At 41.0% G+C, this 123367-nt stretch overlaps 3 protein-coding genes across 9 annotated transcripts; all 3 read left to right on the plus strand.

Moving 5' to 3' along the window:
• The first annotated feature begins 12992 nt into the window (after positions 1-12992).
• si:dkey-35i13.1 (uncharacterized protein C11orf87 homolog) lies at positions 12993-13466 on the plus strand. The gene has a single exon (XM_060898115.1). It carries the CDS (start codon positions 12993-12995, stop codon positions 13464-13466), a length of 474 nt encoding a protein of 157 aa, XP_060754098.1.
• A 38238-nt stretch (positions 13467-51704) lies between these two features.
• On the plus strand, positions 51705-77831 carry eif4h (eukaryotic translation initiation factor 4h). Of its 3 annotated transcripts, XM_060944107.1 has the most exons (8): positions 51707-51850; positions 71369-71556; positions 71648-71712; positions 71794-71884; positions 73913-73984; positions 74380-74517; positions 75531-75646; positions 76852-77831. In XM_060944107.1, the coding sequence occupies exons 1-8, from the start codon at positions 51792-51794 to the stop codon at positions 76855-76857; spliced, it is 735 nt and encodes a 244-aa protein (XP_060800090.1). In that variant the 5' UTR covers positions 51707-51791; the 3' UTR covers positions 76858-77831. The 3 variants fall into 3 exon arrangements, with proteins under 3 accessions (XP_060800091.1, XP_060800089.1, XP_060800090.1); XM_060944108.1 differs by lacking the exon at positions 73913-73984 and having other exon boundaries at positions 51705-51850; XM_060944106.1 differs by lacking the exon at positions 76852-77831 and having other exon boundaries at positions 51705-51850; positions 75531-75670.
• A 5928-nt stretch (positions 77832-83759) lies between these two features.
• Positions 83760-121658, plus strand: rffl (ring finger and FYVE-like domain containing E3 ubiquitin protein ligase). 5 transcript variants are annotated; one of them, XM_060944104.1, is made up of 7 exons: positions 83760-83849; positions 84487-84561; positions 100094-100293; positions 104424-104819; positions 111406-111474; positions 117022-117232; positions 119314-121658. In XM_060944104.1, the coding sequence occupies exons 3-7, from the start codon at positions 100108-100110 to the stop codon at positions 119499-119501; spliced, it is 1050 nt and encodes a 349-aa protein (XP_060800087.1). In that variant the 5' UTR covers positions 83760-83849; positions 84487-84561; positions 100094-100107; the 3' UTR covers positions 119502-121658. The 5 variants fall into 5 exon arrangements, with proteins under 5 accessions (XP_060800087.1, XP_060800084.1, XP_060800085.1 ...); XM_060944101.1 differs by having other exon boundaries at positions 83799-83984; XM_060944102.1 differs by having other exon boundaries at positions 83799-83984; positions 100098-100293.
• The last annotated feature ends 1709 nt before the right edge of the window (positions 121659-123367 follow it).

Below are 123367 nucleotides of genomic sequence, written 5' to 3' on the forward strand. Positions count from 1 at the left end.
TGCTAACCACTACACCACCGTGCCACAGTGTAGTGGCATGTTATTATTATTATTATTATTATTATTATTATTATTATTATTATTTACAGTGTATATAGTACTGTATTGTGAACACAATATTAAGAATTCCATCATTAGTGGATCAGCACACTTAATTTCCCTGCAGTGTTTATCAGTCGAAGGGATTGACCACACTTTAATGAGCTGAACCTGACTGATTCAGCTTATTGGCAGGGTACACAAACACACACACACACACACACATGCACACACATGCAAAGACACTCATATACACACAGGATTTCAGTCTCCTCTTAAACTGCCACCATCATCTTTTGTTCTTCCACTGTTTTGTTCTGTTTTTATTAATCTAGAAACCTATAATAACTTTATGCACTGCAGATATTTTATGCAATGATTAATATTTCACTCAATGACAAATGGTTGAGAGATTGAATGCAAATTGATGCTTACATCTACTTTGCCCTCAGATCAGCCAGGGAATGAAAGCAGAAAGCATTTATGACAAGAGTGCTATATAAAAAGACAAATTAGAGCTAAATGTTGGCAATTAGTTGCTGCAAGCATTAATATTTAAAAGCTATTTCAGGTTCTCAGCCTGTAGTCTATATTTGCCTTATATCTAGGTGATGATAAAAAAAAAAAGGTTTTCACAATGGGAGAAAAACAGAGAGCTCATTTGGTCTGTTTCTATGGAAATACAAAGATCTGATTTTCAAGGCAGTGCTTGTGGTGAGCCACAGGCCAGGGTTTTTTTGTTTGTTTGGTTGGTTTTTTCGTTTTTTTTCCTGCAGATCCACCACACTGGACTGTGAAGACAAGGGTTTTGAATAAACTGAAATATGTAATAAGCTTGTTTTGTGAATTGACTATTGCAGCTGGTCCGAAGGCAATGAAGACAATTGCAAAGAGACCTGATGTGAAATGTGCCAAAATTAAGAATCTTGTAAATGAAGTAAATGCACAATATGGGGAGACCCAAGCATTAATACAAAATTAAAAATAAAAAATAAAAACTATGTGGATTCAAGCAGAAGACCCTGAAATATGCAACATGGATGGCATCATGGAGAAGCTTTTGGCTTTGCAAAGGAAATGGATTAATTCGGAGACCAGAATGGACAGAATGGACAGACAGAGTGGTCGTGTAAAAGAATGCATCTGCTTGCCAGACCAAACAATCCCAATCTTATCTGCTTTCGGCTCCCTTAGACAGCACTGGCCTCGGCCAAGGCCATTGCTGGGACAACATCTCCCCCTGAAGGTCACTGCTGTGAGACGCTCTCGTATTCCTTCCCCCACTTCCCGCGGTCGCCGCTTTTACCCTCAGTGTGACAAGCGGGTGCGTGACCAGCGCCATCATGGCTGCAGGAGTGGATGGCTGCTTGCTTGCGCTGGGTTACCTCTACCTCCTCCCCTCACCCCCTCACCCCTTACCCCCACCCCTGATTGCCCCCCTCCCCCCCTCAAGTCCCGAGTTTTCATGTTATAAAGTGTACTTGTGTTATTTTGTGCTTATGTGCTGAGGTGTTTTTTTAATGTTCCCACACTGTACTCTTCAGAGGAGCATAGTGTGGGGGTTGCTTTTTTTCTCCTCCCCTCTCCTCATGTTACTCTGTATTTTTTCTTTGCATCCCTATCTTCCTGTCCTGTCTACTCCCCCTCTGTCAATTGTGTGTCAATTGTGTGTATGCATGTTCTCCCCATGTCTGCGTGGGTTTCCTCTGGGTGCTCTGGTTTTCCCCACAGTCCAAAGACATGCAGTTAGGTTAAATATCACTTCGGCCTTGGGCTGAAGTGCCCTTGAGCAAGGTACCTAATCCCTAACTGCTCCCCGGGCACTGTAGTATGGGTGCCCACTGCTCTGGGTATGTGCGTGTGTTCACTGCTTCAGATGGGTTAAATGCAGAGGATGAATTTCACTGTGCTTGAGTGTGCATGTGACAAGGACAGGTTGATGTGTGCATGTGTAAAGACAGGTTGATGGTCAAGTTTTCTGGTACTTGTGGCTAGTGATAATAAACGGTTCATTCAAATAGGTCAAAGGCAATCACTTGTGTAACAAAATGTAGAAAAAACAAATAAACTCCATGGCAGCATGGTGGTGTGGTGGTTAGCACTGTTGCCTCACAGCAAGAAGGTTCTGGGTTCGAGCCCAGCAGCTGGCAGGGAACTTTCTCTGTGGAGTTTGCATGTTCTCCCCGTGTCTGCGTGGGTTTCCTCTGGGTGCTCTGGTTTCCCCCACAGTCCAAAGACATGCAGTTAGGTTAAATATCACTTCGGCCTTGGGCTGAAGTGCCCTTGAGCAAGGTACCTAATCCCTAACTGCTCCCCGGGCACTGTAGTATGGGTGCCCACTGCTCTGGGTATGTGCGTGTGTTCACTGCTTCAGATGGGTTAAATGCAGAGGATGAATTTCACTGTGCTTGAGTGTGCATGTGACAAATAAAGTCTTCTTCTTCTTCAAAACTGAGCCACCAGCAAGCAGATGCAAAGACCGTGAGTACAGTTAATGGGTTTCTTTCACAGGGTTGCTGCTGGAATTCAATCTCATACTGGAAGTTTTGCTGCAGTTCCATGCCCTGACACATCCTGGGGGGAGTGTACAGCCTGACAGATTATTTTGATGTGCACTGTCATAAAAATGTTCTTCAAGAGTTCTTTGGATAGCTTAGAAACAAAAGTTTCTGTGTTTCCTAAAGGCGTTCTACTTGGAATTTTCTGTGACTGAGAAACTTTCAATATATATTTAACCCATTCTCTCATACACTGAATCATCAATTCATCCAGAAGGATAAGCTGGAGAATATTTTAGTGTAGGGAAATTGTAAAGAATACTTTATAGTGTGATTAAAATTGGGTACTTCATTCATCAGGACATTAAAATATTGTATACAGTTAACATTCATAATAATCTTGTGTAATTGTGTCCGTTTATCTGGCCAATGGTGTGGTCCGTTTTGAAATATTTTAAATGTGAAGATCCATAACATAGGTTTCATAACATTCAACTGAATATCTGACTTACTGCTCTAACATTTGTTTTTGTTGGAATAGCTGCCTCAAGAAAAGTCTTTTATTAAAGAGTTCTGTGGGCAGCTGGTTTCAATCATATTGCATCTCTGGTCTAATTAAATAGCTTACCTTCCTTTTTAGTGTGTCAACCTGTTGGCAGTCTCTTTTTAATTACCTGTGAAGCTGAATTGCTGCTAAGAGACACGCAGACAGACAGCTGCAGTCTGAGTTTTGTCTCATGTCTGAACACAATCTTAATGAAGATTAGTACTTCTATTATCATGGCAGCACTATCCTTATACACCACATGCCTTACAATTCTTCATTGTTTAATTAATGCCAATGACATTTTAGCGAGGGGGAAAAACTGTATTAATTCATTATTCACAGAATGCCAAAACAGTCATGAACAGTAATGTTATTCCAGAATTTAATCATGAAGGTCTGTACAGAAGATTGCATACTGAAGGATGTCAGATGCAAACTAAATATGGATAATTTACAGACCTTTTGAGTGGAACATTCTACACAGTCTCAGATATGAATTTTGCCAGTTAAACTGTAATCTTGTTCATAAGTTGTTGGACTATATATATATATATATATATATATATATATATATATATATATATATATATATATATATATTATTGTGTGCTTAATTTTACTCATTGTTAGTATCATGGTATCAGTGAATAATATGGCATATTTGATTTATTATTTATGTTACACTGGGTGGCACAGTGGTGTAGTGGTTAGCACTGTCGCCTCACAGCAAGAAGGTCCTGGGTTCGAGCCCCGTGGCCGGCGAGGGCCTTTCTGTGTGGAGTTTGCATGTTCTCCCCATGTCCGCGTGGGTTTCCTCCGGGTGCTCTGGTTTCCCCCACACTCCAAAGACATGCGGGTTAGGTTAATTGGTGGCTCTAAATTGACCGTAGGTGTGAATGTGAGTGTGAATGGTTGTTTGTCTCTGTGTGTCAGCCCTGCAATGACCTGGTGACTTGTCCAGGGTGTACCCCGCCTTTCGCCCATAGTTAGCTGGGATAGGCTCCAGCTTGCCTGCGACCCTGCACAGGATAAGCGGCTACAGATCGTGGATGGATGGATATATGTTACACATTAGTTTTTAAATTTAGGTTAAAACTGTACTGCATTTCAGATTTTTCAAGTGTAGGTCATAAAAAGAATTTTCCCTGACACCCAATTATTTTTGTTTAGTGGACCGAAAGCTACTGAATTCAAATCACAGACATCCAATTTTATTAGTTCATTTTTAATAGAACAATCACGCAAAGTGAGCAATTTCATGCACATTATTTGCTTGGGAATCCCATCAAATTAAATAACTTCCCAGCCACAGAATGGGATTTTTTTTGGTTGGTTGGTTGGTTGGTTGGTTGGTTTTTGGAGATATTACAGAAATAAACATATATCACAATGACCAAATTTCAGAGGGAACTAAATTTCACCGTTTTTATGAAATCTACTTTTAATCTTTCACATTGCTGGTTGACATTTATAATTCATACTCGTCTCATTGTGTCACATGAGGAAACCAGGTAGTATAGATGTGGGTATAGACACAAAATGGAAAAAAAAACAGAATAACAGCAGGAAAATCCATGGCTGAAGTGCCCTTGAGCAAGGCACCTAACATCCAACTGCTCCCCAGACACTGGGTATGTGTGTGTGTGTGTGCTTGTTGTAAATTGCTCTGGATAAGAGCATCTGCTAAATGCTTGTAATGTAATGTAATCAGTCTCTGGCACTATGTTGGTCCACCAATAGTAATAAAAATCTTCACAGGTGTGTGTGTGTGTGTATATATATATATATATATATATATATATATATATATATATATATATATATATATATATATATATATATATATATATGGTTCAAATTTTGAAAATTTGTATGTCATGTAAATGAATTTCTCAGTAAAAACTGATCACAAAAACACAAAAAATGCTACATAAAATCAATAATCAGTCAAAGACTAGACTTAGTCTGTATATAGTGGACTAGGAAATGGTCCCATATACTGCAGTTGCGTTAAACCTTTTGTTTTCCATAAATCTAAGCATTACACATGAAACCTTCAAATGCTCCTTTAAACTGAGGTGCACATCACTAAATAAGCCATCATGTAATGTACACATTTTATTTTATCTATTCCAACAAGAGTTTTATTTTCAAACCAATTTTACTATTTTACTGTTTGGCTGTTTTAGGAGTTAATGTTAGATAACTCGGGACAACCGGGCTGCGTCTTTGGCTATGGAATGAATTACGCTACATGTTGTACAATTGTTCTGCTTTATAAAACAACACAATTAATTTACTGACCTTCCATTTAGATAAAGTGTTAGACTACCTCACTGTGAGTTGGCCTAGTGGTTAGTGTGTCCGCCTCTTGACTGGGAAATCATGAGTTCTACTTGCAGCCAGGTCATGCCAAAGACCATCATAAAAATGATACTGCCATGTGGCGAAGCACACTGCAATACAGATATGAGTAGGGATTCAAACTCTCGCAGTTACCAGAGGAATGGCCCCCCCACTGTAACACTAGCTATGCAATAGGTGAGAGGTTGAGGGCTACTGAAACAAAGATCAGCGCCGCCTGATGTGCCTTATGGCATGGGAAGGACTTTGACTTTGTAATAACTCACAAATGGATCGTAACCAGCAGCACATTGAAATGGCCCTATTTTGACATTAAATATGCATCAACTGTTTGCCACAGGATGCATGAAGAAATCTGCACAAACTGTGACAGTCTCTGTCAGTTTGTCTTGAGTCTTTGTCTACTAGAATATTGGATGTTTTATAATGCTGGAAATTGTCCCAAGCTAAAGCATATAATGCATGACTCAGTGTTTTAATTATATGTGTTCAAATAAGACTTACCACCTCATCACCCACATACATACACAGATAGTGGTCTGTCGTGGGAGTGAGTTTGCACACAATGATACAGTCTATGCATAAACTTCTATTTGTAGAAAGCAAAGAAACCCAACCACATCATTTCCACAGACCAGGCTGTCTCTTTTATGCAAGGCATTATTGTACCTAATAAAGAGGCAAGTATTCAAACATATAAATGTAATAAATTAACACAACCATTAAAGGTAAACTGCCTTTCAGATTTTTCAAGTGTAGGTCATAAAAAGAATTTTCCCCGACACCCAATTATTTTTCTTTTGTGGACCGAAAGCTACTGAATTCAAATCATAGACTTCCAATTTTATTAGTTTTTTAATAGAACAATTAATGAATTTAGAGCGACATGGCCCTAAGTTCTGCACTATTTTTTCCTGCTTCACCATGACCGAATTCAAGACACTACATCATGCAACACGTGGTAGGCTTTCCCCGTTCACACAAGGCATTGTGGGATACAAATTTGAAACAGGAGAGAAAAATGGAGGACATGAGTGTGCGAATGAAACATGAAAGACCGATTACAGTAACAGAAATCAAGAAGAAAAGATGTTATGTTGCAAAGGAAAGGAAACGCAGGACCAAACTAATGAATATCAGTGGTCAGCGAGCACCTCGGTGTGATCAGCTGTTCATTTCAGGACAGAATGATGTAACTGTCTTTGCATGGTCTAGGTAAAGCTGTAGATGGCAGTAATGCAACACTGTGGATGTCAGCTGCCGTAAAACCCAAAAGAAGAAGAAGGTAAACCTGTGCATGCGCACATGGATTTCCTCTGTCTGCTTGACTGCATGAAGCGAGTGATTTCATGCACATTATTTGCTCAGGAATCCCCTCAAATTAAATAACTTCCTAACCACAGAATGGCCTGGTTTTTTTTTTAATCATTACAGAAATAAACATATATCACAATGACCACATTTCAGAGGGAACAAAATTTCACCGATTTTATGAAATTCAAAGGCAGTCTAGCTTTAAATTTCGTGATTTCTTTCCATTTCTCTGGCCTAGTCTTTACTGTGAATTGGAAAACTGAGCCAGAAGTGAATGCTGAGTCCATGCAGATCAAGCTCAAATTACTGAACTTCATGTTCCAGCTGTGTTTTTTATATTTAATATTTGGACAAAACTCATTGCTGGTGTTAACTGTATCTTCGTGGAGGTTTTTTGTCCTTTGGATGCTAACTAACGTGTGTTCATTTTTGTTACCAACTTTCTCCTTCTGATTTTTCATCTCATCTCATCTCATTATCTCTAGCTGCTTTATCCTGTTCTACAGGGTCGCAGGCAAGCTGGAGCCTATCCCAGCTGACTACGGGTGAAAGGCGGGGTACACCCTGGACAAGTCGCCAGGTCATCACAGGGCTGACACATAGACACAGGCAACCATTCACACTCACATTCACACCTACGGTCAATTTAGAGTCACCAATTAGCCTAACCTGCATGTCTTTGGACTATGGGGGAAACTGGAGCACCCGGAGGAAACCCACGCAGACACGGGGAGAACATGCAAACTCCGCACAGAAAGGCCCTCACCGGCCACAGGGCTCGAACCCGGACCTTCTTGCTGTGAGGCGACAGCGCTAACCACTACACCACCGTGCCGCCCATTTTAGATCATTTTTTTGTAATTTTATAAAGAACAAAATAAATCATAGTGCTAATTCCCAGCGTTTCCCTGCTTCATACATGAATCTTAATGTTACATTTTTGTTACCTTCGTGATTTATTCAATCATTCTGCTGAAAGACTACAAATGATTTCCTCATCATGTCTTAGCTGTCATTTGCCTGTTTAGGGTTTTAAGTATTTCTACTTAAACACGTTGTGTCCTTCTCTTTTCCCTTGTCCAAGGGCTAATGTTTCTGGGTCTGTTGCAGTCATCAAACTGAACACATTTTCAGATTTCTGTCATGGCCTCTTCTCTTCCCTGTATATTGTGCCCTCATTAAATTCAGCTCACTTCTTTCAACCCTACTTGTCAGCCCACTCTTCACCACACTGACTCGACTACATCTTGGATCTTTGGATGGTTTCTCTCTCTTTCCTCTTTCCATTACATTCTATCTTCTTTGCCCAGAAACTGTCTCCACTGGTCACTTTCCTTTCAATGTGAATCTGTTTTATCTGCTCTGTTCTCCTCGTTCTGCTCCCCTGTTACCCAGTCACCCACTATTCTGTTTCTTTCTTTTGCTTTATTTTGCTACCCTACATCACCCCCATTGCCTGTTCTTATCTGCTTTCTCCCTGATTTTCCTTGACTGTCTGTTTCCAATCTTCTATCTGAGTTCTTTATAAGATCTCTAAGCTCTCAAAGCTTAATTTAATCTCCAGCAGACACAACTGGGGTCTAATGAACTACAAGGGCAATGTTGAGAACAGAACTGTTCTACCAGGAGCATTTACAAAGCTTTTCAGTAACATTTGAAGCAGCAGCTGTAGTGTAGACCAGACTTGCAAGGGGTTGTAAAAAGAAATTATGACACGTACAGTATACGTTAATTACTGAAAGGAATAATAAAATGCGGGTTGGAGAATCTTCTGATTGCCCATGTGGTCTGATATGTACAATCCAAATGCATGAACCTGTAAAATTTAAGAAAGATACTGTGTGTACATGTGAAATTTCATATACACTGATTTATGTTGGATTTTATAAAACAACCATAACCATTCTAAATTTTAATACAAGTTGGATAATGTGGCTTCATAACAACTGTACCTACATTATGACATCTGTGATGTGTTGCCAGTGGAGACATTTCTTTATTTGGTTCCCACCCATCACCCACCCATCAGCATATTCAGTTCAGAAATTGATGAGGGCATTTCCACACATACACCATATGTCATATGGCCAGAGGTTTGTGGGCACCTGACAATCACACCCATATGGCTCTTCCTTGCCACAAAGGTAAAACAATTGTGTAAGATGTTTTTGTATGCTGCAGCATTACAAGTTAAGGAGCCCAAACATGTTCCAGCATGCTAATGCCCCTGTGCACAAAATGCAGTCCATTAATATACATTTAAATATTTACAAACATATATTTTCACTGTCCATCACTGTATATACTGTAACATATAGCATCACTATGCTGCAGTGCTCACTTCTGGCACTTCTCTATAAATAATACTGTATTTTGCACTTCTGGTTAGATGCTAACTGCATTTCATTGGCTTCATACCTATACTCTGCACAATGACAAAGTTGAATCTAATCTGATCTAATCGAATGAGCACATGGTTTACTAAGGTTGGAGTGGAAAAACTCAAATAGTCTGCACAGAGCACCTGAGCACTGAACACCTTGATGAACAGGAACACTGACTGCATCCCAGACCTCCTTGCCTGGCCTCAGTGCCTGACCTCACTAATGCTCTTATGGATGAATGAGCACAAATCCCCACAGCCACACTCGTGAATCTTGTGGAAAGCCTTCCCAGGAGAGTGGAGGTTATTATAATAAAAGGTCATTATAAATCAAAATCTGGAATGGGCTGTTCAACAAGCACAAATGGGTGTGATGGCCAGGTGTCCACAAAATTTTGACCATATAGTGTCTGTAGAATGCTAGCAGTTCCAGCTGCATAGAATTTTTCATTTCAGCAGGTCATTGCCAGAAGGATTCATTACAGTTACTCGGCTTGTGTGTGGGCTACCCTGCATTTTACTGTGGCAGGGGAAAGAAGGGCATTATTCACAACACTAGTCTATTAATAATGTATAAGCAATATCTCTTGAGCTTTAGAAATGACTTATTTCTCTTAAACACAGTGGAATTAATATAAGAACAACCTTAATAATGTATCTCACCATTTCCCTTTAAATATGGATTACAAAGTACAAGATGCATATTTTGTTTGCCCTCAAATTCATTTAATAACAAAGATGTTGACATGGAGTATATATCAGTATATTTACACATCTCACTGAGAAACATTAACAGGATAACATTATACAAGTCAGTAAACATCCCTAAGAAATGTTCTGTTCTTTCCTATTTGAAAGTCATATAACAAACTGATAAATGCATACTGCATTACATTATTCATGTTTCATATTGCCACAAACCATAGTTTCATCACTAGCAAAAACAATATGTATTAAAATTCAGTGTAGATGTATTTGTGAAATGAATATAAATTAAATTCAACCACTGTAAAAACCTGTTACATGCAACACTCTAGCAGATAGCAGTCTAAATTTAGCCATGATGAGATCAGTGCAAACTGAGGTGCAAACTGAGGAGCTCATCTCCACCAGTGGACAGTCAGCACTTTTCTATTGGCCTCCAGACCCTGGAGTCATCATTACCTGACTGCTTTTGTCAGGTCAGAGTTTAGGAGCACAGGGTTGTAAATAGTGTGGATATGTGAGAGCTTTTTAATGCATATAAATTTGCTCTTGCTGAGGTGAGTCTCAAGTGTTGTGTAAAGCAAAGTTCAACTATTTTTTTTAAGAGAAAGGGCTGTCAAATTATTCATTTAGTTATTGGTTTAAGGTCATGAGGTGAGGGAAGCAAGTACCCAAGCAAAATCTTGAATTTTCTTTTTATCACTCAATGCTCTTGTTTTTTTATTTGTAAGATTGTTGTTTTTGTCATTAACAGCCTGATCCCAATTAAAATCTATAATTGGTATTTGGTATGTGGCTATGCCTTAGCTTATTGTAGCAAAGGATTTTACATGTCTTGTATCTTATTTAGTTTTCTCCATACATGACCAAGTTGAGGGTGGCATTGTGGTGCAGTCGGTACTGCTACCACCTCACAACTCCAGAATCCCTGGCTTCATACGGTCTGTGCAGTGTTTTGTAAGTTCTACCCATTTTCTCAAAGGTGTGTATGTGTGTGTGTGTGTGTGTGTGTGTGTGTGTGTGTGTGTGTGTGTGTGTGTGTGTTGCCCTGCCATAGACTGATGTCCCATCCAGTGTGTATTCCCACCTCACGCCCAGTGTTCCAAGGATAGACTCCAGATCCACTATGACCCTGACCAGGATATAAGATGAATGACCAAATATTGTTCAGGTAGATAGTTGCATTATCTTTTGGCAAAACATTGTATTATTATTATCCAGCCATCCATTATCTCTAGCCGCTTTATCCTGTTCTACAGGGTCGCAGGCAAGCTGGATCCTATCCCAGCTGACTACGGGTGAGAGGCGCGGTACAGCCTGGACAAGTCACCAGGTTATCGCAGGGCTGACACATAGACACAAACAACCATTCACACTCACATTCACACCTACGGTCAATTTAGATCCACCAGTTAACCTAACCTGCATGTCGTTGGACTGTGGGGGAAACCGGGGCACCCGGAGGAAACCCACGCGGACACGGGGAGAACATGCAAACTCCACACAGAAAGGCCCTCGCCGGCTACTGGGCTCGAACCCAGAACCTTCTTGCAGTGAGGTGACAGTGCTAACCACTACACCGCCGTGCCATTATTATTATTATTATTATTATTATTATTACAACACCAGCTTTTATTTTACCCCTGGACATTCCCACGCTAATGTCCTTTAATGCAGACTGGCTTTAATTCAGCACGCATGCATTTGCCACTTTCAGCCATTTTGACAAAACAGCTGTGAGCTCGAAACGCCCTTTCCTGAAGTCTAAACTCAATCAAATCCTGTGTCAGTGTCGCGTTAAACAGCAGCACGCGCGCCCCAATTTCCCCGTTTTCGAGCGATTTGGCTGGTTTCCCTCAATTCAGCACTGAACAGCTCCTCTTGCGCATCACGCAGTGCCGTACGAAGGACTCGAACAAGCTCGCGCGAATCCAACACACCCGAACGCACTGAGATCTCGAAATGCGTCTATTGTTCTCGTGCAAGTGCTGAGTTCTCGCCGACTCAGCGGACGGGACGGAACGGAACGGAACGGGCGCAGCTTTCCGTGACACGAGTGGCAACAAAAGCGCGTCGTGTCTCCTTCTTCTTCTTCCCTCTAAAGCGCGCGCGTTACAAGCTTTACTCTGTACATCTGAGTGAAAGACGTGTAGAAATATGCATGAATGAGCTTGCTGGTGTTACTGTGCCCTTTGGGTTATCGATACGTCATCGCGATCTGTGAGGGATTGGCTGCTTTTCCGCTTCCTTTTTATTTCTTTCTCACAATTTGCAAAACGCGGCCACAGTCTTCGCCTCCGGAGCGGCAGGATTCCCACTGTTGGGGAAGGTAAACTGCATTTTTTTTTTTTTTTTTTTTGCTATTACGTGATATATGTGTGATTAAAAAAAAAAAAAGAAGAAGAACCTCGGTAGCCGTTGCACAGAAGGAAATCCTTGTCAGATGTACTACTTATACAATTTGTTTTTTGTAGCTCATCCAGCGTTCACTTTGGTCTTTTGGAGGAATGCCGCAGTTTAAAATTAAACCACGAGTCTTCCAAATCATGTGTTTTTACACTGCAGATTAGATTAGATTAGATTAGATTAGATTAGATTAGATTAGATTAGATTAGATTAGATTAGATTAGATTCTTATTCTCAGAATTTACAGCAGACTATCCATTAAGCTGCAGGCCTACCAAGGATCCTGATTTATTTATTATTCATTATAAAGTTCATGCTGAGGTTTATTAGTCCCACTACTCCTGATCGGACAAAAATTTAAATATACAAGCAATGGTCATGCCATACGGTGGTGGGGAACTGTTTTGTTTGTTTGTTTGTTTGTTTGTTTGTTTTCCCATGTTTAGTCAGTCATTTTGGAGTTTAGATTATACCAGTTTAGGATAAAGTGATTATGAGATTTGATTTGTTTGTTTTTTTCTCCTAACAGCATTAGCACTTTTCTTAATTCTATCCTGGCTCTATTTTAGGGTGCCTCCTAAGGGAATCTTGAAATCCTTCCATGCAAGAGGAATGAGCGCAATAATATAGAAGCAACGGTGACACACAAGGGGTGGAAATCCGCCGTCAGCCCGTCGTCACCTCGACCGATTTTTTTTTTTCTTTTGTAGAGGAATACCCTTCTTTAAAGGACTAAATGAGCGCCGGGTCTTCCGAAAGCCTGGCGCTTTCCATCCCACCGTGCACCTTGAATGGCACGGTGCGCACCAATAATGGCACGTGCGCCGACCCCACCGATCCGCTCTTCCGGTCGTTTTCGTCCACAATGGTGCTCTTGGTGCTTGTGACGATGATCGCTGGCACTGTCCTGGTCTCCCTTGTCACCTTCCACCTGCACAAGAGCAAGATGAGGAAGCGCAAAATGCAGAGAGCGCAGGAGGAGTACGAACGCGACAGCGGCCGCCCCAAAGCCGCGGCGAGAGGGAAGCCGGCGGTCAGGCCCTGCGTGATGGAGAGACCTACAGCGGTGCAGAAAAGCGACCCGAAAGCGAACAAAGAAGCCACTGACAGTGCAGGCATCCCGGAGAAAGAGTGCACGGATGATAATACAAGACATACTCGGAGCCAGACGCGCAGGGATCACCTGTTGGAATCCGTCGCGGTGTCTTGATTAACGCGGTGCATCCCAATGATCTGACACTGTAAATACATCCCGTGTTTTCGTATAATTATATTACACGGGTGGGGGGGATACAGAATCGCCTCTATACGCATGAACAGTGCTAAGTCTTCTTCAGCTACCGGAAGGAGGAGCCCGCAGGAAACAAAGGACGCGTGCTTCAAGGCCAGTAGATTTATAAAGTGTCGCTGTATGAGAGGATTGTATACATCTCCTTCTTTCATCCATGAGAATAAATAGCTCTCACTTGATAAAAAAAAAAAGAAAGAACAAGGAGTTCCTGCTTTTAAGAGCCTAAAATTGTCATCTGGACTGCCAGCGTTGATGGATGATGTGGACAAAACTGTAATATAGCTCTACGATTAGGAGTAGGAGACACCCTGGATGATATATTTGTTGCCAAAGGTTAGGTATGACTCTATGATTGAACTGAGGATAGAAATATTGGGAATTCCTGTTCGAGCTGAAATAAGGATTAACTCAAATAACTGGGCTTGTAGACTTCAATGTAGACTTCTTCCTCGTACATATTTTAGAGTATTTCCAAGTAGCCTGCACAACAAGGCCCTCAGTGTTGAGTTAACACCCACAGTGTAGGAATTTGGATGAACATTTGATTTATGAATGAACGATTAAGTTACATTTGCACTGATATAGAATAACCCAATAAGAAGGAAGATGGTATAATACAACACTGTGGATTTTGTTGTGCACCTTTACTTATAGCTGTGTATTTTAAGAAAAAATATCATGTGTATCAATGTTAGGCTCAATTGTGATCTAAGTTTATGTCAGGTAGGCCTAAGGTCAGGTGAGAGCTGGGAATTTTCTCTGAGAGCTTGGCATGAAGATGTGTGTTAGTTTAGCCCCCTTTTCCCTGAGACTGTTAGCGCACTATTGCAGCTCCTAGTGGTAGTAGAAAAAGCATCTTCATGTTTTGGTCACAGTGCCGTAATTCCCATAGCGATATAGAATATATATCCAGAAGTATTTTAGTTATGTATTACGCTACAGCTTTGGATCATTGCTTACTTCCTTGCATTTCTGCTCAAGATTAATCAACTAACAATTAACTAGTTTATCATACTATGATTATATCTAAGGAATGTCATTTAAAATCTGCAGTGAATAAGACATTTTCAAAAGTTATTTTCTGTATTTCTTTGACGTTGTGTTTATAAGGAGACCTTCAAGATAGCATTGTAATGAACGCAGGTATTATTTCATTTTATTTTTCAGTGCCTACTACTTTGAAATACCAATAAAGAATTGTGAAAATGTGTGTGTGTGTGTGTGTGTTCTTTTTGCAGTTCTAAATGGAGCGTCATTAAGGTAATAGGCTCATTAGTATAATGTGCTAATCGTGACAGGGAATAGAAAAGCACATTATAAGGGAGTTGGCATGCTGCTGGAGAATAATGTAGTCATCCTGTGTTATACAGTGTCTGTCCAATATGAACAAAGATTTTGGCATTTCGCTGTAAATTAAGGCTGTTTGAAATAATGGAAGCGGTTTGGGCACTGTGTATTCACAGAACACATTTCATAAAGCAACCCAGATGTTTTGACAAATTCTGTTGTACCCTTTCGGTAGAGGTCCTAGGTCATTACAGTCCTTATATCCACATGTTCCTTGTGCACTTTATGTGACTGCGTGAGAATTGACCACCTTATTAGCAGATTTGTGAAACCATTACATTACATTACATTACAGGCATTTAGCAAACACTCTTATCAACAAGACCCTGACAGACCTACAGCACTGGGCAGCCCAGGGAGCAGTTGGGAGTTAGGTGCCTTGCTCAAAGGCACTTCAGCCATTCCAGGGAATCGAACCAGTGACTTTTTAAGTCCCAAAGCTGCTTCTCTAACCTTTAGGCCATGGCATCCCCTAGGACCATTCTATTATCTAGATATCTACTTGGCATATAACTACAGCATATCACTGATGGCGCCAGCCATCAAAGTCCCAGGGAAGAATTACAGTTTGCCTTCTATTGGATTATTATAGAGGTTTTCTCCTCTCAACCATTCACACCTATGGGCAATTTAGAGTAGTCAGTTAACCTAACTGCATGTCTTTGGATGGTAAGAGAAACCAGAGTATCCTGAGGAAACTCAGGCAGACAAGGGAGAACATGTAAACTCCACACAGAAAGGCCCCTGTTGGACATGAGGTTCGAACCCAGAACTTTCTTGCTGTGAGGCGACAGAGCTAACCACTGCACTGCACTAGGACCATTAGGTGCAGATAATCAGGCAAGAGAAACATGCACTTATTTGATATCATAAGAAGCTACTCACCAAGCTATAGACCCTACATAATGCATTTCAGCTATATTTATCCAGGGATGTTGTACAGAATGTTTGGGCCCTGTGTTTCCTGTCTCTTGAAAATGGAAAGTTTCATCCAGGCCCCTTGAGGATCCCCTTCCACAAATGTCTCAGGTTGGTAATTTATTATACCCTCACAGTGACACCACTGCACAGAACTATTAAGATATCAAAACAAATGTGTAAGACCTTTCTGTGTTTCTTCACATTACATGCATCAAAAAACAAAGAAATCATATCTGTAGCCTGAGGCCAAGAGAGCAAAACTGGTCCTGCTGTCTGGATAGAAGAGATGGAATTTCTCTCTCTCTCTCTCTCTCTCTCTCTCATCAATCAGAGCAACACTATCTAATCTTGGGCATCTGAACTTGTATGTGAAAAACAGATGTTAGAATTTTCCTCCAAGTGTGTTCAGCTGCTCTGAGCAGCATGAGCAGCAGTTTGGCTATGCAGTGGTCGGCATCACATGTCTCAGAGACAAGACATGATATACACATTTATATGTGCTAATTTGATGATTTTAACCAAGTTACTTACAGTTGAGGGCGGCATGGTGGTGCAGTGGTTAACACTGTCACCTCACAGCAAGGTTCCGGGTTTGAAACTCACGGCCGAAGGCAGCCTTTCTGTGTGGAGTTTGCATGTTCTCCCTGTGTCCATGTGAGTTTCCTACAGGTGCTCTGGTTTACCCCACAGTCCAAAGATATGCAGTTATGTTAGCTGGCTACTCTAAATTGCCCATGTGTATGAATGGTTGTTTATCTGAGGGAGCTGCAACAGGCCTAGTAAGCTGGCAGTAGATGAATTGTGTTTGCGATAAGATGCAGACAGCCTCATAAGAGGTTGGCAACTAGCAGGCCAATTGGCCTACAGGGCGTCAGGATAAAATAAAATAAAAAAAACAACAACTTACAATCGAGGTAGAATATTAATGAGAATGAATGCCTCATAGATATATCCTTTCATCCATGCTTGTATTGCTGGCAGACTTAATGTTTTCATTTCATCCAGCTATTGCTAATTTGAATGAGACACCTGACCTTGCCAAAATACTGGAGAACTTACTGTTTTTTCTTTCCTTTCTCCTTCTGTTTCCTCATTGTGTGTGATCTGGCATAGTCATGAGCAACACATTCCACATTAACAGCTTTTTCACTGGGAAGATGTGAACTGTGGAGGATGATCCACTTAGAAAAAAAGCTTTGCATTATAAAGCCATGCATTATAGGTGTGGGAGTGAAAGTGCTTTCCCCTTAAATCCTGCTTACTGAATAACCTACTATTTTAATGGATTCAGTAATCACAGGGGCCAGTAAAATCATCTAACACACTTGAGTTAGGTATATTCTATGCATAGAGGTAGTTTATAAATGTAGCCTATGTACTGTTTTGTTAAAGTTTTCAAAAAGTTGATATTATACTGATTTAATACACTGAGCAGGATTTTTGAAGCTTGATTTTATGAAAACGTGTACATGCCATGTACTGTATATGTTAAAACAGCAGAAATGTCTTTATAAAATGCTATCAGTAGGCATACTAATTCCAGGGTAATACAGTTAGGATCAAATGCCAGGATTGCCTATTTTAGTCTGTTACATACAACCCCGATTCCAAAAAAGTTGGGACAAAGTACAAATTGTAAATAAAAACGGAATGCAATAATTTACAAATCTAAAAAACTGATATTGTATTCACAATAGAACACAGACAACATATCAAATGTCGAAAGTGAGACATTTTGAAATTTCATGCCAAATATTGGCTCATTTGAAATTTCATGACAGCAACACATCTCAAAAAAGTTGGGACAGGGGCAATAAGAGGCTGGAAAAGTTAAAGGTACAAAAAAGGAACAGCTGGAGGACCAAATTGCAACTCATTAGGTCAATTGGCAATAGGTCATTAACATGACTGGGTATAAAAAGAGCATCTTGGAGTGGTAGTGGCTCTCAGAAGTAAAGATGGGAAGAGGATCGCCAATCCCCCTAATTCTGCGCCAACAAATAGTGGAGCGATATCAGAAAGGAGTTCGACAGTGTAAAATTGCAAAGAGTTTGAACATATCATCATCTACAGTGCATATCATCATCAAAAGATTCAGAGAATCTGGAAGAATCTCTGTGCGTAAGGGTCAAGGCCGGAAAACCATACTGGTTGCCCGTGATCTTCGGGCCCTTAGACGGCACTGCATCACATACAGGCATGTTTCTGTATTGGAAATCACAAAATGGGCTCAGGAATATTTCCAGAGAACATTATCTGTGAACACAATTCACCGTGCCATCCGCTGTTGCCAGCTAAAACTCTATAGTTCAAAGAAGAAGCCGTATCTAAACATGATCCAGAAGCGCAGACGTCTTCTCTGGGCCAAGGCTCATTTAAAATGGACTGTGGCAAAGTGGAAAACTGTTCTGTGGTCAGATGAATCAAAATTTGAAGTTCTTTATGGAAATCAGGGACGCCGTGTGATTCGGACTAAAGAGGAGAAGGACGACCCAAGTTGTTATCAGCACTCAGTTCAGAAGCCTGCCTCTCTGATGGTATGGGGTTGCATTAGTGAGTGTGGCATGGGCAGCTTACACATCTGGAAAGACACCATCAATGCTGAAAGGTATATCCAGGTTCTACAGCAACATTTGCTCCCATCCAGACGACGTCTCTTTCAGGGAAGACCTTGCATTTTCCAACATGACAATGCCAAACCACATACTGCATCAATTACAGCATCATGGCTGCATAGAAGAAGGGTCCGGGTACTGAACTGGCCAGCCTGCAGTCCAGATCTTTCACCCATAGAAAACATTTGGCGCATCATAAAACGGAAGATACGACAAAAAAGACCTAAGACAGTTGAGCAACTAGAATCCTACATTAGACAAGAATGGGTTAACATTCCTATCCCTAAACTTGAGCAACTTGTGTCCTCAGTCCCCAGACATTTACAGACTGTTGTAAAGAGAAAAGGGGATGTCTCACAGTGGTAAACATGGTCTTGTCCCAACTTTTTTGAGATGTGTTGTTGTCATTAAATTTAAAATCACCTAATTTTTCTCTTTAAATGATACATTTTCTCAGTTTAAACATTTGATATGTCATCTATGTTCTATTCTGAATAAAATATGGAATTTTGAAACTTCCACATTGTTGCATTCCGTTTTTATTTACAATTTGTACTTTGTCCCAACTTTTTTGGAATCGGGGTTGTATTACGTTTGGGAAAATGAAAAAAAAAATTGCAGAACAAATTGATGACAAACATGATTTTATTCATTAGTGTTGCATCATTTAGTCATACAATAAGCAAGGTAATACAAATTGTAATGGTCTACATAGGCATATTGTAGCTCAGAACTAAAATGTTATTCAATCTCGTAGAATTTGAATATCAGTATTTTTGTAAGTGATGCAATGTAGTCCATGAGCAATGTGACAGTAACACAAATCTTCCTGCTTTGGTTCTGCCCTCAAAATAGTATCTTTTAAAAAGTGTTTTCTTATCCTACAATTGCATAGTGTGATGTGTCAGTTCCTTATGTTACTATCCAACAAATTATTGAGGAAATCATTTGTTCAATAGTAATGTAAAGAATAACACATGACACATCACACTACCGGGGTGGCACAGTGGTTAGCATGTCACCTCACAGCAAGAAGGTTCTGGGTTTGAGCCCAGTGGCTGATGGGGGCCTTTCTGTATGGAGCTTGCATGTTCTCCCCGTGTCTGTGTGGGTTTCTTGCGGGTGCTCCAGTTTCCCCCACAGTCCAAAGACATGCAGGTTCGGCTAATTGGTGGCTCTAAATTGACTAAGTGTGAATGGTTGTTTGTCTCTGTGTGTCAGCCCTGCAATGATCTGGCAACTTGTCCAGGGTGTACCCTGCCTTTTGCCCATAGTCAGCTGGGATAGGCGCCAGTTTGCCTGTGACCCTGCAGAAGATAAGCAGTTATGGATGACATCACACTACCCTTTTGTAGGTTTCTAAATAGAACCATTAAGGTTTAACCAGATAGACAAACTTGAACATATTAGGGTTTTAGATTTAGGATTGCACACCAGTAAGTGAGCAAATATACACCGAGACAAAACATTTTCTGAAGGATTCCTTGGATTATTAATGGTTTTTAGCTTCTTGAATGGGTTCTATTCCCTCAAAAAATGGAATTGTCTGGTTGTAGGATTCTACAATTAGGTTTCTTTATCTATTGGGTGGCACATGGTGCAGTGGTTAGTTAGTACTTACTAGCTCAGCCTCAGCTGGACCCAATGTCATGATCCAGATTTGGGCTTTACTTTGGGCCACCTGAGCATAGAGGTCACAACTCTTCCAATGCTGTTGGATAGCCAGTGGGCAAATCAGAGCAAACTCACAGAAAGGCTCCCATCAGTCACAACGCTCAAACCCAGGACCTTCTTGCTGTGAGGCAACAGTACTAATCACTGCACCACTGTGCCGCCATTGTCACCTCACAACAAGAAGGTTCTGGGTTTGATCCTTGTGGCCAATGAGGGCTTTTCTGTGTGGAGTTTGCATGTTCTCCCCGTGCCTGTGTGGGTTTCCTCCATGTGCCCTGATTTCCTCCCACAGTCCAAACATGCAGATTAGGTCAACTTGCTACTGTAAATTGCCTATAGGTGTGAATGGTGTCTATGTTAGCCCTGCAATAGACTGGTGACCTGCCCAGGTTTGGTGGATGTATTTTATGGTTGTTTTTGTTTTGTTTTTTTGCCTAAGAGTGTTCCCAGTACTTATGTATGTAGTGGTGCCTATAACAGGGATTTGTATCCAGAGACTAAAGTCAAAGTATTTTTTTAAATATTACATAATTTTGTCCAGTCACCAATGGTCTCAAATGGGAGATGATGTATAGTAAAGGCATGTGATTTCTATATTATTTACACAATGTAGACCTTTAATATAGTTGATTTAAAACTAATCCAAATCCAATCTTGAGTACAAAGTCAAAATGCATTTCTATTATGCTATCTGATTACTTAGATATTGTGCTGCACCTAGATAAAAATAGAAGATAAAAATTCTGGCACTGACCGAAACTAAAATTAAGGGAAAAGAAAGATTTCATTATGACAAGTATAGCTATTTTTAGAAGCAAAAAATGCTTATGGTTACAGCATAAAAGCCCTGCAGCCACAGTCACTGCCTGCTTTGACCTCCTCCTGAACAACTTTGGCCAGTTGGTTTTATTAATTCTTTTAACAGAAAAACAAATCTACCCTAGTGATTTTAATCGAGATACTTAGATGAATCATTTCCATTGGGACACTATGGCAACTTGAATGATATTGCACAAGACAGTGCCATTTTATATAAAAACTACTGCAAACAATCCTCAAAAGATTGTGCTGCTCTAAAATACTGTGAGATATTCTTGCATTATTAAATAATTACATGTTCTTGTGCGGGCGGCATGGTGGTGGAGTGGTTAGCGCTGTCGCCTCACAGCAAGAAGGTCCGGGTTCGAGCCCCGTGGCTGGCGAGGGCCTTTCTGTGCGGAGTTTGCATGTTCTCCCCGTGTCCGCGTGGGTTTCCTCCGGGTGCTCCGGTTTCCCCCACAGTCCAAAGACATGCAGGTTAGGTTAACTGGTGGCTCTAAATTGACTGTAGGTGTGAATGTGAGTGTGAATGGTTGTCTGTGTCTATGTGTCAGCCCTGTGATGACCTGGCAACTTGTCCAGGGTGTACCCCGCCTTTCGCCCGTAGTCAGCTGGGTTAGGCTTGCCTGTGACCCTGTAGAAGGATAAAGTGGCTAGAGATAATGAGCTGAGATGAGATGAGATGTTCTTGTGCCTGCCTGAGATAGCTTTGCAGTTCAAAATGTGAGTTCTCTCAAGATAGAAAATGTCTGTTCACTTCAGAAAAAGGATAGATCCTCTCACTTACAGATGTCCATGTTGAGCATTTACAAAAATGGCAGTTAGGCTGATGGTTTAAGAAACAGTAGCCATGAGCTCTCATACAAACAACACTTGTGATTTCATTGCATGATGCTTTAGTGTGCTGGAGTATCGGCAGTATGCAATGTGCACATGAAAGATATCTAACAGTAGTAGAAAAAATGGGCCAGGGAATAAAGTGAAAAAGAATGCTGAATGAATGGCCCTCAAGACGAGTGATTAAAAACAACTAGATGAGGACTACCACCCCAAATCAGAAAAAGTTGGGATGGTATGCAAAATCTCATCCCATCTCATTATCTCTAGCCGCTTTATCCTGTTCTACAGGGTCACAGGCAAGCTGGAGCCTATCCCAGCTGACTACAGGCGAAAGGCGGGGTACACCCTGGACAAGTCGCCAGGTCATCGCAGGGCTGACACATAGACACAGACAACCATTCACACTCACATTCACACCTACGGTCAATTTAGAGTCACCAGTTAACCTAACCTGCATGTCTTTGGACTGTGGGGGAAACCGGAGCACCCGGAGGAAACCCACGCGGACACGGGGAGAACATGCAAACTCCTCACAGAAAGGCCCTCGTCGACCATGGGGCTCGAACCCGGACCTTCTTGCTGTGAGGCGACAGCGCTAACCACTACACCACCGTGCCGCCGGTATGCAAAATGTAAATCTAAAAAAAAAAAATGCAGTGATTTCTAAATTTACTTTGACTTGTATTTAATTGCAGACAGTACTAACCCAAGATAGCTCATGTTTTGTCTGGCCAACTTCCATCCATATACAACCATTCCTGTGTTTCAGGCCTGCAGCACATTCCAAACAAAATTGGGACGGAGCAATTTAGGGCTTGTCATGAGGTAAAACAATTAAATACTTATGTGATATGAAACAGGTGATTGTAATCATGATTTAGTACAAAAGCCAAAATAGGTACAAAATACCTCATGACTTTCATTCAGGGAAGGCTGAGTCTTTGAGGAGCAAAAATGGGCGACAGATCTCCAGTTTGTCAACAAATGCATGAGAAAATTATTGAAATCTTTAAAAACAATGTTCCTCAGAGAAAGATGGGAAAGGATTTAAATATTTCACCTTCTGCGGTGCATAATATCATTAAATGATTCAAGGAATCTGGAGGAATTTTCATGTGTAAAGGGCAAGGGCTCAAGCCTAAGCTGAACACCCGTGATTTCTGATCCCTCATACTGCACTGTATCAAGAGCTGTCATTCATCTATAGCTGATATAACCACATGGACTCGGGATTACTTTGGCAAACCTTTGTCAAGCACTACAAAACAGAGTTACATCAATAAATGCCAGTTAAAACTTGACTGTGCAAAAAGGAAGTCTTATATTAACTGTGTCCAGAAGCACTGTTGACTCCTCTGAACTCGGAAGCATCTGGGATGGACCATCACACAGTGGAAACATATGTTGGTCAGACAAATCAGTATTCCAGATCTTTTTTTGGAAGAAATGGATGCAGTGTGCTCTGGATGAAAGATGAAAAGGGTCATCCAGACTGTTACCAGCAACAAGTCCAAAAGCCAGGGTCTGTCATGGTATGGGGTTGTGTCAGTGTCCTTGGCAAAGGTAACTTACACTTCTGTGATGGCAGCATTAATGCAGAAAATTACACTGAGATTTTAATGCAACATATTCTGCCTTCAAGACAATATCTTTTCCAGGGATATTTTAGCAAAATAATACAAAGCCACATTCTGCACACATTACAAAGGCATTAGCTGTGGAAGAAGAGGGTGCCTGTCTCCTCTGTCCTTAATAAAAAAAAAATGTGTGGCGAAGTTTGAAACAAAAAATATGACAATGACGACCTCATACAGTTGTTCACCTTAAGACCTGTTTGCAGGAAGAATTGGACAAAATAACACCTGAAACGCTTGGTGTCTTCAATCTCTAAACATCTTTCAAATGTTGTGAGAAGGAATGGCAACATTACAAAGGGGTAAATACTTTACCGTCCCAACTTTTTTCTGATTTGGGGGTATTTAACCTTTGTATTTAGTTCAGCCACCTTTAGTTCAGTACATACAAACTCACTTATTTGGTGTATCTTTAAATTTGGGATTTTGAGTTACACACTAGTTGCATAATATTTGCTGTGCTTCAGACATACAGTACATTGCCTTACATAATATTTAACCCCCTTAATCTTTTGAAAATTTCATAGCGTTACACCCTGGAACTGAAACAGACTTTGGAATTATATGATTTGATTATACTGGAATAGAATTGGGATTATACACTACCGTTCAAAAGTTTGGGGTCACCCAGACAATTTTGTGTTTTCCATGAAAAGTCACACTTTTATTTACCACCATAAGTTGTAAAATGAATAGAAAATATAGTCAAGACATTTTTCTGGCCATTTTGAGCATTTAATCGACCCCATAAATGTGATGCTCCAGAAACTCAATCTGCTCAAAGGAAGGTCCGTTTTATAGCTTCTCTAAAGAGCTCAACTGTTTTCAGCTGTGCTAACATGATTGTACAAGGGGTTTCTAATCATCCATTAGCCTTCTGAGGCAATGAGCAAACACATTGTACCATTAGAACACTGGAGTGAGAGTTGCTGGAAATGGGCCTCTATACACCTATGTAGATATTGCACCAAAAACCAGACATTTGCAGCTAGAATAGTCATTTACCACATTAGCAATGTATAGAGTGTATTTCTGATTAGTTTAAAGTGATCTTCATTGAAAAGAACAGTGCTTTTCTTTCAAAAATAAGGACATTTCAAAGTGACCCCAAACTTTTGAACGGTAGTGTATGTCATGAATCTAAACAAAATAGCCACACTATTGAAATGGAGGGGAATGTCAAAGTTCTTTACAAGTAACACTGTCAAAATGTACAAGTTTTTCTTTATCCAGTATCATAGTTTGCTGATCATAGTTTGTATTTGTGTATGTCTTATTTCTCTGTGTATACCATATGTTACCTTCTTTGGTAGTTTGTTTCCTGTTGAAGTCTAACTGGTTGTTCTTTAACAGACTCAAAACTTAAATGGGCGCAATGTCAGGTAATCTGCAAACAGACTTCACAAGACTGAACCAGAATGATCTGTAGTTTGCTGTACATGTTTGAAGCTTGCCAGGAATATTTTTGGTCTGCCTCAGTCAACTTGAGGTAGTAGACATGAGTGTTGGCGGATACTAAAACAAGAAAATTGTTTCAGCAAATTTAAAAACACCAAAAAAAAATCTATCAAAATCTTGCTTTATCTCTCTCTCTCCAAACATTTCATTTATAAATATGTCAGGAAGAATAGAGCAACAAATATTGCAAATGAGAGGACACAAAAGCTGTTCAGGGGGTTCTGCAAAGAGGTTATAAAGTTACAAAGGCAGAGGGTGGGTGTTAAAAAAAAAGTTATTCAAAAATATTTATATCACACTGAAACTTTTGCATGCAACTGTATGTCTGACTCTGGCTTACTGACTTACATAAGCCGTGATCTGAGAAGGAGGCTATTCTTATATGCACCATGGGTGAAATATCCAAATAATTTCCTATCTTTCCTTGAGGAAGAATGTTTTTTAAAGATTTCGATAATTTTCTCATGTATTTGTTGACAAACTGGAGATCCTCTGCCCATATTTCCTCCTCAAAGACGAGGCCTTTTCCTGGATCCTGCTTTTGTACCAAATCATGATTACAATCACCGGTTGACATCACCTGTTTCAAAGCACATCATTATTTAATTGTTTTACCTCATTACAAGCTCTAAATTGTCCTCATCCCACTTTTTTTTTTGGAATGTGTTGCAGGCCTGAAATGCAGGAATGGATGCACAGTACTGTGCAAAACTCTTAGGCACATGTAAAGAAATGCTGTAGACCAAAAATGGCTTAAAAATAATGAAATTAAATCTCATCTCATCTCATTATATCTAGCCGCTTTATCCTGTTCTATAGGGTCGCAGGCAAGCTGGAGCCTATCCCAGCTGACTACGGGCGAAAGGTGGGGTACACCCTGGACAAGTCGCCAGGTCATCACAGGGCTGACACATAGACACAGACAACCATTCACACTCACATTCACACGTACGGTCAATTTAGAGTCACCAGTTAACCTAACCTGCATGTCTTTGGACTGTGGGGGAAACCGGAGCACCCGGAGGAAACCCACGCGGACACGGGGAGAACATGCAAACTCCGCACAGAAAGGCCCTCGCCGGCCACGGGGCTCGAACCCGGACTTTCTTGCTGTGAGGTGACAGTGCTAACCACTACACCACCGTGCCACCCATGAAATGAAATGTTTCAACATTTTTAAAAAACACTATAAACAGCAGTAAGCCATAATAAATGAAACAAAGTCAATAGTTGGTGTGAGACGACCCTTTGCTTTAAAAAAAAAAAAAAGTAGTCTCAGGTACAGTGAGTGCAGTTTTATAAGGAAATGAGCTGTAGGTTTTACTGAGCATCTTCCAGAACCAGCCACAGTTCTTCTGGACACTTTGACTGTCACACTTGCTTCTTCATTTTGCACCAAAACCCAGTAGCCTTCATTATTTTTTCTTTTTTAATCTATAAAGTGGTCTCTTCTGTCACATGCTGCTCAGATACAAACTTTTTTTTTCTGTAACATTTAATTTTGTGCTGGAAAATGAACGTATGGAACTCTAAAATGTTTTTGTACTGACTCGATAATGTAGAAGTCATAAAATAGAAATCTATAGCAAAGTTTGTATGAAAAAAATACAGCGCCTAAGACTTTTGCACAGTACTGTATATTAACAAATGAAATAAAGTTGACCAGACAAAACATGCAATATATTTGGTTCATACAGTCTGCTATGAAATACAAGTCAAAGTAAGTATAGAAATCGCTGCTTTCTTTTTCATTCGCATTTTCCATACCATCCAAACTTTTTCTAATTTGGGGTTTTAATACTGTGCATCAATGAGAATGGGGATGAGAGTGTAGTGAAGATGCAAGGAGTAGACGTGAAGAAAGTTGGTGAATTCAAGTACCTGGGGTCAACTGTGCAGGAAAATGGGGGCTGCGATAGTGAGGTGAGAAAGAGAGTGCAGGCAGGGTGGAGCAGTTGGAGAAGGGTTTCGGGAGCCATTTGTGTTAGGAAAGTCCCAGCAAAAGTGAAGGGTAAGATGTATAAGACAGTCGTGAGACCAGTTGTGATGTATGGATTGGAGACCGTACCCTTAACGAAGAGACAGGAGGCAAAGTTGGAGGTGGTGGAGTTGAGGATGTTAAGGTTTGCGATGGGAGTGACGAGGTTGGACAGGATAAGGAACGAGCACATCAGAGGGACAGCGTGTGTGGAGAGCTTGGGAATTAAGCTAAGAGAGATGAGACTGAGATGGTATGGGCACATCCTGAGAAGAGATGCAGAGCATGTTGGAAGGAGAATGTTGAGGATGGAGCTGCCAGGCACAAGAAAACGAGGAAGGCCAAAGAGGAGATGCATGGATGTGGTGAGAGAGGACATGAAAGTGGCAGGTGTGGTAGAGAAGGATGCGGAAGACAGGGAGCAATGGAGACGAAAGATCTGCTGTGGCGACTCCTAATCGGGAGCGGCCGAAAGAAGAAGAAGAAAAATACTGCATATCTAAATGTCTTCATCATCTAAAAGTGAATGTAAATGTTCTATTCTTTAATTTCTGTATTAATCATCATTAATGTATGATTAGAAATGAGCTCTGGGAATTTAAAGAAGTTTCTAGGTTTCAAAGTTATAATTTCTGCATCCTTCTACTGAAGATGGAGCATCTAATACTTTAAACATAAAGCAACAGCAGGAGCGGGATGGTGATCTTGAAAGAAATATGTCTCGTCTCATCTCATTATCTCTAGCCGCTTTATCCTTCTACAGGGTCGCAGGCAAGCTGGAGCCTATCCCAGCTGACTACGGGCGAAAGGCAGGGTACACCCTGGACAAGTCGCCAGGTCATCACAGGGCTGACACATAGACACAGACAACCATTCACACTCACATTCACACCTACGGTCAATTTAGAGTCACCAGTTAACCTAACCTGCATGTCTTTGGACTGTGGGGGAAACCGGAGCACCCGGAGGAAACCCACGCGGACACGGGGAGAACATGCAAACTCCACACAGAAAGGCCCTCGCCGGCCCCGGGGCTCGAACCCAGGACCTTCTTGCTGTGAGGTGACAGCGCTAACCACTACACCACCGTGCCGCCCAAAGAAATATGTTTTATGGAAAAAAAAATGGACAAAATCTGACTTGTGTATGTTGTTTAGGAGGTCAGTGCCTGCCCGGCAGCCACAATGTGCTTCATTTGTGCTACAGTGCACTGAGCTGACGAACATGACAATATGCAGGGTGAAAAATTGATTATAGTAAAGGATGATCAAGGTGTACAGGATGCAAAATTCAATGTGCTGCATTTGGTCACATGGCAAAAAATATTTAGTGACCTTGCTGGGCATGAGTGAATCTATACTAGCGTATACAATCACTGAAACAATAGAATAGCGCTTTCAAAGCCTTCCTCTTTTGCCTTGTACTATTAAAATTCCTCTCATCAATCATGGAAATTCAAATGATGTGAAAGCCTCTCAGCGCCGTCCTCTGCCTACTCCAGTATAAAATCAATCAGACAGCCCAAGTGCATGCTAATGAGCAGCCTTGAGCTTGAGAGAACTGATGCAGGCTGTCATGGTATCCAGTCACAACGGCCAGATATGCCTTAAGCATCTGCTGCAGCTTATTCAAGTCCGATGATCAAACAGCTATAGTAGTCTTCTTTATAGTATTTATCAAAAAAGAAAGAAAGGAAAAAAGGGGGAAAACAGCTTCACTCATTGGAATTTGGTGTATTTTCAGTCAAGATAATGAGCAGTGAGATCAGCCAGTGGATAACAGTAGGTGGCATCACATTGACAGAATACTGGGTTTTATATAATGGATTGAAGACAAACCTAAAACATATCTATTTGACTTGTTTGAATTCAGCAAATATGCAATCAAAATAATACACCACCATATTAAATATAGCATGAAGTTGCTAAATGGAAGTCAGAAATCAACTAGAGCATTTCCAGGTTGAATCTCCATCCATCCATCCATTATCTGTAGCCGCTTATCCTGTGCAGGGTCGCAAGCAAGCTGGAGCCTATCCCAGCTGACTATGGGCGAGAGGTGGGGTACACCCTGGACAAGTCGTCAGGTTATCACAGGGTTGACACATAGAGACACACAAACATTCACACCTACGGTCAATTTAGAGCCACCAATTAGCCTAACCTGCATGTCTTTGGACTGTGGGGGAAACCGGAGCACCCGGAGGAAACCCACACAGACACGGGGAGAACATGCAAACTCCACACAGAAAGGCCCTTGTCAGCCGCTGGGCTCGAACCCAGAACCTTCTTGCTGTGAGGCGACAGGGCTAACCATTACACCACCGTGCCACCTCCAGATTGAATCTTTTTTTTTCCAAATTAAAAAAAACTAAACTGAAGAACAGATTGGACAGACTGTGTATGATATATACCTTTTCTCACCCATAACTAGCATCTCCCTTGGCACATCTTTGCAAGATCTTTAAATGTCCAGTATTTCTACATCTGACCTTGTCCAGTATTCCAGCGCAATTTATCATATAGATTCTGGTTGTTGGACAGTTTTTTTTTTAAAGAATAAATCAAACAGCCAAATTTTGGGCCTTTTGTGGCAAGAGAAAACTAAGATAAATGACTGCGTGAGTCTAGAAGTACAGATGTGTGTTAAACCCTTTGTCTCTCTGTCCCATTTCTTTTAAGACAGCGTGTATAGGATGTGTGAGGGTTATGAACCAAAACTCTGGTCTGACTCCACCTAAATGGATTAAGATGCACTTTTGCCTTTACTGAATATTGACAAGCTGCCTTGCTCACTACCATATTTTAAGCAATAATGCTTTTCTAATACACACTACTGAGACACACTCACCAATCATATCATTAGATATACCTGTATACAGTGGGGCAAAAAAGTATTTAGTCAGTCACCAATTGTGCAAGTTCTCCCACTTAAAAAGATGAGAGAGGCCTGTAATTTTCATCATAGGTACACTTCAACTATGAGAGACAAAATGAGGGAAAAAAAATCCAGAAAATCACATTGTCTGATTTTTAAATAATTTATTTGCAAATTATAGTGGAAATAAGTATTTGGTCAATAACAAAAGTTCATCTCAATACTTTGTTATATACCCTTTGTTGGCAATGACAGACGTCAAACGTTTTCTGTAAGTCTTCACAAGGTTTTCACACACTGTTGCTGGTATTTTGGCCCATTCCTCCATGCAGATCTCCTCTAGAGCAGTGATGTTTTGGGGCTGTCGCTGGGCAACACGGACTTTCAACTCCCTCCAAAGATTTTCTGTGGGGTTGAGATCTGGAGACTGGCTAGGCCACTCCAGGACATTGAAATGCTTTTTACAAAGCCACTCCTTCATTGCCCGGGCAGTGTGTTTGGGATCATTGTCATGCTGAAAGACCCAGCCACGTTTCATCTTCAACGCCCTTGGCCCCATTCATTCTTTCCTTTACACGGATCAGTCGTCCTGGTCCCTTTGCAGAAAAACAGCCCCAAAGCATGATGTTTCCACCCCCATGCTTCACAGTAGGTATGGTGTTCTTTGGATGGAACTCAGCATTATTTCTCCTCCAAACACGACAAGTTGAGTTTTTACCAAAAAGTTCTATTTTGGTTTCATCTGACATTCTCCCAATCCTCTTCTGGATCATCCAAATGCTCTCTAGCAAACTTTAGACGGGCCTGGACATGTACTGGCTTAAGCAGGGGGACACGTCTGGCACTGCAGGATTTGAGTACCTGGCGGCGTAGTGTGTTACTGATGGTAGCCTTTGTTACTTTGGTCCCAGCTCTCTGCAGGTCATTCACTAGGTCCCCCCGTGTGGTTCTGGGATTTTTGCTCACCGTTCTTGTGATCATTTTGACCCCACGGGGTGAGAGCTTGCGTGGAGCCCCAGATCGAGAGAGATTATCAGTGGTCTTGTATGGCTTCCATTTTCTAATAATTGCTCCCACAGTTGATTTCTTCACACCAAGCTGCTTACCTATTGCAGATTCAGTCTTCCCAGCCTGGTGCAGGTCTACAATTTTGTTTCTGGTGTCCTTTGACAGCTCTTTGGTCTTGGCTATAGTGGAGTCTGGAGTGTGACTGTTTGAGGTTGTGGACAGGTGTCTTTTATACTGATAACAAGTTCAAACAGGTGCCATTAATACAGGTAACGAGTGGAGGACAGAGGAGCCTCTTAAAGAAGTTGTTACAGGTCTGTGAGAGCCAGAAATCTTGCTTGTTTGTAGGTGACCAAATACTTATTTTACAGAGGAATTTACCAATTAATTCATTAAAAATCCTACAATGTGATTTCCTGGATTCTTTCCCCCCATTCTGTCTCTCATAGTTGAAGTGTATCTATGATCAAAATTACAGGCCTCTCTCATCTTTTTAAGTGGGAGAACTTGCACAACTGGTGGCTGACTAAATACTTTTTTGCCCCACTGTACCTGCTTATTCATGCAATTATCCAGTCAGCTATGTGTAATGTAGCACAATGCATAAAATCATGAAGATACAGGTTGTTCAATTGTGAAGTAAATTTTCTATTTCCCCTTTAGTAAAGAATTGCAAGCAGGCACCAAGACTTAATGAGAGAAATAGACTGATTTTATTAAAGAAGCTTCGTGAATATACACCGGTGTCGTCCGAGACACTCTCTCTGCCCCAGATGTGCTCTCTCTGCTTGCCCAAAAAGCACCACTTTCACTCTGTGGTTTCTCACAACAAAAAGGTCTTTCTCAAAATATTTAATCCATAACATAGATAAGGATGTTACTGTAGACACACACACACACACACACACATCATTTTTCTCCATCAGACAGAGGATTACACATATTCTGGAATAATCAGAATTTTAAGAAGCTCTTAACCATTCTTTAAGATCAAGAGCTTCAGTCAATGTTCACATCAAACATTAGAATGGAGAAAATTGTGATTTCAGTGACTGTGACATGCTTGTTGGTACCAAACCGGCTGGTTTGAGTATTTCAAATACTGCTGATCTCTAAGTTTCATGCACAACAGAGTTTGCACAGAATTGTAAGAAAGAACAAACTCATCCATTGAGCAGCAGTCATTATCCAATCTTTGACCGGCCAGTTTCACTGAGCCTGTGTTTGCTGTGGATTCCTGTTCTTGGCTGACAGGAATGGAACCCAATGTGGTCTTCTGCTGTTGAAGTCCAGCCTCCTCAAGGTTCGGCATGTTACGCATCCTGAGATGCTTTTCTACTCACCACAGTTGTAAAGAGTTGACTTCAGTCAGCTTGAACCAGTCTGGCCATTTTCCTTTGATGTCTCTCATCAATAAGGCATTTCCACCCTCCAGAACAATTACTGTTTTCTTTGTTTTCTTTGTTTGTCCACACCATTTTAGAAACAGCTGTGTGTACAGTACCAGTCAAAAGTTCAGACATACCTTCTAATTCATTGTTTTTTTATTAGGTCATCCGGCCGCAGGACGATGGGATCACACGTCATCCGTCGTTCATCCATTGTCCATCGTTCATCCACAATTTACAAAAATCATTACTCTTCCTACAGGACTGATCGGATTTTGATCAAACTCACAAACAATGTTCCTCAGGTGGGTGTGCATAAAAGTTGTCAAGGTGGTGGCGCCACCTATCATATTTACGATTTTATGGGCATCTGAAATTTTTGGGTGACTCATCACATTATATGCTACTCTTCATAAACTGCTGGGACATTTTCACTGAAACTCACCCAGAAGACTCTAAAGACAGAGACCAACAAGAGTTGTTCACCAGGTGGAGCCACCTACCATGGATGAGGCATCTATAATTTTGGGGTGACTCGTCACATTATACACTACTCTTTGTAAATTGCTGGGACATTTTCACTGAAACTCACCCAGAAGACTCTAAAGACACATACCAACAAGAGTTGCTCACCAGGTGGTGCCACTTACCATGGATGGGGCTACAGAGGGGTCACATACAATTTCACGAAAATCGCTACTCCTCCTACAGGAGTGATTAGATATTGATCAAACTCCTATGGAATGTTACCCAGGTTGGTATTTATAAAAGATTTTAAGATGGTGGCGCCACCTGTCATATTTAACATTTTATGGATGTTTGAAAATTTTTGGTGGCTCATCACACCAAACACTACTGTTCGTAAACTGCTAGGATGTTTTCACTGAAACTCACCCAGAAGACTCTAAAGACATATTCCAACAAGAATGATTCACCAGGTGGCACCATTTGCCATGGATGTGGCTACACAGGTCTCATATACAATTTCATAAAAATCGCTACTCCTCCCACAGGATTGATTGGATTTCAAACTCACACACGACAACAGTGGCTGGTATGAGCTACAGCCTCATTAAGGCTATTTTCTTTATTTTTATGCCTCCGCCACCGTAAGGTGCAGGAGGCATTATGTTTTTTATGCCTCCACCACCGTAAGGTGCAGGAGGTGTTATGTTTTTTATGCCTCTGCCACCGTAAGGTGCAGGAGGCATTATGTTTTTGGGCTGTCCGTCCATCCGTGCGTGCGTCCGTCCCGAAACCTTGTGAACACGATATCTCAAAGGCTAATGAAAGGAAGTTCACCAAACTTTCACCATTTGTGCGATTTGGGACAAACATGAACTGATTAGATTTTGAGATCAAAAGGTCTAAGGTCAAGGTCACTGTGAGGTCAAATGTCTGTCCAAAAACCTTGTGAACGCAATATCTCCAAGGCGAATGAAAGGAATTTCACCAAACTTTCACCATTTGTGCATTTGGGGACAAAGATAAATTGATTAGATTTTGAGATCAAAAGGTCTAAGGTCAAGGTCACTGTGAGGTCAAATGTCTGTCCAAGAACCTTGTGAACACAATATCTCCAAGGCAAATGAAAGGAATTTCATTAAACTTTCACCATTTGTGCATTTGGGGACAAAGATAAACTGACTAGATTTTGAGATCAAAAGGTCTAAGGTCAAGGTCACTGTGAGATCAAATGTCTGTCCGAAAACCTTGTCAGCACAATATCTCCAAGGCTGATACAAGTAATTTCACCAGGTCAAGATTACTGTGAGGTCAAATGTCCATCCCCAAATCACAACTTAATAAGGCGTGTAGTCTACTGGGCGGAGGCATCCCCATCGACGCCGTTGGCATCAAGTTCTATCTAGTTATTAGTTAAAAGACACTTCATTTCTTCAAGTAATAATGGACTTTTGTTTCTCTTTACTTACTTCATTACTACAGCTGTGGAATAGGGCTATTTACTGTATTTTTTATTATTTACTATTTACTGTTTAATCTCGAACGCATTAGAAAGGCAAGAAACTGCACTAATTAACTTTTGGCACAACTGTTAATTGAAAAGCATTCCAGGCAATTACCTCATGAAGCTGGTTAAGATAATGCCAATAGTGTGCAAAACGTCATCAAGGTAAATAGTGGCTACTTTGAAGAATCTAAGAATCTTTATTTAACACTTTTGTTTACCACATAATTCCTTATATGTTCCATGTGTTATCTCAAAGTTTAGATGTCTTCAGTATTGTTCGACAATGTAGAAAATAGTCAAAATACAGAAAAACCTATGAATGAGTACAAGTGTCTAAAATTTTGACTGGTACTGTAAATCGGCAGTTTCTGAAATATTCAAACCAGCCCTGGCACCAACAAACATGTCACAGTTATGAGTAAGTTCATCAGTGCAAGTGAAAGAAATGAGGTTTCCCAACAGGGTTGCTGATCTACGTGTGTCAGTCTGTCTGGGCTGGCTGACCTTCTCAGTCTGTTGCCATCACAACCTCCACCAGAAAGAAAAAAAAACTGAAAATAAATAAATGAACAAAATGGTGGTCGAGACTAATACAGTGGTCTGAAATCTCTCAGAGGGATTTAGCTGGGTTGAGATCCCAGTGAAGCCAACAGCATAATTATAATAGCTATGATTTAATAGCTGTAACTTAATAGCTATAAATTTTATTATTTTCATATTCATTAAACCATTCACTAAGCCCTCATGCTCTGGGGATGGAGGCAGGGTCATCCTGGGTTCTGGCTTTCCTCTCAGTAAACAAGTGGACTCAAATCATGCCGGCATAACAGGGCCAGTGTTTTCTCCTATATAAGCAGTCTACGTATGCAGACAAAGAAATGGTTGTGTCCAGGTAATCCCATCCATCCATCCATCCATCCATCCATCCCATCCATTATCTGTAGCTGCTTATCCTGTTCTACAGGGTCGCAGGCAAGCTGGAGCCTATCCCAGCTGACTATGGGCGAGAAGTCGCCAGGTCATCACAGGCCTGACACATAGAGACACACAACCATTCACACCTACAGTCAATTTAGAGCCACCAATTAGCCGAACCTGCATGTCTTTGGACTGTGGGGGAAACCGGAGCACCCGGAGGAAACCCACAGAGACACGGGGAGAACATGCAAACTCCGCACAGAAAGGCCCTCGCTGGCCGCTGGGATCGAACTCAGGAGGCAACAGTGCTAACCACTACACCACCGTGACGCCCCCCCCCCCAAGTAATCCTATTTTTTTTAGCAATATCATAATTTTTAAATTAGATCAATTGTTGTTATAAAGTAAAATTTTAATTTAAACATGCGGAGAGCACATCAGGGAATTTGACGTGATCGGCAAATGGCGTTTATTTTGAGGTTTTGTTTGACTTTAAATTAAGTGACAATAAAACAAAAATCCCTTCATGTGTTTCTAACCTTTTCCAGGTAATGTTTAAATGAATTATAGTCAGTATCATTAATTTTATTATGAATTATTTTTTATTTCTTTGATGGCTTCCTGAAGGAGCAATATGAGCATTACAAAGTAAGTTCTCTTGACATGGTGTTGAAATTCTTTTATATCACAGCTTATGATTAAGGCCACAGATTTGAAAGTAACTACTTTGACTGCGGAAAAGTTCAGAAGAAACTGGCAGCACTTGACTGTCTGCCTAATTAATTCAAGTTCAATTAAAATGTAGCTGAGCATTAATACTGTTTTAACGTGCCAACTTCCACTTATAGGCACTTTCAAGATAAAAGAAAGTCAAAAAAGGTGGTAAATATTCATTAAATGAACAGTACATCACTGACATTGTTCACAATTCTGAAGATAAGTGTTTTTTTTAGATAGTCTGAGAACGCAGATGAAATAATGAAATATAATGATATACTATTTTTATTTTATAATTCCCTATTGATTATGTTTCACTGGCTTTGAGAAACTGTGCCGCTGAGTTAGGCATAAATGTGCTTTTTATAACCCTGACAAGTCTGCTACCTCACATTATATACTGATGTTAAATGCTGGCTGAATATGTTTACTTGTTCTAATTACTGGTAATGGGATATCAAGCTCCACTGTGTTGTGCTTAAATATCCATCCATCCATTATCTGTAGCCGCTTATCCTGTTCTACAGGGTTGCAGGCAAGCTGGAGCCTATCCCAGCTGACTGTGAGGCGACAGTGCTAACCACTACACCACCGTGCTGCCCCTGTGCTTAAATATAGATAGCATTTATTTTTTATGTAAAATGTTCAACTTTATGAGGGCAGAACAGTGGTGTAGTGGTTAGCGCTGTTGCCTCACAGCAAGAAGGTCCGGGTTCGAGCCTTGTGGCCGGCGAGGGCCTTTCTGTGTGGAGTTTGCATGTTCTCCCCGTGTCTGCGTGGGTTTCCTCCGGGTGCTCCGGTTTCCCCACAGTCCAAAGACATGCAGGTTAGGTTAACTGGCGACTCTAAATTGACCGTAGGTGTGAATGTGAGTGTGAATGGTTTTCTGTGTCTATGTGTCAGCCCTGTGATGACCTGGCAACTTGTCCAGGGTGTACCCCGCCTCTCGCCCATAGTCAGCTGGGATAGGCTCCAGCTTGCCTGCATCCCTGTACAGGATAAGCGGATAGAGATAATGAGATGAGATGGATGTTCAACTTTATGATGAGTTTCAAACAACAGTAAATCATTCAAACTTTGTAGCATCAGTAGTAGTCCGTTTTATTTCTTCTGTTTTATTTATTCTTTTTCTTCTGAAAAAAAAAAACAAAACAAAAACCTTTTATCAGATCTTTTACACTTTTGTAATTGCTTAGGTTCATCTGAGGACTGTGGGTGATTATCAGTGTGTGACGACATCATGATAATCATCTGCCGTCCTCAGGGTTTCAGTAAACAGTATGATGCCCCCTGGGACATCTTTTAATATCTGCTGATAGACATATCTCTGTGTGGTGCACTGTCTCCAGTGAAAGAAAATATTTAAAGTATTTATCAGTGTGAACAGAACATCTCAGGCCTTAGCATATCATCTGTTGTTTCAGTGGTAGTTAAAGGAGAACTGAAGTCATTTTTAAACTTGCTTTATTTCTTAATTAACGTGTTATTCAATTACGTTTTCGGTTTTAGTAACCTTATATCGTGACTCATATTGGCAACTAATTGCAATTAAATATTAGACTTATCGGCCAATTCGGTTTTTACCCATGTTGAATGTAGTTTGCTTGGTCCACGGCAGGCGTCGCTTATCCACGCGATCTTCACGAGACTTGTGCAAGACTTCAAAACATGAAGTGTCAGCCAGGTGTCAGTGCCGCCATTTTGAAAACTGTTTTCCAAACGAAGTATTGCACAAAAACGAGTTTAGATGATGATTACTGCCTACTTTTTTCAAACTTTCCTGATTGCTATCAAAACAAACCAAACTTCCAGCTTGATTACGTCAGCATTCGAAAGAGGGCGCGCGCGCGTCTTTTGACAACGTTGGCAGATGTTGGTCACTTTGATTTCCGCTGTACATTTTACTTCTGTCCTACGATGGCTCGCACAGGTCTCAACGAACCTCATTTACGGCCATTGCATTGACATATGGACTGATATATTATGTAGCATATTTTAAACACTCAGAACTTGTTATAGCAGTGACAAAATAGATGTCAAAATTGCATTCCTATATTTAATAAAATGAGATAAATAGAATTTTGATAATAAAAAATTTGCCTTCAGTTCTCTTTTAACACGCAAGTCATTTGGAATGATGATACCTGAACTCGGGTTTATGCACTTTGAAACATTCATTGTCCTTTTGAGCATGTTCTGATCTTCTTTGAGATTAGTGCTCAGAAAATCTACAGTATGATTGCATCAGTCATTTTAGGAGTAAAACAGAGAGATTTCCAGGTACTGATTTTAAGACCATGTGATAAAACATGCAAACCAGATACAGTATGTAATACACTAATATTGATATTTTGACACTGCCTCAAAGCAGAGCTCCTGATGAGTGCATCAGCAAAATATTTACAAGGGCACAAACTCAACCTGAATAGAATAATATTATAGCATATGAACCATCAATATATAGTATAGTGCAATGTATTTTGCATCAATAAATTACTGCATTGTCTTGTGACAGTGATACAATAATGAGAGACGCATTGCAGTTACGAATACATACAGTATTTATTCCTTTCTTTGACACTGCATGCCATGCGCCAGAAACAGCAACACAACATTTATTATGGTGTGACTCTGCTGGGTGCCTGATGGACAGCAGTAAACCAGTGCTTTCACTTTTCATCATTACTACAGTGGGGCAAAAAAGTATTTAGTCAGCCACCAATTGTGCAAGTTCTCCCACTTAAAAAGATGAGAGAGGCCTGTAATTTTCATCATAGGTATACCTCAACTATGAGAGACAGAATGGGGGGAAAGAATCCAGGAAATCACATTGTAGGATTTTTAATTAATTAATTGGTAAATTCCTCGGTAAAATAAGTATTTGGTCACCTACAAACAAGCAAGATTTCTGGCTCTCACAGACCTGTAACTTCTTCTTTAAGAGGCTCCTCTGTCCTCCACTCGTTACCTGTATTAATGGCACCTGTTTGAACTTGTTATCAGTATAAAAGACACCTGTCCACAACCTCAAACAGTCACACTCCAAACTCCACTATGGCCAAGACCAAAGAGCTGTCAAACGACACCAGAAACAAAATTGTAGACCTGCACCAGGCTGGGAAGACTGAATCTGCAATAGGTAAGCAGCTTGGTGTGAAGATATCAACTGTGGGAGCAATTATTAGAAAATGGAAGACATACAAGACCACTGATAATCTCCCTCGATCTGGGGCTCCACGCAAGATCTCACCCCGTGGGGTCAAAATGATCACAAGAACGGTGAGCAAAAATCCCAGAACCACACGGGGGGACCTAGTGAATGACCTGCAGAGAGCTGGGACCAAAGTAACAAAGGCTACCATTAGTAACACACTACACCGCCAGGTACTCAAATCCTGCAGTGCCAGACGTGTCCCCCTGCTTAAGCCAGTACATGTCCAGGCCCGTCTGAAGTTTGCTAGAGAGCATTTGGATGATCCAGAAGAGGACTGGGAGAATGTCATTGTAGAGCTCTCTTAGGTGTGGGTGGAGCACAGAGGATGGTAGGACAAAGCTTCAGGGAACAACAGTCTTTTATTGCCAGACTTTTCAGTATAACAATCGTTCTTATTTGGTAAATACACACACACACACACGCTGTGTTCTTGTCCCGGGAAGAGCTCTCCTCTGCTCTCCCTCTGCCTCCTTAAATAGGGCGCGGTTACTGGGAAGACACACAAACACAGGTTAATTACCGTCAGGTGTAGTGATTCTGCCACTCACCTTCCCTGGCTCCGCCCTTGTGTTACAGACTGGCGCTTGACCACGCCCCCGCTGCCACAGTCATTGTCAGATGAAACCAAAATAGAACTTTTTGGTAAAAACTCAACTTGTCGTGTTTGGAGGAGAAAGAATGCTGAGTTGCATCCAAAGAACACCATACCTACTGTGAAGCATGGGGGTGGAAACATCATGCTTTGGGGCTGTTTTTCTGCAAAGGGACCAGGACGACTGATCTGTGTAAAGGAAAGAATGAATGGGGCCATGTATCGTGAGATTTTGAGTGAAAACCTCCTTCCATCAGCAAGGGCATTGAAGATGAAACATGGCTGGGTCTTTCAGCATGACAATGATCCCAAACACACCGCCCGGGCAACGAAGGAGTGGCTTCGTAAGAAGCATTTCAAGGTCCTGGAGTGGCCTAGCCAGTCTCCAGATCTCAACCCCATAGAAAATCTTTGGAGGGAGTTGAAAGTCCGTGTTGCCCAGCGACAGGCCCAAAACATCACTGCTCTAGAGGAGATCTGCATGGAGGAATGGGCCAAAATACCAGCAACAGTGTGTGAAAACCTTGTGAAGACTTACAGAAAACGTTTGACGTCTGTCATTGACAACAAAGGGTATATAACAAAGTATTGAGATGAACTTTTGTTACTGACCAAATACTTATTTTCCACCATAATTTGCAAATAAATTATTTAAAAATCAGACAATGTGATTTTCTGGATTTTTTTCTCATTTTGTCTCTCATAGTTGAGGTATACCTATGATGAAAATTACAGGCCTCTCTCATCTTTTTAAGTGGGAGAACTTGCACAATTGGTGACTGACTAAATACTTTTTTGCCCCACTGTATATAGTTTCGAAAGAATATCAAACTTGATATGTCAAACAGTTGTCTGATTACATCTCTCACGTCTACGCACTTTGGAGTTCAGAGCACGCAGCCGCAAATTACAAAGTGCACACATTCCATTAGGACTAATTAGCATGCACCTGTTCCTGATAAGAGTGCAATCACAGCACATACATATAAGTACTCTCAGTAACACACAAACTTTATGAAAGACTTGTATTTTGCATCGCTTTTCTGGTTTTGACCCTGTTTGTGTTTTTGGACATTGAGTATTATATTACCTCTGATATCTTGTCTGTGCCTCACTGGACTACTGCCTGTTTTAAGACTCTGCCTTTGTCTGTGTTTTGGATCTGGTTGCTAGTGTGCTTTCAATAAAACTCTTCCTGCACTTACATCCATCTATAGCCCTTACAGTCCATGACAGAAACTGTCAACTGTCCAACAAGCTAGTGGACTAATAAAACTGTTTTAACTAGTTTTATATTAAACTGTCATAAATATTTTCCATAAAATGTGTGAGCAAATAATCCCATGTTATTTTTAAAAAGCAAATTAAAAATAAAAGCTGGATAAAAACCCATCTATAGGGGTGTTCACACGGCACATATTTGCATCGATGCTGCACTGATGTATTTTGTTGCGATATATCTTACACCGGTGTAAATTTTGTGGAGCGTTCACACGTCACAAATCTGCTTACTAGAGAGAAGCGTGTTAGCACCGGTGCAGCCCCACTTGCATTCACACGGCAGTTTTTGCGACCGTGCTATATGATAGTAATAATGCGGAAATGAAATATGCGCATGCGTGAAAATGCACTTCCTTTTCCCGGTTGTCATGGCATCACCAAGCGCCGGGAAAACAACGTGGATGAAGACACCAGTGTTGCCAGATACTGCTGACGTTTTCCAGCCCAAAATATGTTCAAATCCGCCAAAATGCACTTAAAACCGCCCAATCTGGCAACACTGGAAGACATCTGTTGTTGTTGATATTCGCCATTTTGGAAGCGCAAAATACCAGGATGCAAATTATGCAATGCCCGTATGTAATCAACTCTCCTCACGCGTAGCGAGTCTACCCCTGTAGCGTTCAGACGTCCCATTTTATATCGGTGCTGCCCCGCAAACTAGCATTTACTCCGGAGTAAATTTCTTAAACCACCTCCCGAGCAGGGTTAGATTTGCACCGGTTTAAGCAGCTTTCAGGGGCTACACCGGTATAACTTTGTACCGTGTGAACGCTCTACCGGGGCAGCCCCGGTGCTACACCCGAGTAAAAGTTGCCGTGTGAACACCCCTTATCTTATGGAAATAAAGGTACAAATTTTGTAATCAGGTGGTCAAGGGTTGAGATACGTTGCCTTGCACATATGGTCAGGTTCCCTGTGGTGGTACATGTTCATCATTCGTTGTACAGATGTCGTACAGTCAAACGATCAAAAATCAGGTCAATCCATGCATCTATCCATTATCCGTAACCACTTATCCTGTGCAGGGTTGCGAGCCTATCCCAGCTGACTATGGGCGAGAGGCGGGGTACACCCTGGACAAGTCACCAGGTCATCACAGGGCTGACACATAGAGACAAACAACCATTCACACTCACATTCACACCTACGGTCAATTTACTTTAGAGCCACCAGTTAACCTAACCTGCATGTCTTTGGACTGCGGGGGAAACCGGAGCACCCGGAGGAAACCCACACAGACACGGGGAGAACATGCAAACTCCGCACAGAAAGGCCCCCGTCGGCCGCTGGGCTCAAACCCAGAACTTTCTTGTTGTGAGACGACAGTGGTAATCACTACACCACCGTGCTGCAAGCTCTGTGTATTTCTGTAGACATTTCGCTCAGTGATATTCTATTTCCCTCTAGTGGACATTGTGCCTCATGTCACAGTTTGACAAAAAAGTGAAATTATTACTGAACCGGAAGTGCCAGTCCATTTATGTCAATGGAGCAATGTCAATGTTCGTGATACAAATAAAATAATGAATAAATGAGTGATGCATTACAAACGTTATTTAGTGTTAGACATATCTACACAGTCTGTAAAAACTCAATCCAACTATTTGTTGGAAGGATAGTAAATCCCTACTGTAAATTCATAATACTTGTAAAATTCTAGAAAAAAAATCAACAACTACTGTATAAATTAGATAGACAACAGAATAAGACTTGTGGCTGCTTCAGCTATGAAATAGGGGCTAGAGGACCTGAAAAGAAAAAGGACTTGAAGCCAATGCAGAGAGGACAAACTGAAATTCCATCTTTCTTTTTTTTTCATTTTAATCATCTTTGCCGATTACTGTTTTCAGTTATGCAAGTTCAAGTTCTTTATTTGTCACATATACTGTGTATATTTCTTGCAGTGAAATGCATATTATATCTATGAGTGTCCTGATTTGGTGTGTGTGTGTGAGTGTGTGTTGGAGGGGAGGGGCTTGGGGGTTTGGGGATGTACAGTGGTGCTTGAAAGTTTGTGAACCCTTCAGAATTTTCTATATTTCTGCATAAATATGACCTAAAACATCATCAGATTTTCACACAAGTCCTAAAAGTAGATAAAGAGAACCCAGTGAAACAAATGAGACAAAAATATGATACTTGGTCATTTATTTATTGAGGAAAATGATCCAATATTACATATCTGTGAGTGGCAAAAGTATGTGAACCTTTGCTTTCAGTATCTGGTGTGACCCCCTTGTGCAGAATAACTGCAACTAAACGTTTCCGGTAACTGTTGATCAGTCCTGCACACCAGCTTGGAGGAATTTTAGCCCGTTCCTCCGTACAGAACAGCTTCAGCTCTGGGATGTTGGTGGGTTTCCTCACATGAACTGCTCGCTTCAGGTCCTTCCACAACATTTTGATTGGATTAAGGTCAGGACTCTGACTTGGCCATTCCAAAACATTAATTTTATTCTTCTTTAACCATTCTTTGGTAGAACAACTTGTGTGCTTAGGGTTGTTGTCTTGCTGCATGACCCACCTTCTCTTGAGATTCAGTTCATGGACAGATGTCCTGACATTTTCCTTTAAAATTCGTTGGTATAATTCAGAATTCATTGTTCCATCAATGATAGCAAGTCATCCTGACCCAGACGCAGCAAAACAGGCCCAAACCATGATACTACCACCACCATGTTTCACAGATGGGATAAGGTTCTTATGCTGGAATGCAGTGTTTTCCTTTCTCCAAACATAACGCTTCTCATTGAAACCAAAAAGTTCTATTTTGGTCTCATCCGTCCACAAAACATTTTTCCAGTGGCCTTCTGGCTTGTCCATGTGATCTTTAGCAAACTGCAGACGAGCAGCAATGTTCTTTTTGGAGTGCAGTGGCTTTCTCCTTGCAACCCTGCCATGCACACCATTGTTGTTCAGTGTTCTCCTGATGGTGGACTCATGAACATTAACATTAGGCAATGTGAGAGAGGCCTTTGGTTGCTTAGAAGTTACCCTAGGGTCCTTTGTGACCTCGCCGACTATTACATGCCTTGCTCTTGGAGTGATCTTTGTTGGTCGACCACTCCTGGGGAGGGTAACAATGGTTTTGAATTTCCTCCATTTGTACACAATCTGTCTGACTGTGGATTGGTGGAGTCCAAACTCTTTAGAGACGGTTTTGTAACCTTTTCCAGCCTGATGAGCATCAACAATGCTTTCTCTAAGGTCCTCAGAAATCTCCTTTGTTCGTGCCATGATACACTTCCACAAACGTGTTGTGAAGATCAGACTTTGATAGATCCCTGTTCTTTAAATAAAACAGGGTGCCCACTCACACCTGATTGTCATCCCATTGATTGAAAACACCTGACTCTAATTTCACCTTCAAATTAACTGCTAATCCTAGAGGTTCACATACTTTTGCCACTCACAGATATGTAATATTGGATCATTTTCCTCAATAAATAAATGACCAAGTATAATATTTTTGTCTCATTTGTTTAACTGGGTTCTCTTTATCTACTTTTAGGACTTGTGTGAAAATCTGATGATGTTATAGGTCATATTTATGCAGAAATACAGAAAATTCTAAAGGGTTCACAAACTTTCAAGCACCACTGTATGTGCTGTTGAAGTGAATGATAGAACAGTCTATAGCCTCCAGTCAAACTGTAGCCCCTTTGAGAGACACCTCTACCAGTTCTCACCTTCTGTGAAAAAATAGCTCCCTCTCGCTCTTCCTATCCTCCTATCACCATCACGGAACACCAGGTCAGCAGAACACTGAAGAAACAAGATCAGGAGAGCAGCAGGCCCTGACCATGTCTCAACAGCAACACTCAGAACAACTGTCTCCTGTTCTTACTGATTTCTTTAATCAGTCCTTAGCCTGGTGAAGAGGTTCCCAAACGTTCCAGGCCATGCACCACTATGTACCAAACCAAATTTCCCAAGTACCACTTCCCACTGCAGATACCAACAGTGTAACAGTGAAAGAGCCATCTCACTTATGTAAGTCCACCATGATTACATTGCATTGCATTACATTACATGGAATTTAGCAGATGCTTTTATCCAGAGCGATGTACAATGAATGACTACTGTTGCTACTACTAATAAGAACAATACATGTACTGTTGTAGTGAGACGAATGAGCCTGTTTGGACTGGCATAGTAAATTAGCTAAAGTTGAAGATGGAGTCTGAATCTGACTGTCTTTACCATTTAGCTAAGGTTAACATCACTGGTTAATTCTATGTCGGATGTAGCATCACGTCATCCTATGTGGCTAAGCACATAAAAAAATGCATTTCTAAAATATTTTAACACTTTTACATCATTGTAATTTGATATCTCATCTCATCTCATTATCTCTAGCCGCTTTATCCTTCTACAGGGTCGCAGGCAAGCTGGAGCCTATCCCAGCTGACTACGGGCGAAAGGCGGGGTACACCCTGGACAAGTCGCCAGGTCATCACAGGGCTGACACATAGACACAGACAACCATTCACACTCTCACCTACGGTCAATTTAGAGTCACCAGTTAACCTAACCTGCATGTCTTTGGACTGTGGGGGAAACCAGAGCACCCGGAGGAAACCCACGTGGACACGGGGAGAACATGCAAACTCCACACAGAAAGGCCCTCGCCGGCCCCGGGGCTCGAACCCAGGACCTTCTTGCTGTGAGGAGACAGCGCTAACCACTACACCACCGTGCCGCCCCTGTAATTTGATATGTATATGTAATAACTGTTGTCTGTAATCAAATGAAATTAAAGTCAAATTAAACCCCAAAATAAATGCTGTTTGATGATTGTGGCAAGTGCCCTGATGTGCCCTCCGCAGGTTTAAAAAATGAAACTTTATAACAACAATATATCCATTTTAAAAGTTATGATTATTGTTAGGAATAGGCTTACCTGGCTACAAACATTTGTACTGAAACCGGATATCCGGCCATGACGTTAACAGCACTCTAGAACACCATTTACCTTTGTTACACTGAGCCATCAAATAAAGGCTTCTAATTGTAAAAAATCCCCAGGCATCACTGTGCTCTCTCTCTCTCTCGCTCTCTCTGCGTTCCAGATGGATTAAATACAGAGAAAGAACTTCACTGTGCTGTAATGTATATGTGACAAATAAAGGCCTCTAATTCTAAAAATCTAATCAGAAATTTTCTGTAACCATGTGATTTTTACTGGAACAAAATACGCAAATTAACAGACTTCACTTTTATGAAGTTCATATCTCACCCCTCTAAAAAGATCGCTTTTCTCAGTAAATAAAAACAAACAAAAGCATGTCCAATAAAATGATCAGTGATCAGCTTAATATTATACCCAAACGCTTGACATTCGGCATTTTTAGGGTTGTTTACAGCAATTTAGAAGTGATGTATCCAGTAGATCCTCTAGCCTCGATAAGTCATGTGGGTGTAGGTGATGTCACGATTTGTCCTCAGAGCACAATATCTGAACCTTGGAGAGAGTAAGATGGCCACGCCCAGGGACACTGTTCCATATATTATCTGTAGCTGCTTATCCTGTACAGAGTCGCAGGCAAGCTGGAGCCTATCCCAGCTGGCTATGGGCGAGAGGCGGGGTACACCCTGGACAAGTTGCCACGTTATCACAGGGCTGACACATAGAGACACACAACCATTCACACTCACATTCACACCTACGGTCAATTTAGAGCCACCAATTAGCCTAACCTGCATGTCTTTGGACTGTGGGGGAAACCGGAGCACCCGGAGGAAACCCACACGGACACGGGGAGAACATGCAAACTCCACACAGAAAGACCCTCGCCGGCCCCGGGGCTCGAACCCAGGACCTTCTTGTTGTGAGGCAACAGTGCTAACCACTACACCATGCCGCCGGACATTGTTTTTCTTTTAAAATAAAATCTGTACACAATATCTCATCTCATCTCATTATCTCTAGCCGCTTTATCCTTCTACAGGGTCGCAGGCAAGCTGGAGCCTATCCCAGCTGACTACGGGCGAAAGGCGGGGTACACCCTGGACAAGTCGCCAGGTCATCACAGGGCTGACACATAGACACAGACAACCATTCACACTCACATTCACACCTACGGTCAATTTAGAGTCACCAGTTAACCTAACCTGCATGTCTTTGGACTGTGGGGGAAACCGGAGCACCCGGAGGAAACCCACGCGGACACGGGGAGAACATGCAAACTCCACACAGAAAGGCCCTCGCCGGCCCCGGGGCTCGAACCCAGGACCTTCTTGCTGTGAGGCGACAGCGCTAACCACTACACCACCGTGCCGCCCTGTACACAATATACAGGTACAAATATGAACACACGAACACTCAAAGATGTCTTGTATGGATATTATCTGTCAGTATAAAGCAGTTTACTCTTTGGGTTTTGTTTGGCTTTAAATGAAAATTCTGTGACTTTAAGTTAAGACTTGGGTCAGTTGAAGTTAGACGTTTTAGCAAGGGTCTTGTGTACTACAGTTTGGGAATCACTGGTCTAGTGTATTCTGCCTGCCTGTTTCAAAACCTCCATCACTCCAGTTCCCAAGAACCAGACAATCTCTTTCTTAAATAATTACACACTGGTTATTTTGACATTGGTAATCATGAAGTGCTTTGAAAGAATAATTCTGCACCACCTCAAACCCATTGACTGATGCCCTTTCATGTCCTCTCCAGTTCGCATATGAGTGATTCCACGCTTATGGGTACTGAAATGGGGACATGAACTTATTTTTAAAAATTCACCTAAAACCATTTCTTTTTTTACCATCAGGTCACAAAACATGTAATCTTTAATGAATGATATGTTAAAAGATAACTTTAATTTTCTGAGATGTAATAAAAACATATTTATATGCCAAAGTCAGAACGTAACAGAAGTGTTGTGGACATATAGATTCTCAATTTTAACAATGTAGAATTACTTTTTGAAACATAGGAAGGTGATGTTTTAGCAAATATAATTAATAAACATGTGTAGTAGAATAAACATACACATTCTTTCAATAAGATTAACATGGTATATAGCTAGATTGTAATTAATTTGTAACAGACGCGAGATGGACAATCGTAACAGAAGTAATGTAACAGACATCATTTTGGAACTCATACGCTTGACTCTGGCATATAAATATGTTTTTATTACATCTCAGAAAATTAAAGTTATCTTTTAACATATCATTCATTAAAGATTACATGTTTTGTGACCTGATGGTAAAAAAAGAAATGGTTTTAGGTGAATTTTTAAAAATAAGTTCATGTCCCCATTTCAGTACCCATAAGCGTGGAATCACTCATATAGAATTAACAGGTCTACGGATGATGCTACAAATGTGGCTTTTGAATATATCCTGCAGAATCTGAACAGCTCTCACACCTATGCCTGATTTTGTTTGCGGATTTTAGCTCTCAATTTTAGCTTTCAATAATATAATTCCTGATTTATTCTTAGATAAACTAAGGCAGCTTAACATATCTCCACTTGTCTGCTGCTGGATTGTTTCCTGTCCAGCAGGAAACAATACATCAGGATGGGTGATCAATTCTCAGACTTGCTCTACCTCAACACCATTACTCCACAAGGTTGTGTGCATTCTCCCTTGCTCTACTGACTGTTAACCAATGACTGTAGTTTTGCGAGTCATTTCATCAAGCTCATCAAGTTTGCAGATGACACCTCCCTGGTGGGATTTACATTAAACAATGATGAGTCCATATGTAGTGGAAGTTCATTATGTCTGACTATTTAAGTATTTTTAAGTTCGTTTCTTAGACAAGGATTTTAAGATCGTTACCTTATTAACAGTTTCAGCTTGAATCTTCCGCCTTCCTCAGAATTGTCACCAGATGTCAGGTGGTGACGTGCCTTATCAGCTGATTTAACAAGGTAACGATCTTAAAATCCTTGTCTAAGAAACGAACTTAAAAATACATAATGATGAGTCCACGTATCGGGGCAGCACGGAGGTGTAGTGGTTAGCACTGTCGCCTCATAGCAAGAAGGTCCTGGGTTTGAGCCCAGCAGTCGGCGAGGGCCCTTCTGTGTGGAGTTTGCATGTTCTCCCCGTGTCCGCGTGGGTTTCCTCCGGGTGCTCTGGTTTCCCCCACAGTCCAAAGACATGCAGGTTAGGTTAACTGGTGACTCTAAATTGACCGTAGGTGTGAATGTGAGTGTGAATGGTTGTTTGTGTCTGTGTCAGCCCTGTGATAACCTGGCGACTTGTCCAGGGTGTACCCCGCCTCTCGGCCATAGTCAGCTGGGATAGGCTCCAGCTTGCCGGCAACCCTGTAGAACAGGATAAGCGGCTACAGATAATGGATGGATGGATGGATGGATGGATGGATGGATGGATGGATGGAGTCCACATATCGGACAGAAGTGTGTCATCTGATGGCATGATGTGCAGCGAACAATTTAGCACTGAACGTGCAAAAAGACTAATAATTTGTATAGAAGGAAGCATCCACCACACCTTCCGATTGAAATAAATGGCTCAAAAGTCAGAAAAGCAGTCACACAAATTTGAAAAGAAATTTAAGCTGTCACAAAAACTACTGGTCCTATTCTACAGTGCTGCAATATAATCAGTACTTACATCTTCCATTTCTGTCTGATTCAACTCTACAGCTTCACATTTCAAACACAAGCTACAGTGCACAAGTGTACAGCATCATCAGAAGTGCAAAAAAGAATGATTGGCAGTCATCTCCTCACTCTCACTAACCTGTACTCATCCAGGGTGAAGAAGAGAGCATGAAGAATCATGGCTGACTCCATACATCCAAGCTAATTTCTTTTTCAGCATTACCTTTCACAGCAGAAACTCAGGATAAAAGCGCTGAAATCCTGTACCAGTCTAAACCTGCACAGTTTCTTCCTCTAGGCTATCATCCTAAATAAAGGATTTTTCCACATCCCTCCTCTTTGACATGCAGCATAAGTCACTTTAATACACCAGCAAAATTCAATTGTAATTGCACTAACGCCTGCACTAACTGCACAGAAACAATAATGAGTAACATAGTAACAGAGTAATAATTATATTACAACCCTACATTCTGCTGCATCAATGTCACTGCTCTGCTGAGAGTCCTATTATAATATGCTATCTGGCTAAAAGTATGCGAACATCTGACCAATCACACCCATATGTGTTTCTGCACATCCAATTCCAGATTTATCCCCCTTTTTGCCATTATAATAACCTCCACTCTTCTGGGAAGGATTTCCACTAGATTTTGGAGCGTGGCTGTTGGGATTTGCCCATTCAGCCACAAGAGCAGTAATGATATCAGGCAACAATTTCAGGCAATTACATTACGGGCATTTAGCAGATTGTCTTATCCAGAGCAATGTACAACATACTCAGAGCAGTCTGGGGGTTAGGTGCCTTGCTCAAGGGCACTTCAGCCATCCCTGCTGGTCCAGCAAATCAAACAAGCAACCTTTTGGTTCCAAAGCTGCTTCTCTAACCATTAGGCCATAGTCCCTTCCCATGCCATGTGGCGCATAGGACAGCGCCGATCTCCGTTTCCGAAGCCCTCGGCTTTTCGCCTATTACATAGCTAGGGTTACAGCAGGGGGCTAGTCCTCTGGTAACCACAAGAGTTTGACTCCCCACTCGCATCTGTATTGTAGCGTGCCTTGCCAGATGGCAGTAGGTACCATTTTTATGATGGTCTTTGATATGACCCGACCGTGAGTAGAACTCGCGATCTCCCGATCGAGAGGCGGACACGCTAACCACTAGGCCAACTCGCGGTTTTACCATTAGGCCATGGTTAATGTTCTCATCTCATCTCATTATCTCTAGCCGCTTTATCCTGTTCTACAGGGTCGCAGGCAAGCTGGAGCCTATCCCAGCTGACTACGGGCGAAAGGCGGGGTACACCCTGGACAAGTCACCAGGTCATCACAGGGTTGACACATAGACACAGATAACCATTCACACTCACATTCACACCTACGGTCAATTTAGAGTCACCAGTTAACCTAACCTGCATGTCTTTGGACTGTGGGGGAAACCGGAGCACCCGGAGGAAACCCACGTGGACACGGGAAGAACATGCAAACTCCATACAAAAAGGCCCCCATCGGCCACTGGGCTCGAACCCAGAACCTTCTTGTTGTGAGACAGTGCTAACCACTATGCCACCGTGCTAGAAGGCCCACGTATGGATGTGAAATTCAGGTGTCCACATACATTTGGTTATATAATGTACCTGGCTTGTGGTGGTCATATTGTGGTTCCATTAACTGACAGATTGGTTTTAATTTATTTTTTAATTGTCTTATTCTATGGATACTTACATTTATTAATGGATCTGTTTGATGTTTTCTACAAAAGTGTTGATTATGCATACCATTAATGATGAGTAGGGAAATGCAGATTGTCCTGTTTATGTCCTGATGAGGTCATACCAAAAACAGCCACTTCCGGCTTGACTGTTTAAATGCTGTTGGTGGCTAAAATTAAACCGGGCTGGTAAATATATCTGACTTTTGTTCATTTTGAACGTTTTATTTTTTATTATTATTATTATTAGGCTGCAAATTGATCTAACATATAATATATGATAAAATAAACACTACTTTTTCTGTACACTATTAAAAAGCACCAAGTATTGAATTGCTTAATATTTAGCCAAAGTCAGAATTGATAATATCATTCACCTTTTTTTACTAGCTTTTGTGCTAGCCGGTGTTTGTATTTTGCTAACGATTTACCTTGTAAATGCTTTCTAAAGTTTGCCTGATTCAAACGTTATTCGTTCTCTTTTATATATATATTTTTTCTTTTTGAAAAGATTTTTTTAATCATACATGTATACCATTTCTTTTATTATTTTTTTAATCTTTGTAGAACTTGTTGATGTATAGTTTTTCTCACAGGTGAAATTGTGCAGGCATTAGTGAGACAGCTAAGCCGTACAGTGGTATATTGAAGGCCCCCAGCTAGCAGACTGCTTTCTCTGGACAGCAAACACGGACATGGCGGATTACGATACCTACGATGACCGGGCTTACGGTAGCTTTGGTGGTGGAAGAGGGTAAGGAAATATTTATCCTAAGAACGAGAATTCATCCTGTCGGTTGCAGGGTCAGTGAGGACCGGGCCTGTTTAGTGCGGCGCTCGGCGGTTGTATTGAGTGAAAGCGAGTGCAGGCCCGGGCGCGATGAGCGGAGTGGGGAACTGCGCTCTCCCGGCATGATGAATGGGAAGTCGGTCAATAGAGAAACGCAAGCGCGGGGATTGGCGCTCCATCCAGATGTGCCTGACGGATCACTAGGTAGCGTTTAGTGATGCTGTTTTTTTTTCTTTTCTCCTTTATGGTGCAAAAGCGTGAAATATCCAGCTGGATTCGGGTGTAATTCTTTTGCCAACGAGGCAGTTGGCGCCAGGTATCCGTGGTGAAGAGGAAAAAACACAGCCCACATGGACTACGAGCTGTGATGCACATAGCAAGTGAAGCGAAGTTACCGATTTCGCTCCAATCTGTGATTAAACATAACATTTCTAAATGTTTTTATGTACTTATTTGCACTACAGTTACAGTTGAACTTTGTTTCCCTGCACTGAAATGTGATCGCTGCATGGAGGAGGCTAATTGTAGCCTGTTAGCTCTCAGTGTAAATGCATGGTGGGTGTAGAAACCGGGCCGCGACTCAACTCCTGCTGTATTTCACCTCATTATGAGCCATTATAGCCTTCCTGATATTGACTCTCAAACTTTTATATAGATCACGACTTTCACTCACGATCTAATCTCCTACAGGATTTAGAAAAAGCAGCCTTTTATTATAGTCTCTCATTTATTTATTGCTTGTCGAGCAGCAAGTATTATGAAATTAATGTTTGTTTTTTTTTATGCTTTGTGTCTTGACAATCCCCCCCCACACACACAAAATCCAGTTATTTTTATATAATTAAAGGAATCAGTGTAAAACAGGACCGCATTGAGGTGCTGCATGTGATTTCACTCCACGTGGTGATGCTTGTTGTTGATGTTAAAAGTATGCATTCTCTTCCAGAAAGCTGCTTCTATCATGCTCATCCGAAACTAAAATTGATTTGCTCAGTGCAACTTTCTGCACTCCAAGTATTGTGATAATAATTATTAACAGACCGTATATTACACTCCCATGTGATAAGTATTTCTAACTGTTGACTCATCAGAGACAAGTGTTGAAATGATTTGAACGTGAATGAGCCGTGTAGAATAACAAATCGAAAGCATTTGGTAAACATAATGAGAGAGTTCAGAAGACCTGTAAACGTTTACATGTGATTGACGCAACTGGCTTTCCTTCCTGAATAGTCCTCAGTTTGTTAATCAGGGAGTTCCATACGTTAACACATTTGACCGAAAGAGGTTTTGTCATGGAGAACCCTGCAGTGACTCGCAGCCATTTGTAAAAGAACCCCACCACTACTTCATCACATTATTTAGCTCTTTTACATCGTTACAGTGCCTGTGCTTAATCTAGAACTGGTTCCACATGTTTCGAGCGAAAACAGGCTGTCACCAGAGCTGAACACCTGGCGCTGACATTTGCATGGCACCACAAAATTGCTGGTCCTAAAGTTGGACCTGTTAACTTCAGCATCGACAGGAGGGGCTACTGCACGAAATTAGCCACCATTTTGATAAAATGCAAGTAAAATCAGAAATCGCTGCGCACAAGCAACCTTCAAATGCAAGATGTGATGACCTGTAAATGTAAAAATATAAAAATCAAGCAAAGCAGATGTGTTCTGTGAGCAGTGTGAGTTCGTACCACAGTAACATTTCAACGTAAAAGGGCGGCACGGTGGTGTAGTGGTTAGCACGGTCACCTTACAGCAAGAAGGTTCTGGGTTTGAGCCCAGCAGCTGGCGAGGGCCTTTCTGTGTGGAGTTTGCATGTTTTCCCCGTGTCTGCGTGGGTTTCCTCCGGGTGCTCCGGTTTCCCCCACAGTCCAAAGACATGCAGTTAGGTTAATGTGGGGCGGCCTTGGGCTGAAGCGCCCTTGAGCAAGGTACTTAACCCCTGACTGCTCCCCGGGCGCTGTGTGTGGTTGCCCACTGCTCTGGGTGTGTGCGCGTGTGTTCGCTGCTTCAGATGGGTTAAATGCAGAGGATGAATTTCACTGTGCTTGAAGTGTGCATGTGACAAAGGTTTCTTCTTCTTCTAAATGACCCCGACTTCTGCTCTGTAACGTTTGGTTCTCAAACCTGTTGAAATGCCCCTCACGCCCAAATATCTTCTGTACTGATGTATAATTCCTAGATGTTTGATTACAGTTGATTGGCTTCAGTAATGTAAATCTAATGGTACAGTATCATTGCACACGTGCATAATGGCATGTGTGTAAAACTGTATCGTTTTAGATGTGGTGAAGCATTAAAACTAGTCATTTGCACGCTTAATCGTGATGGATCAGTCTAGTTATGCTTATTTACATTTATTTAAATGATGTGGGTTGGCTGTCTCCTACATGAAAAGCACGGACCCTGTTCTTCTCAGGGAGGAATTTTCAAGCCACTGATTTCATTTTGTTCTGCAAGTTTCATCAAAACGTGTTGCTTACAGTACACAGTTGTGGAGGTATGTTTCAGCCCGCTGTAAATTTCTTTTTAAAGAGATCTTATGATTTTGAATAATTGTCATGTGTAATCTCTAAAAAAAAAAAAATTCTCCCCTAACACCGACGCCTCCCCAATACGTTGTTGGGCTTTGCACAAAATATTCATATCACTATCTCGACTTCGTTCTCAAAGCAGTTCGTTCAAGGACGGTGCAGATTCTTCAACATTTGTCCTGCCTACAATCTTTTGAGAGAACTTGGCACCACTATACGCCCCTTATTTACTAAGTGCAGAGAATGTACAAAGAAAAAGGGGAGAGAGATGGTGTTGAAGGCTAAAATGTATTTTCAAATGACACTAACTCCTGCTAACAAAAGGAGGAAGAAATTGATCTTGTCTAAAATTTTATATCATGTACTGAATGTAAATTTTGCAATTACATGAACTGAATAGTGAGTGATTCATGGCTGTATGTGCAGTCTTGCTCAGCATTTGCCAGTGCAGCTTACGAATATCTTGTATTTGTAAGCTGCACACTCTTCTTTCAGTTTGTGGCAGAGCAAATTATGACAGTTATTTAGCCAGTTTCTTTTTATATTCGGGAAGATGCACTGCGCTTTCTGCAGGACGGTTTGCTGGACAAATGTAGACAAGATGTCATTCACTAGGAAAATGTAGCAGTTACTTATCCTAGTAATGCAAGAATTTAATGTTTTCTGTGTAAAAATCTGTCGGTCATGATCTTGATTCAAAGCAAAAAAAAGTCATTTTTATTTGTTGGGTCGTGCAGCTCTACATTAAAAAAAATCCTTCTCATAACGGCGATGTTAAACGTCTTTTTAGTTAGTCGGATGTAATCCAAAGGCATTTATAGCTTTAATATTTGAAGTGTAACACAATAATCAGGAAAAGTCCAAAGCCCTTAGCATTAGCAGAAATGGCCAGCTTTGCTTCTGTATTAGTGTCCAGTACTTTACTTTCCCTGAAGATACATTTCCTCTGACACCAGTGGAATGTCTCTGGCATGTTGGACGCCTTCTGCATGTGGCTTCTTTGCCAACACAAACCTGCAGTGACACAATTTCTGTTTGAGTTTCCTTGACACCCCCCTAATCATAAGGCTTATATGCAGCATCATTCTTTTCAGTAGATATAACTTGTACGCCCATTAGTTTTGCTTTATAAAACGGTGCATAGACACGGGGAGCTGTATAGACCCTTTTCAGTCACGTGACCTTCGTAAACGCGACCACCATTTTGGACATGTAGCGGACTTCGGCTCGAATTGGTTTGAATGCGAGGAAGGCGACAAACGGAGAACATACAAGAAAAAGGAATGAGATGCAGAAAATACCTTCGCTATCCAGCGATGTGGGGCATTTACAGGGCGAGCAGAGGGAGAAATAACAACAGTAACGACACATTAGCAACGCCGTACAGAAATAACGGTTTATGGCACAGACCCTTTCGGTTCTCGCTCATCTAGCTGCTACAATGACTGCTTAGACTGCAACAATAATACCTAACACACATTTAAGTATCCGTCGTAAAGACGTGAAACTCGTCGAGTGACGAGTGTGTTCATTGATAAGCTAACACAATCTAAAAGTAGACATACCATCACACTGCCCTGGCGCTGTGTACAGTTCACCTTCTATGGTTTGTGCACTCACTATTTGCCATTACTTTCTCCAACCGTTGTTACAGATTACAGGGAACGGCCTGGATTTAAGAGACAAATACATGTTCCTCTTGTTTTGAACACTTATTTGTAGGCAGTGCTTAATTTGTAAAGTGGGAGGTCCCGGAGCGCAGAGGATGAGCGGCTCCGGTGCGGAAAAAAAGAGGGGGGGAGGGGGGCGCTGCGCTTCTGGGCATGTTTTGTAATAACACTGCAAATTAAGTTCATCTGCAGATATTTTGTGGATGTCGTTTCATGAGAGAAATCACCAACAAGACAGATATCAAAATCAGACATTAACACTAAATAAACTTGCATTTTTTAATTTAATTATTTGGTTTTTTTTTTTTTTTGTTACATAGTCAAAAGGGGTGTCGGATCACCGGATCCAGTGTAAATAGCTGCCGGAGCCAACGCCCGAGGTTCCGGAGCGCGCTCCGGCTTGCTCCCCCTCAAATTAAGCGCTGTTTGTAGGACACTGCCTCTGATCTGTCCTACAGTCTACCAACAGCAAAGGAACACAACGCTAGCTAATGTCGTTAGCTAATAGCTACTACAGAAGAACAGAGGTTACAATGGGTTATTTTAGCCTATTTGGTTACACACTCGCCGCCACAGGATGTTAACAGCAATGTAATGCCTTTTCTGGCTAATTTTATTCGTCTTACCTCCAACAAAGTGGTCACTACACAAGCGCTGGTATGCCGAGGGCTGCCAATCTTTCCTGTTTATGGCCGCTATCCATCTTCTCCGTCGGGATCCGATAAAATGATAACCCTTGCCTTGTTTGTTGATGGTTACTACATCCAGGTGCACAACAATATAGTGGCATGATGGAAGTCTTGCTGAAAGTAAAAACTTTCTTTGCTGCCGTTCCTCAATGCTGGCTGTGGTAAACTACTGGTAGTACATGTCCAAAATGGCGGCCGCGTTTGTCGTGACGTCACGTGAAAAGGGTCCATAGTGCTGGAGAGTGATATCGTCCAGTTGTGAGTTGACTGTTTGCTTTATAATACACGAGATTATAAATCTGTTAGTGCAGAAACCTCAACAAATAATTTTCTTTGCCACGTTAACAAGGTGAAATTAGTTGCAGTAAAGCAATTTTTCATTTTCTGGTAGCCTTAAGCGGGGTGGCACGGTGGTGTAGTGGTTAGCGCTGTCGCCTCACAGCAAGAAGGTCCTGGGTTCGAACCCCGGGTCCGGTGAGGGCCTTTCTGTGTGGAGTTTGCATGTTCTCCCCGTGTCCGCGTGGGTTTCCTCCGGGTGCTCCGGTTTCCCCCACAGTCCAAAGACATGCAGGTTAGGTTAACTGGTGACTCTAAATTGACCGTAGGTGTGAATGTGAGTGTGAATGGTTGTCTATGTATCAGCCCTGTGATGACCTGGCGACTTGTCCAGGGTGTACCCCGCCTTTCGCCCGTAGTCAGCTGGGATAGGCTCCAGCTTGCCTGCGACCCTGTAGAAGGATAAAGCGGCTAGAGATAATGAGATGAGATGAGATGAGATGGTAGCCTTAAGCATTTATGCAAATATTCATTCCAGCAACGTGTTGGCTATATAGTGTCTTGCACAAGTATTCATCCCCCTTGGTGTTTGTCCCGTTTTGTTGCATTACAAGATGGAATTGAAATGGATTTTTGGAGGGTTAGCACAATTTGATTTACCCAACAGGTGCAAATAGTTTTATTGTGACACAAACAAGAATTTAAGATGAGAAAACAGAAATCTAGAGCGTACATGGGTATTCACCCCCTTTTCATATGAAACCCCTAAATAAGAGCCGGTCCAACCAATTCATGACATAAGTCACGTAGTTAGTTGATTAAGAGCCACCTGTGTGCAATCAAAGTGTCACATGATCTGTCACATGGTGTCTGTATAAATCAACCTGTTCTGGAAGGACCCTGACTCTGCAACACCACTAAGCAAGCAACATGAAAACCAAGGAGCCTCCAAACAGGTCAGAGACAAAGTTGTGGAGAAGTATAGATCAGGGTTGAGTTATAAAACATATCCCAAACTTTGAATATCCCAGGGAGCACCATTAAATCCATTATAGCAAAATGGAAAGAATATGGCACCACTACAAACCTGACGAGAAGGCCGCCCGCCAAAACTCACAGACCGGGCAAGGAGGGCATTAATCAGAGATGCAACAAAGACACCAAAGATAACACTGAAGGAGCTGCAGAGATCCACAGCGGAGATGGGAGTATCCGTCCATAGGACCACTTTAAGCCGTACACTCCAGAGTGGGGCTTTATGGAAGAGTGGCCAGAAAAAGTAATTGCTTAAGAAAACGTTTGGAATTTGCCCAACAGCATGTGACCGACTTCCGAAACACATGGAAGAAGATTCTCTGGTCAAATGAGGCGAAAATTGATCTTGTTGGCCATCTTGGAAAATGCCACGTGTGGTGCAAACCCAACACCCTGAGAACACCATCCCAACGGTGAAGCATGGTGGTGGCGGCGGCATCATGCTGTGGGGATATTTTTCATCTGCAGGGACAGGAAAGCTGGTCAGGACTGAAGGAAAGATGGATGGCACGAAATGCAGGGCAATTCTGGAGGAAAACCTGCTTTGTCTCCTAGAGGTTTGAGTCTGGGACTAAGGCCAAGTTTACATTAGACCGTATCTGTCTCGTTTTCTTCGCGGATGCACTGTCCGTTTACATTAAAACGCCGGGAAACGGCAATCTGCCAGGGTCCACGTATTCAATCCAAATCGTGTCTGGTCCGGTGCTGTGTAAACATTGAGAATACGCGGATACGCTGTGCTGAGCTCTAGCTGGCGTCGTCATTGGACAACGTCACTGTGACATCCACCTTCCTGATTCGCTGGCGTTGGTCATGTGACGCGACTGCTGAAAAACGGCGCGGACTTCCGCCTTGTATCACCTTTCATTAAAGAGTATAAAAGTATGAAAATACTGCAAATACTGATGCAAATACTGCCCATTGTGTAGTTATGATTGTCTTTAGGCTTGCCATCCTTCCACTTGCAAGTGGTAAGTGATATGCGCTGGGATCACACACAGCGGCTCAGTCCCGAATCACTGCTCGTGCGCTATACTCGCGCGCTCTGTGAGCTGCGCAGGGCCGGAGTGCGCACCCTCCAGAGGGCACTCGCTGTTCAGGGCGGAGTGATTTGGAACGCAGGATGCCTGCGGAGCCAAGCATATCCGTGTATTGGCGTTGCTATGTGCACGCGAATCGTGTATTGGCGTTGCTGTGTGCACACTAATCGTTTTAAAAACGTTAATCTGATGATCCGCTGATACGGTCTAATGTAAACCTAGTGTAAGGTTCATGTTCCAGCAGGACAATGACCTTAATAAACATACTGCTAAAGCTACACTGCAGTGGTTTAAAGGGAAACATTTAAATCTCTTGGAATGGCCTAGTCAAAGCCCAGACCACAATCCAATTGAGAATCTGTGGCATAACTTGAAGATTGCTGTACACCAACACAATCCATCTAACTTGAAGGAGTTGGAGCAGTTTTCTCTTGAGGAATGGGCAAAAATCCCAGTGGCTAGATGTGCTAAGCTAATAGAGACATACTCCAAGAGACTTGCAGCTGTAATTGTAGCAAAAGGTGTCTCTACAGAGTATTGACTTTGAGCAGGGTGAACACCTATGCATACTCCAGATTAGGGTTGGGCGGTATTACGGTAAGAAGGTATCCCGAGGTATCCAAAAGTACCAACGGTATCGGTCTCATTACCGTCATTTTAAAAAAATATATAATATCTAAATAAATATGGAGTACATGAGGTCATAATATAATAAATTGAAGATCATCCCGAATAACTGTGTGATCGTATTTTCACTAATTCTATCAATTTCATAAAGAAGTTCTCATCGCGTGCAGGGTTGTTTATGTCGTTACCATGGCAACCCTGCGTGACATTTGGGGTCTGACAGAAAGCTTCGCAAGAGCCTGAGACCGGGGGTGTCATGGCTCAGATGGCTAAGGCACCGTACCATAAATCCGGGGACCCGGGTAAGATTCCGACCCGAGGTTATTTCCCGATCCCGTCTCTCTCTCCCCCGCTCATTTCCTGTCTCTCTATACTGTCCTATCTATTAAAAAAAAAAAAGAGAGAGACTGAGACCGTGGTTGAAAGATGGCAAGTCAAGATAACGAGTTAGTGGCAAAAAAAAAAAAACATCGGCAGTGTGGCAGTATTTTGGTTTCAAACCAAACGAAAAATCTAATATGTCCCCTAAGGCACACCATAGCCTGGGGTACTCCACTTCCACGAGATCTCTCCAATGAGTTGTGTTTTGAGTAGGTTACATGAGTAACAACAAGGTAAAATAATATAACGTATGACATTTGGGATGTGGGTAATAAACGTTTGAAATGTCATCTACTGAAGAAACGGAAGAAAACATCGTAGCGTAAACTGTTAGGTTTCTGGTGGGAATTAGCAATGCGCTTGCTATCTTTGTTGGGTGTGTTAAACCGTATGGATTTAAGTGGAATAATTGTAAGGAGTTATGTGATCAAGACAACGTTTTAAGCAAGGTAAGGCCATTTGATTATTAATTTCCCTGCCATGGCATGACGTGGGCCCATATGATTTTGCCTTGTGCAGCTATCACGCATTTGAATTAGGTTCGCCTCATTTGCGCTGAAGAATATGGTTTATCGCGCAGTCTAAACGGACTTGGGTGTTGGTTGATTCTTTTTCTTTTTTTTATTTCCCATGCTTGAAAGGGTATGATCCTGCTCATCGTGTACTTTTTTTTGATGGAGTAGGTGAAATAGTGCTGCAAATGCGTTTCAACGCAGACATGTGTAAACGACAGTTGAATGCTATTTTCAAGATGAAGGAAGAGTTGCGTGATGCTTTGAAATATCTCTTAATCCATTCGTCAATGCACAAAATTCGCTTTGCTGCTTAATCCATACCACAATGCACACAATTCGCTATGCTGCTTTTAAATAGTACATTTGAGGCATAGGCGCACGTTATACAGTAGGCCGAAACAAAATATTTTTTTCTCGGTAATACCGTATACCCCGGGAAAACACAGAGACGGTTTAAAGGTATCAAAATTTGGATACCGCCCAACCCTACTCCAGATGTCTGTTTTTTCATCTTAATTATTGTTTGTGTCGCAATGAAACAATTTTCACCTTTATAGTGGTAGGCATGTTGTATAAATAAAATGGTGCTAATCCTCCAACAATCCATTTTGATTCCAGTGACGAGACAGGACAAACGCTGAGGGGGATGAATACCTTTGCAAGATATTGTATTTGTTTTGCGTTTGGTACAGGTGTTACTGTAGTTACTGTCGGTGTTGCTGAAAGTAATTGCATAATGTTTTAATTGGGCCTTTTCTCAACCTCCGTCGTCATGTATTTATGAGCATTTTTCTAACGGATCAAATGCATTGTTCTTGAAAGTCCTTATGAAATGATTTCTCGGTTGTGATTTTGACTTCACATATTAACATGCGTCCTTCTGAAACATGCCAGAGCAAAGTGACTTGGCTGACTAGCACAACAGCCAATAGCATTTGAGATGTCCCACCCCTAGCGAATTTATCTTATTTAGTTAGACAGGTTATTGCATGCCCCTTATTTATTACTGATGGAGAAGCCCTGGTGGTGTATAAAGTTGGAAGTAGTGTTTTTGATTGCTGTAAGGAAGCAACACATTCCCCCAATTAATAGTCCCCAGTTGGAGGGGCATAACCATAACCTTGTACAAATTCCACCCTCTTCAAAACCACTAGCAAACCCACCACCAAGGGATGGTTGGAGAAGTGAATAGTGTGGGACGACACACAGCCAGAAGTATACTGACAATCCATGTTGTCTGCCAACAAGCTACTAAGAACCGCCTCTGGAGGTGGGACATGTATGGGTCCAGAAAGAATTTAATAGAACGTTCAGTGTTGCAGAGACATGAATATATAGTACCAGACAAATGTTTGAACATGCCCGTCTACTTCAGTGTTATTTCTTTATTAATAAAGACACTTCTATTTTTATTTATTGCATTGCCAGTTTGCACCGTGGGTCAGAGAGGACTGATCTTTCATCTGTGCTGTATGTCGAGCATGTATAGCATATTTGACAATAAAGTTGACTTGACTTCATGCCTTAACGTAATTATGGATGTCGTTTCTCTTTCCTTAGTTGAGCGGTTCTTGACATATGGATTACTACAGTTGTGGAATAGGACTATTTACTGTACTTTTATTATTTACTGTTTGATCTCAAACACATTAAGAAGGCAAGAAAATGCACTAATTAGCTTTTGACAAGGCACCTGTTAATTGAAAAGCATTCCAGGTGACTCCGTCATGAAGCCGGATAAGAGAATGCCAATAGTGTGTAAAAGTCAAGGTAAATGCTGGCTACTTTGAAGAATCTAAAATATTAACCTTTTTAACACTTGTTTACCACATAATTCTATGCATGTTCCATATGTTATTTAAGTTTTGATGTCTTCCGCAGTGTTCCAGCTAGTTTATTTTACCAGGGTGCCACGCCCTGCTCTCAAATACCAGTGACCCTCCCAAATTTACAGTATATGTGCCCTGCTCATAATTTTACAGCGCTTTCCAAGCGCCCAGCACATACTTTCCGCCATAGAAAGTAAGTACGTACGTACTACCAAAGGTTGCCGACTTGCAATGAAAGTAACGTATGTTGAATAATTACAACACACTGGGTCATAGACATGCTCTGTCGACCATTTTGTCTTATTACAACATCGAGTCAGTGAAGCAAGGTACGGTCAAAAAAAACAGCGATGCCTACAAAGATCTCATTATCTGTAGCCGCTTTATCCTGTTCTACAGGGTCGCAGGCAAGCTGGAGCCTATCCCAGCTGACTACGGGCGAGAGGCGGGGTACACCCTGGACAAGTCGCCAGGTCATCACAGGGCTAACACATACGGCCCTTTTCCACTACCCTTTTTCAGCTCGCTTCAGCTCACTTCAGCCCGACACGGCTCGCGTTTCGACTATCTAAGAACAGCACGACTCAGCTCGCTTCAGCCCTGCTCAGCACCCAAAACTCGCACGGTTTTGGAGTAGGGCTGAAGCGAGCCAAACCGAGCCGAGTGGGGCTAGGGGCGTGAGGAGACACTCCCCTGTGCACTGATTGGTGAGGAGGAGTGTCCTCACACGCCCACACACGCCCCGCGAGCACGCTGGGATCTGTAAACACCGTAAACCCGGAAGAAGGAGAATTACGAATTACGAGAATTATGAAGCCTTATGCACCTCGCCTCATCTATACGCTCTTGCCAGTGTCTGTTGGCGTTGTCGGTGACAACAAGCCACAGCACCAAGACCAGCAACACTAACGACACCATGTCCTCCATGTTTATTGTTTAGTATCCGGGTCGTGAGACTACCGCTCAAAAGATCACTGATGTCACTGTTTGCGCCGCCTAACGACATCACCTGACGTCCACCCACTTTCGCTAACTCCACCCAATGTGTCCACCCACTTCCAGCCAGCACGGTTCAGCGCGATTGTAGTCGAAATGCAACGCCAACAGCCCCACTCAGCTCGACTCAGCCCAACTCAGCACGGCACGGCTCAGCCCGACTCAGCCGCGTTGGTAGTGGAAAAGCGGCAATAGACACAGACAACCATTCACACTCCCATTCACACCTACGGTCAATTTAGAGTCGCCAGTTAACCTAACCTGCATGTCTTTGGACTGTGGGGGAAACCGGAGCACCCGGAGGAAACCCACGCGGACACGGGGAGAACATGCAAACTCCACACAGAAAGGCCCTCGCCGGCCACGGGGCTCGAACCCAGACCTTCTTGCTGTGAGGCGACAGCGCTAACCACTACACCACCGTGCCACCCGACTACAAAGATGCAGAAGAAAAAAAGAATTGGTAAAAGCAGCAAAGAGCTCATAAAACCTCGCATCTCTGTTTGCCAGAACATGAATGGATCTCAAAGTTGAAGACTAAACAGCTTCAATCAAAAGTAAGGACGGCTGGATCTAGACTCTAGATATAGATCTGTAGGAAATCTGATCACTAACGTTAAGATTACCATGTTGGAGTAGATCTAATCGAACGTTAATATTCCAGACTAATATTAATGATGCTATTAGCGTTAACTAGCATTGGACAGTCATGTTAATGGGCGATGGATGGATGTAAGTGCGGAGTTTATTGAAAAGCATGCTGGCGGACAGTTCCAAAACGTCCTTGCGGCGCGCGTGCGCTGATCGCTCAGATCAAAAATGAGCATGGACGAGTGATGGTTCAAGGTGCACCAAGCATGAACGCACGAGGATGTGACCTTATGAAGCTCTGTATTAAGCTGGTTAACTAAGGCTACATCCACACGACAACGGCAACGAGATGTTATTTAAAAATATATCGCGTCCAAATGGGCAACAATCAGTAAAATATCAGGTCCATATGGCAACGCAATGCTTGCTGAAAACGATGCAATACACATGCCACACCTCTAGGGGCGCTGTAAGACGGTCCCTTCGGAGACACCAGAACAATAGAAGAAGTAAGGATGCATATTAGCCACAAAGTCAGGAAAATCTGTTTGTAAAATTACATTATAATGACCAAATACAATGAAAAGTATTTTTCCAGTCTCACCTGTGAAAGGTAATCCCATGTGATCTCGTTTGGATGGCAAACCTGTTGGTACAGTTAAACGCAGCTAATCTTTATTCTCCGCTTTGACCTCTCCAAAATGGCGGCGAGGATGACCTATGATTCTATGTGGAAGGCGGTGTCTTTAATGGTCTGGAATAAATTGAATGCTAATTAAATAATGATTAATTTGCTCCTCTACGCCCTTTTTGAGGAATGTATTGTAGGACTTAAACCCACATCTGAAGAGGTGAGATTGCTCTTTTTTTCTCTATTTTTGCTGGCGGGATTGACTCTCTCTCTCTCTCACTTTGCACCATTACACAATAAATATTCACAGTGAAAATATTTTGTAAGCGCGTTTCATGAACCAAGTTATAGGATTTGTTGACAACTCGCATCGCAATGAGAAGATCATTGGCACTACTGGTGTTAAGAATCAGACCATTTCATAAATGAATATTTTGCTGTAGAGCTGCAGTGTTTGTACAATTGCATGTTTTTGCTTCACTATTACCGTCACTATTCTGCTTCTTGCATTACTACTGTGAACTAACACTGAACATAATAATAATAATATCTAAGCTCGTGTTTCACTCTCACTAGTGCTCTGTAAGGCTTTTTCCTGGTGATATTCGTTACACTTCTACCCGGCGTGAAGCACTCACAGTCATGTGGTTGTGACGTCATCGTAAACAAATCCGTTTTACTCATCCAGACGACTTCACAACGGCAACGTTGCCAGATCTTTCCACTCTGGAACCCGTTCTCAAAAAGATTGCGTTTTGGGCACCCAAAACGCCGGTGCCGTGTGGACGCCAGGCCTAAACGATAAGCAATTGTATCGGAGTCACCTGAATCCGTTGCCGTGTGGACAGGGCCTAAGAAGCTTCAGATTTGCTTATTTTATTTTACAAAAGTAATCTACGTTGCATAGTTCCCCATTATGGCTAATTTTGCATGATAGATTCTTTGTCTATTGTGATGCGTGCAAAATTGCCCGTGATCATCACTGGTGCCTTGCCCTCTTGGATAGCTAGCTGGATCACTGCTACAGTATTGTTTCTACATGCAGAAAAACCTATGAATGAGTAGGTGTGTCCAAACTTTTGTACCTTTTTTTGTTTTCCCGGATGTGTGTGTTGTGGGTTCTTCTTCCCCACCCCAAATATAATTATGGGCACTTTAAATTTTAAGACATAGTAATCCTACAGTTTGAGGGGGGTGTGGGTGTTTTTGTTTTGTTTTTTTTGGGTCGTCCTTATGCTATGCTAAATTGTCTTTGTTGTCAAATTAAGTGTTAACTCCAAAGAATTAGAAATAAATCTGGAAAAACAAAACAGATTATTAGGCATGATCATGGTGTGTAGATCTACACACAGAAATGCTCTTGGAGTCACAGCTGTGACTCTCGTCAGCTGTATAGCTTGAAATTGTGATGTTAGGTCATGGTATATCCTGGATATACCATGACGATTGATTGATCGATGCATTGCTCGATCAATGATGGGACTATTTTATGTCACGTGAGCCAGCCTTGGCCAATCCCTGCACGGGAAGTCTTTGATGAGGGAATATAATATTAATTACACGCAGGCCTTGTTAAAATCTGATTTGCAAGAACCTTGAAATACTAAAAAGAAGTGAGTGACTAAAACCACAAGTGCTGTCTAAATAGATTTAACGTGACCTTGTGGTGAACTATGGAATCAATTTTGTGCCAAAATGTTCATACGATACTTTTGAAATATCAAACAAAAACGACAAATCAAAATGCAAAAAAAAAGTCAATTTTTTTTAGACTGGTAAACAAATTATTCGTGTAATCGTGCAAAATATCAGTCTATTACTCTTCAGAAACCTTTTATTTTTGTTCCGCGTCTTTCTCAGTTTTGCTTGCCGTAATTTATTTTGGTTGCGATTCCAGCTTTCTCGTTTGCGCTCCCTGACTTTTTGCTTGCAGTTTTGGCACAAACTTCACGTGTGGTCGGGCTGTCCAGGAACGCATTCCCATTGGCTAACTTGTTTGACTGACAGCTACGCTCAGCCATTCCCTACTCGGATTCTGGCGGACTGTTTGACGAGTGACCGATCCATTGACGGTAAACAAGGATCGAGTGGACTTCAGTGGCGACTATGATACTGAATTAATTCAACAAAGTGTAAGTGCGGGACAAATGTGTTGTATGTGTTGCAGTAGTGCACATTATGCAGGTGTTTCGTGTCAAGTCAAACGTTAGCCTTAGCTCCACTACCCAATATAATAGCTGTCTTGCTAACGTTAAACACACCTGCATAATGTGCACTACTGCAACACGTACAACACATTTGTCCCGCACTTACACTTTGTTGAATTAATTCAATATCATAGTCGCCACTGAAGTCCACTCGATCCTTGTTTACCGTCAATGGATGGCCGCAACAGCCTCCGGGGGAATGGCTGAGCGGAGCTGTCAGTCAAACACAAGTTAGCCAATGGGAATGCATTCCTGGACAGCCCACCCACACGTGAAGTTTGTGCCAAAACTGCAAGCAAAAAGTCAGGGAGCGCAAACGAAAAAGCTGGAATCGCAACCAAAATAAATTACGTCAAAACTGAGAGACGCGGAACAAAAATAAAAGGTTTCTGAAGAGTAATAGACTGATATTTTGCACAATTACACGAATAATTTATTTGCCAGTCTAAAAAAATTGACCTTTTTTTTTCCTTTTTTTTTGTATTTTGATTTGTCGTTTTTGTTTGATATTTCAAAAGTATTGTATGAACATTTTGGCACAAAATTGATTCCATAGTGAACAGCGGGACAACTAAAGCGTCACTCCCAAAAGTAATAGTGACTACTTTTTGTCGGACGTTTGTTGGTTAGAAACCGTAGTGAGCAAAAACGCCGATCCAGAAGGTTATGTAAGGTGAAATGCTGAGCTGCTTTCAGACTAAAGTGGAGCAGCATCTATAAATGACCAACATGATTTAAATGTGTCAGGGCCTGATATAATGTGTAAATGCTGGTGTATAAACTGTTTGAGTGTCTGAGCCAGATCTGCATACAATTTTGAAAATGTTCCTGCACACACTGGCTGTTTGATTCAGTAGCTGTCAGTAATAACCTGTATGTGAACTCGTCTGTGCTGGTGTTGGTGAAACTTGGTTTCCAGGGATGATGTACATGTTGTTGACTTCTAGCACGAGTATTGGTTTGGTTTTATTTTTTTCTTTCTTTCTTTCCCTCTCCACCCCCTTTTTTTTTTTTTTTTTTTTTCTCCTGGGAGACATGACATTTTCAGTTTGCCACTTTGGATGCTTTATGTAGTCCTGTAATTATAAGCAGGGAGGTCCAAAATATCTCATTTAAAATTGTTAATGGTAACATCTAATATTTGACCTGTTTACTAGGGCTGTAACAATATGCGAATCGAAATCGCGATACGCAGAGCCACGATCCGTATCGCGATACAAGAAGGCAGAATCGCGGTACACCCTTTCAAACTTCTCCTCAGCCCAAAAACAGAGGTGCTTCCAAACTTCAATTTATGAAATACTTTACTTTTTATTTAAATTACATTTTAAACTTACTTAAATTACTTTTTTTATATCTGTTAGTAAGTCGTTTTTTCGCCGACCTGCGACAATCTTCTGCGAGTCACGCAATGTCCACACTCGCCACTGGCAGAGCATTCATTTCTTTTAAGCGGTCGCCATTCTGGTTGCGACGCGGGGAGCGAATCTGTAAACAAGCAGCTCATTGGCTGGCTAGGTGTGCCACAAGCCAATCACAATCACTTGACCGGAAAGGCATGCAGTGTTGCCAGATTGGGCAGGTTTAGGTGCTTTTTGGCTGGTTTTGAACACATTTTGGGGTGGAAAACGTTAGCAATATCTGGCAACACTGAAGGCATGTCTGCTTGGGCGGAAGCCTTCTGCGGCAGTTACATTTTGACACGCGAGCAACGTTTCACTATAAAAATTCCGTAATTTCCATCTGTTTTCCGCGATCACAGAAAATCATTGGCCCTATGAGAGTGAGACAGTGAGAGAGCCACCCCTCCAAAAAAAAATCTTAACAGATTTACATGATTTGGAAAAATGACTTTTTCAGAACCGAAAAAAACAGAGCTTCCGGCTCAACAGTATTATTTTGAGAAATAAAACAGTCTTTGGATATACATTTGTTCATTTTTGCATACATATTACTCATTCTCTGCAGTGGTCTGAATTATTTGTTATTAAATAGTTAATGTAAGTAAGTAAATGTTAAGTCAAATTTACTACTTTAAAAACACATTTAAAAAAAATCGTGGGTGTATCGAATCGTGGGTCAAAAATCGCGATTCGAATCGTGAGTTGGGTGTATCGTTACAGCCCTACTGTTTACCGTATCAAGCTGTAGTAAACTGTTAAATACTTATCAGTGTTTTGAAATACTTTTTTTAACCAGGTTTGCCCAGTGGGCAACCTGAGGCAAAGGTTAAGTTGCCCATCAACATTTTAGGTTGCCCCACTTTTAAGTCCCTGATTTCTGCAAAAACTCAAGATTTTTATCTAAATACAGGACCTACTCATTCTAAACCTGCCGAGCTTCACCGGCGAAGCTCTCAACCCCAGAGGATTAAAAATCAAAACAATGGCCATGCTCTCAAAGCGATCTACCAACATTTGTATTTCCGTTGTACTACAATTAAAACAGCGTCTTGGAATTACCCCGGCACTACTAAGATTTATGATGAAATTTGAAGAAAATAACGGAGAGTTACAAACCTGACGGGGCAGTAATGAGATCCTCTTTTTTTTTTTCTTCTTCTTCTTCTTCTCCCTGCTGCCACTTTGTGCATTGCCGATCCCTCGTGTACAATGATGCTTGTTATCTTGATCGTTTTACAAACGTATTTCTGCCTCCTGATCTTGTCGAAATCTATGCACCAGTCACAAAGCATCTTTTCGGTCTCTTCTCCTGTGTCATGACGTAGCCATGGGCGTCCTGCTCACCATGACTCTTGAAAGATGTATCTTTTGAAGACTTCCTCACCGTCGTCTGCTCACTAGCTGTTTCCTTTTGCTGTACTTCCATTTCGGTCCCGACCATTCCTTGTCCTTGCTCGTCTGGACTTTGATTTGTAGCAGCAGTCTCGCTGTCGTCTCCTCGACTAGCTGACTTGGAAAAATACTTGAACAAAGTGCTTTGATTCGCCATGTTCACAGAACTCCCGAGAAAGTTCCAGAAAAACTTGAAACATCATAACGAGGCTCGGGGTTTGTAAATTTTCTGTCCATCAGTGTCCGGGGGTGATTCGCTGCCTGTACCGCAAGCACCTTTGCCATAAAATTGGTTGCACGGAACAAAATGTGGTTGTGCGGCGCATCTGGGCAACCGGGTATTTCGAACACTGTTTATCATGCTCCGCAGTATTGAAATATGTCTAATACCCAACAGTGCTTTGTCTGTTGTTCAAATTAGCAACATGTTTATGAATGCAGTTTTTTCATTGTTATAGGTGCTTTATGCCAACAATGATATCGGCGTTAGTTTATTTGGGTCAAATCAGGAACATTTTACATATACTGCCATGTACGCTAATGTTACAGTTTTACACTTATTTTATGTTCCACTGTCATTCTAAATATCTAGGTTACGTTCTCTTCTAAGGCCATGTACACACGTAGCCGGGTATTTTTAAAACCGAACATCCCCCCCCCGTTTATAAAAATGTTTTATCCACACCACCTCGTCTTTGAAAAAAAATCCCTTCCACACGTAACCGAACATCTGCGTTTTCAATCACATTCATAAGCATTCCAAACCTGTAGATGGCATTATTTCCCCAAATCCTACCCCCAATCACATCAGAATAGCCCTCTGTTGGCGTCACTTCCGCCTAAACATAAAACATGGTGCCAAGCTCGTTCGTCTGGACAGACTCGGAGACAGAATTGCTTCTAAACACAATTTTGGAGTATAAACTTCAAAAGACGCAAGAAAACGTTGATTGGGAATCTTATCAGTAGTTGGGCTTCTAAAATGAAACATGTAAATAGCACCTGCACAATAATTAACGCTTTCAAGGCACTACTCCGATCCATTACTCTTTGTCCATGCTTAATCTGGCTTCTGCAGTAAACAAAGGTCGCACGTTTGACGTCAGGGCAGATTTGTTGTCATTTTTTTGGCGCAGATTGTGATGTTCTAAAACGCAAAACTCCGGTTATCTCTGTCTACACGAAAAGGCATGCCCGGAGTTTTTTTTTAAATATTCGTTTTTGATGTGTTTTCATGTGGATGACAGGCCAAAATGTAGAAAGATATCTTCGATTTAGGAGATACCCGGCTATGTGTGGACGGGGTCTTAATCTAACGTTCCATTCTATTCAAACAGGTGACTGACCAACTCCACCACTTTATCGTCTCAGTGCCGTTTCAAATCTGTTTTATACAAGTTTGGGAGGATGAAAACCACACTCAAATATAAGCCTTTCAAGTAATCCTTGTTTAACTTTTGGTGTAACTTCTTACCAAATTAATTTTGCATATTCCTTAAAATTAATACTGTCTGCAGATGTCACTTTATCTGAGGCCTATTATTTATGACTTGGAAATAAAACCACATTTGAATTGGGAACATCTGTAATTTTGTATCAGATAATGCATAAACCTTGAGCACTTGAAAATGCACCGCTTGCTGACCAGTTATGCTTCTGGACAGACCCCGAGGTCCAGGCGGCCCAGGTGGACCCCGCAAACAGAAGGAGCTCCCCACAGAGCCTCCATACACGGCGTACGTAGGCAACCTGCCCTTCAACACAGTACAAGGAGACATAGACGCCATCTTCAAAGACCTCGCCGTGAGGAGTGTGCGACTAGTCCGAGACAAAGAGACTGACAAGTTTAAAGGTGAGTCACGGTTAAAAACTTGATACTAATTAAATAATAAATCATCAGTATCTGCCTGCCATTAATATGTTTGTTCTGATCTTCCTTTTAGGTTTCTGTTATGTCGAGTTTGATGACTTGGAATCTCTAAAAGAGGCTTTGACGTATGATGGAGCTGTGAGTACCTTTTCATTTCTGTAAAATGACCGTTGAGTAGCAATATAGATTGTGCTGACACACTGCTGCTCTCCTTTATAGCTGCTTGGAGATCGATCACTGAGGGTGGACATTGCCGAGGGCCGGAGACAAGAGCGCGGCGGTGGATTTGGCTTCCGAAAAGACGACAGAGGTACTGGTCTCGGATGAGTCCACTCGGCCATAAAACTTCATAAGACACTTGCTGTTTTGTGTGTTTTTTTTTTTTTTTTTTTTTTTTTTTTTTTTGGTGCAGTAACACTTCACATACTTTCAAATCTTCACTTACTTGGTCTTCCAATCACCACTGTCTACTCAAATCCAAGTCCATAAATCAGTAACAAGTCAGTTGGCAAGAAATGTAAAATGCAGCAATCTCAAGTCATATGCATTTGAAAATATTAGAATAACTGAAGCTCAGTGCTGTTACAGTTTAATGATTTTATTAAAACAATCATGTGATGCAATGCATGTCATACAACAAGATCTTGTGTGAGACCTGCCTCAATTAATTATATATTTGCTTTCACAAAAATGAACAATGTGGAGGTCAGATAAAGTTCTCAGGAGCACAAAAGGCCACAATCAGTAACTGATTTATCGTAGTCAGGATCACAGTAGCCTGGGAAATCCCATGCTGCTTTGCACAATCGTTCCGATCTGAAAAGACAGCATGGAAACTATGGTCTAAAGGCTCGCCTGAGTTAGGGAGCCAATCAGAGAGTGGGGAGGGGTGGAAAGACGGTGACGCGTACTACTCGACAAACGGAAGCTTGTAGTTTATTTAGGACTGTTTACGGATCACATTTAACATGGCGGCGAGCGATATGAACCAAACTTTCGATCAAGCTTTAGATCAAGCTTTAGACACTGTTCTGAATAGTTTAGCGCGCAAGTTTGTTTTAAAAAAAGAACAGCGTTTGACGTTACAGTCTTTCGTTGACACGAAGACAGATGCCTTTGCCTTGCTCCTGACAGGGTTTGGTAAAAGTCTCATTTACCAACTAGCCCCCTTAGTGGCTAAGCAGATGGGGTTTAGCCAAACCCCGGTCGTTGCGGTAGTCTCGCCACTGACTGCCTTGGTGGAAGACCAGGTAAAGGAGGCAGGCGATCTCGGGATTTCTGCGGCACAGCTTGGTCCAGAGCAGGAAAATGCTATCGAGTTGCCTCTTCGTCTTCTTCGTCGCTCTAACTACGTCACCGGGTACAACTGCCATGATTGGCCATGGGCTACGTATACGCCAAATGATAGACATTTGCAACGTCCAATAAACGGCCGTTGACAATCGTAAACCACACCTCCCCTACGAGAAATTCAATAGGCGGATTCCAGACCATATTTCACTTGATATGGTCTGGTGTTAACCAGACTAGGATCACAGGGGTTCAAATGACTAATTTGGTTATACTTTGAGAAATGGAACCAGGGCGGGTAGAACTGGTGAGAATTCCTCCAGGAATTCCTGCAAAGAAAGCTCCTAACTTTTTATTTCTTGTTGTTAATTCAACCAAGTGGGTTGTTACATTGAATCTTTGTGTGGTCATGATTCTGTTACTTAAGACCATCGATCATACTTTTATAAATCCACGATACCATTTTGAACTTATCCATATTTGTGATTTGATTGGTCACACTTGCTAGTCTGCGCTGTCGAGGATCAGCACGCCCAGGCTCCAGGTAAAGGGATGTGGGTGTTTTTGTGCTTTTTTTAAATTTACAGATTGTTTCCTCTGCATCTCCCCATGTTTTTGTATCCCTCATATACCAAAGGATTTGTATGATTTTATTTTGTAGGCTGTCAAAAATGAGGTGCTTTTATTCCCGTATTATTGAAATAACTTTACAACTAAGCCAAGTAACTTGGATTTTAGTAGGCAACTTCACTTCTTGCTCATTCTTCATTCACTACATTTGTCTGCCTTTTCCCTCGTTTTCTTCAAATAGCAAGTAATCCTACATTTATAGGCTTCCCTGATCTCTTCTCTTGGCTTCACTTACACGCGAACTATTTTCCCAAGGCTGCCTTTCTGTGAAAATGGTTCCACCTTTCCTAGCAGTGTGACTAACCAGGGCATGGCAGGAGGTCACCTTTAGCAGAACCAGTGTGTGTGGGTGATTCTCTTCAGCCGCACACCTTGCCTTAGATTACAGTGTTTTAAACGTAGCCCATGTGCATTTCAGGCCGCGGTGGCTCACGAGGGCCCAGAGGAGGGGGACGAGACTCCAGAGACGACTACGACCACTCAGGAGGAGGTGCGATGAGTGGGAGCAAAGGCATATTGGCAAAAAAAAGCCTGTTTTGCAGGTCTAGCTGGTAGCTTTAGAAAATCCTCAGTCATAGAAATGAAGAGATGCTGTAATCTTCCCTTGTCTTTTCCATAGATGGATGATTTTTTTTTTTTTAAATGAATCTTCATGATGTCATAGGGACTCCATCTCATTGCCATTAGTCATATTGTTAGTCTCACTGCTGGTGTGGAAAGAGATCCCTTTTCGGAGTTGTCAATAAATACTGATCTGAAATAAAAGGTTTATTTAATTATTTTGAAGCCATTATTGTGGATCAGTATTTTGGAACAACTTGTCTTTGAGATGTTGGTACATGCATTAAAAATTTTTTTTTTTTTTTTTTTTTTACCCAACCTCAGGGTTTAGAGATGATGACTTCATGGGTGGGAGGAGTCGTGGAAGTGGTCGTCCTGGCGACAGACGGGGCGGTGGTGGAATGGGCCGCTACAGAGATGGACCACGTGGAGGCCCGACAGACTTCAGAGAACCCTCTGATGGTGTCATAGCTTTATTCCTGCTTAATTTTCATGCATATAAAATTTATTTTTTTTCTATAAGATGTGAATGTTTGGGCAGATCTTGTATCTTTTTAATGACTGCTAATAATGCATTATTTATGCAGTTAGGTTCTTGGCATGTTTTTTAGGCTGACCTTAACAACAGTAACGTATTCTAGACACAAATTCACCTCAGAGTACAAGATGAAGCCACCTAAACTATTTGTCTGCTTGGAGGACACAAGCATACGGGTGACAAATTAAAGATAAAAACAGTGGCTCTGTTGTATTGTAGAAGGAAGCGTCTGCAAATTACTTAAATTGACTGGTCACATTTATTATTTGAAACAGTTCTATCCTGATGGATGTGGTCTCTTCCAAAATGCCCCACCCACATCCATGGGGCATGAGGGCTCACTGAATGATTTGATGAATATGCCACCAGATCCCAACCCAGGTGAACGTCTGTAGATGATTTTGAAGTGATGTTTTGGACAGCGCTCTCGACCACCGTTATTTAATTTTATTACACACATAATTGAGGGAAGAATGGTGTTTATCCCTCTTGTATAGTCCCAGAAACTTGTTGAATCTATTCTAGTAGCTCGTGGTGGCCCAACACTTTAGTGAGACACTTGACTTTCACGTTTTCTTTAAATTGTCACCTCGATGTACACTGCTTAATGCGTTTGGTATGTCCTTCTTCTTGCACATTTGTACTGCCTCTGAAATGTCATGTTGCTCTCTTCCTTTGCTGAGCTAATTGCTCCGTCATTATTTTAATTTCGTTTTCAGGCCTGAAAAATAAACTTACTACTTCCATTAACGCACAGGTCAGCATTGTTTTGCGGCAAGCTCACAGCAGTGTACTTTTACCATACTGTCCCTTTTTGCAATAAAAAGTTGCAGCCCCTAAGAGCTGAGGGCAAAAATAAATTTAAAATCTGTAACGCATAGGAGCGTTGCTGTAATACCTGTAATATGTTTGTGCTGTATTTTTCTCTTTTCTACAGAGGAGAGAGCACAGAGACCAAGGCTACAGTTGAAGCCACGCACAGTCTCCGAGCCCTTGAACCAAGTGGCCAACCCAAATTCAGCTATCTTTGGGGGTGCCAAACCCAGGGAGGAGGTAATATCCAAAGACAAACACTAAAGAGACTGCAGCCTCCCTCAGTACGCTGGGATGGATGGATGGATGGAGGGAGGGATGGAGTGGGAGGGGGGCCAGGGGAGAGGAGAGTGCAGGACCAGGACAAGAAGACAAAATGAGAGGGGGGGGAGGGGGGAAAAAAAAGTATCATGCCAACAGGAATATGATAAGACTCGGTCATCATTCCTAATAGTTAGAGATGAAGCCCTCCTTCTTCAGAATCCAATTTGATTTGAATATATTTATTCAAGAAGGAAAAATATGATTAAAAACCATACATTTTCATGACAGTTGCGCACACACACACAAACGAGCAGCTCGTGAATGCATGTCAAACTGATCGATCGTTTTTACGTCCACTCCTCCTGCTTCCCTGTAAATAGTGCCTGCTCTGTATTGTAGTTTGTCAGGGGAAAGCTCATTCACATTCTCTGTGGTACAAAAAGGGTTTGATATCGCTGCTCTCTTAAATACAATCCAAATCATTTTAAAATTGTTTTTAAGTCAAATGCTACTCAACTCCCCCATCCCAGTTCTGTGCAGTTGTAACAATACAGTTTGGATGTGGATTTAATTTGATACAGCCTCTTTCCTTGCAGGAGGTTATACAGTAGGTCCATGTAACTTGTGCTTTTGAATAAATTTTTGTGCCGGTAATGCAGGTTATACTGTCAGTGGATATTTTCCCTGCCTTACCTTCACTCCCTTTTGTTTTTTTTTGTTTTCTTAAATGTTACCTCTGGGAACGTTTGTAGAATTGATGTTTTCAGAGGTGGCACAAGCAGTTTTATGTCCTGCATGGTCAGTGCAAACAGCTCTCACTTGTTTGTGGAGATCCCTCCTGTAAAAAAGAAGAGGAAAAAACCCCTATTTGAATGCACAGTGGGTTACTAGGATGGTGCTCTCCTAGCCCTGGTTGTGTTGAATGGAAAATTGGCTCATTAAAGCTGTGTAGTAGAATTGTACAAGCAGTGTTAAGTTTTGGGCTGAATGTAAAATAGAACGTTTTAATGAACAGAAATGATGAAGCTTCTTTTACTAGCTTATTGCAATCTCCTGTTCACATGGGGCTGATTTTGTTATTTGGTCACTTTGTTCATCAAAATATTAGGTGTTACCTTTCAGCCTTTGTGAAAGCAGGCCCTTGTGAAATCATTGTTCTTATTTTTGTTTTCTTGTTTAAGCATTGATCTAGCTGTGTGGCTGCATTATTCCGGAAGGCTAGACTGGATCTCTACGGGCTTTGGCCAGCAAAAAAAAAAAAATCTTTCAAGGTGCCAAGCTTCTCTGCTTGGCTAAAAAGAAGACGATTGAAAACGGGCAGGGCATGGGTTAACACCCGCCCGTGACTATCTGCTATAAACGAACTTCCTACACACCTAAGCAAGACCCAGGACAGTGGCTTCAGTTTCATTCTGATGCCTTTGGGTAAGGATCTTGCAGTACATGTTTTTCTCCTTTTCCCAAGGCATTGTCATGTTCAGTCAATTTGAAATGCAAGAAAACAGGAATTGCTATCCAATTGTGTCTTCTGTATTGCTTCCTAACTTGCTGTTCAGTTTTTGAAGTGACATTTTAGTTCCCACGGTCTTAAATATTAAACAGCTTAAATGTTAGGAGAATCTGAATATTCATTTGTTTCTTAAATAATTAAACCGTGTGGAAGATTTTTTTTTTTTTTGACCATGTCTGTATAATCCAGATGAGAAATGCTTTCTGTGATAAAGGTACAGCCACACTGTGAGTAGAAGAGTGACATGAAAGTATGATAGTTATGAACATGGATATCAGCTACATTATCAGTCAGGCTATTACCTTCCACAGCATGTACTTCTTCATCAAAAAAAAAAAAGAAATAGCTGTGGATCTCTAACACGGTCAGTAATACTGCCTTCACATAGGAAACTTGTTGAACAAACATCACATCCACATTTCCATTAAGGTGACGACAGACACTCGTATTGTCTACTATTAGATCAAGTATAAAATTCTCTTTGGGTATCCATGTGTTGCAACCATTTTATTTGACATTTTACTGGATATGAAATGAAAGTCGTAGAACATTTTCTTACTGTACTATAAAAAGAATTGGCTGTTTTTATTCTTTTTGTTTTTCTTTTCATTTTCCTACACTGTTTATGGCAATAAAATGTATCATCTTAAAGTGTTTCAAATGAATGTCATGACTGAATGTCGCATTTACAGTGCATGAGAGGTTCTTGTTCGACTGTATAAATCACTACAACTAGCTGGGAATCTTTTCTGTAAAGTTGGATTGGGACACTAGTGGCTTAAGAGTTTGCTTCAGCTTCATCTGACATCTTTTGGCTGTACAGGAAAAATGTTCCATTTTAATCCTCTGTAAAGCAGGGTAGTCAGAGGTTCAGCATCAATATGTCTGGGGTTTTTTGTCTTGTAAAATCCACATTTATAACAGAACAACTTCTACTTCTTTTCATAAGGACTAGGTAAAGCATCTACCCTAGAAGTCGATTTAGCTAGTGTAGCATCCTTTGAGGTTTCTGATGCATTATTTTGCCCTTATATTGCAGCAATGTCTCTGGTTGAATTTTCTCTGCAGCTCTGACAGTACTTCAGGTTAGAAGGCAAATCAGAGGTTTATTATTAATGTCTGTTTATTTTAATAGATGAATCAGGTTAAAGAATTTGGTATCTAATAAATACGAACAGTTGTTATGAAGTTTGGAGATGCTTAATGGAAGGGAGTCTCCAGTGTCTGTGCTCTAACGATTAGAGATAAAGTTCTATCATGGCTGGGTCTTCAAGACCGGAGGTTTTTTTTTTTTTTCTGGTTTATCTGTAACATGACGCACTGCATTTCTGTCCCTTGAACTTCATCAGAGAGAAAAGAAACTGGTGAGGAAACAGCTCTTTTATAGCTGCTGTAGTTGAAGTGATAACCGGGACATTCCATAAAGTTAAATATAATTAAACAAACAAAAAGTACATGTCGAACTGTATGGGTAGAAAGTAGTTTTAATAAACGTTTCTACATTTAAGATTTCATAAAGTATATTCTAAACAGCAGAGACCGGGAGAATCTTGTCTTGTTTCTGATTTTAGCACAAAGCTGACGGTTAAATGTACAGACAAATCAAACACACCATATACTCCTTATGATCACTCCGTTTAATTTGCTAACAAAATTCTTTTGGAGCACTGATTGCTATGTTAGAGCCCATAACATGAGGATAGAGGATTTGAACAACCTGTTTTAGTGCTGTTCAGCTTCCAAGCACTAGAGGGCAGAATTTTATCACTCATGCGCTAAAACTTACTGTTCTATTTCAATATTCTTAAAAGGTGTGTGTGTGTGTGTGTGTTGGGGGAGGCGTTAGAACGCGTGCAGTGGGTTCCTGCTTACACTTGAGCTTCTTCAGAAGATTAATTGCTCTGGTATTCTCTGTTTACTTTCCAACCCAACCTGTTACAGTGGTGAAGAGCCAGGTTCTCGTAGCGCTGTACCATCTCAGTGTTGTCAGCCTGGATGATTCCACCACCATGTCCTTTTTCGAGAAGATGGTTGCACTGGTGCCCTTCCCTGAAGCTGTCAGTCAGGCTTCTTTATTCCTCCTCAATGACTGTGTTGACTGAGAAGTGTAGTAACATGACCTGGACCATATCTACAGAGCAAATCCAAAGATCAGATCGTAAAAGGGGCTCGTTTTCCTGGAGCATTTGTGGCGTTATGACCTTTGAGATGTTTAGACAAACTACCCATTAACCTTTTACATATGAACAGCATGCTGTATGACCTGAATGAACACAGTGCCAGCTGTACCATTTTGCAGCCAGGGATTGAAAAATGTACAGTTGCCTTCGTGACTAGCACAGATTAATATCCAACACCTTAAAGGCTGTGTTCCAAAATATATATTTAATGGGATAATCAGAGCATGCATGTGGCCCCCCCCCCCCCCCCCAAAAAAAAAAAAAACCAAAACTGTGTTTTTTAAAGATCTGGTGTTTTGTATCCTATTCAGCAGTTTTCTCAGTTTAAATAAAAGTGTGTGTGTGGGGGGGGGTAAGCTAATAAATTATTCTCGTAATAGCTGACCATAGGTTATCCTGATCAATGTTTCATTGTTATGTTTATTATGGTGGACTGAACCTACTCTCAGAAATGGCAGTGACCCTTTACCTTAAGGTTTACTCCAGGTGCAAAATGGTATACTATGTCTAGCCTACTATTCAGACTGAATCCCACCCATAAGCAGGATGGTGTACACGGTATGTGAACATAAGAATTTCCAAGTAGACGGTGAGCTCCATTTTTGTGGTGTACTAAATCCCACAATGTAATTCAGTCACTTCATTTCCAAAATAAGACCAAAAAAAAACCCCACCTGAGATCAAATGCAGTAATGATACCCAGCTCATTACCATACAATAAGAAATGCATTTATCTTTTATCTTCAGTAAATCTGATCTTATAATTGCAACCGCCAACAACATAAATCATGGATGTCTTAAATCTTGGTTCAGTAGGTCAAATGACCTGTTCATGTGAATTATGCCAGTAATGCATTTTTGTTAAACATCTGTTTTAAGGCGATAGTGATATTTCTGCTATTTTCTACTGTCTCCTTTTATCATTTTCTACTTTAATCACCAAACACATTTTGGATCATGGTAACTGAATAAACTGGCATTTTAAATGATAAGCTACAGTCTGAGGAGGAGCTGCTTCCAGAACTGCATTTAACTTCCAGATAGAGACAAGACTGTGATGAATGAATGAATAAATGAACACATGCATGCATACTAATTGTGTTGTCTGTCCAGCTAGCAAGAGTCAAAACAGGTTGAGCTGATAAAATGGGTAAGTAGGGGCAGGTGAAATGTTTCTAATTTCCCCAATAGTAAGGAAACTTTAAGGGCAAATGTGCATTAATCAATTTTATAAAGTCATAGACCCAGTGCCCTTCATGACTACTGGCACCCCTTATAAAGATAGTCGTAAAAAGGGATTTTGAAAAAAAAAACCTACCTTTTTGTGAAGTCGCTTCATCTCGCACTGAAAAAGTGAGAAAAATCCAATCTTTAACTGAAATAAATATATTTAGGGAAAAAAATTCTCATCAAGAAATTATTTTAAACAAAAAGACACATGCCCCTATTATTTCACCCTTAGAAATAAACACAATGTAACTCAAGCATGTTTCCCATTTAAATTGTACAATTTTTTTTTTTTTTAGCTGAGTGGAGTGTGTAAGGACTTTCAAGCTGTAATCCATGACTTTCTGATTAACTGGGTAGGTGACGCAGAGGCCAAATTTCCCTTAGTTATCCATCAACATGGGAAAGATAAGAGAACAAACCAAATGAGGGAAAAGTATGTTGACCTTCAGAAGTCAGGGGATCGTTATTTTAAAAAGTACTCTCTGAAAAATGCCCATTTCTACTGTTGGAGCAATAATAAAAAGAGGACGCCAACTGGAACTGTTACAAACTTGGGTCCTCTTCCTGTCAAGTTTATTTTGTCCCCATGTACAGTGAGGAGGACGGTAAGAGAGGCAAAGAAATTCCCAAGGATTACTGTTGGTGAATTACAAGAAAAAGTAAAATCTTGGGGCTTCCAAAACCACCATCAGACCTTCCAGATTATTTGGAAGGTTTGCCTGAAAAAAAGCCTTTTCTGTCCATTAATCACAAATGTAAGCACATGATGTTTACGAAACACTATTACAACTTTGATTAGAATCATGTTCTATGATCCGCTGTAACAAAAATGGAGCTTTTTGGCAACAAACACTCAAGGTGGGTTTGATGTAAAAAGAAGGATGGCTATAATGAAAAGAACCCAATCCCACCTGTAAAACAGGGTGGAAGTTCTGTGATGTTTTGGGGCTGTTTTTCCTCCAAAGGCCCTGAAAGCCTTGTTAGGGTACATGGCATCATGGACTCCATGAAATACCAGGACATATCAAATCAAAATCCAGCTGCCTCTGCCAGGAAACTAAAATTAGGTCATCACTGGATCTTCCAGCAGGCAGCATATGTCCAAATGGTTAGCTGAGCACAGAATCAAGCTTCGGCCATGACCATCTCAGTCTTCTGACCTGAACCCCATTGAAAACCTGTGGGGTGACCTGATGAGGAGACAGCCGAGAACCCTGGATGATCTGGAGAGATTGTGTAAAGAGGAATGGTCTCAGATGCCTTGCTCTGTATCTCATCTCATTATCTGTAGCCGCTTTATCCTGTTCTACAGGGTCGCAGGCAAGCTGGAGCCTATCCCAGCTGACTACAGGCGAAAGGCGGGGTACACCCTGGATAAGTCACCAGGTCATCACAGGGCTGACACATAGACACAGACAACCATTCACATTCACACCTACGGTCAATTTAGAGTCACCAGTTAACCTAACCTGCATGTCTTTGGACTGTGGCGGAAACCGGAGCACCCGTAGGAAACCCACGCGGACACGGGGAGAACATGCAAACTCCACACAGAAAGGCCCTCGCCAGCCACAGGGCTCGAACCCGGACCTTCTTGCTGTGAGGTGACGGCGCTAACCACTACACCACCATGCCGCCGCTCTGTTTCTCCAACCTTATAAAATGTTATAGGAGAGATTCAGTGCTGTTTTACTGGCAAAGAGAGGTTGTATAAAGTATTACATGTCAAGGTGGCAATAATAGTGGTATGTGCTTTTGTTGAAAGTGATTATTTCTTTGAGTGATTTTTCCTGAATAAATTTAGGTAGATTTTTTTTTTAACTTTGCGATAGCAATATATATATATATATATATATATATATATATATATATATATATATATAAAATGTACATACATCATGGGTGGGAAACCACTACAGCTTGCGCTAATTACAGTGGCCCCATTGTACCGAATCTGCATGTCTTTGAACTTTGGGGGAAACCGGAGCACCCGGAGGAAACCCACGCAAGCACGGGGAGGCCCCTGTTGACTGCAAGGTTTGAACCCGGAACCTTCTTGCTGTGAGGCAACAGTGATAATCACTACGCTGCCGTGCTGCCCATTCATCCACCCATCCGTTATCTGTAGCTACTTATCCTGTCCTACAAGGTCGCAGGCAAGCTGGAGCCTATCCCAGCTGACTATGGGCGAGAGGCGGGGTACACCCTGGACAAGTCGCCAGGTCATCACAGGGCTGACACATAGACAGACAACCATTCACACTCCCATTCACACCTACGGTCAATTTAGACCCACCAGTTAGCCTAACCTGTATGTCTTTGGACTGTGGGGGAAACTGGAGCACCCGGAGGAAACCCACGCAGACACGGGGAGAACATGCAAACTCCACACAGGAAGGCCCCTGCTGGCCGCAAGGTTCGAACCCGGAACCTTCTTGCTGTGAGGCGACAGTGCTAACCGCTACACTAACCACCGTGCTGCCTACAAACCTTTATTTCAGTTAAAGGTTGAATTTTGCTTGTTTTTTCAGTGTGAGATGAAACAACTTCACCAAAAAGTAGATTTTTTTTTCCTAACCCTTTTTACTTATCTTTACAAGGGGTGCCAATAATCCTGGAGGGCACTATCCATCCATCCTCTGTAGCTGCTTATCCTGTCCTACAGGGTCGCAGGCAAGCTGGAGCCTATCCCAGCTGACTATGGGTGAGAGGCGGGGTACACCCTGGACAAGTCGCCGGGTTATCGCAGGGCTGACACAGACAACCGTTCACACTCACATTCGCACCTATGGTCAATTTAGACCCACCAGTTAGACAGTCTTTGGACTGTCGGGGAAACCCATGCAGACATGGAAAGAACATGCAGACTCCACACAGAAAGGCCCTCGTCGGCTGCTGGGCTCGAACCCAGGACCTTCTTGCTGTGAGGCGACAGCGCTAACCACTACACCACCGTGCCACCCTGGAGGGCACTATACAAGCTGCAATGCAATACAGCACGAACAAAATTAGACCATGTTGCTTCAAACAGATGTTTAAACTAAGCCGCTGACCGTGTTATGTTGATTTTCAGCAGGATAGCACACAGTGTTCAAGTATGCTATTTGGAACGCAACTCCGGTCAGTTTAGGACGTGCGCGCTCCCGACCTTGTGACGTTCCTAAAGGTCACGCGCACGTACTACAAAACTACCAACAATACCGAATGAGACGTTGAACGTGGAAGTGGAGGAGTTTTACTACGAGTTGAGTCGCTTCAGGTCAGTAACAGGACTGCCGGAGGAACTCGGGTTTGTTTAAACTGGAAAATAATTTTCGGATTCTGCATTTGGTGGAGGAGAGGAGAGGAAAGTTTTGGATTCTCGACCAGTTGGGAAGTGAGTTCCGTTTTGCAGGTAGGTATGAAAACCCAGTATCGCGCCTGAGTTTGAAGTGAAGCTGTAGCTAACTTTGCTAGCAAGGTGCTGTCGGTGATTAAACAGCAGTGTGAGCTGACGGTTACAGCTGTGTGTGTGTGTGCGTGCTGAAGTTTCTAGCTCGGTTTCAGCCCGTCATATTGTTCGGGAGCTCCAAAAAAGTTTGAATACTGACACAAACTTTCAACTATCACGAAAGTGCTCTGATTTTAACTTCCTTTAACACTGCCATGTTGTGCAATTCCAGCACACACATTTCAGTTATTCCCATTGCTTTGTCTGTGTCACACTGGGAAAAAGAAAATTCCAGAAGGAAACAAGCTCAAGGCGTCACTTCCTGATGCAGTTTCCTATTCATATGCTCACATTAGTTTGCTGAGTGTGGAAATGATCAGGTTCCTTCCTCAAAGGAGGGTTGAAGTGTGTCCTGTTAATTGTAGTGAACTCTCACATGCTAGTTTTGTTTGTTTCTTCTTTACAGATTTGCATGTGATGTGAGCTGCACCTCTTCTGTCAAGCTGACACATTACACAAACATCACTGGCTCATAGTCAAGGTAAGGGCAGTCCAACAACCTTCATGTCATCTACTTCAGTTTATTCACTCTTGTGACATTTTGAGGGTTGAAACAAGGTCCGGGTTCGAGCCCCGTGGCCGGCGAGGGCCTTTCTGTGTGGAGTTTGCATGTTCTCCCCGTGTCCGCGTGGGTTTCCTCCGGGTGCTCCGGTTTCCCCCACAGTCCAAAGACATGCAGGTTAGGTTAACTGGTGACTCTAAATTGACCGTAGGTGTGAATGTGAGTGTGAATGGTTGTCTGTGTCTACTGTATGTGTCAGCCCTGTGATGACCTGGCGACTTGTCCAGGGTGTACCCCGCCTTTCGCCCGTAGTCAGCTGGGATAGGCTCCAGCTTGCCTGCGACCCTGTAGAACAGGATAAAGCGGCTAGAGATAATGAGATGAGATCAGAAAGCTTCTTACTCGAAGCCTCAGGGTAGTTGTTGAGTTCATGTTGAAAAATATTTAAAAGATGCAACTATCCAAATTGTTCGTGTGAAGAAGAAGAAACCTTTATTTGTCACATGCACAGTGAAATTCATCCTCTGCATTTAACCCATCTGAAGCAGTGAACACACCCAGAGCAGTGGGCAGCCATGCTACAGCGCCCGGGGAGCAGTTAGGGGTTAGGTACCTTGCTCAAGAGCACCTCAGCCCAAGGCCACCCCATGTTAACCTAACTGAGAACATGCAAACTGGGCTCAAACCCAGAACCTTCTTGCTGTGAGGCGACAGTGCCGCCCAACTAGGCAGAGACTGTGACTGAAGTCATAGTAATTTGTGCTAGCTGTTACAAACCAGGACGTCTGGTCACTGTACCCTGTAGGTCTGTAACGGTAAGAGAGTTGGAGAATGACACTTAGTGAGGGAAAAGTTGCACCCTGCCGCCCTGAAGACATTTTTTTTTAAAATATTGAAAATTGACAGAGTTATAAGGGATTTGAAAAAAAAAATCCTGTTTTTCATGGATCATTCCGGTTCTGTGATCCAGATCAGCACCAAAAGTCATAGCAACTTAATTCAGCCCAGAGGTATTCTGCATGTGGAATTTGGTGATGACTGATTGAAAACTGAGGGAGAAATGGCATCCTAAAAAACGTTGGGAGAATAATAAAGTAGAAAGATCATGAGTGAGAGTAACAATTTGCACCAGCGCTGCTGGTGCAAATTAATAAGAGGTCTCGGGATGAAACAGATCAAAAAGACGTGTCTTACCCAAGCTTACTGCACAAACTTGTACATGATACAAGTTTATGTATTTTTCCAACATTTGAGCAGTATAGTTAATAAGAATTGTGGTTTTCTGGTATTCAGGTACGTTCAGACAGAAACTGGGGTAAGTTACTTTCTGATTTCCGTGTTGACGTTAATAACACGTAACCACATATTCCTTCCGCTGAGTAAGTAGATAGTCCCAGCTAGGACAGGACAAGTTATACAGATTCAGAGATGAATTTATAAATGTATTTGATTGAAAAATTGTACACAACTATGTGTTTTGCATAAACACTTATTGACTGACTCAACAGCTGCCTTTAGACTTAAATTGTATGTCTCATCTCATTATCTGTAGCCGCTTTATCCTGTCCTACAGGGTCGCAGGCAAGCCGGAGCCTATCCCGGCTGACTACGGGTGAAAGGCAGGGTACAGCCTGGACAAGTCGCCAGGTCATCACAGGGCTGACACATAGACACAGACAACCATTCACACTCACATTCACACCTACGGTCAATTTAGAGTCACCAGTTAACCTAACCTGCATGTCTTTGGACTGTGGGGGAAACCCACGGGGAGAACATGCAAACTCTGCACAGAAAGGCCCTCGCCGGCCCTGGGGCTCAAACCCGGACTTTCTTGCTGTGAGGCGACAGCGCTAGCCACTACACCATCGTGCCGCCTAAATTGTATGTGTGATTTTGATTAAACAGGTTGTTCTTTTCTTGGTGCAAGGAAAAGTTGAAATGTCGACTACAGTACAGATGTGGTGGGTAGTATTTCTCTGACATGGTTTTATCGGTTGTTCACCAAATGATACACTCCATAGCAGCAGATCTGAGGTGATACTGGGAGTTTAGTGTTGATTTGTGCTGTCTGTAACCAGCCATTTGTATTAGTCATGTTGTAACTGGGAGGAGAGGAAGGTATCGCTTAGTGAAATTCTTCACTTCAGGTATGTGGACTGTCTGCTACTTGTCTGTTCATGTGGTACAATTAAGCACTTAGCATTTTCCTTCAGGCGTTCCCCCACCCCAATTTGGTCACTTGCCATTTCCTACCCACGACTCATCATGCAACAGCTACCAACTAGGGAGGGTGAAGGCTCAAACGTACTTCCTCCAACTGTCGCTCGTGCTGCATCACAGGGCACTTGGTAGAAAGCTCCGTCTGCCCTCTTCTCCATACCTTAGCCCACAATTGACTAGTGTCTCTTGAAAGGTTGGCGCATAAAGCTGTGGCATCGTCGGGATTCAAACTCGTACTCTCCCACCAACAGGGTGAATGTTTTCTTCTGTTCCAAGTGTTTTCAAGTACCTGAATGACCAAAAAGTTGCATAATCACTTGCATCAAGAATGAGTGATAATGGAACATCAGCTATTGCCAGTTAGCAACTGCCTGAACTTCTATAGTTGGCATTCTGCAAAGAAACAAAAACAAAAGTGCTTGCATGTGCACCTCATGTGCAACCTCGCCGGTTGCACTGTTGTGGCTTGGCCATGTAGGTCAATCCTTGTGTATCACACTACTTAGAAATGTGATGTTTCCCTTCTAGCTTGTAAGTTATTCTGCTAATCACTTAAAAGCTAAGGTTTTCAAAGTCTATCTTGCATTTGCTTTTAGCAGACACTGTTATCCAGAGTGACTTACAAAACCTGCAAACATGTGAAGGTGCAGAAAAACAAACCACGTAGTGCATCTGCAAGGATTTATAAACTAAAAGACAAATGCTAGTTTTTACAAATTTTAGAGTGGTTTAGGTGGTACACTATATGGCCAAGAGTTTGTGGACACCTCACTATCATACGCATATGTGGTTCTTCTCCAAACTGTTGCAGCAAAGTTGTAAGCACAAAATTGTCCAGGAAGTCTTTATGTTGTAGTATTACAGTTTCCCTTTATTGGACTGAAGGAGCCCAATCCTGTTCTCACATTGTGCACAAATTGACGTCCATAAAGGCATAGTTTGCACAAGGTTGGAGTGGAATTACTTGAGTGGCCTGCACAGAGCCTGACCTTAACCCCGCCGAACGCTTTTGGGATGAAATGGAATGCTGACTGCGCACCAGGCCTTTCTGTCCGACCTCGGTGCTCTGGTGGCTGAATGGGCAAATTTCCAAAGCCACGCTCCAAAATTTAGTGAAGAGGTTATAACAGTAAACCCGATCTAGAATAGGATGTTCAAAAAGCACATTTGTGTGTGATGCTCAGGTGTCCACAAACATTTGTCTAGATTATATTTACACAATGAGAAATTGGTCACACATACCGGAACTTGGAAAAAGGAAATGAGAACTGATTTAATGATTTAATCTCAGTGATTCAGACATGAACAGTTTATCGGGAGGGACTTGAACTGCTGTTCCAGCATTTGCTTGTCTTTATGGTTTTTGTGACGGATTACTGTGAGTCACATTTGTGAAAAATTTTTATTATTATTACTACACATGGATTTGTCGTTTATGCAGTGTTGGGACCTGGTCCCACAACACCAATGACTATACCTATGACCGTCCCTCTGTCTGAATTTAGTTCCAGTCTGGAGCAGTCACACCACAACTATAATCCCCACTATATCAGTTGGTCTTGCCACTCGGGTAAATAAATGCATGCAACTTAGTAATAGTCATAGAAGTTTTTTCCAAGTAATAGCACATTATTCCGGGTCGTACTGTACAGCTTGGACTTCAAAACAACCCATGTACACACTCCAGTGGTTGATAAAATACGGATAGGTCACGGACTACGGAAATATAATAAAAAAGGACTCAAAATACAGAGTGGTTACAGATTTTAATACGGGTGCATCACGGGTTGTTTTTTATTTTCCGTGAATCCGTATTCCATGACTTCACGATGCAACAAGGATGTACAAAGATGCCCAGGGAAAACAGCACGTGCTCAGACAATGTCATATGAAAACAATTGCCTGTTTGGGCAGATGTTTTATTGGATCACGTTCAAGCCTGGAAAAATCAGTCCAGAAGCAATCTCACTGATACGGATAAACCCAGGCCTGGGCTATAGGTATCGTTATCGGTCTGGTGTGACCACCAACCACACAAACTGCAGGGGACCGATTTTATTTATAGTTATCGTTATAGTTATTGGTATTGTGGGACCGGGCCTTCAGTGTTTAATATCAACCATATAACACTTTAGAATTGCCAGTGTATTAATTTTAGACCTATTTCTAGATTCTTGAATTTAATTTCAAGTACAGCGTGTTATTGCAGATAAACATATTTTTAAATTATTTATTATTATTTGGGATGAGGCTGGAAATAAGGTGGGGGGAATATAGGTTTTCTTTTTGCGTCTCTGGCGGTAGTTCTGGCTGCAAAATCGCAGGTTTTTATCTATGCACTTGTTCTTTTGACTGGTACTTTTTGAGATGCTTTTCATTTTTGTAAGGAGTCTCCAGTGTCAGCGCTTTGTATCAATCAGAAATGAAGTTATAACTTTAAATTTTCACAGAGAGTCTTTTAAGATGGAGGGTTTTATGGATTGTCAGTAACGTGACAAGGTGCATTTTCTGAATTATCAACTTCAAGACAGAAAATGAAAAGGCTGTAGAGGGACTGTTTTCTTTAACAGGAACTAACTTGTTCCACTACATAACCATAAAAGGACACTTGACCTGGAATGACTGCGTTAATAAATAGAGAAGAGATAGCTAGCATTGGCATATTTACTTTAATATAAGAGGAATGAAACGTTTAAATAATATTGGCTGGCTTTGAGTGGTTTATCAGATGTATTCCATTCAGCTAGCATGATATTCAATGAGTCGAAGATGAGTAGCTGAATGGAATATATCTGACAGACCACGAAAAAAGGGCAGCCAATATTATTATTTTATACATACGCATCTGATGGAACAATTATAGATTTTACAAAAAGTTAAGAACAGGGGGGTGACTTACCAATATTGAATGCTGATTCTGATTGAATGTAATTCAATGTTTTGTTAATCCAGTGTACATGGACAAAGTCCAAGTTCTAACAATAAAAATGGTACAAGTCCAAAAAGCCTGAACAACAACCCAACTTGTATACAAGCTATATACAGGTTGACCATTCAAGTTCAAAGTTACTTTTGGTCGTAGTTAATTTACATTGCAGTTGTTCAAAACAAAAGGGCTTTGCTGAGTGAAGTCCTCTTGTGTCTCTGTCACTTTTCCTCACCTCCAAGGAGAACTTTACATTTCTCTCTCTTCCATTTTTTTTTTATGTCCATTGGTATGTTTTTCTCTTGTAAATGTGCGTGAAGAATATCCCGTGAAGTTTTTGTAGCCCTTCGGGTGTTTAGTGCGTCTTTCTCTTTAAATCTTCTGCTTTTAATAAAGCAAACCTCGCGGCTATGTTTGTGAACAAACTGTCAGTCACTCGCTAGCGCGGAAGTTTTATGTCTCCAATGTGTGTCTTTTCCAGTTTTTCCATATATTTAATGTGGAAGATTAAATGCGTGAAGAATATCCAGGGAAGTTTTGGTAGCCTTTCGGGTGTTCGGTGCATCTTTCTTTTTAAATCTTTGGCTTTGAATGAAGCAAACCTCGCGGCCATTTTTGTGAACAAACTGTCAGTCACTGCTGCAGAAGTTTTACATCTCTGATGTGTCTCTCTTCCAGTTTTTTGATGTCTGTTGGTATGGTTTTTTTTTGTTTGTTTGTTTTGGGGTTTTTTTTTTTTTTTTTCTTTTTTTTTTGTTCCCTCTCGTAATTATGCGTGAAGAATAATGAAGTTTTGGTAGCCTTTCGGGTATTCGGTGCGTCTTTAGTTTGTTTACTTATTTAGTGCTTAAACCTAGCACTGAATTAACCCCGTCTCCTCTGTCTCTCTCCCAGCCGACAAAGAAATGATTGTGTGCGTGCGCAGCAGAAAAGTTTTGTCGTTAGATCCTCGCGTGTGACATTGTGTTGTCTTGACAACTTGCAATATTTTAACAATATTGCACACTCTCCATGGGGGAGAGTGGTGTAATACATGGAGGATAAGCGATATGATAATATTGCATGCCATCAATAAACCCGCTAGAAGGGAAGAGAATTCGTTGTTTTTATTCCATGGATAAAGTGGCCGGTATGTATAATAACTCAAAATATGTCCTTCATTTTGAAGTGATAATGGCCACAGTGTCCAGTTGTTGATTATTTTCGTATAGTAGCACAACCTGATGAGTTTTATTCCTTACTTGTATGGCATGCAAAAGCCTGAATCTGTACTGTATTTTTTACAAACACAAGCTGCATATCTTTCTGCAGTCATTGTGAGGAGACAGTAGTGTCCTATATCTCAGCGAACTGCCAGAGAAGTGTTATTGTTCGTTTAGGCCTCTGCCGTGGGGCTGTACAGAAGCTCTGACAGTAGCACGTCATTTGGCGAGCAGCGACTGAGGGAGTGCCCCTGCTGCCTTCTTGAACTTTGCATGGCCTGCTTTGTTTCCTGACAACAGCTAATATTAACGAGAGGCGGAGGTCATCTGCAGATATCAAGATGATTTTTGTTCTAGTATGCCTTTAAGAATACAACTGATTAATTTGATTAATCACTATTAAAACATCTTTCACTTTAATTTCCATTAAAATGTTGTTTGACATTTCTGGTAGAGCACAGCAACCACTTTTCTCTTACGAAATCTTAAAACATAAAGGCAAAAACGAGCTGTCCATTATCAGACAGTATATCAGGAATGACTTCAGATTCAGTAAACAGTGTTTCAGATAAATATGAAAATATTAGCGACTGGTACTGATATTTTCGGAGTTATTCTGTGAACTTTATTTCTTTTCTGTTTTATCTGGAATGATGTTGTAAAAATCATGTTTTAGGGTGAAATGATTATCTTAATAAATGTAGAGTAGGTGTGTAATATAGAGGTTTGAAAGTATACTGCAATAGGAAATGTTAGCACGGCCCAGTGATGGTTACACATGGAATTAAATTATGTTTTTTAATAAACTATTAAATGTAAAAATTAACAAAAGTATTGGGCAGTTTTTACACCTAGGTCCAAGTACTTGCAGTGGTCCTCTGCATGGAATTTAATGTGATCGTTTTTGAAAATGTAAGCAGACTTGATTTGCTAAGACTACATGTTTATTTCAAACTGTCTGTTAAGTTCTCATGAATTCAAGATATTCTTTATAATCCCCCCCCCCCCCCCCCCCCAATCTTTATATCTTGGTGCAAATAATTGTTACTTTCAGTCTGGGAAAATACTCGGGTGTATGTTGAAACACGGACGTTGCTTAAATTATCATCATATGGACACGAGTGTTCTACTGGGAAATTTTTCATACGAGCTCCATCTGGGACATGAAGAACCAAAACCATGACCCAAATCTCGATATGTCACTTGTGAGGAAATCAATTAATTGTTTTTGATAAATTTTGGGTACTTTTTTTTTGTTTGTGAATGTGTCCAAATTATTATTAGCTCACACGGCCATGGGCCGATGAGCTATTGCCATCACGCCGCGTCTGTCGTCTGTCCACAAGTCATAAAAGTCGCTACCCCTCCCTGAGTTTTCAATGGATTTTGATTGATTATTTTGTTTGGAAGATCGAATCAGTCTACACAAAAGTTACTCCCTGGTCTTGTGATTTTTCATTAACAAGTTGCTAATTAGGCCGGTTAACAAACTTTGAGGAAAATCCCTACTCCTCCTTGAGTTTTCAATGGTTTCTGATTTGTTTTGTTTTGAAGATCTAACTGTTCTTATAAAGAACAACTTGGCTAATTACGTATAAACGAGTCTGGTTTCTCATGGTACGGCTTTGAGAATTACTGCGTCGCTGACGCTCTGGTAAAATGAAAATTACACACAAACTTCGTATCTTTAAGCTAATCTTTTCATGTTGAAAAACTCGTATTTTTCATACGAAATGCATCACAGACCTGAGTGTAGGCATATCACATGCTCGCTGGCCGTGGTGTGGAAATTGTGCATGCAGACGCTCATTTAAGTTTACAAATCTGTCATTACTTAACTCTTGAATATTTTCTATTGTGAATACTATCATTAAAAAGTTTATAATCTCTGCTTTCCAAAGAAATTTGTCTTTATAAAGATCTGTTCAGTACTTTGGGAGTAACGGCAGGTTGAAGTTGGTGCAGCAGAATAAAAACTCTGCTTGTGTGACATTGGGGAACTGCCAGTGACTTTTGAGTCACGGGACAGCGGCCAGGCTCTCTCTCTCCTTATTGGTTTCTGACTGGATTACTCGTGAATATCAATCAGAACTTTTATAGGGATGTTCTTGAGCTCTCACTGTTTCTGATGAAGTATTCAGCAAAATTTTCCATCAGCTAGTTTTGATGTTATGCGTCATGGGAGACTTTGAAGTGAGTTTTCATAGCTTTACCTACTTATTTTTTCAAATCAAACTGATTCATGTAAATAACTATTTTAGAATATAATTGTTTTGATGAAAAATATTGGGATCTTTGTGGTTGGAATGATTTTATTATTATTTTTTTTTTAAGTCAAACACAAGTGTCAGTTTCAGTTCAATTAAATGGAATTGTTTACTGGATGTGGTTCATGCGGGGTTTTTTTTTTTTTTTTTGAGGTTAGCCTTGAAAGCTGTGAAATGTCATTTTATATTTTTTAATCTAAACACTAGTTGGCCCTACTTTTGAGAAATACAAAGGCCTACAGAGCACAGGGGGTATTAGAAATAATCTTGTATTACTTTTTTATTGAGTGTACCGGTTTAATGGTTTTACCTAATTAGCATAATTAATATGAATTTACCTAATTAGCATAATAAATATGAATTAACGTGTCTTATTTAGGATGTGTACAGATAATATAAAGAACATTATACAGTGGCATGAAGATATGAAGTTTTTCTTGTGTTGAAAATATTTTCAGTTCTTCACCTCACTCACTCGCTCACTCACTCACATGTTCACCACTCGAAGATAAACTTCATGCAACCATGTAATATCCTCTGTGTACACCTGTGCACCATTATCTCACGGTACTATCTAGCTAGCTTATAATAGCTGATTCCCAAACAGTCAACAAGATAAGGTTCCCAAAAAAGTTGGCTAATTAATGTTCGTGTCCAACAGCAGACTGCTGCACAAAGTGGTCATGCTTATACGTGATGCGTTCATGTACTGTAACTAACTCTCTGTTTAACTGAGAAATGGTTTCTTAAGAATGAATTGGTGGGTCTCTGTGGTAATGGTGCAGATGCTGTACTGTAAAATTCATATTATTCCAGCTCTAATATAAACTTGAAATTTTTGCCTCATATGATTTGTAAATTGTTTTTTAGCAAGGCTTTCCCTAACCTTTGTCTTGGCTGCTGTTGTCTTCATTTAGAAACTATTACCCCAGGGCAATGGGAATCTGTGTGTGTAGCCATGGAAGCAGTTTGTGTCTTTGTGTTTGGCTTGGGTTACTACTGTAGACTATTAATAGAGGACAGTAGAGTGCGGGTAGTCCTGCTGTGCCTGTGCTTTCTTGTTATTGGATACCTTCGTTTGTTCTAGCATTCTCTTTTTTTTGGGTTTGCTTTACAAATGACCTGCTGGTATATGGCCTTTTTCACAGGTGGGAAAAACCTTGATGGTACTTAAGTCGTTTATTTTATATATATATATATATATATATATATATTGTGTGTGTTTTAGATATTAGTCACAAATTTGTTAGCTTTATATATGATGGATATCATGACGGAATTACTTTTAATGAATCTCTGAATCAGTGTCTAAAATGGTTCCACTTCTGTCATTAAATACAAGTGTCAGTTTGCCATCCAGCCAGATGGTAAACTGTTTATATGAGGTGACTTGAGTAGTCTTGAATAACATTGTGTATAGTTTTGGATATGCTCGGGTGCCTATACAGTTAATCGATTTCTGAAAAGCTTGAGATAGCAAACTATACATGAATGACAATATTGGGTCCGTGTTGGATTTTGGCAGCATTAATGCAAATATTTTAAAACGAATAGTTTTTTGTTTTTGAAAGGTTTGGTTGAAGCGGTGTTCATAGCCCATGTAAAATGCTCGATATAAACACCCCTGTGACGATCACAATAATAGAATTCTGGATTAAAGTTTTTTAAAACCATTATACTCGTGCCTAGTTAACGTTTTTTTTTGTTTTGTTTTTAAGCACAGAAATGCTTTGCTGTTCACAATACACCATTTTTATCACTTTTGATCTGTTGTGTTCTCTTTCCCTTACTTTTTATCCTTTATACAGATATGTGCAAGAGTGTCTATGAAAACAGGCACATTTTAAAATTTGCAGACGATACCGTCATTGTAAGTTTGCTGCACAATAATGAATCCAGCCATGGTCCAGTATTGGAGGATTTTATCAGGTGGTGCGATCTTTCTTTTTTGGTGCTTAATGCATCCAAAACAAAAGACATGATTATTGATTTAAGAACTCAGGCTCCAAACCATGATCCCACAGTCATTAAGGGCCAGTCTGTTGAACGCATGGATAATTACAAGTATCCTGAGATTGTCATTGATGATAAATTGACTTTTAACAAGAACTGCGAAGCAGTATGCAAGAGGGGACGTCAGCGGTTGTTTTATCTTCGGAAATTGTTCCGTTTTAACATTGACAAAACTATGCTGACCCTATTTTATCGTGCTTTTATTGAGTCACTGTTATCTTTTGCCTTGGTGTCTTGGTTTGGTAATCTGTCACTACAGGACAAAAACTCCCTGAACCAAATCATTAAATGGGCTGGGCAGCTAATTGGGAAGCCTCAACTCACCATCTCTTCTCTTTATGACACACAGTTACAACGTAAAGCTACCTGTATTCTCAAAGATGGCGCACACCCTTTGTATGGTGAGTTCCAGCTCCTTCGCTCTGGTTGTCGTTTTGGGGTCCCTAAGGGAAGGACAGAATGGTACAGAAAGAGCTTTGTACCAACAGCAATTGTATTGCTAAACAGTAAGGCCCAGGGGTGAACAATCTTGTTCATACTGAACAATTGATGATGAAGCCCTTTTTAAAGACTATATTTTTAAGGATTGTAGATGTTAGAATGTGTGTATTGTTGTTGTCTTGTCTGTCACAATGTATTTTACATAGTTGTTGTTTTGTACTGGGATCGCTGAATTCCTGCCTGCACAACGAATTTACCAGTACTACGGTATGGTATAAATAAAGAAACCTTGAACCTTGTTTTGTGAACATAGTGGTGTGCACACTACATGAGCATTTGTGATGAGGCTCACAAACATTGATTTTTTTTTTGCCTGGAGAGATAAATCCCAGCTGGCTTCATTCCCAAATCCCACTTTCTCACGATAATAAACACGAGAGCTATAATGTCTATTTGCCCCGTCTTTACAAAAAAAAACAAGTAAAATACGAAGGACTGATCGGTTGGGGAGACAGAGCAAAGAGACTGTCTGTCTGTTTTGAAAAGAGGCACTAGAGGTATAGTAAAAAGGAATCTAGCTATTTTTATTTATTTATTGTATTTTTATTTTTGCTGTTAACATCCATTTTGGGTATAATGTACTAAATTTATTTTTAAAGCAAAATTATTGTGCTTACATTTTGCCCAGGGCGGCACGGTGGTGTAGTGGTTAGCGCTGTCGCCTCACAGCAAGAAGGTCCGGGTTCGAGCCCCGTGGCCGGCGAGGGCCTTTCTGTGCAGAGTTTGCATGTTCTCCCCGTGTCCGCGTGGGTTTCCTCCGGGTGCTCCGGTTTCCCCCACAGTCCAAAGACATGCAGGTTAGGTTAACTGGTGACACTAAATTGACCGTAGGTGTGAATGTGAGTGTGAATGGTTGTCTGTCAGTGCGTTTACATGCACATCCAAATCGAGCTACTGTCGGTAATCAAGCTAAGGGTCCCAGCAGGGGTGCCAGAGAAATCCAATCCTACATGCACACAAGGAAATCGAGCTATTGTGTGAGGTACATTGTGCACCCGAGCCACAAGTGGCGCTACGCGCCCCATCGTGTTGGTACACTTCTGGTTGTCGTCATGAAGAAGAGCTATTCAAGAGCATAAACAAAGTTATCAGCAGTGTTGCCAGATACTGCTGACGTTTTCCAGCCCAAAACATGTTCAAATCCGCCAAAATGCACTTAAAACCGCCCAATCTGGCAACACTGGCAGTTCCGTGCTCAAGCTGTTAGGCTTGCTCTAACAGACTGTATGGCTGCAAACTGTCCTGCGCAGACCACTGTTTTGTAAGACAACTTATTTTGCACAATTGTATATTTTTCTAAAGTCCATTTTTTGCTTACAAAAAATATTTTTCTAAAGTCCATTTTTTGCTTACAATTTAACTTGTGTCTTAATAAACACACAAAGTTCAATTGTTTTGTTTTTATTGACATTCTTCAGATGTTGGACATTATTTATTTATTTATATATATATATATATATATATATATATATATATATATATATATATATATATATATATACACACACATACACACACACACACGCGCGCACAAATACAGTGACTTGTTTATGTACACAATTCACAGCTATGCAACAGCTGTACAGATGTATTTGGTGATACAGTAAGTGAGCTAAATTTTAACAGTGCAAACAATGCCACAAAAAGAAAAGATGCATGCCGTTGTCATGATTCGTTGTCATGCCGACCGAGGCTGTTGTGTTTCCCGCTTGTGGTCTCGTCACTTCCGGAAGGGGCAGTGCTGAAGTAAGTAGCTCGACTACGTAGCTCGATAGGGTTTACATGCTCTAAGTAGCTCGGCTACAATCGCATAATCTAGGTCGCGTAGCTCGATTACGAGAAATCAAGTTCGGTTCGATTTCAGCCGAGCTAAGGTGTTTCCATGGCATTTAGAACTTCGATTTCAGTTGAGCAACGGCAGAAATTCGATTTTCTCTATGTGCATGTAAACGCACTGTGTGTCTATGTGCAGCCCTGCGATGGCCTGGCGACTTGTCCAGGGTGTACCCCGCCTTTCGCCCGTAGTCAGCTGGGATAGGCTCCAGCTTGCCTGCGACCCTGTAGAACAGGATAAAGCGGCTAGAGATAATGAGATGAGAGTGAGACATTTTGCCCACATCTTGCATTGATGGATGGATGATAAAACTGGGTTCACTGATCTGCTGTGCATTTCCTCTTGGGAGAAAAACTAGTGGTGTCAACAATAATCGATTCGGCAATGCATCGCAATGCGGGGCATGGACGATTCAGCATCGAGTCGGCAACATGCCAGATCGATTCAGCGTATTAAAAAAAAAACTTCCGTGGGCATTTCTGGAGCAACATCACACACATGCGCAGTCTGTAGCTGCACACCAGTCGAGAGAGCACTAGCTTAGCAAGATGGCTGAGGCGGAGGAAGAGGACTGCGAGAGACAGGTTATTATTAACGCATCCAAAGCTTGGAAAGCTGACATCTGGGCACATTTTGGATTCTACAAGGTTGATGGGACAGTAGACAAGACCTGTGTGTAAAAAAGAAAGATCTGGTCTCATTCAAAGCACTAAAAAGCTGTAATTTGTTTTCTTTTTCATATTTGAAACTCTATAACATTTCAATTTTATTTTGTTTAAAACAGGAGTGATACACACAACAGCCAATAAAATGTTGTTCAGTATCTGACTGCTTGTACTGCCTCATGACTACTGAAAAATTTGCCTTGCTTTCAGTAAAATTTTAACGCATCACAATGCATCGTAGAATCGGATTGAATCGAATCGTTACCCTCCGAATCATAATCGAATTGAATCGTGAGGGCTGTGCCAATGCACACCCCTAAGAAAAACACGAAATACTAAGGAAATAAGACGTAATGGCTTAAGTTGTTAGCTTTTTTTTTTTTCTTCAAAAAAAACAATTCCATATGCATGCACCTTCATGTAAAAGCCATGTCATGAATATTTCCTAAGGGTTATTAAATGTAGCATTAATTAGCATACGCCTTTATCATGCGTCTAAAGATCTTCTGTAAATGTCACGTTCTCTGAAGCTTGCACTGAGGCATAGACAGTGCGTGCAGTAAGAACATGAGTATTAATGAGGGCACTTTGTATTGAAATGATTACTTATTAATCTTTATGAATACATGAGCAGCAGACATACCCTTACATGTTAGTAGGAGTAGATACTGTTGAAACATATCTATGTGGGTAATCACGTAATACTCATAAATATTAGGTTTTTAAAGTTTTAAGATTAGGCCTTATAACCTGATCCCACAATAAACCAGGCTTGGGCTTTGGTCTTTAATGTTAGAAGCTTGTAAGTGTAGCATTTTATTTGCAGAATGTTGGAGCAGTGCAAACAAAAGTTTCAAAACAGCCAGGATTGGGTGGCTTCTTTTGTGCGTTTCAAAACGAGTGTCATCCTAGTCGGAGCTGTGTCATGAGGCTCTTGTATCTCAGCCTGCGCACACACTCTGAATAAATGATAGGAGTCCTACTTCAGCAACCAAGCACCAAACCACCTGCTGGTATTCTGTCCCAGTAAACTCACCCCTCATTGCTTAGATCCTAATGAGTTTGATAAGAGGAGTGCAGTTTAGTCTCTAGAACAACAGTTTCCACTTCAGGAGAAGCTTTTGTTTCTCTAATTCCAGAGAGTTCTCCGTCTACTGTGTTTTAAGTCACTGACATAAGTCCAACATAATGTCAAGCAGCTAACATCGAGACACACGGGCGAACATCTGGATGATTAGACGATGCTCCATGAATGAAATATCGAACTTAACAGTTGGTTGTGATCAATCTATGGTTTCATAATGCATGCATTTGGTTATGCAGATGCATGCTTCTGATTTTACTGATAATGCACTGTGGGTTTTTAGTACTTTTTGTTGCAGAGATTAAAAGAAAAGATATTTAAAGCCTAGGTCACAACCAGACGTATGATTATAATTAATTTTTTTTTTTGGCCGTGCGATTTTTGGCGTTTCCCAAATCGCTGCGTTTTTTTTTTTTTTTTTTTTTTTTTTTTTGTTCGTGGAGAAAGACGCACGTTGGCTGTAAGTTTGTCTTACGACCTGAAAAAAACGTAAGCGCCCGTAGAGTTTGTTTGACATGACAAAGAACCTCTGCGGCCAGTCTACGGCTCGAAAATCAGCACGTCACGCGCGCCCTCCGTGCGTTTCTTGCGTTTTTTGCACGTAGACCGGCCATAGGAGCACGTACGGCCGGTTGTGACCGAGGCTTAAAGTCCTAGCTCACATCAAGATGTGCTGTTACACAACAGTAACCTCTAAATTAGTGTAAATGATGCTCCAAGTGTCTCGTTTGTTTGTGAGCACATATTGGACCGAAATGTTCAGAAATGTATTTTAAATTAGTTTCTGTTTCCTCAGGAAGGGTGTGGAGTATGTGGGCCAGTTGTTGTAACTGGCTCTGTCTGGACTCTTCAGCTGTGGAGGAAAGCAGCAGTCACAGATCTAGCTCCCGCCATCAAGCGTATACTAACTCGGGCTACAGCAGCTACCCGTCTCCCACAGCTCCAGAGCACACATGTAAGGCGTGCGGAGGCCGCTTTGATGCTCTTGAAAGAAAGGTAATGAATATCAGCAGTTTTTTATGTTTTTTTCTTTTTCTTCTCCAGCTCTAGGGTTCGCAGAAATGGTAATCGCACAGGATCCATGGAGTTATGATAGAAATCCTAGTCTGTGGCACACTGGCAATGCAAATGTCAAGATTTACAGTTGTGGTCAGAATTTTACATACAGTGACATGAATTCTTTGGGTTTTCTGAAAATCAACACGGGGTCAAAATTATACATACAGCAAACCTAATATTTGGGTAAAATGTCTCTTTGCAAGATTCACCTTGACCAAACATTTTTGTTTACCATGAACAAGGTTCTGGCAGAATTCTGGTTGGATATTTCATGACTCTTCATGGTAGAATTGGTAGAGTTCAATTACATTTTTTTTTTCTTTTTTTCCTTGGCATGGACTCGACGTATAAGCACAGTCCATATATTTTCATTAGGGTTGAAGTCAGGGCTTGTTTTAAGCTTAATGTTAGCCTGCTTTATCCTCCACAACTAGCTCTGATGTGTGTTTGGGTTCATTGTCCTGTTGTAACTCCCAATTCCCAAGTCGTGTTCAAGTTTCTGATGGTTTATGCTGAATTCTGAGGCAGTTGTCCATTATTCCATCCACTTTGTGCAATGAACCAGTTCCACTGGGAGCAAAACAGCCCCAGAGCATGATGATCCTACCACCACCACCAGCTGGTACAGTGTCCCTCTGTACATGGTGGTCATTGTGGCCAAACAACTCAATCTTTGTCTCGTCTGACCATACAGCTATCCTCCAGAAGGCTTTTTTCTTTGTCCGTGTGGTCAGCTTCAAACTTGAGTTAAGCTTGAAGATGTCAATTTTGGAGCAGGGGGTTAAACTCGCTGAACTGTAGACAGTGATCCATCAGCTTCCAGTTTATGGCAGGGCTGTGCCATGGTGGTTCCCAGGTTGTTCCTGACCATAAAAACCAATTTCCTTTCAGCTGAGGGTGACCGTTTGGGTTTTCTTGAAGCAAAGTGGCTTGGCAAAGGGGTTACACTTCCCAGTAACTTACAATTGTTTGAACTGATCTTGGAATTTGCAGTTGTTTAGAGATGGTTCCAAGAGACATTCCGGAGTTGTGTGCATCTGCGATCCTCGTTCTCAGATCTCCACTGAGCTCTTTGAACTTTCCCATTGTACTGTGTGTTGGTCAAGCCAATGAGTGCTGTAAACAAACCCTTTTTATGAAGGCACAGAGAAGCTACCAGCTGTAGTCAATCATGCTCACTAACAGGAAGTTAAGAGACCTCGGCCTTGGCAAGATAAGACGTTTTGGAAGTTTCAGCACCTCTGAATTAATAACCTAAGTGAGCGTATGTAAATTTTTGACCCTGTTTGTATAATTTTGACCGTGTTGATTTCAGACAACCCAAAGAAAATGAAAACTTGTGCAACAAATTCGTGTGTGTTTTTAAATTAAAGATGTATGCCGTACAGTCATTCTGTCACAGAAAAAGAACAGTTCAAAGAAACTACTGAAAGCCCAAATATCGCCATGACCTTCATGTCACTGTATGTAAACTTCTGACCACAATTGTATACTGATTAGCGAAAGGCCAATTTATGCTGACAACGCAGTCCTCGTAGATGGCGTCTGCGTAGCCCCCCCCACCTTCGCAGACGCTCTGCGCGCACCTCCCAAAAATTGTGACCACCGCAGAAGCCTCGCAGACAGCGTCGCAGACAAGAGGGCTCTGATTGGTCCACTCTACATCCGCTGTACACGCACTTCCGCTTCCCTACTTTCCCGGTTTGGTTTGTTTTCACGACCGCCATTTTTAAAAACACGAGCGAAGATGGAGCAGCACAAAGAGCGGTTGATCGAGGAAGTGAGGAAGTACGTACATCTATACGACTCCAGTTCTAGTCATTATAAGTAACCGGAGGATAAATACTCCACTAACCACACCCACCAACTACTCCTAGCGATTTCGCGACTTGGCGCCCCCTTGCGTTGTGGCGGCGAATAACATCGCGCACGCCTATTACTCCCCGCTCAACGATAAATTACAACTGTCTGCGAAAAGCTATCTGCGAAAGCCTTGTTGCAAGAGCATGCAGAGGCCCTTAGTGTTTTATGCTTTTTACAAATGCTGCTATTAATGATATGTGCTGCGTAAAGTATTTCACACGTTTTGTACTGTTGGGTGGGTGTTGGCTTTAGTAGCTCCCCATACTAGTGTGCATCAAATAGAAGTTATCGCACCAAATCAGAAGTGTCCCTTCAGTTGTGTGTCGGGACAATTCTCATCCCTGGAATGTGGTCGCTGTCCTGAGACAGAAAAACAACTATTATGGGATGGAATCATTTGTAGAGATACAACACTAATAAGACATGGCAGTAATATGCTGTGTCTCCTATGAGACAACCGCATCTCAATGTTTTAACCAACGTATATATTATATTTTCCTGTTGTAAGCTCAAAGCACTTTGAGGTAAATGAGGTGTAGTAGGTATCTTGTAAGAGTGGCTTTCTGTGCTTGTGATCGGTTTAGCCAAATATAAGTAGTTGCTTGAGCAACTTGAATCATTGGTGAAACATTTTTGCTGTTTTAGTTAATTTCCACCAAAGTAACTGTCCCAAAGAATCTCCCCAATTGGATAACACACCCGTTTCAGACACTTGAAGGGTACTGAGAACATGAAAACACTGCAATGCTGGCGTCGGATTGATGAACACCACGAAATGGAGCCAAGTGTTCCAGATGTAAAACTAAATTTTAAAATAAATGACAGCAATATATGAGTGATTCCACGCTTATGGGTACTGAAATGGGGACATGAACTTATTTTTAAAAATTCACCTAAAACCATTTCTTTTTTTTTTTACCATCAGGTCACAAAACGTAATCTTTAATGAATATGTTAAAAGATAACTTTAATTTTCTGAGATGTAATAAAAACATATTTATATGCCAAAGTCAGAACGTAACAGAAGTGTTGTGGACATATATATTCTCAATTTTAACAATGTAGAATTACTTTTTGAAACATAGGAAGGTGATGTTTTAGCAAATATAATTAATAAACATGTGTAGTAGAATAAACATGCACATTCTTTCAATAAGATTAACATGGTATATAGCTAGATTGTAATTAATTTGTAACAGACGCGAGATGGACAATCGTAACAGAAGTAATGTAACAGACATCATTTTGGAACTCATAGGCTTGACTTTGGCATATAAATATGTTTTTATTACATCTCAGAAAATTAAAGTTATCTTTTAACATATCATTCATTAAAGATTACATGTTTTGTGACCTGATGGTAAAAAAAGAAATGGTTTTAGGTGAATTTTTAAAAATAAGTTCATGTCCCCATTTCAGTACCCATAAGCGTGGAATCACTCATATACTATATATAAAAATAGAATATTTATTATCCGCTATAAAGAAACCATGATCTGATTATATACCCAATCTCATTGTTTTCAACATATGACTTATCAGAGCACAGCCTTTCCTGGGAACCCTTCTGGGATTTCCTTGGGCGCATTAGAGAAAAGATCAGCACTTCATAATCTGATGGGAAAATAGGATTTATTTACAAAATGAAGAGCACAGGAAATGGACAGAGCACTGTACTCTCTCCCAGCCATTTTTGACATGCAGCCAAATAGCAAGATGTTTTTATTTAGTACAGATCAAATCATTTTTGTTTGAAGTAGACCAGCTTGAATGCTGAATTGTCTCATGCTGGATTTCCACAACTGTCGCAATCAACATCTGTGAAATTATGAGTCAGATAATATCCTGACCCTTAAAAATAACATGAAATCTAAAAGTGCTGCACACTGTCCTTACAGTTTACACATAGCAGTTTGTTAGGATCAGAGTTGTTTGAATTTGCAGTGAAGGTGTGAGGTATGGTTCAAGAGAATACGGGGTTGCCGTGTGTGTGTGTGGGGGGGTCCCTGCCATTGATCAGCTCACACCTGAGAGGAGCCAGACGCTAAACACGTTCTACTGGTTACCAAATCAGTCACGAGCAATACATTTTGCATATGCATTTCCTTGTAAAATTCATCTTGCAGAGTATTTCCATGTGCATATCCTGTCTATCACTCAGAGCTGACCACCACTTTTTTTTCCTTCCCCCTCCCTCATTACAGCATGTATGTGTAGACTGCAAAAAGAATTACTGTAGTCGCTGCTCCACTCAGTTAGAGCCTCGTCCGCGGCTGTGCCACACATGTCAGCGTTTCCACGGTACCATGTTCGAGCGGGCGGAGTTGATGAAGCTAAAAGTAAAGGACTTGAGGGATTACCTTCATTTGCATGAAGTCCCTACGCAAATGTGCAGAGAGAAAGAAGAACTTGTGGAGCTGGTCCTTAATCAGCAGACCCCTACCTCTGATGCATCCACGCCAAGTGAGACGCACACTCGCACATCTCTGTCTGAGCAGGAAATGATCTCTGAACCAACCACAGTCACTGAGCAACCCTCTACAGGAAGCGGTGTTATGACAGACCTGACCTCTCAGTCACAGACTGCAGGAGATGAGCAGGTGAGGAGAAAAGGAGGTCCTCACTGCTGTCCTCCCTGTGTAGTTTTAATAAAATCTTAAAATGTTTACGATATAGCAAGTCAGGGTTTTTTTTTTTTTTGGGGGGGGGAGAGATAAATTTATGAAGGTTATTTTAAAAAATAAAATGCAATGGCATGTGCTGCTGTTATAGTAAAATAATCCCTGAAATTGATTATTGTACAGTAACATCATCTCCCAAAGCCAACAATTTGCCAACACTAACATTTTAACAAGTTTGTTTGTTTACAATCATACATGTTTACAGTTACATTTAATATTGTGGAACATCTATTAAAAACAAGTCAGTTTTGGTATTGCTGACATAATAGCTGTTCCCTCACCAAGGTCTTTTTTTTCTTCTTTTTTCTTCTTTTCCTCTCTTGAAGTTAATAAGACAAAATGGACACAATTTATCATGTTACAGAAATTGCAATTCCATGCCGAAGACTCTTCCATGTCAGAAAACCTGAAATTGCAGCTTTACTCCTAACTGTTAAAGCTTTTATCAATGTTTAATGAACATCATCTAACAGAAAACTTCAACATGTGAAACTGTTTATATATGTTGATGTGGAGCGTCCACCTTACAAGTTCCTCTGTAATTTGTTAGTATGGAAACGATAACACATTTACACGAGCACCTTCATATAAACTTGTGATTTGAATTACACCTGCCACTACTCCTGAGTTGTACTGTTCTAGCCTGGCAAGCCAGACTAAATGTGAATATTTAGTCTGGTCTCGGTCGTAGACATTTCCGAAGGGTGTGGGTAGGATCAACCCGTTGTCTTTCAAACTGTCTCTGTGCGTATAGGCCAGCGCTCTGACCAATCAGCGCAACTGTGACGTAGTCAGAGTGACAGAAAGCAGTGGGGGAGCCAGCTGGTAGATCAAACTTTTGCCATCGCCAGTTGGCAAAACAGCGAAAACGTCCTTCTTGAAAAGGAATGAGCGGAGAGCCTCTTCCTGCTCATGTTTCAACGAAAACTCCAAGTCTAATTCTTCTAAAACTGATTCCAAAGCGGAGTCAAACAAGCGCTGTTCAATAGCCGTAGCCATCTTTCCTGTTGCGCTTTCTCCAGCGTCGCACAGCTTTGTCGTCACTCCTGCAAAAGCCCGCCCAAAGAATCCAAACAAAAACCTTGCGTTGTGATTGGCGGGCACGATTTGATGCCCGGGTGTGTTGTTGATATGGTCCGAGGCTAGACCCACTCGTAGGCAAAAATATTTTGGCCGCTAGGCGGGTGGGTCTAGTTTACTAGGCTAGTACTGTTCTACAACTGTAGAAAATTAATCAGCACCTTCTGACCAATCACGCTGGAGAATTCAAATGTGCTGTGGTGTTATTTATTTTATTATTGTCACTTTTCTTGCTTCTATAAACCTTCAGCAGTTCCTCATTCAGAAAGATTCGTACAGGAATTTGGCGGCACAGTGGTGCACTGGTTAGCACTGTGATCTTGCAGCAGGACGGTTCCGGGTTCAAGCCTTTAAGTTGCCCCAAAGTGTGATTGTGAATGGTTGGTTGTTCACCACTGTGTTAACCCTGCAATAGTTTGGCGACCTGCCCAGGGTATACCCCGCCTCTCACACACAGTCAGCTGGGATTGGCTCCAGTTTTTCCTGCAACCCTGACGGATGAGTGCTGTAGATAATGGATGGATGTATTGTATGTTTTGGTATGAACAGTCTCCTTCAAAAGAAAAAATGTTAGATTGTTATACTTTTATTGTATTTACTCTGGACCTTTTGACTGATTAATTTTCAAGCATTTGGGAGCATTGTTTTAGCTAGCATTTAGGAACTGAAAATGGGTAAATGTTGGAGAACGTTCTGGGAAAGAAAAATCCAATATTTGGTGAAAAGAGCTGACTCTGAGCTATTCCATCGTTAACATGGTACAAGTACACAGAGTGCAGAATTATTAGGCAAGTTGTATTTTTGAGGATTAGTTTTATTATTGAACAACAACTATGTTCTCAATCAAACAAAAAGACTCATAAATATCAAAGCTGAATATGTATGGAAGTTAGAGTGGGGTGTTTTTAGTTTTGGCCATTTTAGGAGAATATGTATGTGTTCAGGTAACTTTCACTGTGCAGAATTATTAGGCAACTTAATAAAAACCAAATGTGTAGCCATTTCACTTTTTTTATTTTCACCAGGTACACTGATATGACAACTTCAGATTTGCAAATAAACATATCTGACATTCAAACACAAAACAAAAACAAATCAGTGACCAATATAGCCACCCTTCTTCATGAGGACACTCAAAAGCCTTCCATCCATAGATTCTGTCAATTTCTTTATCTGTTCACGACCAACATTGTGTGCAGCAGCAACCACGGCCTCCCAGACGCTGTTCAGAGAGGTGTACTGTTTTCCCTCTTTGTAGCCCTCACGTTTTATAATGGACCACAGGTTCTCTATGGGGTTTAGGTCAGGTGAACAAGGGGGCCATGTCATTATTTTTTTCACCTTTCAGACCTTTACTGGCTAGCCACGCAGTGGAGTATTTGGACGCATGAGATGGAGCGTTATCCTGCATGAAAATCATGTTCTTCTTGAAAGATGCTGACTTTTTCCTATACCACTGCTTGAAGGTTTCTTCCAGGAACTGGCAGTAGGTCTGGGAGTTGAGTTTGAGTCCATCCTCAACTCGAAAAGGTCCAACAAGCTCGTCTTTGATGATACCAGCCCATAGCAGTACTCCACCTCCACCTTGCTGGCGTCCGAGTCGGAGTGGAGCTCTGTGCCCATTACTGATCCAGCCACAGGCCCATCCATCTGGCCCATCAAGAGTCACTCTCATCTCATCAGACCACAGCACCTTAGAAAAATCAGTCTTAAGATATTTCTTGGCCCAGTCTTGACGTTTTATCTTGTGTGCCTTACTCAGTGGTGGTCGTTTTTCAGCCTTCCTTACCTTGGCCATGTCCCTCAGTATTGCACACCTTGTACTCTTTGACACTCCAGGAATGTTACAACTCTGGAATATGGCAGAACTGGATGCTAATGGCTGCTTGTTAGCTTCACGCTTGATTTTCCGCAGATCATGTGCAGTTATTTTGCGCCTTTTTTTTCCCCCACACGCTTCTTTCGACCCTGTTGACTATTTGCAATGAAACGCTTGATTGTTCGGTGATCACGTTTCAACATCTTCGCAATTTCAAGAGTGCTGCATCCGTCTGCAAGACATCTCACAATTTTATACTTTTCAAAGTCTGTCAGATCTCTCTTCTGACCCATTTTGCCAGAGGAAAAGAGGTTGCCTAATTATGCACACCTGATATAGGGTGTTGATGTCATTAGACCACACCCCCTCTCATTACACAGATGCACAGCACCTGATATACTTAATTGGTAGTAGGCTTTCAAGTCTAAACAGCTTGGAGTGGGACAACATGCATTAAAAGGATGTTGTGGTCAAAATACTCACTTGCCTAATAATTCTGCACTCAGTGTACATTGTGTAATATGTGAAACTTTGTTGAGGGTAGTGGCCTGGTTTAGGCTGCACGTGAACTTCCTTCACATCAGGCTGTCTCCTGAGTTAGTGGCTATTTCCCTTTTTAAGATATACAGTGCTCAGTGTAAATGAGTGCACCCCCTTTGAAAAGTAACATTTTAAACAATATCTCAATGAACACAAACAATTTCCAAAATGTTGACAAGACAAAGTTGAATATAACATCTGTTTAACTTATAATGGGAAAGTAAGGTTAATAATATAACTTAGATTACACATTTTTCAGTTTTACTCAAATTAGGGTGGTGCAAAAATGAGTACACCCCACAACAAAAACTACTCCATCTAGTACTTTGTATGGCCTCCATGATTTTTAATGACAGCACCAAGTCTTCTAGGCATGGAATGAACAAGTTGGCGACATTTTGCAACATCAGTCTTTTTCCATTCTTCAACAATGACCTCTTTTTTTAGTGGCTGGATGCTGGATGGAGAGTGATGCTCAACTTGTCTCTTCAGAATTCCCCAAAGAAAATAATTTCTTTACACTGCAAAGGTGAAGGCTACAAGATGATCAGCAAAGCTTTACTTATCAGTCAGAATACTGTAGTAAAAATGGTACAAGAATGTAAGAAAGATGGAACTGCAACCATCTCACAGAGACGTCCAGGTCGTCCACGGAAGTTAACACCTCGACAGGAGCGTCTTCTGATGAGAAGGGTTGAAGAAAATTGGCATGCAAGTTCACTGCAGTTACCTAAAGAAGTAGAAAGCCAAACTGGGATGACTATTTCCCGTGACACAATACGGCGTACACTGCAGAGGAATGGCATGCATGGATGCTGTCCACGAAAGAAGCCTCTCCTAAAGCCCAGGCACAAAAAAGCCCGCCTAGAGTTTGCCAGGGCCCATGCTGACAAAGATGAAGACTACTGGGACTCTATACTCTGGAGTGATGAGACCGAGATAAATGTTTTTGGAACTAATGGCTTCAAAACTGTATGGCGTCGCAAAGCTGAGGAATACAAAGAAAAATGCCTGGTGCCTACAGTGAAACATGGTGGTGGTAGTGTCCTTATGTGGGGCTGCTGGTGTCGGGGAGCTGCATTTCATTGATGGCATCATGAATTCACAGATGTATTGCTCTATACTGAAAGAGAAGATGCTACCATCACTCCGTGCCCTTGGTCGTCGTGCACTTTTCCAACATGACAATGATCCTAAACACACATCTCAGGCCACTGTTGGATTTCTGAAGAAGAACAGGGTGAAAGTGATTCAGTGGCCAAGTATGTCTCCTGATCTGAACCCAGTCGAACACCTCTGGGGAATTCTGAAGAGACAAGTTGAGCATCACTCTCCTTCCAGCATCCAGTCACTAAAAGAGGTCATTGTTGAAGAATGGAAAAAGACTGATGTTGCAAAATGTCGCCAACTTGTTCATTCCATGCCTAGAAGACTTGGTGCTGTCATTAAAAATCATGGAGGCCATACAAAGTACTAGATGGAGTAGTTTTTGTTGTGGGGTGTACTCATTTTTGCACCACCCTAATTTGAGTAAAACTGAAAAATGTGTAATCTAAGTTTATATTATTAACTTTACTTTCCCATTATAAGTTAAACAGATGTTATATTCAACTTTGTCTTGTCAACATTTTGGAAATTGTGTTCATTGAGAGATTGTTTAAAATGTTACTTTTCAAAGGGGGTGCACTCATTTACGCTGAGAACTGTACATAATTTCAAGGCTATCAAAGAGTTTTAAAAGCACAATACCCGAGTTAATTTGGGTTTCCTTCCTAAAATGTCGTCTTATGAAAAAAAATTTTGTTTAAATGGCCTATGTTTGTGTTTTTTTTATTTATTTATTTAATTAATTAATTAACCGGTATGTTATGTTATTCCTGGACCACTTATAATGTACAAGAATGAATGATTGATTAATTCATTTTTACATCAGCTTTTTCCTCTGTTCTGTTTTGGAAGTAAACAGCCAAAACCAAAAAAAAAAAAAGGTGTAAGAGCACTCCTGATTACTTATATACAACTACTTGTAGGCCAAATTGGTGGCAATATGATTTTATTTGTGGTAGTAACATCGTAATCATAGTTAATTTAAAGTGAACTGTCCTTGAAGCACTGTTCTTTGAAACTATCTAATGTGTACATGGTTCTATCTGCTTCAAACTCTTCATATTTAAAAAAAAAAAAAGGCAAGAGAAGGGTTGTCCCACCCCCAAATAGAAGCGCTCTAAATTTGCAATGTAAATTATTGACAGGTTATTTTGACCACCAAGTTGGCAAATCAAAAATACAAACTGGACGGTGTTTTATCTTGGCAAGCATTTTATTAGCCTTTGAGTTATTTATTAAATACCAAAATTGGGATTTTAATTTTTTTAATGCTAAAAGTTTCACTTTAATTTATTTTCCTGTAAAATGGTAAAGGAAATATGGCTCTCTTTCTCCTTCAGCCATTAAAGAATAAATTCTGCTAGTCGTTGATGTACTTGCTACTGTAGCCCAGTCATCTGTTCATATTTGTGCAAAGTGGTCTGTTGTAAGTGTTGTTGGATTTTATGGAAGCAAGTCAAGCCTCTCAGCATTGAATTCCTACTCTGAAAGGAAATACAGCTGCAATCAGAAGTTTGTTTACACTCATCATGGACATGAATATCATGGCAAAATTGAGCTTTAAATTATTTAACTTTTTTTTTTTTTTAACAACATGCATCTTTTTATATTAGAAATAAAACAAGAATTTTGTGGCAAAAGGTGTTTTGAATTTATTTTGGGATTTCTGAAATCAATACATGGTCAAAATATACATTACACCAAGTATTTGGTTAAATGTCCCTTTTGCAAGTTTCACTTTGACCAGATGCTTTTGGTAGCCTTCAACAAACTTCTGGCAGAATTGAGGTTGGATATTTGACCGCTCTTCTTGGCAATTACCAAGCTGTTTCATGTGCAATTTGATGTAAGCAACGATGTATGTTATCCCATCTATTTAAAAATGGAAAGAAATGACACTGGAGTCCTTGGCAGTTTCCTGTGGCTGATTTTTATGGCTTTGTGATTTTTGACCTTTAGATTGAGTCACTGGCAGAGGAGCCAGTTGATGTTGAGGAGACAGAGCTTCAGGGGGCACAGGAAAGCCAGGTAGCCTTATAGCAGGTTTTATATCCTTGTTGCTGCTACACAGCGAGGAGTGTGAAATGAAGAAGAGGACAAGAAAAAGAGCAGTGACACACTGGAGCATTGAGAAAACCAGTAACGGTTTAAACTAATTTATCTTTTGAATGGCTTTTTCTTCACGTCTGCTTAATGATGTGAATTTGGAACCAAATTGGGGGGTAAAATTAAGAGATTTAAAATGTCCTCTCCTTCATTTAGTTCCTAGCTAGTGGATTCGGACCATGCTCTACTTTTTTCATTTGTATAATTTATTCACTCAGCCTGATCTTCATTCCTGACCTCAGACCTAGTGTTCAAAAGGGAAATGTTTCTTCTTAGTCAGCACTTATTAATCAAAGGTAGCTTTATGAAGGAAATATTTTAAGTTTCTGTAACACAAAAATATAATTTTGCTATGGAATGCTCTAATGGGTTGAGGAAAAATCCCTACGTAATGATAATTCGCCCTGTTTTTGTATCTCGCTACATTATATAAAAAGACAGGAATGTAAATATGAGTGGCGTCATGTCAGAATTGGGTAATTATGAGATTACTTCAACCTGTTTATAGGCGCAGTGTTGCTAGAGAAACTCGCATGACTCCAGTCTTTAAAGGAACAGTCCACCGTATTTCCATAATGAAATATGCTCTTCTCTGAATTGAGACGAGCTGCTCCGTACCTATCCGAGCTTTGCGCGACCTCCCAGTCAGTCAGACGCGCTGTCACTCCTGTTAGCAATGTAGCTAGGCTCAGCATGGCCAACGGTATTTTTTGGGGCTGTAGTTAGATGCGACCAAACTCTTCCGCGTTTTTCCTGTTTACATAGGTTTATATGACCAGTGACATGAAACAAAGTTCAGTTACACAAATTGAAACGTAGCGATTTTCTATGCTATGGAAAGTGCGCACTATAATGACAGGCGTACTAACACCTTCTGCACGCTTTGACAGCGCATTGATACGGAGCTCAGATATCAATGCGCTGTCGAAGCGCGCAGAAGGTGTTAGTACGCCTGTCATTACAGTGCGCACTTTCCATAGCATAGAAAATCGCTACGTTTCAATTTGTGTAACTGAACTTGTTTCATGTCACTGGTCATATAAACCTATGTAAACAGGAAAAACGCGGAAGAGTTTGGTCGCATCTAACTACAGCCCCAAAAAATACCGTTGGCCATGCTGAGCCTAGCTACATTGCTAACAGGAGTGACAGCGCGTCTGACTGCGTCTGACTGACTGGGAGGTCGCGCAAAGCTCGGATAGGTACGGAGCAGCTCGTCTCAATTCAGATAAGAGCATATTTCATTATGGAAATACGGTGGACTGTTCCTTTAAAGGGACCCTCCTGCGGATTTACTCGTAAACTTGTGTTAAAGTGTTCAGAGATTTCAACCGTCAAACATTCATTTTCGGAGACCAAAGAGGGTTCTAGAAAAAGTCGTTTTTTATTAAGATACAAGACAGGCCTCCCACGGAAGTGACGTATGTGATGTGGCTGAGTAGAAGCTTTGGGCAACTCGGCTATTTATGTCCTCTGCTTACAACATGGTTTTACAAATATTTTTACTGAATTTATAAGTTTTTAAATAAGTCAAGTATGCTTCATTGCGCAGCATATAAATGCCAAAATTATGCTTAAAAGAAGGACAAGAATATATCTTTTCACCGTTTACCTGGCCTGAATCATCGTATTCAGTTTGTAGTTAGAAAGCTAAACTATTTAGTGAACATCCAGTACTAGAAAATGATAGGGAATGTTTGATAGACACACGCACAGTTGCGTCTTAAATGTATTCTCTAAAACGCTTGTAGAAGCTGACGACCTGTCAAGTCAGAGCTTTCAGAGATCCCAACTCGTAGTCACGAATTGAACAATGTCAGAAGTTGATAATTACTCGGTTATATGAGGTTGTACTATTAAACTCAACTAGAGAAATATCCTCAATGACGGTCATCGTGACCCTCATTTAAAAATCCCAACAGTATTTGTTTATATTAAACATTGTAAAATCCTTCTAAGTATTAACTTTGTCCATTTATTTAAAAAACAAAAACACCGTTTTACACATGATCAGGCTGAGTGCCCTTGATTATGATCTCTGTGGTTTTCAGGGGGATTTCCTTCTTTGCTTGAGAGACCTACTTGAATATAAGCATCTGTTTGCATATATCTCACGTACAAATGGATGTTCATTACTGTGGAAACTTGATGTGATCACTGAATTTCTTCCATCCCTGGTGGTCAGAGGATAGGTCTATAGGTTGAGATTAATTCCGGAGCATAAATTACACTACCCCCCCCCCCCCCCCCCCCCAAAAAAAAAAAAGTACTGGTAGCAGTTGTAATAACTGAAAGAGTTCCTGTCTGTTCCACTGTAAATTGACTTCTAATCATAAACTCAAGGGCGTAATCAGAGGTTCAGTAAATATCTCTCTAGGTTGTTGTTTTGGACACAAGGATCAGATCTGCAGTTTAGCCATAACATGCTTGAAGCTGGCCTTGCTATTTATCAAGTAAATAACTTCAAGTGTGTCCTGCTATGCATGATGGCACAAGGCTGGACTTTCTGGCTTTTCTTCTTTTGTTCTGTGTCTCTTGCTTTAAGTGGTTGCGTTTTGGTTGCATGGGGCTGTGGGCTTTCTCATCTGTTGGCAGTCACTGCATAACTGATAAAACGGTGATGTCACTTTTTTTTTTTTTTTTAAAAGCTTGAATTTTCAGTGGTTACATTTCCCATGACTAAACATTGACGCTAAAAGCATGTCTTGGAGTCGCCACAAATAAATTCCGCTTTCTTACCCTGATCATATGTGGAAGGGAGTTTTTCCAGCAAACAGCTTGGTCACAGGGTTGCTAACACCAATGTGCAGACATGGCATCTGTGCTACCACCTTCTTTAACACATTATAGACCTGAAAATGCATCCCATTCTGAATCAAAATTGAACCTAAGGCTCATAAATACAGTGCTAGTTGGTTCCTGTTTTGGGTGCTTTATCTACAACCCTGTTTCCAAAAAAGTTGGGATGCTGTATAAAATTTAAATAAAAATAGAATATGATTTGCAAATGCCCTGTGATGACCTGGCGACTTGTCCAGGGTGTACCCCGCCTTTCGCCCGTAGTCAGCTGGGATAGGCTCCAGCTTGCCTGCAACCCTGTAGAAGGATAAAGCGGCTACAGATAATGAAATGAGATGAGATGAGATGATTTGCAAATCATGGAAACCCTATATTTTATTGAAAATGGTATGGAGACAGCATATCAAATGTTGAAAGTGAGATTATTAGGGTTTTTTTGGTTTTTTTTTGAATAAATAAGCTTATTTTGAATTTCATGCCAGCAACATGTTTCAAAAATGTTGGGACAGGAACAAAAAAGACTGAGAAAGAAGTTGTTGTTGTTGATGATGATGATGAAGAACCGGCAACGGGTCAGTAATATGATTGGGTATAAAAAGAACATCCTGAGGCTGAGCCTCCCAGAAGTAAAGATGGGGAGGGGTTCGCTGTTCTGTGAAAGACTGCATGGGCAAACAGTGCGATAGTTTAAGGATAACATTTTGCTCAATGTAAAATTGCAAAGAATATGGGTATGGTACATGATATCATTAAAAGATTCAGAGAATCTGGAGGAATCTCTGTATACAAGAGACAAGGCTGAAAATCAACACTGGATGCCTGTGATCTTCAGGCAACACTGCATTTAAATCGGACATGATTCTGTAGTGGAAATTGCTGCATGGGCTCAGGAGCACTTCCAGAAACCATCGTCTACGAACACAGATCGTGACTGCATCTGCAAATGAAAGTTAAAACCATACGAGTGCATACCTCTGTCAAGCCACATATCAACATCAGAATCCAATCACTTGAACCTATTACTAAAGCTGTACACCAGATTTCATCAAAATCTGTTCACTACTTTGAGTTACAGTGGGAAGAGACAAAAAAAAAATCCTGGATCCACATACATATCCAGATTTGTATCAAAATCTTATCAACTGCAGGTGGGTCCATGGCCCACCTTTCCTCAAATTTTCATCAAAATCCATTCACTACTTTGAGTTATACTGGGAACAGACAAACAAACAGAGGCGAAAACATGACCTCCAACAAAGTTGGTGGAGGTAACAATATCCAGAAACATTGCTGTCTTTTCTGGGCTCGAGCTCATTTATGCTGGACTGAGGCAAAGTGGAAAACTGTTTTTGATCTGATTATTTTTAATTGTTTTTGGAAAGCATGGACGCCGCCTCCTCCGAGGTAGAGAGTAGAGGGCCCGTCTGGCTTATCAGTGCACAGTTCAAAATCCAGCCTCTGTGATGGTATGGGGTGCATTAGTGCACATGGTATGGGTAGATTGCACATCTGGGATGGCATCATTTAATGCTGAATGAGATGTAAAGGTTTTGGAGCAACATGCTGCCATGCAGATGATGTCTTTTTCAAGGAAGACCTTGCTTATTTCATCAAGACCGTGCCAAACCGCTTTCTGCACATATTAAAACTGTGTGGCTCTGTCGTAAGAGTCCAGGTGCTAAACTGGCCTGCCTGCAGTCCAGACCTGTCTCCCATTTAAAACATTTGCCACATTATGAAGCACGAAATACGACGAAGGAGATCCCGAACTGTTGAGCAGCTGAAATTTATATATCGGGCAAGAATGGGACACCATTTTCTCTTTCAAAACTCCAGCAATTGGTCTCTTCAGTTCCCAAACGTTTACAGAGTGTTGTTAAAAGTAGAGGTGATGCTGCACAGTGGTAAACATGCCCCCATCCCATCTTTTTTTGAAACATGTTGCTGACATCAAATTCAAATGAGCATGCTTTTTTTTTTTTTTTTAATGAAAATGTTTCCATGATTTGCAACTCGTTGCTTTCTGTTTTTGTTTACATTTTACACGGCGTCCCAACTTTTCTGGAATTGGGGTTGTACATCCAGGGTAAATATAGATGGTATTTAAATTCCTGTGTATGTCAACTGAGGAGAAAGAGGTATGATACTGTAGTCCCTGATAGAAGAATTTACAAGTGAAGAAAAATCAGTTTACTCAATTTCCCAGGTAGGTACCAAATCTTCAAATTATTTACAGCGTGGCTTTTGAAGACCTGAAACAGAAATAGCTTTTCACTGTTGTACCCATTTTATTCAGCATGACCAGAAAAATGAATCCAAAACCCCCCCCTTTTTTTTTTTAATTCAGTTGTTCCAATGCAAACAGGGGAATGTGAGAACATAAGCGATAATGTGTCACATTGACTGACAGGCAGGTCATTTATCTCACTAATCTTGTGTAGCTTTTTGCAACTTTTTGTGTTTGAGTTACAGGAAGTTGTTAACTAGGTTACAAGAGTCGTCATATTTGTTCCAGAATAAATCCTTAAATGGGTTTCCACTTTTAAGACCCGTCTTTACTTTTCCCCAAAACAAACCCACTTTTTTTTTTATTTTATTGTATTTATTTATTTTTCTTTCACTTATTTTCAGTTTCATGCGTTTCCTGCTGTGCTTCTTTCTCCCTCTTAGTCCTCAGACTCTGATGAGGCATTGCCCTCGGGTCGGCGGGCATCTCTCTCAGACATTTCCTCAGTGGAGGATATTGAAGCTCTGAGTGTACGTCAGTTAAAGGAAATCTTGGCCAGGAACTTCGTCAACTACAAGGGCTGTTGTGAAAAATGGGAACTGATGGAGCGAGTCACACGCCTCTATCATGACCAGAAGGATCTACAAAACCTAGGTGAGAGATGTATACATGTACCCATGACACATCAGTGATGGTGTTGAAGGTTAAACAAGTACAGGGAGGTTATAGAGTCCATATTTGTTGTAGGTAAAGTAATATATTTGAGCTTGGACACAACACACTGGTAATACTGTATAAACGAAGCATGGTGAGTCTTGTATAAGATTATATAAACACATGCACTGACAAATGAAAGATGAAACTCATCTAATTTTTCTTTTTGTAACTCTTGTATGACATGGAAATGGGGAAAAAAAAAAAGTCTTGGCTACGCAGGTCATTTAGTTAGTTAGACTGTTTTTAAGTACATCGTTGCCTATACCGTGCCTGATAGGCTCTACTTTTCCTCTCTTAGTTTCTAATGCCAGTGATGGAGACGAAGCACTTAATTTGAATGATCCGTAGTTAAAAATGTTTGAGTCCCTTGATTATCCCAGGTTTATTTGGCTAGTGATTTAAAGATCTAGTAGAAGTCAGAATTTAGGCCGTGATGAAACATTTATGCTTTTTGTAATGATGGTCATGATTCCTTTCTGTCTTTTAGGATGCACCTTTTGTTGATTTTTACTAAATATATTTTGTAACATGTGCAGGGTTCTGGCACAGGTCTGTAAAAATAAGATGCTCATTTCCAAGAAATGGACAAGTACAGAAATTTTTTTTAATTTAAAAAAAACATTTTGGAAAAACTATGGATAATTGGTTCTTAAATTTATCTAGGCTCTATCCTCAGGGTCGAAGTATATAAGCAGATTGAACCAAGAAACTGAAAAATATTGCAATAGAACCAGTCAGTGTAAAGGCCAATTTATGCTGACAACGCAGTCCTCGCAGATGGCGTCGCAGATGGCGTCTGCGTAGCCCCCCCCCTTCGCAGACGCTCTGCGCGCACCTCCCAAAAATTGTGACCACCGCAGAAGCCTCGCAGACAAGAGGGCTCTGATTGGTCCACTCTACATCCGCTGCACACGCACTTCCGCTTCCGTACTTTCCCGGTTTGGCTTGTTTTCACGACCGCCATTTTTAAAAACACGAGCGAAGATGGAGCAGCATGAAGAGCGGTTGATCGAGGAAGTGAGGAAGTACATACATCTATACGACTCCAGTTCTAGTCATTATAAGTAACCGGAGGATAAATACTCCACTAACCACACCCACCAACTACTCCTAGCGATTTCACGACTTCGCACCCCCTTGCGTTGTGGCGGTGAATAACATCGCGCACGCCTATTACTCCCCGCTCAACGATAAATTACAACTGTCTGTGAAAAGCTATCTGCGAAAGCCTTGTCGCAAGAGCATGCAGAGGCCCTAAGAGAGAAACACTTTTTACATATTACAGCAACTCCAGTTTTCGAAATACAATACATTGTGACTGAGCAGATTTCAAGCAGATCCTCTGTTGCAGCTTATCTGATCACATGTATTTATCGAACTTTATTTAGCTGAAGGCAGCCTATTAAGAAAGGAAAGAGTTTTCTCAGATTTAGCCTCTCTGGTCTGATATTAGTGATGTGATGTGATTCCATAGATTTTTTTATTTTAAATGAACTGGAACAATGTTTAAAAACGATTCATCGGAGAAGTACAAGTTTATTCTCTACTTCGAAACAAATGTCTCCTCTGTTCAGAGTCTGTAGCAATAGTTAAAATTGGTAACGTGTCGCAACACCAGTGTGAATCAAAGTGTAGTGTTAGAAACTGTTATGTTGAGAACTTTTGAAACAAGGGATTTTTAACTGGATACCCCTCCTCTTAAGTTTCACCTGTAACAATGGTTACCTTTAGGGATTTCCTGATTCTTATTATATTCCATGTTTTCCTTTTTGATTTTTTTTCCCATATTTGGTATGAAAACCAAACATCTGGAACATGAAGAAAAAGCATGAGCTACAGTAGAGAAAACAAATTTGGTTTTGCAATGTTAAGGGCATAGCTAAACAAGCAGATGAAATTACTGATGAAAGCTGTCAGCTGATCCATCCTATATAACACACCATAATGTTTATGCAGTCATTGTAAATATTTTTCCAGTCTTTTTATTTTTCCTGTATCCTCTCGTGTGTTCCATACAGATTCTACAGCGAATTTAGGCCGCACCATGGAAGAAAACCTTTGTAAGATCTGTATGGACTCGCCAATCGACTGTGTGCTTCTGGAATGTGGACACATGGTCACATGCACAAAGTGCGGAAAGCGCATGAGCGAATGCCCCATCTGCAGACAGTATGTGGTCCGGGCAGTGCATGTTTTCCGATCCTGAACCAGCACATCTTTGGTTGGAAGATTTAAAAACTCTTCCTCGTCTTTTTTCCCCCATCTGTATATAAACACTTCGCCCATGAAAGAGCCATCATCGCCCTGCTGCCTCATCTGACTTACCAGCAGCTGTTGAACTCTGAATAAAGGAAAAATTATACACTAGTAATTTTTTTTTCTTGTGTTTAGTTATCAAGCGGGTTTGTGTTCAAGTTCTACAGCGTGTGGCTTGAAACTACTGCACTTATTCCAGTGCTGCAATTTTTAGATTTGGGATGTAGTGTTGCAAGTAATTTAATAGTTTAACACACTTGTTGCATTTAAACCAAAATCTAATGCACACAAATACAATGGTTATGTGGAATGCGTGGGCAGTAGGATAAGATCTCTAAACCAAAAATATTCACGTTCCCCAACAGCAGTGCTTTTAATTATACTATGTCAGTGTTGCACAGCTGTCCAAGCAGAACACAACACTGACACTCCCATGTCCTAGGATGACAGCTGTAGGTTGCACAGGGCCAAATCTGTGCGACTTGTTTGACGAGCATGATGGAACACAGTGACAGTTTTTGACAGGCCTGAAAAATTCGCTGAATCTCACAGAGCAGGTGACGCCAAAAAAGTCCCACAAACTCTGGGTGATTTTTGAGCACCCAGTCAGTGCAAGAGTGGACTGAACCTGACAGGAAATGTCTCCTAGATCTCCTATCCTGACAGGATTGTCATCACTAGAGCAGACGTAACCAACTATCAAGAATGAGAAAACTCATTTTTACTCCTTTTCACTTGGTTAACTGCTACTCTTTGCTAATGCAGTGTTTGAAGGTTTCATCGATCACAAGTCCAGGGTTAGGTTTACATTTGTCTTTATGAAACCAGAATGTTTGGACAGAGTCTCTGAGAAAGCTCGTCTCGTAGAAATATACCATTTACAGAATCGGTTATTTTCCGACAAACGCGCTCTCGTTGCTTTTAAAGTGAATATCAAATGGCATTTAATATAACGTCTTTCAAAAGGAGTGTTTCTGTACGCATCAATACAAATAAAATCATGTCGCTGAGTAGCAGTTGTAATAGCCAAGACTGTCTTGAGACAAATGATGAATGATCTAACCCCCCCCCCCCCATTTTGAGAAAATGAGCGTGTGGGCTTTTAGGTGTACAGTAATGCTAACAAATTTGTAATGCCTTAATATTGTTTCTGTCTGAGGCCTGTCTGCTGATCCTGTAAAGTAAGCAAGTGATTTGTGCTGCTATTATCGCTACGTTAAATCTGTGGGACAGAACATCCAGAATATCAAAGTCCAGAGTGTCTGCTCGCTGCTGGACTTTAATGTGGCGTTTATTGGTACTTGATACTGATAGCAGCTCACAATAGACTCGGTTTAATTAGATTGTGTTGCAGTGCACTCTGTGGGCTTCAAGACAGAATATTGCAGTGATGCATTAATTTAAATTATGATGTACTCAAAAGCTTTCCATTTTGGACCGGCAGAAGGAAACCAGGCTTCACTGGAAACACTTGTACGTTTTCCAGCCTTAGCTTCAGGAACTGGTTTGAGGAAGTCTGTGAAACATTAGCAGCATTTCAGCCCTATGCACTGATGTGAGTCAAGATTCTGTGCCAAAATAAGATTACTCTCTCTGTCTGTGGCACTCTGTGGTTCGAAATGACTGCTAATACATCTCAATGCCTTCAGATTTCACAGATTAGTGGAAACTGATCGTGAAAGTCATTTATGCTGAAGTCCTTCTGGGACAGAGCACTGAAACAGAAATGTGCCTTTACATGATGCAGAGCTTAGCAAAGTCTGCATAACAGAGTTGCGTTTTATAGAAACCAAATGGATTTATGAGATACTGTGTAATGCCTTTAAAAGACAGCACCTTAAATCATGCCAGATATTGATGTTTGTTGTTCTGGAATTTTTTTTTTCCTTTTTTTTTTTTTTTTTTTGGTAAAACTCCTCCTCAATGCCTTTTCTGCATCTCAAAAGGCTGCTTCAAACTGTTCAGTTGTTTGTCTTTGGGACATTTTGTTTAAAAATCACTTTTAGCAGCTGGTAATATTTTAATCCAGGGACTTGCACAGTTCAGATGCTGTAGAATAGCCAGTGCTGATTCTTACTGATTGAATAAAAAATGATTTGTAATTTAATGCCTTAATCACGTCTTTATTTCTCTACAACAGTGAAGTTATACAGAGAGAGCCTGAGACTCCTACTGAGATCATTTAGAACTCAGCACTGGTACAAGGTATATTTTAATACTTTTTTTTTTTTTCTATAGAGAAGACTTTTTTTTAAATTAAGGTAAATGCATGATTAGTGTCGGATATGGGTTCCTGTTTCTTAACAAGATGCAATGTAAATATCAAAATTCTTTGGAGCGAAGTTAATTTAAAACTTCGTACTATACTAGATGAACTAATTGAATTTTCTTGTGTTGTTTTGTATTAAAAGACTTCCTGGATTTTGTTGTCAAGTCTCGTCCTTCTTTAAAGACGCGATGGTATGTAGGACTAGTTTATCCAGTTCCTTAGTGTACGTGTGCTCGAATGACGTGCTCATCATTTTTAAAATAATAACAGTTCAGAATTATTAGCACTCTTGGTAAACATGGGTAAAAACTGATTTGGTTTCTGAGGGGTCAGAATCAGGGCTTTGAACCAGAATATTTTTCCTATTGGTTCGTTCCGAACAGAAACGGAATTTTAACGTTTCCGGTTTTGGGTTCCACCATTAAATAGACGTTCCCGAACCGGTTAGAACAAAAAAATTTAGTTCCCGGAACGGTTAATTACGTTCCCTGTCAGCTGTTTAACAAATGGCTATAAAATTATGTCTCTGTCTCATCCAGCTTAAGCCAAATGTAGGCTAATTCTATTACAACCTTCATTAAATAAGACAAGAAATAATTCAAAACAATTATTATTTCAAATGTTGGCGATTTGGATTCTCAGTATGTCTTCCCATCTACACAAACAGAAAAAGTGCCAAAAATGAAAGATAATTCGTTTAGTGTGTTACCAAAGGCTAATCAGGCCCTATGCATTGATAGGCTAACAGAGGTTAATGTCATTTAATGTTCGCGAGCCTCTCATTAACGTGGACAAATATATTGATATCGTGTTTGAAATTGATGTTTTTGAAGAACGATAGACTGCAATATTTACCTCTTATTTAAGATGTGGAGACGTGATAGTAGTCCACCCTCCCGCTCTCTCCATTCAGTCAGCGAACGTCTAGTGAACGTCACACAGGAAGTGAACCCCAGTGGGTCATAGAAACTTGCTCAGGAGAAGAATGACTTTTTTATTTGTAGGCTACGGAAACTTTGAGGAACGAAATAAAAACCAGTATTAACCGGTTACCATTATTTTTAATAAGCGTTTCTGTTCCGGAACATAAAAAATAATAAAGTTTCTGGTTTCTTTTCTGTTCCATGTGAAATAGAAAAAGTTCCCGGTTTTCGTTCTTTGAACCAGTTCAAAGCCCTGGTCAGAATATTCACAGAACACACAACCTTCTGTTTTGTTTAGGAGCTCATTTGCATATTATAGGATTCATTTACATCAGTATTGAATATATTGATAATACAATTGACAATTTATTGTCCACCTTTAATTCAATATTGAATATTACATTTTCGTATGTGTCGAGTATATTACACAGATGAGAAACGGCAAACGATCTGGTTGGAGATTTGTTTGTTACAGGTTATTGTTAACAGCTTGACACCTAATAGATGCCGGTAGCTCTACTAACCCAGGTATGCAAGCAGATGAAAGCAAATATGCATACACACCAAGAAATATCATACAAATGCATTTAAAGAACCACCATCAGACCTTGTTACACCTTCTGG

This window comes from Neoarius graeffei, chromosome 17 (assembly GCF_027579695.1).
Source record: "Neoarius graeffei isolate fNeoGra1 chromosome 17, fNeoGra1.pri, whole genome shotgun sequence".
NCBI classification, from domain to species: Eukaryota; Metazoa; Chordata; class Actinopteri; order Siluriformes; family Ariidae; genus Neoarius; species Neoarius graeffei.

Coding starts and splice junctions, on each gene's coding strand:
- si:dkey-35i13.1 (XM_060898115.1), top strand. CDS start 12,993: ATGAGCGCCGGGTCTTCCGAAAGCCTGGCGCTTTCCATCCCACCGTGC.
- eif4h (XM_060944106.1), top strand. CDS start 51,792: ATGGCGGATTACGATACCTACGATGACCGGGCTTACGGTAGCTTTGGT. Junction 71,885..73,912: donor CTTCCGAAAAGACGACAGAG/GTACTGGTCTCG, acceptor TGTGCATTTCAG/GCCGCGGTGGCTCACGAGGG. Junction 74,518..75,530: donor CTTCAGAGAACCCTCTGATG/GTGTCATAGCTT, acceptor TCTTTTCTACAG/AGGAGAGAGCACAGAGACCA.
- rffl (XM_060944104.1), top strand. CDS start 100,108: ATGTGGGCCAGTTGTTGTAACTGGCTCTGTCTGGACTCTTCAGCTGTG. Junction 104,820..111,405: donor AGACTGCAGGAGATGAGCAG/GTGAGGAGAAAA, acceptor TTTGACCTTTAG/ATTGAGTCACTGGCAGAGGA. Junction 117,233..119,313: donor GAAGGATCTACAAAACCTAG/GTGAGAGATGTA, acceptor TGTTCCATACAG/ATTCTACAGCGAATTTAGGC.